This window comes from Hyla sarda, chromosome 12, assembly GCF_029499605.1.
Source record: "Hyla sarda isolate aHylSar1 chromosome 12, aHylSar1.hap1, whole genome shotgun sequence".
Lineage (NCBI taxonomy): Eukaryota > Metazoa > Chordata > Amphibia > Anura > Hylidae > Hyla > Hyla sarda.
This window is the reverse complement of record NC_079200.1, coordinates 66071871-66197403: the sequence shown is the minus strand read 5'-3', so window position 1 is coordinate 66197403 and position 125533 is coordinate 66071871. Positions and strand designations below refer to the sequence as shown.

At 43.9% G+C, this 125533-nt stretch overlaps 1 long non-coding RNA gene across 1 annotated transcript; it reads left to right on the top strand.

Moving 5' to 3' along the window:
• Positions 1-23798: 23798 nt before the first annotated feature.
• LOC130297114 (uncharacterized) lies at positions 23799-64803 on the top strand. Its single transcript, XR_008849401.1, has 4 exons — positions 23799-23933; positions 24022-24144; positions 62564-62691; positions 64639-64803. It is a non-coding gene; the product is annotated as an uncharacterized LOC130297114 (long non-coding RNA).
• The last annotated feature ends 60730 nt before the right edge of the window (positions 64804-125533 follow it).

Sequence of the window (125533 nt, the reverse complement as noted above, 5' to 3'; positions counted from 1 at the left end):
GTCAGGATATCTCTTCAACAAGCAGGACATAAGGGCATTCTGGGATGGCGGGAGATCACCCCAAAAAGCCTTGGCCTGTCTGCTAGTAGAGACAAACTGAGCCTAACAGGCAGGAGACAGCAGATTGCAGGGAAGTGAGACACCTAATGGCCAAGACTTTTAGAAAATGAAGTGATTTACTATTATGTTAGAAATCACACAGGCTATCACATGGAGCGAAGTTTTTGAAACCATAGTGGCCATTTAAAACACTCCGGGGGGTGTGCTAAGGAAAAGTTTACCAGTTGCCCATAGCAACCAGGCAGATTGCTTTTCTCATTTTTCAAAAATGAAAGAAGCAACTTGATTGGTTGCTATGGGCAACTGTGTACTATCTTTCTGTGCAAGCATTAAAAGTGTAGGCAAATAAATTTCTTGCATATAGGGGTATTTATCATCGGATTTATGTGTTTTTTTCCCCATAACTTTGGCTTATTCTCTCCACTGTCATTTTTTAAACTTGCTCAAAATCACACGGTCCTGTGTGTGATTTTTGCTTTGCTCAGTAACAAATTTTTGCTTTGCTAAGTAATGATCTTTGGTGCAATTTTGCGCCTTTAGGTTTTTTTAGGGCGCAATTCACCGCCAAGAAATTTTGTACATGGAAAACACACTTAGCAATATCAGGAAATGTAAAGGCATCAAAATACATAAAATTTTTTTTTTTTTGAAAGCAGCGACACCTCCGGGGCTACACACTACTATCCTGCGACATAGTTGTCTCTGAGGGACCTTCACCCTCCGTTAAGCCAGCATTGGACATGGCCACACAGGTTCAGGAAAGGTAAGCACTAAAGGTAAAAAAATAAATAAAAAACACTCAAGTTAAAAATAAAATCCATTTCACATGGTGGATATAAACCCCACAAAAGAAAATAACTCAAGTCTCTTGCTGATATACTGCAGGAGGGACTCCGAAATGGCTGCTCTACAGGGTAAAATACGCGCCCTCTGTGGGGGTAAGTTCTGTGTAAAAGGCGCTGTGAACAGCTGATTTGGGCATTTGAGCCAAAATTACTAACAGCGTGCGCCAAATGATACATTTGGCACACGTCCGCAAAAAACAAAGTGAAAAAAAAAAAAGGGTAAAAAGAAACTGCAAAATTGATAAATACCCCCCATAATTTTTGTCACTCTGGAGTTACGTGACTGCGCTTATAATGTTTAATGCTTCCTTTTTATTCTTCATACCTCGAGAAGCTAGAGCATTATGGCACGCACGTCAGAATTAATTTCCTGATAGGAAATACAGCTTCTCATCATTTTCTTTGTCATAAAAACTGCTCTGATATTGGTTTCGAATTCTAATATATCCTACTGGGTAGGATGTAATGTTATTTAGGATACCACTGCAACGTGTGGAGCCCTTAAAGGGGTACTCCCCTGGCCAGCATTCAGAAGTAAATGTTGTTTACTTCCGAATTCGTGGTTGACCCCTGCAGTGCAAAAACATAATTCGGAACATTTACTTCCGAACGCTGGCCAGTGGAGTAACCCTTTAAATACCAGATTTTCATACAAAACCTTATTGTACTAATTGTATTTTTGCATATGCATTGTGCTTACCTCTTTTTGCTAATGTGGATGGCATGGGATAGACTCCATTTTGGTTTACAAATGCACAATGATGTGGCTTATAATGCCAATTGAGAAGTTTTATAATGATTTGACATCTTTAGGCTGTATTTACACATCAAATTGATCCTATTGTGCCTCCGGCTGTTGCAAAACTATGACTCCCAGCATGCCCAGACAGCCAAAGGATGTCTGGGCATGCTGGGAGTCGTAGTTTTGCAACAGCGGAAATCACACTAGGTGGAAAACCAAACCTGACATCCTGTTGTCACCATTAGACACTGAAAGATTTGGAGAGTCAGACTGGTGATCACATGACCAAATTAGAGTAATGAAACACATAGATGCAGCTGAGCTGGACTAAAATAAATAGTGCTGTAATACTATTGATAATGCGTGTGCATGATGTAGGAAAAAAAAAAAAAAAAACCAAAATACAGAGTGCTTCTCTAAAGAAGCCCTTCTATAATCTTTCTTCCTTCCTTAATTTGTAAGTGGTGTAGGATAAAAAAAAATTGTGTGCTTTCTATCTTTTCATCCTCAGTTCCGTCCTCTTGAGTGACCATGTGACTGCAAATAAGACGCTCTCCCGCAGCGTCTGCTGTGCGGACTAGAAGATATTTTATTTATTTCTTCGAGACTAACACTGAAAGTCTAAATGGAATGAATAAAGAAAGTGACTTGTGATTCCTACAGCAGACTCTGTGGGATTCCTGTCTTGTTGGTAGTCATGTGGTCACATGGGAATAATTTAGTCAGAGGGCCTTAATTCTATTAACCCATTAAGGACTCAGTCCATTTTGGCCTTAACCCCTTAAGGCGGACTTATTTTTTACCTTATTGACAAGACTTTCTTTTTTTTATTTTTTATTTTATTTGACATGTGTCTAATTAAATGGTAATAACTTTAGAATGCTTTTTCTGAGCAGAGCGATTCCGAGATAGTTTTTTCGTGACATTGGCCCTGATTTACTAAGAATGGAGTAAATATGTTGTCCTTCATTTACTATTGCAAACCCGACATGTTTTGTCGGGTTGTGAGCCAGATTATGCCGCATTGTGCCAGAAATTCAGTCTTCTCCATTTTACTAAGAAAACCTGGAAAAGGGGCATGTCAGTAGTGAAAAAGGGGCGTGGTCACTGAAAAGGGGCGTGTCCCTGACATTTTCACAAAAACCCAACACATTTACTAAGGTTTCCACAGAAAATGTGGTGGATTTCAGCTGAGAAAAACCCTACAGATCAGAATGTGTAACTATCAAGGAAAAATACTCATAGGGAATTAAATCTCACAAAGAAACCTATACTCCACTCTTAGTAAATCAGGGCCGTTAGGTTTTTGTGAAAATGTCGGGAACATGCCCCTACTCTGTAGCCACGCCCCCTTTTATCGACAATTATGCCCCTTTCTCGGGTTTGCTCAGTAAAATTGAGAGTTGGTCAGGTTTTTCCTTTCCGTCACAGAATTTCTGGCGCACAACCCGAGAAAATGTCAGGTTTACAATAGTATATCAGGGCCTTATTGTTCTTTATATAAGTGGTGCATTTTTGTTGACACATGCTGAATTTTTTGTGAAAAACTCCCAAATATTGTGAAAAACTGGAAAATTTCTAAGGTTTTTTTTTATAATTTTTTTTTATGGTGTTCACTAAAAATGATGTTATATTCATTCTGTGGGTCCCTACAAAATGGTGATACCTATTCTATATAGTTTTTTATGTTCTTTTTCCTTTTCTGAGCAAAATTATTTTTTTCCCATTTTTGTGTTATAATTTTCCAATAGCTGTGACTTTTTTTTTATTTTTTGTGAGGGCTTCTTGTTTGCTGGACAAGCTATACTTTTTATTGGCATGATTTTTGCGATACATGCTACCTTATGATCTTTTTTATGCTGCTATTTTTATCAAAATTGGCAAATTTTGCTTTTTTTTTTTTAAACGGCTTTCACCGTGCGGGATAATTTACATTATAGCTTTATAGTACACATCATTACGGACATGGCAATACCTAGTATGTACAAGATTTGTGTGTGTTTTCTTTTAAATGATAATAAAGGGCTTTTATTGGGAAAGGGGCATTTATTAAGTTTTTTTACACTTCATACTTTTATTGAAGAACCTTTTTTGCAACACATACAAACTCTCACAGGCTTCCGTAGCTGGCAGACAGGAGGCCATTAGCTGGCCTCCTGCTTCCATAGCAACCAACGAGCACCCTCCCTCTGTCAACACCATAGATGCCCTGATCAGGATTGATCACGGCATCTATGGGGTTAAAGGGGTACTCTGGTGGAAAACTTAATTTTTAATCAACTAATGCCAGAAAGTTAGACAGATTTGTAAAATACTTCTGTTTAAAATTCTTAATCCTTCCAGTACTTATCAGCTGCTGTATGCTCCACAGGAAGTTCTATTCTTTTTGAATTTCTTTTCTGCCTGACCACAGTGCTCTCTGTTGACACCTCTGTCTATGTCAGGAACTGTTCAGAGCAGGAGAGGTTTGCTATGGGGATTTGCTTCTACTCTGGACAGTTCCTGACATGGACAGAGGTGTCAGCAAAGAACACTTCCTGCGGAACACAGCAGCTGTTTGGTGTGTCTGATTTCCAGGGCTTTCCAGAGAGAGAGAGGATTGAAGCAGATTTTCCTACAGCCTTTTTCCCAGGAGGGTGGCAGCCTCCTTGGGAGAACCTCCTGCTATGGAGCCCCAGACTTCCACCCCTCGAACTAGGCCGGAGGGGGGTGGGAGTGAGAGAGCTACGGCCGATTCTCAGGACGGGGTGAGAAGATCCAGCAGGCTCCGCAGTAATGTGGAGCCCACTCCCCCGTCCGTCGCTGGAAACCGCAAGGCGTCCGGTAAGAAAATTACAGTTATGTCTTCGGGGACTGTTGTTATGGAACCCCAGCAATGGGGAGTGAAGGGACCCAGGGAGTCGCTTGCCACCTTTGGATCCCGCATGCAGGCAAAGCTGGTGGAATATGAGCAGCTGGGAAAGAAGCTGAAGGTGTTAAGGGAGGATCTGAAGTTTCCCGCTACCAGACAGATAACTCTGCCAAGGCAATGAGGGCTAAGTTTGCTGCCAGGGTGTGTGAACTGAAGGCAGAGGAGCAGGAGGTGGTGAGAGCCCGAATGCAGATCGTAGAGGGAGCGGGTATATTTAAGGAAAAGTTAAAAAATAACGACCGCTATAAAATCATGCGGACCCCTGTGAAGGAGGAAGAGGATAGTCAGGGGGAGGAAGAATGCCTGTTTGATACAGAGGAGAAGATGGAGGAAGGTGGTGAGGGAGATGGCGGCAGTGAGGGTGATGAGAGTGAGGGGGATGTGTGTGATACCCCATGTACCCCTAGGACCTCTGTCACCCCAAGTGCAGAATATATTAACCCTGCTCAAGTTGCCTTACCAACCACCTCAGAGGAAAGTGACAGCAGTGATGGCGGTGACAGCAGCCCGGTCAGTGGGGGGCTCCTGCGGGCCATAGTGATGCAGGAGTCACCCACCCGTCTGGAAAATTTCAGTTTTGGCCAGGACCTGGGCCCTGAGGAGAATAAAAGGAAGAAAAAGAAGAAGAAAAAGGCTGGGAAGCAAGTGAAGTTTGTTTTCTCTCCTATCCAGCAGTCTGGGCCACCTGAAAAGTTGGTTCAGGCTGCTGGGCCCCCCACCCTGCCAGATCCCGCTTCTGCTGTGGAACGGGACCAGCACGGGGGGTACAGTGCTGCATCCAACATGGCCGCGGGTGCTACAGTCATGCGTCCTGCTGGTAGGGAAGAGCAGGACGGGCTAATGGTGGGCAGTAGTTATGCGGCAGTGTGCAAGGGGAGCGGTTCCCCGAGTATTGTGGGCAATGTCACCAGCTCTGCAGGGCACTCCCCTGAGAGGAGGGGGGAGTGTCCACGCGCCGGGACCTACTGCTGAGCCTGAGCGGTCGGGGCGCAGTGTGTGGCGCGGATGCTGCAGGGATCTCCCCTGATAGGGAGAGGAGTCCCTGCACATCAGTGGCAGGAGGAGGGGTGGAGGTGCGCCCGGAGGGGCAGCCTCGGGATTTGACGTCTACGGTGGCGTCTCGTATAGAGGAGGAGTCAGTGTCGGCAGCCGCCGGTGACCTAAGAAGGAGCAAGAAGCCCAAGCTAAAACACGTCCAGGCCAGCCCAGAGGTAATGGGTGAAGCAGCTGCTGATCCCATATATACTGTAAATGAAAGCAATGTAAATACAAAGAGTGTGAATGATGAGAGTGGTAGTGCTGTGGATGAGAGGGGTGTATGTGGGAGTGGTAGTGGTGTAGATGGGAGGAGTGGTAGTGGTGCAGATGGGAGGAGTGATAGTGGTGCAGATGGGAGGAGTGGTAGTGGTGCAGATGGGAGGAGTGGTAGTGGTGCAGATGGGTGGAGTGGTAGTGGTGTAGATGGGAGGAGTGGTAGTGGAGTGAATGGAAGGAGTGGTAGTGGTGTGAATGAGAGGAGTGGTAGTGGTGCAGATGGGAGGAGTGGTAGTGGCTTTTGTGGCAGTACAGGTGGCCTAGGCAGGGACATAGGGACGGTGTCTGGTCCGGCGCCCCCCCCGGTCACCAGGAGTTATGCGAGTGTGGCGGCTGGGGGTTCAGTGGGATCTTTACCTCCTGCATCTGGTGACGGTCAGTTGCAATGGCGCCTCCTGGAGGCACTGAAGAGAGGAGAAAGGACACTCCAGGTAGAGGGAAAGGAGATGGACCTGTCTTTTTGGGTGGAGAGACATGGTCTGGGAGCGTTCCGAGAGAGGAATGGGGAGACCGTATGGTCCCTCCAGACACCCGGGCAGGAGATAGGTCGCAGGAATGTGGCCCGTCTGGTCTGGAAAGGCGAAGATGCGTGCCCCCAAAGGGGCAAGGTGGTGGAGCTTCTTTTCCAGATGGGTTTCAGGGCTAGGGACATCTTTGCCCTGATTCACCCCTTCGGCTCCTCCGAGTTTGACGTCAGCTTTGTTAGGCCGGAGGGACTAGATCTCTTTTGGTCTAATTATGAGCTGATGAAAAACGAGCCCGGATGGCGAGATTTCGCTGTAAAAGCGGTATCTCGCCAGAGTATGGTAAAGAAAGTGACCGTTTTGACCCGTAACGAGTCACTTTCTTGTTATGACATTATGACCTGGTTGGGCAGGTACGGGGAGGTGACGGACGTCCCCCGGAAGAACTTTGATGAGCACAATATATGGTCAGGGGCCTGGACGTTTTCCGTCCATCTCAGGCGTTCAGGGAACACGGTCACCCACATCCCTTCGGCCGCCTTCCTGGGACGCGACAGGATTCAGATCTTCTACCAGGGGCAGCCGAAGCTGTGTCACAGGTGTGGTGACCCAAACCACTTTAGTGCCAACTGCACTCAGCAGATATGCGCCCTCTGCTGTGGGGTGGGTCACCTGGCGGCCACCTGTGGACAGATTCGGTGTAACTTGTGTGGTGACTTAGGTCAATCGTTCAGCCGGTGTCCGCGCTCGTTCTCTAACGCTGTGACCGCCCCGGCTGGGGAAAGCCTAACGGTTGCCCCGGCGGGGGAAGGGACCAGTGGAGGAGAGGGGGCACCAAAGCCAGTGAAGGAAAAACATAAGACCCCCTCTATGCGGAGGCGAGAGGAGAAGCGCAGGTTGGAGAGGGCCCTTGAGAATGCCCAGGTGCCAGGGGTAGCTCGGGGTCCCACTCCAGACACTGGCTCAGAAGGAGGTCAGAATAACTCTGAGGCTTTGGGTGAGGCCAAACTGGACGAGGAGATGGGGAGACTGCGTAGGGAAGAAGGTCAAGATGCTCCTTCCTCCAGTCATGCCTCTGAATCCGAAACTGTGGATGAGGAGGAGGAGGAGGGGCAGACAGTAAATGGTGGCCAGAAAAAGAAGAGGAGGAAGAAGGGTAAGAGTAAGGTGGCGCCATCCTCCTCTTCAGTTGTAGCCTCAGACCATAGAAGGAACAACTCAGTCTCCGACCCTCTGATCGTCCTTTCAAATCGGTATGCGGCCCTCGGGGATACTACCTTCCCTCCTCCTCTTGAGGTTCAGGAAGCAGTGCGGCCTCCAGGAGGTGCCGAGCCTCCTTCCTCTGGGACAGTTTCCTCAGGGGTGGAGGTAACACCAGATGCCGGAGGTAAAGATCCTGGGATGGATATGTCTCTGAGCCTAAAAAGGGGTAAAGGGTCTTCCTCTGATTCAGATGGGGATGGAGGGAAGGAGAGGAAGAAGGTATAATTGGTGAGGCCATCTAACTCAATCACCCAGGATGGCGGCACTCACCCCACTGACGCTGGCATCTATTAACTGTGCCAGCATAAAGTCGGATACGGCTAGATTCGCAGCCTTTGATTTTCTCGGCCGTGTTGAAGCCGACATTTTCTTTTTACAAGAGACCAGGTTGTCAGATCTAGCCTCTCTGGTAAAAGCCAGAAGAGAGTGGAGGCGCGGTCCCTCCCACTGGTCTCTTGCGGCTGAGCCGTATAGTGGGGCGGCGGTCCTTTTTACCGCTCCAGTTGAATGCAGACGGGTTATTGAGTTAGAAATGGGGAGGTGCCTGATCTTAGATGTCCTCATGAAGGGACAAGAGCTCCGGCTCATTAACATCTACGCCCCACAAACCAAGTGGGGCCGCAAAGATCTCTTTATGAGGATTAAGCCCTTTCTTTTTACGAGTCGGCAGGTGATCTTTGGAGGGGACTTCAATAATGTCACGAGGTCCCAAGATAGGAGAGGCTCCAATGGTCCGCTGACTTGCGATAGTGTGGCACTGATTAGCATAGCTAGAGAAGCTCGCCTAGAGGACGCCCACATCCGGAGCCCCTCGGGCCACGCGAGTTTCACCTATCATCAAGGTAGTCGCAGGTCTAGGATAGATAGGTTTTATTTAAAGGAGGAAGCCGTCTCTTCCGCAGTGTCCGTGGTTGAGGTGGAATTCTCCGATCACTGTATGATTTTGTTTTCCCTGAATGTTTCAGAGACCCCCTGGATGGGTAAAGGTTATTGGAAGCTGAATTCGTCCCTCCTGGAGGAAGCAGAGGTGAAACAGTCCTTTGAGGATTTTCTTCAGAGTCAGGTACCTTTACTGGGCCTTTGTAGTAATAAGCTGGAGTGGTGGGAGATATTCAAGAAGCGGGTTGCGGGGTCTTCCGCCAGCTCTCGAGCCTCAGGTCCCTGAACAGGTATCGCCTGTATCAGGGTCTGAGGAGGAAACTCGAGCTCCTTGTCTCGACTGGAGGTAGCCGAGAGGATATCTCCAGAGTGAAATCCTTGCTGATGAGGTGTCAGTACGATAGGCACGCATCTTTGGTTTTTGAGAGGGATTTCGGGAAGTACCGCTCGCCCGACCCTTACAGAAACTGTAAGATGTCAGTGAGTAGTAAAGTCATTTCAGGACTGATTGATAGTACAGGATCTCTGAATCGGTCCAGATCAGGGATCTTGGAGGTTGTCAGATCCTTCTACTCGCACCTCTTGGGGAGGAAGGATCTGGATCGAGACAAGATGTCGGTTTTCCTGGCTGAAACCATTCCTGAGCCAGGGGTAGACCCCTCTCTTGATGTTTTGGCAGTAGAAATCAGGGAAGAGGAAGTGAGACTGGCGATCGAGGGGCTCGCCCCTAAGAAGTCGCCAGGTCCGGATGGCTTAACATCCGAGTGGTACAGGACCTTTAAGGAGTCTTTAGCTCCCCTCTTGACTGAGGTATTCAATGAGTGTCTCTACTCGGGTACTCTGCCGAAGTCAATGAGGAGGTCAGCCCTGATTCTCCTGTCAAAGGGTAAAGATCCGAGCCGTATTGAGAATTGGAGGCCCATAGCTCTTCTCAATACGGACAGGAAACTTCTGGCCAAGATACTGTTTAATCGGCTGGTGAAGTTTGCACCCCGGCTCCTTTCGGGGGCCCAGCACTGCTCTGTTCCAGGCCGAAGCACCTTAAGTGCTGTCCTTAGTGTCAGGGAGGCAGTGGAGCGGAGTAGTGCGGGTCTCTGGAAGGGGTACTTGCTGACTTGGATCAGGCCAAAGCATTTGATCGGGTGAACCATGAGTACCTCTGGTCTGTCCTCCTGAGATATGGCTTACCGAGTACTTTTGTTAATTGGCTTAAGATCTTGTATGCAGGGGCAGAGAGTTTCCCTTTAGTGAACGGGTGGTCTGGCCGCTCTTTTGAGGTGGGGTCCGGAGTCCGTCAGGGTTGTCCTTTGAGTCCGCTTTTATACGTGTTCGCAATCGATCCCTTCGTCAGGAGGGTAGATTGTGGGCCGTTGTCGGGAGTCGGGATGAGTCTGGTGGAGCTGGATGTCCCCCAGAGAGTAGTGGCGTACGCTGATGATGTCACCATTTTCGTGTCCTTGAGAGAGGAGGTCGATGTGGTGATGTCAGAAGTGGACTGCTACTCGGAGGCATCCGGGTCTAAGATCAACCGGGATAAGTGTGAGAGTCTCTGGCTGGGAGGGGGAGATCCCACGTTTGATCTCCCGGACACCCTTCCAGGGCCCCAAGAGTCAGCAAAAGTTTTGGGCATCACATTCGGTCAGGATGATTATCCCACCAAAAACTGGGATGGTAAGCTCCAGTATGCCACTCAGAAGGTGAACCAGTGGAAGGGTTGGTCTATGACCCTCAGGGAAAGGGTACACCTGATCAAATCGTACCTGCTCCCCTTGTTTATCTATCTGGGCAGTGTATGTATCTTGCCAGAGGCTTACTACACTAAGATCTACAGCCTGTTTTTCCAACTGTTATGGGGAAACAGGATGAACCTAGTCAAGAGGGAGGTTACGTACCGCACGAGGAGACTAGGGGGTTTATCTATGGTAAACCCTGTGGTGTTCTTAACAAACACCTTCTTGAAAGCTAACATCTCAAACCTCTGGTCAGAGAGGGCTCCTCCGTGGGTACTTTCCTGCAGGGAATGGTTTCGGCCTTTCTTTCAGGAATGGGAGAGAGGAGGGCGAGTGAAGGACCTCCGTACGCCACACGGATATCTTCCGGCTTATGCTACCCCGACTCTGAAGGCGATACGTCGGTGGGGTCTGGGAGTGTGGGAGATCAGGACCCAGTCAAGGCAGTTCCTTGACAAACGGGTTCTGTTGACCCACTTCCAGAAGCCTCTGGCGCTCAGGGACTGCCCAGGTTGGGATCTGAGGGTGTGGTTGTACCTTTTAAACACGAAAAGGATCCCCCAGAAGTTTTGGGACTTGGCCTGGCGCTGCTTTCAGGGGAAGCTATATGTAAAGGACAATTTGAAGTGTAGGAGCTCTGATGACCGGGGATGTCCCCGAGAAGAGTGCGGGGACACGCTGGAAAGCATGGACCACTTCCTGCTTCATTGTCCTTTTAATATAGGGGTCTACAACCGGGTGGGCGCTTCCATTGGCTGGAGTCACCTTGCTGGCCTTACCTATCCGGAGTGGGCTTATGGGGCATTCAGGAACCTGGGTGGCCGAGACCGGGGCACTTTATTTGTAGTCAGTTTAGTGGTTAGGTACTACACGTGGAACGCACGGTGTCTAGTATCTACACAGCGGAAAGTCCTCTCCGAGGTGGAGGTCTGTAGGAACATCACCGGTGACCTCGGGAAGATCAGGTCTTTGGAGTATGGCAGTCTTGGTACCAGCAGGGCTTCTCTCCTCTGGAGAGGTTTTTCATTTGATGTGCCCTAGGTACTAGACCTCTTGGGTAGAGTACCCCTGTTTCTGGTTAGGGATAGCAATATAGGGACAGAGAGAGGGTGAGTGCAGGGTCAGTTTGTTGAAGGGATAACGGTAGGGTGAGTCGAAGGGAAACGTTAGTGGAGAGAGTTTATAAAGTAACATCAGGATTGCCATCCTTCTTCCTGGTGGTGGGCTATGCATGTACACCCTAGTCTTTTTGTTTTGTTTTCAGAATATGTATTGCCTAAAGGGCTTACAGGCGACCGAACTTGGGCCTAAGGTGGGTTGTATTGTTTTATATTTGTATATGATGTTATGTTGTGTTTTGAAGTTGTATTTGTATAGTTGGTTTGGGTATAGATTAGGTTGGGTGGGGGAATTGGTGGGTTGGTGGATGTTTGGAGGGGCTGGCATGGGTCAGTTATGGACTGGACTGGATATCCATGGACTATGGACTCTGACCCATGTCAAGGTGGGTGGTTGTGTGGGTGATGGGTTAGACTAGTGTAGGATGTCATGTGTTTTGTAGATGTATAGTTTGGTTTTTGGTGTATATGGTTTATGTATATATTTGCATTTAGGTTATGTATTTGTATTTTTATATTTGTATTGTATATATTATTATATAGTATGGATTGGTTATTTTATTTTATGAGGAGATGGGGATAGGCAGTCGGATCAGATTTAGTTAGCATTTTTATATTACTTTAAATATTGGTTATATTATGGTAGTGTAGATAAAAAAAAGTATGTGTATGTATGTATATATATATACATATATATATATATATATATATATGTATAAATACAAAAAAAGTAAAAATAATAAATAAATTAAAAAAAAAATTATAATAAAAAAAAAAAAAAAACAAACAAAAAAAAAAGGGTGGGTGTTAGTTGTGAATGTAATGTGCGGTTAAGTTTTTACCAAGTTTGGTTGTTTGGTTTAAAGCTAAGTAAAGCTATTTTTATGTTTATGTAAAGAATGCGTGGGTATGTGTGTGTGTGTGTGTGATAGTATTTTTCATAATTTATATGTAGGTAATTTATATGTAGGTATATTGTTATGTGTTTTGTTAGATTAGCTAAGCTGGGCTGGCCGGTTAGGCAGGTTTTGTTGTGTTGTGCTTTGTTATTGCTAGTTAAGCCTGTTTTTCGGTTTTGTTAAGTTTTATATATTTATAATAAAAAGAGTGTCAGCAAAGAGCACTGTGGTCAGCCAGAAAAAAAATTCAAAAAGAAAAGAACTTCCTGTGGAGCATACAGCAGCTGAAAAGTACTGGAAGGATTAACATTTTTAAATAGAAATAATTTACAAATCTGTTTAACTTTCTGGCATCAGTTGATTTAAAAATAAAAAAATTTCCACCGGAGTACCTCTTTAATGCTGCAAGGACCGGCGCCATCACAGCCCCGGTGGGATCGCAGCCCCGGCAGCTGCGGCTTTGATTGACAGCCGGGTCCCGCCGCCAATCTCCTGAGCTGCGCGCGGCAGAGCAGGAGATCAGCAGGACGTATGCATACGTCCCAGCACGCGAACATGTCGGGTTAAAGGGGTACTCTGTTGGGAAACATTATTTTTTAATCAAATGGTACCAGAAAGTTAAACATATTTGTAAATTACTTCTATTTAAAAATCTTAATCCTTCCAGTACTTCTCAGCTGCTGTATACTACAGAGGAAATTCGCTTCTTTTTGGATTTCTTTTCTGTGCTCTCTGCTAACACCTCTGTCCATATTAGGAACTGTCCAGAGCAGGAACAATTCCTGACATGGATAGAGGTGTCAGCAGAGAGCACTGTGGTCAGACTGAAAATAAATTCAAAAAGAAAATAACTTCCTGTGGATCATACAGCAGCTGATAAGTACTAGAAGGATTAAGATTTTTTAATAAAAGTAATAGCATTGATCAGTGTTATTGGTGCTCTGCTGCTTGGAGCATCTGATGACTGATAGTACAGCGAGGAGGCAGGTAAGGGCCCTTACTCCGTCCTCTCAGCTGATCGGGACATTGCGGTTTCACTGCAATGTCCCTGATCAGCTCCGCTGAACTGCCGGGATAATTTTACTTTCGTTTTAGACGCCGCAATCAACTTTGATTGCAGCGTCTAAAGGGTTAATGCCGGGCATCGGCCCGATCATTGGTGCCCAGCATTAACCCTGGGTCCTGCATGTTGATAGTAGTCAGGACCCACCAGGTTTGAAACTTGCTCAGCTCATGAGCACGCTTCAAACCCTGGTAATGGGACCAGGGCATACAGGTACGCCCCCGAAATCCTTAAGGACAAGGACGTAAGGGCGTACCTGTATGCTCTGCATTCTTAACAAGTTAAAGGGTTATTTATTCCTTAAAAAACACAAAATAAGAAGCTAAATCGTAATAAAATCTAGCGAAGACACTCTAGTATGCTCCCCATTTTTTGTTTTATGGCAGTCGACAAGTGACCGCTGCGATGAATCACTCATGTCTCAGCGATCACACACAACACTACTGGCATCCCCACTCAGCAGTGGGAGCCATGATGCAAATAGCAGCGCTCCTGGGCCTAGGCAGTAACAGGCTGGCGTTATTTAGGCTGGGGAGGGCCAGTAACAATGGTCCTCGCCCACCCTGGTAACGTCAGGCTGTTGCTGTTTGGTTGGTATTGTGCTGAGAATGAAAATATGGGGAACCCTATGCGTTTATTTATTTAAATAAAAATTTTTTTTTTTAAACGTATAGGGTTCCCCGTATTTTCATTCTCAGCACAATACCAACCAAACAGCAACAGCCTGACGTTACCAGGGTGGGCGAGGACCATTGTTACTGGCCCTCCCCAGCCTAAATAACGCCAGCCTGTTACCGCCTAGGCCCAGGAGCGCCATTTTTGACGCTCCGGGCCTGTTGGTATCAGCTCTTCCCGGCACCCCTGTGGCGGTGGGTACCGGGGTAATAATTGGGGGTTAGAGCTAGCTGTTTTTGGGGCTAGCACTAAGCCCTGGCTTAGTAATGGATTCAGTCAATAAGACCAGCTTCCACTACTAAGCCTGAAAATTCAATAAAAAAAAAAAAAAACACAACACATTGGAAAAATTATTTTATTTAAAAAAACACTCCCCCACAGCCCTCGTTAACCATTTTATTAAAAGAAAAAAAAAATTATCCGCCGTAATCCAACAAATCCACAGTAATCCTCTGCATACACGGATCTGAAACGAGAAGAAAAAAAACACAAAAAATTGGTTATGAAATTTTTGGCGCTGTCCGCTGGGGAGAGCAGCCATGATGCAATGTCTACCGAAACAGGGAGCCACCAATTGGTGCAAAACTACAACTCCCAGCATGCCCAGACAGCCTTTGGCTGTCTGGGCATGCTGGAAGTTGTAGTTTAGCAACAGCTGGAGTCTCCCTGTCTGGGTAGACACTGCCAGAAGGGTATGTTCACATTATACAAAACGGACAATGTGAACAGAGCTTCAGATTAACTAGCCTAGTTCCCTTCTGTAGCTCCGCCCCCTAATGACGTCATCACTGGGGCGGAGCTACACAGACCTGCCCGGTACTTGAGCGAAGTAAGCAGACTTTATCTTCTGTATACACTATATACAGCTATCTATAGATAGCTGTATATAGTGTATAGCGCCCGAAGGGTTAACCTACACTGTCCAGCAGTGTAAGTTAACTCTTTCCTTGCTGGGCTTGCGCATAGCGCACAGCTCAGCAAGGGGTTAAGTGAGCCAGCAATGTGTATATTGTAAACACATTGCAGGCTCACTGTAAATTCTTGCTGGGCAGTAGATATAAGATGTACACCTACGGCTCAGCGTCAGCTGTTCTCCAAGCTCTGTAGCCCTGAGAACAGCTGATCCCGACATTCACATCAGGAGGATCGCAGCGGGTGTCTGTAGATACCCCCGCTGGGAGCTGTCCCTTACTGCAGGTACTAATACTCCCAACATGGAGCACACTCTGCTCCATGCTGGAGGCTGTAGTACCTGCATTAATAGAAATATTGCAGCGAGTGTAACTTCTGACACCCGCTGCGATCTGTCTATTAATGCAGGTACTACAGCTCCCAGCATGGAGCAGAGTGTACTCCATGTTGGGAGTAGTAGTACTTGTAGTAAAGGAAAGATCACTGCGGGTATCACTCCTGACACCCACTGTGATGCTCCTGTATAAAGGCTGTGTCAGTCAGCCACTATATGGTCTCCTCTTGCTGCCACCAAACCCAAGCTGTGCCATTCAGCCACTATATGGTCTCCTCATGCTTCCACCACCTCCAGGCTTTGCCACTGTACCACCTCATGCTGCTGGCACATTAAATAAAACTTTTTAGGTTCATGTATTTGAAATTGTCAATTTAAATGTTAAAAAATATCTTTAATCTTTTCAATTGTGAGGCCCTATGGTCTTGTCAGGCTGTTGCCACCTCCAGGCTGGGTCATTCAGCCACTATATGGTTTCTTCATGCTGCCGCCACCTCCACGCTGTGTCATTCAGTCACTATATGCTCTCCTCATGCTGATGCCAGCTCCAGGCTGTCTCATTTTACCAATATATGTTCTCCACATGCTGCTGCAAGCTCCAGGCTGTCTCATTCTGCCATTATATGTTCTCCTCATACTGATGCCAGCTCCAGGCTGTCTGATTCTGCCACCATATGTTCTCCTCATGCTGATGCCAGCTCCAGGCTGTTTCATACTGCCACCATATGTTCTCCTCCTGCTGATGCCAGCTCCAGGCTGTCTCATTCTGCCATCATATGTTCTCCTCATGCTGCTGCCAGCTCCAGGCTGTCTCATACTCCCACATGTTCTCCTAATGCTGATGCCAGCTCCAGGCTGTCTTATACTGCCACCATATGGTCTCCTCATGCTGATGAGAGCTCCAGGCTGTCTTATTCTTCCACGATATGTTCTCCTCTTGCTGCCACCAACTCCAGGCTGTGCCATTTAGCCACTATATGGGCTCCTCATGCTGCCGCCAACTCCAGGCGGTGCCATTCAGCCACTATATGGTGTCTTCTTGCTGCTGCCAACTCCAGGCTGCGCCATTCAGCCACTATATGGTCTCCTCATGATTCTGCCAACTCCAGGCTGTGTCAGTCAGCCACTATATGGTCTCCTCTTGCTGCTGCCAACTCCAGGCTGTGCCATTCAGCCACTATATGTCTCTTCATGATTCCACCACCTCCAGGCTGTGCCAATCAGCCACTATATGGTCTACTCTTGCTTCCGCCAACTCCAGGCTGTTCCATTCAGCCACTATATGGTCTACTCATGCTTCCACCACCTCCAAGCTGTGTCATTCAGCCACTATATGGTTTCCTCTTGCTGTCGCCAACTCCAGGCTGTGTCATTCAGCCACTATATGGTCTCCTCATGCTTCCACAACCTCCATGCTGTGTCACTGTACAGCCATGGGGTCTCCTCATGCTACTGGCACATTAAATAAAACTTTTTAGGTTCATGTATTTGAAATCGTCAATTTAAATGTTAAAAAATATCTTTAATCTTTTCAATTGTGAGGCCCTATGGTCTTGTCAGGCTGTTGCTACCTCCAGGCTGGGTCATTCAGCCACTATATGATCTCCTCATGCTACCGCCACCTCCACGCTGTGTCATTCAGTCACTATATGCTTTCCTAATGCTGTCGCCACCTCCACGATGTGTCATTCAGCCACTGCATGGTCTCCTCATACTGATGCCACCTCCAGGCTCTGTCATTGTGCCGCTCTGCGACAGTGATTCTAATAGCCTCTAATCTCCATGTCATACTGAATAACAGTATTATTTCACTAACCCAGCACATGCCCTATGCGTGTTACAGCAAGGCAATGTGTTCTACACCCCTATTGAGGCTCTCTGTAGGCTAGAAATAGCCATTTTTAATAGAGATTAGCTACAAATAAATTCAGACCAAATCAATTTTTTTTTAATTTGGCGAATCAGATGAATCCAATTTTTCCCAAAATTTGCTCATCTCTAAACATAATCTCAACCTTTTACGTTATGATCGATAAGCTAGGAGATAGACCGTGAGAGTAGATGTCGGCGCTGGAGAAGTAGTGGCATAAAATCAAGGCAGATTTATTTGATGCAAAGCGTTTCGCTGCACATGCGCAGCGAAACGCATTGCATCCAGCAAACCTGCCTTGATTTTATGCCACTACTTCTCCTGGCTCCTTCATCCAGAGCTGACATCTCCTACTCACACGGTCTATCTCCTAGCTTATCGATCTCAAGGAGGGCTGCGGATGAGGACACATATACTTTCAGGCGCTTCCCGTTGTTGTGTGTGTGCACACAACCAACTTTGGTAAGCGGCGTGGGATAGATCGCTTCCCCCTCCCTATGGGCCTGATCTGCTGATCCCGCACATGGAGCGCCTTCTGCTTTCTTTTTAGATTACTTTTACGTTATGAGACAGTCTGCCCATTCTTTTGCCCTAACTCTCCATGTAGAGCCATTTGGCTTGAATCCTGTCAGAGGATACAGGCTTTAAAAATTGTTTATGTGCTATACCATGTGAGGGTTATTTTCTGTTCAGTTCCCGTCTGGATGATTTGTTAGAGACTTCATGATTTCAGACAAGTAAAAGGTTCTACCAAGTCCTATAGAGGATTTAACTCCTTTAGAATACAGTATACACATGTAACAGATTGTGATTCTTTACCAAAATTCATTAAAAAAAAGATCTTCCCAATAACAGCAGAGAAAAGGCAGTGAGGTGACTAAAAGATTTCTACCAGACCTGGACCTGTCAGTGGGTTGCCAGGTTATTCCTCTTTATTAATTGAGGTTCAGTTCAAGATCTCGGGGTTCTGGTTCCAGTCATTCCATAGTTACATTTTCTAATCCCTACAACATTGTACGGAATACTTCTGGGTTTAGTTCAGACTGAATCTTTCTTTCATAAAGCTTGGCCAGCTAGCATTCTGTATCCCAGCAATAGTGTGGGCTCAAACACACTGTCGTCTTCTTTAGCAGGCCATCCTGTCAAAGTGGAAAGGACAGTAAACCCCTTTAGATCAGAGAATTTTTCCAGAGCGAGGGAATCCTTGATCTAGTTAACCACTCAGAGAACCTCCCTGTCTTGTTGGCTTTAAAAGATCTTTACAGATATGCCAGTCATTCTGGTTGCACATCTAGGGGAACTAGTGTTTCAGCCAACATATGACTGTCCTGAAAGCTGTTCTGGCCTCCTGCCAACATTTTAGGGGATCAAAAGTGAATACTGTGTGATACTTATGACAGACAAGGGGGTTTCATGAGCCCCATCTACTACAGATAACATTAAATATCTTCTTCCTTGCAGACTTTGTTTCCTTGACAACAGTCCACCTAAAAGGAGACCCTTGGGTCCTGATGCAGATTCCCAGTTTTTTTTAGCCCAGGGCCTGGTCTTCCACCCTCAGGTAAAAAGGCCTTCATCTTTCAACATAGATTCTTTACCCTGCGACTATCTAAATCTGTATTCTGCTGTACTTCCGAATTGTGGCTTTAACCCTAGTAAATCTTTCCTAGGGCTATGAAATTAGAAGGATAGGTTATGTTCAGGCCTTGAGACCAAGTATATGCAGGCTAGAGAGCATACCTCCCAACTTTTGCTAAGAGCAAAGAGGGACAAGCCATACCCACTAATCACGCCCTTGGCCACACCCCATGCCACGCCTTCATCATGCCCACACATGCAGAATGGGAATACCTCTTTAACAGCAATAACGTCAGTCTGTATCTAGGTTTAGGAGGATGTCCAATACTGACAGACTGTCAACAACCCTCATCATTACCACTACAGACCATATAAGTGATTACATACAGTTATATCAGGTGACTGACAACAACCCCCATCATTACACTACAGACCATATAAGAGATTACATAGTTATGTCAGGTGACTGACAACAACCCCCATCATTACCACAATAGACCATATAAAAGATTACATACTGTTAGGTATGTCTTCTCTGATTGGAATCGGTCACTTTCCTTTTCCTTCTCCATCCGGCCAAGACCGTCTTGATGATTTCTTCCAGCTGTGACTCCTCTGTGCAGAACCTGTCAGAAAAAAAAATTTCAGGCTCCGCATTTTTTCAAGACCTATAATGCCCCAAACCATAATAATGCCCCCTTTGGTGTCCCACATAGTAAAGTTGGTAGATAAGTAGGTTAGGGAAGAGTCAGTAAGTCCCACCCAATGGGAAGTTACGTTGCTCCAGTAGGTAGACAGGGTTCTTTCAAGTTTCCCACATCACATAGGTGCCCCAAATAGTTAGGGCCCCTCCAGAGAGAGTTGCCCCTGTAGGTAAATATCACAGATAGCTGTCTCCTGTATGAAAACCCCTATATAACCTATGTGGATAGTAGGTGCCCCCCCCCATTAGCTTGGTAGTTAGTCCCCATATTAACTAGGCAGGAATGTAGTATATAGTCCCCCCGGTAGGCCGCAGTTCTTCCACATTAGGTAGGTAGCAGTTCCCCACATTAGATGGGCAGCAGTTCCCCCACTTTAGATGGACAGCAGTTCCCCAACATTAGAGGGACAACAGTTCCCCCACATTAGATAGGCAGCTGTTCCCCCCACATTAGATAGGCAGCAGTTCCCCCACATTAGATAGGCAGAATTTCCCCAACATTAGATAGGCATCAGTTCCCCCACATTAGGTAGGCAGCAGTTTCCCCATATTAGGATAGTCAGCAGTTTCCCCACACTAGAAAGGCAGCAGTCCCCCACATTAGATAGGCAGCAGTACCCCCCTACCCAAGGGACGAAGCAGCACCGACAGTCACAACACCCCCTTACGGAACCTCCCACATCTGCCCACGCGCCGCGATCTCCAAACTGTGGATGTTGGGTGTCCGGGCATGCTGGGAGTTTTAAAACTGCTAAAGGCACACTGGTTGGGAAACAATGGCCTAAGCAGGAGTATTCAAACTGTGGACCTCCCGATGTTAGCTGTCCGGGCATCTGAGTTGTATTTTTGTAACAGCTGGAGGCACCCAGGTTGGGAAACACTAGCATAGGCAGTGGTTTCCAAACTGTGGACCTCCAGATGTTTACTGTCCAGGCATTCTGGGAGTTGTAGTTATTTTACATCTGGAGGTGCCCCGTTCGGAAGGTGTATACATCAAGATCAGAATTTTCTCAAACCTTTGTACATTGATCCCTTTCTGAAGTTTATTTGACAGGAGGTGACGTCAACCGTGGCATATGACGTCACAGGCAGGATACCAGTAGAGTCATTGTCATGGTTACAGCTCGGGGCACAGCTCCTGGGGCTTGTCTAACACTAGCAGGGGTAAGGGGATGGCGCTTCCCATCACCTGCGCTCACCGGCTCAGTCTGGGCGGAGACAATAAGGTGACAACACAGGAGGATCTGAGGTGGGCAGGGTAACAACACCCCTTACCTAACCCCCCCACACCCGCCGCCACCGCACGCCTGCAATGCTTACCTTCTGATGTTTGGGGCCTCCTCCTCACTTCTTTCCTCTTCCTCTGCGCTTCTGCATCTGATGATGTCATACGTGCGCTGGAGCGCAGAGGAAGGGTCCAGCCTCTTGTGTCCGCTGGCTTACTGTAGCCAGAGGCATAAGAGTGATTGACAGGGTGAGGAGCCAATGACTCTTCACCCTGTCAAACTTTTCATCGAGCGGCACATTTAATTGAAAATGCCTCATAAGAGGCATTTACAGTTAAATGTGGGACATGTGGGGGCCGTTCTGGGACAGCGGGACATCACCCCAAAAGCGGGACGGTTGGGAGGTATGTTAGAGAGTACCTTTTATGTATCTGTTACGCCTCTATATAAGCCTTTTTGCTCCCCCCCCATCCCTGTCCTTGCTTAATTGACAGTGAACTGGAAGCCAAGCCCTTTTTCCACATCTTGCAACTGCGCACACACATTTTTCCACATCTTGCTACTGGTTCAGGAGGCGTTCCAGCCCTCATTGACTTTTGGCAACAGAGAATAAAAGCATTCTTCTATGTTATGGAAGCACAGACAGATATATGAAAGGTATCTCTGGCTTGAATAGCTTTGATCCAGGTCCTTACAGGGCCCAAACACTCTCCCCTTACCTTATTGTACCTGTTGCTACTTTTGTTGCTGCAGTGATCCTAATCATAAGTTTGTTACTGTTTTTTTTATGCATTGGTGTTTATGTATTTGTATGTGACCTACCACTTCTAGTGCCCCTTGCGTGGGGTCTTTTGACCTGCTTTTGTAACTGTGAAACCAGCAATGCTTTTCTTTTCACAATTAAATTTGTTAAAACCAAAAAGAAACGAGCAGGGAGTGTACGAAATGCTTAAATACAGTTCAATCCTGCAAACTTAACATGTCCCAGTGTTGTTCCAGTATAGTTAAACCTATAGGCCTGCATCTCCTTGGCGCACAGATCACCCTCACCATCACCCACATCTCAAAAAATATAATTTTTTTTGTTCCTTGTGAAAAGATGTCTCCACCCAATCCATTCTCATTACATAAGACAGTGGTAATAACTTTTCTAATTGATCTTCAGGTGGTATATCTCTCATGGTGCTGTCACAGGAGAGGACTACTTAATGGTAATTTAATATTCTTGATCCCACTATTGTACCATTTGTTTTGAAGCTGGGTAACCTGCATGGAAAATAAAAATCACACCCTATTTTCTTCTCCTGTTTGGTTTTCTTCCTGTATTTTTCATGTAATACTAATTGTAATGAGTAATAAGTCTTGGTAATCCATTAAAGTAGATATGCAGCATAACACTTTTATGTCACCGTGTCCCCGGGCTGCAAAAACAAATAAAACAAACTTTAACTTACCTTCCTAGGTTCCTCCGTTGCTCCAGTATCGGCGTCCAATTTCTCCGGCGCTGCTCGGCTCCATGCTTCTTAGGCTCGAAACGTCACACTGCGGTCAGCGTATCGCCGGCGTCAGCGATGTCTGTTTCTGCCGGCACCTTACATGACAGTGCACTCAGCCTATAACCGGCCGTGGTGAACAGGGGGCATAGCATTGTTTTGCTGCATATCTCCTATAATCCCTTGGGGATTCAGGGTTTTTCCGTTTTTGCACTTTAGTTTCTTCCTCCTCACTTTTTAAAAATATTTTTTTTTAAGGGAAGGGGTTAAATCATCTTTATTAACTTTTTAACTATAACATGCAGTACTATAACATGCAGTACATTGATTGCAGGCACTGATCAATGCTATGTCCTAGCATTGCATTGATCAGTGTTATCGACGATCGATTGCTCAAGCCTGGATCTCAGGCTTGGAGAAATCAATCGCCGATCGGACACTGAGGAGAAAGATAGGGACCCTCCTTGTGTGTCCTCAGCTTATGGTTACACGGCGGTGGTCCCGGTCAGCCCGACTGAGCTGCCTGGATGTATTTTTTTACATTTTAGATGCGGCAGTCAACTTTGATCGCCGCGTCTAAAGGGGTAATACCTGACATCACTGCGATCGGTGATGTCTGGTATTAGCCTTGGGTAACGGCTACCGTTAGCCGCCAGGACCGACCCGACATGACGCGGGGTCACCGCGTGACCCCGCGTTATATTGCGGGAGTGGGCGCAGGGCTTACAGGTATGCCCTGCGTCCCCAAGAGGTTAAGGAAAGGTGGTGTTTATATCCAGGTTTCCAGTCCCTAAAGCTGGCCCACACATAAGAGCTGTCAGCTACCTCTCCTTGGGGGAGATTTATAAAAACCTGTGTAGAGGAAGAGTGGTGCAGTTGCCTATGGAAACCAATCAGATCGCTTCTTTCATTTTTCACAGGTCTCTTTAAAAATTAAAGGAGAAAAATGATTGGTTGCTATAGGCAACAGCACCACTCTACACAGGTTTTGATAAATCTCCTCTCTTATTCCTACCGAACACGTGCCTGCTCAACTCTGCTAAGCCTAAATGTGTTCTTAATGGGGAGAAGGCTGCCGACTGCTCTGGTGTTGACTTATCTCTTCCAAAACTAAAGTATTGTGCCTGTTAAAAATCAATTTGTCCAAACATATTGGCCCAGATTTATCAAACAATGGGGGAGATTTATCATTCCGTCTATCATTGGCGCTGTGATGGAGCTGTCATGTAAAATTAGCGACATTAGCGACATTTGTGCGACTTTTGTAGTAGACGTTTCCTAGCAGAAGCAGTACAACTATTTCCAAATTAGGCATGCAGTGCACCCTTATTTATCATTTTAACCTTTTAGAATAAGTCTCTAAAAATTTAGCAGACCCCGATTTCCAGGCGCTAAAGTGCGCCGACAAAAAGTACACGTACAAAACCTCGTAAGCTAGAGCTTTTCCCACCCGTGCAAAGCGACGGGGAATTCATCATGTACAGTACACACTTATGATAAATTACACTCTGCAAAGGAAAAAGTTAGACAGAAAAAACGGCGGTAAAAAAAGAGTAGGGTACACTTTGAATGATAAATCTCACAGTGAGAAAAAAAAAAGAGTAGAGATTTTTCCACAGCAACCAATCACAGCTCAGCTTTCACTTTACCAGAGCTTGTTAGCTGAGCTGTGATTGGTCGCTGTGGGAAAATCAATCCACTTATTCTCTCAAACAGTTTGATAAATCTGGGCCATTGTCCTTTAAAAGGACAAGGATGATGAGATGGATGTCAGAGGACCACCTAACACATTAGATGGTTAACTGGTCCTGCCAAAATTTTCTGGTTCAGATAAAAAATATCTTGACTGTACAGGTAGCTTAAGGCCTTTTTTCTTCATGGGTCTGTTGAGGGGTTGAGAAAATCAATTTACTGGTAAATAATCTCTCACTTTCGTCTCTAGAATCATAATGCCAAAAAATACAGGGGGAAGCAGCCAAGATCGTATGCAAGGTCAACAGGATCTTGAGTCAGCTTTGTGTATTGGAACAGGTTCCCATAGCAACTAACATGCTTTCTGTCTCTGGTAAATATATTTATTTTCTACTGTTATAGAAAAATACAGATGACTAGTATTTTATCATTTTACTGCCACATGCTTACATAGAAATGTTTTTTTGCCAAAAGAAAAGATAAGAGGGGGCGGGGGGGGGGGGGGGGGGGGGGGGGTTGTTGGGAGGGCTTGTAATGTAGGGGGTTTGCAGAAGTAAGGCCTATTATAGAGAAACTATCACAGGCCCAGCATCATACAGGTGGCCACAAAGCGGGAGGGAAGGTTGAGCAGACAGGATACATCCCAAAATTGTGAGGTACAATGCAAACACTATTAAGTCATAGGTCAATATAGCAAGTACATTAAAAGCCCTCTTATATACAGATGTGGACAAAATTGTTTGTGCTCTTTAGTTAAAAACAGAAAAACCTACAGTGCACCTTGAAACAACTGAACATTGACAAAAGTAATAATAAATAAAAATGAAATGAATTAAAAGGAACATTGAAAGTGGACATTGCTTATGAATTGTGGTTCAACAGAACTATTAGGTAAAACAAATAATAAAACTGTCCTGGACAAAAATGATGGCCCCCTAGAAAAGACAGAAAATACTCACTTTCCCTGTTTCATACACATGCAGAGAGCGAGTGCTATTCACTGCCTATAGCCAGACAGCACTTCCTGAATTTGGTCTCCTGCCAGTCCAGGAGATCAAAGTATGTGCATTTGAGCAGACAGAATGCCGTCTGGACCAGAAGGGAGACCCCTAGTGGCAAGATTTATAAGGCCATGAAAGAGACATAAAAATTTTGTTTCAGGGAGGGAATTACAAATTTTATTTATTTTACCTGCTGTATCATATAAAAAAATATTTTAACTCCTTAAGGACACATGACGTACCGGTACGGCATGTGTCTGCTCCCGATCTATAACGCGGGGCCACATAGCGGGTCAGGCCCGGCCTCTAACAATGGCCGGGACCCGTGGCTAATAGCGCGCGGCATTGATCGCGGTGTCGCACGCTATTAACCCTTTAGATGTGGCGTTCACGCCACGTCTAAAGTGAAAGTGAAAGCATGCCGGTTAGCTCAGGGAGCTGTTCGGGATAGCCGCGGCGAAATCGCGGCATCCGGAACAGCTTACAGGACAACTGGAGGGCCCCTACCTGCCTCCTCGCTGTCCGATCGCCGAATGACTGCTCAGTGCCTGAGATCCAGGCATGAGCGGTCAAGCGGCAGAATCATCGATCACTGGTTTCCTATGAGAAACCAGTGATCAATGTGATAGATCAGTGTGTGCAGTGTTATAGGTCCCTATGGGAGCTATAACACTGCAAAAAAAAAGTGGAAAAAAAATTAATAAAGATCATTTAACCCCTTTCCTATTAAAAGTTTGAATCACCCCTCTTTTCCCCCCCCAAAAAAAACACAGTGCAAATAAAAATAAACATATATGGTATCGTCGCGTGCGTAAATGTCCGAATTATAAAAATATATCATTAAATAAATCGCATGGTCAATGGCGTACGCGCAAAAAAATTCAAATTTTTATATCATGACAAAATAAGTCCTATAAATGCAAAAATGGTACTGCTAAAAACTTCAGATCATGGCGCAAAAAATGAGCCCTCATACCGCCCCATACGCGGAAAAAAAAAGTTAAAGGGGTCTGAAGATGACAATTTTAAACGTATTAATTTTCCTGCATGTAGTTATGATTTTTTCCAGAAGTACGACAAAATCAAACCTATATAAGTAGGGTATCATTTTAATCGTATGGACCTACAGAATAAAGATAAGGTGTCATTTTTACCGAAAAATTTACTACGTAGAAACGGAAGCCCCCAAAATTACAAAACAGCGTTTTTTTTTCTATTTTGTCTCACAATGATTTTTTTTCCCGTTTCGCCGTAGATTTTTGGGCAAAATGACTTATGTTATTACAAAGTAGAATTGGTGGCGCAAAAAATAAGCAATCATATGGATTTTTAGGTGCAAAATTGAAAGAGTTATGATTTTTTAAAGGCAAGGAGGAAAAAACGAAAATGCAAAAACGGAAAAACCCTCGGTCCTTAAGGGGTTAATGACAGTGCCCATATTTTATGTATCAATAAGGCTGAGTAAACAGTCCACATATGGGATGCTGTTGCACTTGCGCACATTCCCAGTGCATGTGCGAGATCTTCTTTTGTCACCAAACCTAAATCTCATTCGTGCAGCCGTGGCATTGCCTGCACATGTGCGAGAACTTATTAAAACAATGCTCAAGGATGTTCTTCAGCCATATGGTAAGTATTCAAGCCTCATCCCTAAAGTTTTTAATGTGAGCATATGATTTTAATAATAATGATCAGTGACAAAATTAATAACCAAATGAATAACCATAAAAATAAGAATAAATTAACAACCACCAAGGATAATTACTATTCTATTGGGGTAAACATATATTGATTGTAAACAGCCACCAGGATAATTACTATTCTATTGGGGTAAGTATATGTGGTGGCCACGGGTGAGGTCCGCAGCCACCGCTACGCTGGGGTTAGCTACTTGGTTCTTGGGGGGGTTATGAACCCAGGGTCGGATGGTATTAACCCTTAATGTCACGTGACATCACTGTAGTCTTGATATTTCCCGGGGTACTACAGGTCCGGGGGAACTCCGTCTCCCCACAGGCTAGCAAGGAAAGAATTGACTCCACACTAGGTTGCAGTTTAACGGAGGCTTTACTAACTTGAAGATAGGTGGTACAATCTCCACAGCGCTCAACCAAAGTCTCCCAAAGGTTTAACAGACAGTCTCTAGAGGACCACACAGCTTGCAGTGCCTGGACTTGATATTGCATATATGCTTGGCTCTTATGGCCGGACTAGGAGTTTTAGGTCTGCGCTATATTAGGCTTGAGATTAAAGTCACTTACTGAAGTGTCGGTAGATTTGTGGCTTTTCGCCGGAAGATAATGAATTGTCCTTTAGGAATTCTCTGATCAAGGCTGAAGTAAAGGCTTGCTATTAGTTGGGGTTACTTCATGCTTTTCTTATCTCTCTCTCATCTTTGCTCTCACTCCTCTGCGGATTCTCTCTGCTACTCCGGAGCTTCACCTCCTCTGAACTCCACACCACTCTTTTCAACTCCTCTCCTCCTTTACTCTCCTACTCCTACTCTCTTCTCCTACTCCAACAGGAAATGCCACCCCTTATAAGGGAAGGCTAAACTAAAGCCCATTGGCCAGGCAGCTGTGGATCTTAGAGTTGTCTGTATCCCCTTTAGGATTCACAATAAAGTTACATACAAGTAAGAACATATTATAACACCTTAAACAAAATTTTAGTCTAGCCCTCAGTCCTCCACTCTCACATACCCTGACTAAGTGCAAATACACATTAGAAATGGTTGAGTCCCTGCAGGGGAGCCCCCAGGACACTGGAGGTCTCAATCTGACAGGGCCTAAAATACCTTGACACAATGTACAATGTACCTGTGGTATATACAGATGTTCCTTATCATCTACAGAAATAAAAATCTCGGGACATACATGTTTATCTTCCCTACTTGGGTTCTCATAGTCTCATCTTCAGTAAATATCAGACCATTACTGGTTAATTTCAAACAAAAATATTAATAGAAAATGGTAACAAAACAGTTTATTTGATATAGAACTGATATTCAAAATATATTGATTAGCATTGACTGGTAGTTCATAAAAAGGCTGTAAATGTGAAGCCCTCATTTAAGCCTGTTGGGCTATGGGATTTAAGGTTGAATATCCAAAAAGCTTTTTATGGGTGTAGTTGTCACGATGCCGGCTGGCAGGTAGTGGATCCTCTGTGCCAGAGAGGGATTGGCGAGGACCGTGCTAGTGGACCGGTTCTAAGTCACTACTGGTTTTCACCAGAGCCCGCCGCAAAGCGGGATGGTCTTGCTGCGGCGGTAGTGACCAGGTCGTATCCACTAGCAACGGCTCAACCTCTCTGACTGCTGAAGATAGGCGTGGTACAAGGGAGTAGACAGAAGCAAGGTCGGACGTAGCAGAAGGTCGGGGGCAGGCGGCAAGGTTCGTAGTCAGGGTGGATAGCAGAAGTTCTGGTACACAGGCTTTAGACACACTAAACGCTTTCACTAGGCACAAGGGCAACAAGATCCGGCAAGGGAGTGCAGGGGCAGTGATCAGATATAGCCAGGGAGCAGGTGGAAGCCAATTAAGCTAATTGGGCCAGGCACCAATCATTGGTGCACTGGCCCTTTAAGTCTCAGGGAGCTGGCGCGCGCGCGCCCTAGAGAGCGGAGCCGCGCGCGCCAGCACATGACAGCAGGAGACGGGAACGGGTAAGTGACCTGGGATGCGATTCGCGAGCGGGCGCGTCCCGCTGTGCGAATTGCATCCCCGACGGCCATGACAGTGCAGCGCTCCCGGTCAGCGGGACCGACCGGGGCGCTGCGGAGAGAGAGACGCCGTACGCGCTCCGGGGAGGAGCGGGGACCCGGAGCGCTAGGCGTAACAGTACCCCCCCCCTTAGGTCTCCCCTTCTCTTTGTCCGGTAACTGCCTCCCCTGGGATGAGGACACCGGGAAAGGATGGAGGGATTCCTCAACGGCAGGCAGAATAGGAGGAGTAGGAATGGGGAGGGAGGGCAGAGGGCGAGGCCTGGCACGGGGCAGTGTGACACCAGGACGAGGGCCATGAGGAGGCACCGAGGCTTGCCTGACTGGACTGGGAGGGGGGGAGAGGCACTTCTTAAGGCAGGCAGGGTCCATAACGACCTTAGGGAGACCGGATACAGGAGGAACCACAGGGTCACGGCAGGGAGTACTGGGAACCGGTTTAAGGCAGTCCTTGAAGCAAGAGGTACCCCAGCTCTTGATCTCCCCTGTGGACCAATCCAGGGTTGGGGAATGGTGTTGAAGCCAGGGTAGTCCAAGGAGAATTTCGGAAGTGCAATTGGAGAGGACCAAAAACTCAATTTTTTCGTGATGAGTTCCGATGCACATTAGGAGGGGCTCCGTGCGGTAACGCACGGTGCAATCCAACCTGGCTCCGTTGACCGCGGAAATGTGGAGTGGCTTGACAAGACGGGTCACCGGGATGCGGAATTTATTCACCAAGGACTCCCGAATAAAATTCCCAGAGGCACCAGAGTCCAGGCAGGCCACGGCTGAGAGGGAAGAGCTGGCTGAAGGAGAAATCCGCACGGGCACCGTGAGACGTGGAGAAGCCGACTTAGCATCAAGAGACGCCACACCCACGAGAGCTGGGTGCGAGCGTGCGTTTCCCAGACGTGGAGGACGGATAGGGCAATCCACCAAAAAATGTTCGGTACTGGCACAGTACAGACAAAGATTCTCTTCCTTACGGCGATTCCTCTCTTCCAGGGTCAGGCGAGACCGATCCACTTGCATGGCCTCCTCGGCGGGAGGCCTAGGCGCAGATTGCAATGGAGACTGTGGGAGAGGTGTCCAGAGATCTAAGTCTTTTTCCTGGCGGAGCTCTTGATGCCTCTCAGAAAAACGCATGTCAATGCGAGTGGCTAGATGAATGAGTTCATGCAGGTTAGCAGGAGTTTCTCGTGCGGCCAGTACATCTTTAATGTTGCTGGATAGGCCTTTTTTAAAGGTCGCGCAGAGGGCCTCATTATTCCAGGAAAGTTCAGAAGCAAGAGTACGGAATTGTATGGCGTACTCGCCAACGGAAGAATTACCCTGGACCAGGTTCAGCAGGGCAGTCTCAGCAGAAGAGGCTCGGGCAGGTTCCTCAAAGACACTTCGAATTTCCAAGAAGAAGGAGTGTACAGAGGCAGTGACGGGGTCATTGCGGTCCCAGAGCGGTGTGGCCCATGACAGGGCTTTTCCAGACAGAAGGCTGACTACGAAAGCCACCTTAGACCTTTCAGTAGGAAACTGGTCAGACATCATCTCCAAGTGCAGGGAACATTGCGAAAGAAAGCCACGGCAAAACTTAGAGTCCCCATTAAATTTGTCCGGCAAGGACAGGCGGAGGCTAGGAGTGGCCACTCGCTGCGGAAGGGGTGCAGGAGCTGGCGGAGGAGATGATTGCTGCTGAAGTTGCGACTGAAGTTGCTGCACAATGGTGGACACTTCCGACAGCTGGTGGGTTAGATGGGCGATCTGTCGGGATTGCTGGGCGACCACCGTGGTGATATCAGAGGCAACTGGCAGGGGAACCTCAGCGGGATCCATGGCCGGATCTACTGTCACGATGCCGGCTGGCAGGTAGTGGATCCTCTGTGCCAGAGAGGGATTGGCGAGGACCGTGCTAGTGGACCGGTTCTAAGTCACTACTGGTTTTCACCAGAGCCCGCCGCAAAGCGGGATGGTCTTGCTGCGGCGGTAGTGACCAGGTCGTATCCACTAGCAACGGCTCAACCTCTCTGACTGCTGAAGATAGGCGTGGTACAAGGGAGTAGACAGAAGCAAGGTCGGACGTAGCAGAAGGTCGGGGGCAGGCGGCAAGGTTCGTAGTCAGGGTGGATAGCAGAAGTTCTGGTACACAGGCTTTAGACACACTAAATGCTTTCACTAGGCACAAGGGCAACAAGATCCGGCAAGGGAGTGCAGGGGCAGTGATCAGATATAGCCAGGGAGCAGGTGGAAGCCAATTAAGCTAATTGGGCCAGGCACCAATCATTGGTGCACTGGCCCTTTAAGTCTCAGGGAGCTGGCGCGCGCGCGCCCTAGAGAGCGGAGCCGCGCGCGCCAGCACATGACAGCAGGAGACGGGAACGGGTAAGTTACCTGGGATGCGATTCGCGAGCGGGCGCGTCCCGCTGTGCGAATCGCATCCCCGACGGCCATGACAGTGCAGCGCTCCCGGTCAGCGGGACCGACCGGGGCGCTGCGGAGAGAGAGACGCCGTACGCGCTCCGGGGAGGAGCGGGGACCCGGAGCGCTAGGCGTAACAGTAGTTTCCCAAATAGTGTGCCATATGTTTTTTTATTTTTTTTGCTGTTTTGGCACCATGGGGGCTTCCTAAATGTAACATGCCCCCAAAAGCCATGCTCTACAAAATCCCATTGTCATTCCATTCCTCCTGAGCCCTGTAGTGTGCTCGCAGAGCACTTAACATCCATATATGAGGTATGTCCTTACTTGAGAGAAATTAGGTTAGAAATTTTCTGGGGCATATTCTCATTTTTCCCTTGGAAAAAAAAAAAAAAAAAAGGTCTACAAGAACATGTTAGTGTAAAAAGAATTTTCTCCTCCAATTTGCTGCTATTTCTGGTAAACATCTAAAGACTTAACAAACTTTCTGAATGTCATTTTGAATACTTTGAGGGGTGCGGTTTTCAGAATGGGGTCCATAATGGGGTATTTCTTACAATCTAACAAATTTCTAACAAATTAGCTTCAAAACTGAACTGGTCCCTGAAAATTCAGATTTTGACATTTTCGTGAAAATTGGAAAATTGCTGCTAAACTTTGAAGTCCTCTGGTGTCTTCAAAAAGTTAAAACATATGAACTTTATGATGAAGTAGACATATTGTTTATGTGAATCAATATATAATTTCTTTGGAATATCTGTTTTCCTTACAATCTCTGAATCAAATTCATAAGTAAAAGAATCCCAGAGTTATTAATGCGTAAAGTGACAGTGGTCAGATTTAAAAAAAATGCTTTGACCGATAAGATCAAAATGGGCTTGGTCCTTAAGGGGTTAAAATAGGTTACATGCACCTAAAACAGTTTAATGGGGTTTTAGCTCAAAACTAAAAATATTATATAGAACTGATATTCAAAATATATTGATTAGCATTGGCTGGTAGTTCCTAAAAAGACTGTAAATGTGAATCCCTCATTTAAGCCTGTTGGGCTACAGGATTTAAGCTTATGGTGGTCAATGATTCGTACTCTGATTGGTCCCCGGTTATTAGTGGCGTACCCCAAGGTTCAGTACTGGGCCCGCTGTTGTTTAATTTATTTATCAATGATATAGAGGATGGCATTAACAGCTCTGTTTCTATCTTTGTAGATGACACCAAGCTTTGTAGCACGGTACAGTCTATAGAGGATGTGTATAGGTTACAAGATGACTTGGATAGACTAAGTGTCTGGGCATTCACTTGGCAAATGAGGTTCAATGTGGATAAATGTAAAGTTATGCATCTGGGTACTAATAACCTGCATGCATCGTATGTCTTAGGGGGTGTTAAACTTGCAGAGTCACTGGTAGAGAAGGATCTTGGTGTACTTGTAGATCACAGACTACAGAATAGCATGCAATGTCAGGTTTCTGCTTCCAAGGCCAGCAGGATATTGTCATGTATCAAAAGAGGCATGGACTCGAGGGACAGGAACATAATACTCCCCCTTTATAAAGCATTGGTACGGCCTCACCTGGAATATGCTGTTCAGTTTTGGTCACAAGTCCATAAAAGGGACACTGTGTTGCTGGAAAGGGTGCAGAGACGCGCAACTAAACTAATATGGGGCATGGAACATCTTAGCTATGAGGAGCGATTAAAGGAGTTACAATTGTTTAGTCTTGAGAAGAGACGTTTAAGGGGGCATATGATAAACGTATATAAATATATTAATGGCCCATACAAAACATATGGAGAAAAACTGTTCCAGGTTAAGCCCCCTCAATGGACAAGGGGGCACTCCCTCCGGTTGGAGAAGAAAAGGTTTAGTCTCAAGGGGCTACACGCCTTCTTTACCATAAGAACTGTGAATTTATCGAACAGTCTACCTCAGGAACTAGTCACAGCAGGAACAATTAATAAATGTAAAACAGGATTAGATACATTCCTGGAACAAAATAACATTAATGCTTATGCAGAAATATAAAATCCCATCCCTTCCCCCAATATCCCACCACACCCCTACCCTTCAATTCCCTGGTTGAACTTGATGGACGTATGTCTTTTTTCGACCATACTAACTATGTAACTATGTAACTATCCAAAAAGCTTCTTCTTTTAGCAATTTCTTGTTGAGATCTCCATGTCTAGGTCCTAAGGTACAATGCTGGATTCCCAGGAATTTTAGAGACATGACATTTCCTATGACACTCCCTGACATGCATCAATAGGGGAGTATCGGTGTTGGTATTGATAGTGCTAATATGTTTAGACATACTCCTCCTAAGTTGTTGAAGAGTCTTTCCAATATATAATTTCGGAAACGAACATTGTGCTGCATATATTACGCCTGTCGTCTGAACGTTAATAAAGGTCTTGATGGTATACCTTTTTCCGTCTACGGGATTCACAAACTCTTTTACCTTAGGCATAAATTTGAAAAAAGTTCCGCAACCACATGGAAATGACCCTGTAGTTGGTGATCTCAACCAATTGCTTGCTAATGTCTCTGAAAAGAAGCTATGCATTAACTGTTCCCTTATGTTGCGCCCTTGGCGATAGGTAACTGTCGGTCTTGCAGGCAATACTCCCTTTAAATCCGCATCACTGGTAAGAAGTGGCCTGTATTTCTCCAATATTTTTACAACTTGTTTATTATTGGAGTCAAAAGTTCCTATGCATCTTATAATTTGTTGGTCTCAATCGTAGATTTCACCTGAGTTTTCAAAAGATAGCTGTGTGACATAGACTTAACTCTTGCATATGCTCGATGGAGCCATTTTTTGAGGTATCCACGGGCTAGAAATCTAACATATAAATCATCACATTTCTTCTGGAAATCCTCTTCATTAGAGCAGTTTCTTCTCTCAAATATTGCCTCTCTTGAGGGTGCGGGGGTGGATGATGACTTTGCCAGTGCAGGAAACTATTAGTTGCTGTTTCTTTCCTATTGATTTTAGTATGTAGAGTTCTGTCCAAGTCCAATGTTATCTTTAAGTCCAGAACATTTTATTGTGTTGGTGTGCATTTCTGACGTGAATTTCATTCCGATATCACTAGTGTTCAGTGCTGTGACAAAATTGTGAAATTCAGTGATAGTGCCGTCCCAGAAAATGAAAATGTCGTCAATATACCTACCCCAAAATAAAATGTGACCTGTGAATAAAATAAAAAATAATTTGAAAAAAATAATGTTCTCCCACCACCCAATAAATAAATTTGCCAAATTAGGTGCGCTTGAAGTGCCCATCATAGTACCTTTTACTTGAAAATAATATTTTCGGTCAGAAATTAAAGAACTTGTGTGTGAGTACAACATGTAAAAGTGTAAGGAGAAAATAATTGTGCTGGTAATAATGTGTAACCCTAGTGCTGAAAAAATATTGTGTAGGCTTTATACCTAACTCGTGCACAATGTTAGTGTATAAGGACTCAATGTCTAAACTGCCAATAAGTGTAGTAACTGGAAAAGTAAGTTCTGGTAGTTTAGTGACAACATCTTTTGTGTCACAAAGATATGATGGTAGGCTTATGAGGAATTGTGCAAGAAACTGATCAATATAAAGACTGATTCTTGAGTAATGTTGTCATTCCCAGGTATGATAGGATGTCCAAAAATTTCACAATTTTGTCACAGCATTGAACACTAATAATATTGGGATGAAATTCACATCAGAAATACACACCAACACAATAAATTTTCTGGACTTAAAGATAAAATTGGACTTGGACGGAACTGGGCGTACCAAAATCTATAGGAAAGAAACAGCAACTAATAGTTTCCTGCACTGGCAAAGTCATCACCCCCCCCCCCCCTTTCAAGAGAGGGATACCGATGGGGCAATATTTGCACGCGAGAAGAAACTGCATGAAGAGGATTTCCAGAAGGAATGTGATGATTTATATGTTAGATCCCTAGCCCTTGGAACCAACAAAAATGGCTCCATCAAGCATATACAAGAGCTAAGTCTATGTCACACAGCTATCTTTTGAAAACTCAGGTGAAATCTACGATTGAGACCAACAAAGTTATAAGATGCATAGGAACTTTTGACTCCAATAATAAACAAGTTGTAATAATATTGGAGAAATACTGGCCACTTCTTACCACTGATGCAGATTTAAAAGGAGTATTGCCTGCAAGACCGGCAGTTACCTATCACCGAGCCCGCAACATAAGGGAAAATAAGGGAAGCATAGCTTCTTCTCAGAGACATTAGCAAGCAATTGGTTGAGATTATCAACCACAAGGTCATTTCCATTTGGTGTTTGCACTTTTTGAAAATGTATGCCTATGGTAAAAGAGTTTGTGAATCCCATGGATGAAAAAAGTTATACCATCAAGACCGTTATTAACTGTCAGACGACAGGCATAATATACGCAGCACAATGTTCATTTCCGAAATTATATATTGGAAAGACTCTTCAACAACTTAGGAGGAGTATATCTAAACATATAAGCACTATCAATACCAACACCGATACTCCCCTATTGAGGCATGTCATGGAGTGTCATAGGAAATGTCATGTCTCTAAAATTCCTTGGCATCCAGCATTGTACCTTAGGACCTAGACATGGAGACCTCAACAAAAAATTGGTAAAAGAAGAAGCTTTTTGGATATATAAAGTTAAATCCTGTAGCCCAACAGGCTTAAATGAGGGATTCACATTTACAGGCTTTTTAGGAACTACCAGCCAATGCTAATCAATATATTTGAATATCAGTTCTATATAATATTTTTAGTTTTGAGCTAAAACCCCATTAAACTGTTTTAGGTGCAAGTAACCTCTTTTAACCCCTTAAGGACCAAGCCCATTTTGATCTTATGGGTCAAAGCATTTTTTTCAAATTTGACCACTGTCACTTTACGCATTAATAACTCTGGGATTCTTTTACTTATGAATTTGATTCAGAGATTGTAAGGAAAACAGATATTTCAAATAAATTATATATTGATTCACATATACAATGTCTACTTTATGTTGGCATCATAAAGTTGATATGTTTTAACTTTTTGAAGACATCAGAGGACTTCAAAGTTTAGCAGCAATTTTCCACAAAAATTTCAAAATCTGAATTTTCAGGGACCAGTTCAGTTTTGAAGCTAATTTGAGGGTCTTTATGTTTGTTAGAAATACCCCATAATGGACCCCATTCTGAAAACCGCACCCCTCAAAGTATTCAAAATGGCATTCAGAAAGTTTGTTAACCCTTTAGGTGTTTACCAGGAATAGCAGCAAATTGGAGGAGAAAATTCTTTTTTACACTAACCTAATTTCTCTCAAGTAAGGAAATTCCTCATATATGGATGTTAAGTGCTCTGCAAGCACACTACAGGGCTCAGAAGGAATGGAACGACAATGGGATTTTGTAGAGCATGGCTTTTGGGGGCATGTCACATTTAGGAAGCCCCCATGGTGCCAAAACAGCAACAACAAAAAAAAATATATATATGGCACACTATTTGGGAAACGACACCCCTCAAAGAGCGTAACGGGGGGTATAGTAGGCCTTAACACCCCACAGGTGATTGACGAAGTTGACGTGAAAATGAAAACTGAAATTTTTTTACACAAAAATGCTGGTGTTACCCCAAATTTTTCATTTTCACAAGGAGTAATAGGAGAAAAAGCCCCCCCAAATTGTTAACCCCATTTCTTCTGAGTATGGAAATACCTCATAGGGGGATGCACTACAGGGTTCAGAAGAGAAGGAGCACCATTGGACTTTTGGAGAGAGAATTTGGTTGTAATGGAAGTTGGGGGCTATGTGCGTTTACAAAGCCCCTGTGCTGCCAGAACAGTGAACCCCCCACATGTGACCCCATTTTGGAAACTAAACCCCTCACAAAACGTAATAAGGGGTGCAGTGAGCATTTACACCCCACTGGCGTTTGATAGATCTTTGGAACCGTGGGCTGTGCAAATAAAAAATTAAATTTTTCATTTTCACGGACCACTGTTCAAAAAAAATCTGTGGGGTATACATGCTCACTGCACCCCTTGTTACATTCCGTGAGGGGTGTAGTTTCAAAAATGGGGTCACATGTGGGGGAATCCACTGTTCTGGCACCATGGGGGCTTTGTAAATGCACATGGCCTGCAATTCCAGCCAAATTCTCTCTCCTAAAGCCCAATGGCGCTTCTTCTCTTCTGAGCCCTGTGTGCGTGCACTTTACATCCACTAGTGGGGTATTCTCATAGAAATTGTGTTACGAATTTTGCCAGGCTTTTTTCCTATTTCCCCTTGTGAAAATGAAAATTTTGGGGGTAACATCAGCTTTTTAGGGAAAAAAATTACATTTTTCATCTTCACATCCAACTTTAATGAAAATTTGTCAAACACCTGTGGGGTGTTAAGGCTCACTATACCCCTAATTATGTTTCGTGAGGGGTCTAATTTCCAAAATTGAGTCACATGTGGATTTTTTTTTTTTGCGTTTATGTCACAACTGTTGTAACTATCAGCCACCCTTGTGCAAATCACCAATTTAGGCCTCAAATGTACATGGTGCGCTCTCACTCCTGAGCCTTGTTGTGCCCCTGCAGAGCACTTTACATCCACATATGGAGTATTTCCGTACTCAGGAAAAATTGTGTTACAATTTTTGGGGGTCTTTTTTTCCTTTTACCTTTTGTGAAAATGAAAAGTATGGGGCAACACCAGCATGTTAGTGTAAAAAATTTAATTTTTTTACACTAACATGATTGGTGTAGACCCCAACTTTACCTTTTCATAAGGGGTAAAAGGAGAAAAAGACCCCAAAAATTTGTAACGCAATTTCTCCCGGGTACGGAATTGTCCCATATGTGGCCCTAAACTGTTGCCTTTAAATACGTAAGGGCTCCTAAGTGAGAGAGTGCAATGCACATTTGAGGCCTAAATTAGGGATTTGCATAGGGAAGGACCCAGATGCAAGCATGGTTTTTGCCTGCATCTCCAAAAATACTGTACGGCATTGTTTCCCAAACAGAGTGCCTCCAGCTGTTGCAAAACTCCCAGGGTTACAGTGTAAGGGTGTGTTTATGTAGTGTTTTTCTCTTTATGTTTGTGTAGTGTAGTGTAGTGTTTTTAGGCTACATTCACATGGGCAGAAGTTCACAGGAAGTCTCCCGCTGGGAGTTGGAGCTGCGACAGCTCAAATTTGCATTGGAAAACTCACTGTAAACCCGCTCGTGTGAATGTACCCTGTACATTCACATGGGGGGGGGGGGGTGTCCAGGTGTTGCAAAGCTACAACTCTAAGTGTGGTGGCCCAGTACGGGATGGTGTTTCCCCGTACTTCTCCTGCCTTGTCAGATAGAGTCTCTCCATGTCCCCAGGGCCCCCTTTATGTATTATCCCCTGTGTATTTAAGTTTTGATATTAATAATGTACTGTTTCTTAAATTGTTATACCATGTGATTTTTACACAGAAGGCACTAATGACCAGGTGACCCCCCAAGTTACCTATGAGCTCCTTGCACAGCTCCCCTATATAACCAGGGGACGGGCTGCAATCTCTCTCTTTCCATTCTCTTAGTTCCTGAGGTCCAGTGCAGTCGTCTCAGTGTGTGTGTCCAGAGCATTGGAGGCCTCAAGAATAAAATCTGCAGCCACCTGTCAATTGCAAGTAAGCCAAAGTCATCTAATTGTCGGTCATCACGTCAGTCAGATCAAGTCCACCTTATAGTCACCGTGGCCTGCACCAAAGTCTATCTAACTACTGCAAGTCCCAGCAAGCCTGCGAGGTCCCCCTGTGTCACTTGTCACCTCCTTGGGATATTGGCTGTACTGCATAGACTGTGTCATCTGTCTACCCTCAGTAAAGTTACCGTTTGTCCGTAACTTGGCGTCGGTGTCTTCATTGCCCCCGTGCCTAGCCCAGGACCAGTGGTATTACCTTTGGGTGGTTAAGGCTACACCACGCCCTGGCGTTATGACAAGAAGGGGTTAATAACATCTGCCCCTTGGGTTATAATATCTACCCTGCACCTCACGAACAGGATACGGGTGTGTGTCATATACCACAAGCCACAAGTCCTCCCCCCCTAGTCTGAACTGTGTCCAATACCATTTGAAAAATTCACATGCCGAAGTTTACGCCAGAAAAGTGTACGGGACTTTGTCATTGAAATGTGTTTTAACCGTGGAGTTTGTAAAATAGAGGGGGAGGTGAAGAAAAGTTTGCTGCCTGTTATTTGGAAAACTGCTCAAGTTGCAACAACTATGTGCAAAATTAGAACAGAAGCCATGTTATGTTATCCAGCATTGCCTGTTCCTGAAAGGGTTAAAGATGCACCAGAGAAGTGCACATAAATGTCCCGCGCTGGTCAATGTCCCGCCCCTGGGCGCGGAAATCATATCGCTATCTCCATGCCGAAGTGGAACTGTGAAGATCTGCCCCTTGTTGCTGGGGGAGCTGAAGTCAGTGCTGCACTTTCGGCTGGCGGACATTTTCCCCGAGCCCCATATAAAAGGAGCCACGCTGCCGGAGCTGTACAATATGCAGGAAGGCACAGAGAGGAGTAACATGGCAGAGCAAGTAGAAGCATGTGTGGAGAGTCCCAAGATGGCGGTGGAGGCCCGGCAAGTTGCCACGGCGCAGCTGTTTTAAGAACTGGCTTACCGCCTGCAACGTCTTTCCCTTGGGGCGAGGAGGCCTGCCACCTAGTCCCACTGCCAGAGGACGACGGGGACTGGCCAGCAACCCCAGAGGGGGACACATCCAAGTCATCAAGTGCATCATCGCCAGTGAGGCTTTCCCCTCACCATCGGACCTGGGGGTCCTGGACCAAAACTCTGATGGAAGAATCGGAAGTGAGTGCCCCGGCTGAGGCCGCGTTTTCTACCCCTCCTTCCACCACTAGCCCTGAGCAAACCTCCCAGGCCCCGATGTCTGTTGTCCGTCCACCGTTTCTAGGTAGGTCCTTCATGTACATAGTTTGCCCCTTGTAGGTAGGACCCTTCTTTAGGTAGTTTGCCACATGAAGGTTGGTTCCCTCTGTATGTAGTTTTACACAAATAGGTAGGTAGGTAGGTCCCCTCTGTAGGAAGTTTGCCAAAGAAGGTAGGACCTCTCTTTATGTAGCTTGTCCCCTGTAGGCAGTTTCCTTCTGTGGTTAGATTGCCCCCTGTAGGTAGGTCTCCTTCAGGGACGTGCACACATAGACCTAAAAGGGGCCTGAGCCCCTGACCTTTTAATGCGCCTGCCCTATAATGCCTTTATTGACTGCGACCTCCGTAGGGTGATGCAGGTCTCATTCAGCTGACATGATTGCCGGAGGTCCCTTACCTCAGGAATTGTGTTGTGTTAACATATGTAAGGATTTTACAAACATTTTAGAAGTGCCCTTTTTTTTTTACTTGAGCCTCTTCCCCCCCCCCCAAAATGTCTGTGCTTGTCCCTGGTACCTTTTGTAGGTAGTTTGCCTCCTTTAGGTAGGTCCCCTCTGTAGGTAGTTTTCCCATTGTAGGTAGTTCTCCCTTGTAGGTAGTTTGACCCATCAAGTAGGTCCCCTCTGTAGGTAACTTTCCCCCAATAGGTAGGTCCTTTTTGCAGCTAATTTGCCCCCTGTAGTTTGTCCCTTGTAGGTACTTTGCCTCCTTTAGGTAGGCCCTCTCTTTAGGTAGTTTGTCCCCAATAAGTAGGTTCCCCCTGTAGGTAGTTTGCTCCAGGTATCTAGGTCCCCTCTGTAGGTAGTTTTCCCCCAGTAGGTAGGTCCCCTCTATAGGTATTTTGCCCCCAGTAGGTAGGTCTCCTCTGTAGGTACTTTTCCCTAAGTAGGTATCCACCCCCTCCCCTTACCAAAATGAAAAACGAAAGAAAAACAAACAAACTTCCCTGTGGAAGCCCTTCTTCCCAAAAGGTTCTGGCTGCAGACTGGAGCGCCATAGGACTTTTTAAACTCCACTTCTCACTTTCCTACTACTTAGCTCTGCACTCCTGGGACATGATCATCATCACAGGTCCTTCAGCTACAATCTCTTCTATACTGCTTGTATTGTAAAACTTTATACAACTTCTCTATATAGTTTCAATTACATTTTCTCTTGAAGATCTCTCTATCCTGCCAGAGAAAGGAAATGTTCTTGAACATTGATCATGTACTGCTCACATAGCTGAGTGATTTGTTACAGTGTATAGCCAAGGCTCTATTCTCTTCACATTTCACCATACAATTGGCAGTAAATGTCTGGAAAAAAATAAAATATAGTTATATGTTTGCACATGTCTAACAACCTATAGCATTAGAAAAAAAGAGTTGGTTGTTCGAGAGGTACTGACAAAGCCTTTTTGTACTGGAGTACAGGTTATAATCCGAGACAACAATAAAGAAGATTGTTGTAACTGGTGGTGTTGGATCCCCATTCTCTTTTTTTATACTATGGATTAAATGAGGCCAGCATGGGATCTGTGCACATCCAAAACAAAGTGTGTAGGGCAGTGGCGTTGCTAGGGTTCGAACACGAAGGAGTTAATACTATCTACCCCTGGGCAACACCATCTGCCCCTTACACCTCACCTCACACCCCGTGGCTCATCACACATGCTACCATCAAAGAGGTGCCCATAGCAATATTCAGTATGTGCCATCCTTCTATAGGTAGAGGTACCAGATCACTATAATACCCTCCAATAGGTACAGGTACCAGATCACTATAATACGCTCCTATAGGTACCTATATTGATTTACTACCCTTTTATAGGTACCTATATTACTATATATTAGAGCTTTCAAAACTTTTAGTGTTGGTGACACGCTGCCATACTGCTAACTGCACCGATCACGTCGCCCCTCCTATGACATGATGCCAGTATCCAGTATCAGCATTATAAATGTGGCTGCTACCCAGTGGCGTTGCTAGGGTTGGTGTCACCCGGTGCGGTAGAAAATGGTGTCACCCCATACCTCCCCCCCCAGCACGTTTTAAGCCTGTTGTGACAGACACCACTGTTGTAGCGTATTGTGAGAAATTCCAGTATAATAATCAGATATACCAGTTGCCACAGAATAGGAAAGTGTTAAAGAAGTTTTCACCATTTAAATATACAGCTCCGAGAATTACTTAAAGGGGTACTCCTCTGGAAAACATTTACTTTTATATCAAATGGTGCCAGAAAGTTAAACAGATTTTTAAATTACTTCTATTTAAAATCTTAATCCTTACAGTACTTATCAGCTGCTGTATGCTCCACAGGAAGTTGTGTAGTTCTTTCCAGTCTGACCACAGTGCTCTCTGCTGACACCTCTGTCCATGTCAGGAACTGTCCAGAGCAGGATAGGTTTGCTATAGGGATTAGCTCCTACTATGGACAGTTCTTGACATGGACAGAGGTGTCAGCACAGAGCACTGTGGTCAAAATAAAATAAAAAAGAAAAGAACTTCCTGTGAATCACTTATACAACAGCTAATAAGTACTTGAAGGATTAAGATTTTTAAATAGAAGTAATTTACAAATCTGTTTAACTTTGTAGCACCAATTGATAAAAAAAAAAAATGTTTTCCAGTAGAGTACCCCTTTGAGCAGTGGTGAGGTTATGCTGGGAGTTGTAGTTTCACTCACCATAACTGTAGAACTTACAAGTGACTACAGCTCTGATAGGACACAGAGAGGAGAATGTACAGTGATATCAGTGACTACAGGTGACGTCTTCTCTATAGTGAGGAGGATACACAATGATATCAGTGACTACAGGTGACGTCTTCTCTATAGTGAGGAGAATATACAATAATATCAGTGACTACAGGTGACGTCTTCTCTATAGTGAGGAGGATACACAATGATATCAGTGACTAAAGGTGACGTCTTCTCTATAGTCTTCCCTTATCTAATTCAGATGGTACATACCGCCTGGTCCAGCTAAAACTTCTGTCTGTAGAATGTGACGCCCAGACGTCTCCTCACTATGTCAGCGCATTCTCATCCTCTATATGAAAACAAGTATTATTATAAACCTGCCAGACACTGTATCCTCTAAATATAATACTACTATACACTATACTCTTTGATTATAAACCTTCCATACACCATACCCACTGAATATAATGCTACCACACACTGTACATTCTGAATATTATACCAACACATACTGTACACTCTGAATATAAATCTGCCACATACCGTACCCCTGAATATAATACTGCCACACACTGTACCCTCTGAATATAATACTACACACACTGCACCCTCTGAATATAATACTACCACACACTGTGCCCTCTGAATATAATACTACCACACACTGTGCCCTCTGAATATAATACTACCACACACTGTACATTCTGAATATACTACCACACACTGCACCCTCTGAATATAATACTACCACACACTGTGCCCTCTGAATATAATACGACCACACATCTGTACATTCTGAATATAATATCATCACATACTGTACCCTCTGAATATAAATCTACCACATACTGTACCCCTGAATATAATACTACCACACACTGTACATTCTGAATATAATACCATCACATACTGTACCCTCTTAATATAAATCTACCACATACTGTACCCCTGAATATAATACCATCACATACTGTACCCTCTGAATATAAATCTACCACATACTGTACCCCTGAATATAATACCATCACATACTGTACCCTCTGAATATAAATCTACCACATACTGTACCCCTGAATATAATACCATCACATACTGTACCCTCTGAATATAAATCTACCACATACTGTACCCCTGAATATAATACCGCCACACACTGTACCCCTGAATATAATACTACCACAAACTGCGCCCTCTGAATTTAACGTTGCCATACAGTGCACCCTCTGAATATAATACCACAACCGCAGTAACACCCCTCAACATCCGTTAGCTGATGCTATTACCAAGGGAGGGGGGTTTTGGTGGTGTTGCTAGTGGATGATGGGGGGTGCTACTACTGGGGGGGTGTTACTGGAGGATGATGAGGGTGCAACTGGCCATCCCCCCTGGCAGTATCACCCCCATCATCCATCGGCAGGATCATCCTTCTGGAGCACCGCCATCATCCACCATCAGGATCTGCTGATGGAGGTGCTACTGCTGGGGGGGGGGGGTGTTGCTGGTGGATGGTGAGGGTGCTACTGCCAGGGGGAGCATTAGGTAGGCAGCAGTTCCCCCACACTAGGTAGCATATTTTCCCCACATTAGGCAGCATAGATTCCCCACATTTGGTACGTGTTCCCCCACATTAGGTAGAAATTTCCCCACATTAGGTAGCACAGATTCCCCACATTAGGTTGCAGTTTCCCCACATTAGGTAGCATAGATTCCCCACATTCGGTAGCACAGATTCCCCACATTAGGTAGCATAGACTCCCCACATTTGGTAGCACAGATTCCCCACATTAGGTAGCAGTTTCCCCACATTAGGTAGCATAGACTCCCCACATTAGGTAGCATAGAATCCCCACATTAGGTAGCATAGACTCCGCACATTTGGTAGTAGTTACCCCATATTAGGCCGCAGGTTCCATTGCAGGTTCCCCACAATGGGTCAAAGTCTCCCCACATTAGATTGCTGTTTAACCCCCCCACCCCCCCCCCACAAAAAAAAACACATACAACACAGAGAGACACACACACAAACACACACACAGTCAGAGAGAAACACTCACAGACACACACACAGAGTCACAGTCACACACACAGAGTCACAGTCACACACACAGAGTCACAGTCACACACACAGAGTCACACACACACACACACAGTCTCACACACACACACACAGTCACACACACACACAGAGTCACACACACACAGGCACACACACACAGAGTCACACACACAGTCACACACACACACACACACACAGAGACACACACACACAGAGTCACACACACACACACACACACACAGAGTCACACACACACACACACACACACACAGAGTCACACACACACACACAGAAAATAAGGCATTCTTGGCACACCAGAAGGCCTCCTACATAATTCCAATACAAGAAATGATTGTGGGCAGGGGTGTAGCGCTCCTGGGTCCCCCTGCAACACACACACAGACACACACACAGTCACATACATACACACACACACACACACACATACACAGAGTCACACACAGACAGAGATAGCGACAGACAGAGAGACAGACACACACACTTACCCATCCAGCGCAGCGATCCTTCTCTCCGGGCACCCTGCGAGTGACGTCACTGACGTTCCATGCGGTGGTGCTGACGGACTGGCGCACAGCGGCGATGAAGGGCGGGGGGAGGATGGGTGCTGACGGGCGCACAGTGCAGGTGAATGCTGTTGGACGGGCGCACAGCGCTGGTGAATGCCGGGGGTGTGTGTGCTTTTGGACGGGCGCACAGCGCTGGTGAATGCCGTGGGGGGGGGGGGGGGTGCTGCCGGTGACCGGGGGTGTCGGTGGAGCTGGGGAGGGGGGGTGCTGCGGACCGTCTTGGTGTCACCCCATTAGGTTGGTGACACCCAGTGCGGCCCGCACCCCCCGCACCTGGGTCGCAACGCCACTGGTGTAGGGTCATTGAAGAACTACATTAGGCATATTCAGATGGTGAGACCTTCCTACGCTTTGCATACGTTTGCACAGTATATGTTTAGATTAGTCTGAAAACAGGGTAATATTTAGGCAGATTCCAGCCGTTATCATTTGTATACCTTTTCTGACTGGTCGTTTGACAGATCGGCATAGATCCAGATCATTGTTATCAGAACCTTGTATTGGTCTGGTTGCAGAGATTTGGAAAAGGCTTTGAGATATACTGACAAATGAAGAGTAGACCTTTCAATACTTTTTATATACAATGTATGAATATTACAAATTGCAGATTGGGAGCCTGAACTCTGAATAATAAATGAGGAATCTGACTCTCATTTGTGTTTCTGAAGAAAATCTTATTATGCAGATGGTTTACTTTCATTTGTATTTAGCATGCAGTGCTTTTGTGTGCCCTCCACTAAGCAGAGAAGACATAGAAAACTATGACCTTCATAAGTACTATGCCTCTTGTGTGTAGCAATATGTACTATTAAAGTATTGCTAACCACCCACCAACTGCATTGTAGTGACCCAGTACAGGATGTTGTCCTGTCTGGTAAATGTTGCCTCAGGCACTTTCAGTGTCTCTGGGCCCACTACTCCAGGGCAAAAGGTATTTTGTTATGCTTCCATTATGTGTTATGCATATGTTTATCAGTGTTACTGTGACCTTAAAGGAAGTCATGCAGAGTAAACCAGGTGATCCTGATGCCCCAATGGGATGCCCCCACCTTAATCCTTATGTAGTGTGGGAGGAGTATCTTGTCAGTCTAGTAGTTGGAGGAGAGCTGAGGTACAGTGTGGAGAGGACCTGGGAAAAGGCTATGGCAGTCTGAGGAGGCCTGAGGAGATGTCTAAAATCTACAGCCACACAATTTCCAAGAACCCCATCACACAGGTACAGTTCCAATCCTGGTGATAATCTAGATGCTCCGGGGGAATATTCTTCAGTCAGTGTGGGCCAGCGTGGGTTGTCACAATTCTAAAGATAAAGTATAAAGTGTCTGCAGCAGCCATTATACAGTCTAGTAGAAGCCGCTACAAGTTCCAACAGGGCAACAGGCTTCCAAAGGTTACTCTGCACTTCCCCTGTTCTGATCTGTACTGTAAAGGATATTACCATCATTCCTGCCCCAGTAAAACATAGCTTTCCATAACCCTGCCTCTGTGGTCATTATTGTCTCAAGTGCTTGGCCCAGGAGAACTGTCTAAACCTTGGAGAATGGTGGTTAACGCTACACTGGTGTCACGAGCAGTACATCAACCCAGTAGTTTACCACAGCAGAATAGTCATGCCCCTTGGAGACCATGTGACTTATCACATACTGTCTCTGGCCCGAAGGAATACTAGAAAAGGTCAGAGACTACAGTAAAATAAAAAGACTTGCACTACAGCACATCTGGGTGTTGAGACCGACTGGCTGTTGTGGTGACATATTAAGACCACTGAGGTTATCACCGCAGCCAGCCATCTTGTTGATGCGTCATCACTGGAGTTAGGTAAACATAGACCGGCGGGCCCCAGGAAGCATCAGCAGGGGACTGGTAGGACGATTATTGGTGACATTTATTCGCCTTGTAAGCAATAAAAAAAAAAATTTCATGGTGCAGGAAAACCCCTTGAAGCATCTCCGGTGAATTAAGGTGTGTGATTGTATGTAAAATGTGATTATTCTGCTCTCTGATCAAATGCCATGCTTTTTGCTAGTGGAACTGCCTGAAATTCATCTTACATCATTCAGTATTAATGTGACAAGCAGTTACACCATAAGTAATACTGGGATAACAAGCACCAGCTATTTCTAGTGCTGGGACTCTGCCTGTCTAATGTTGGCTGTGATGTTAGGCTTTGTTCGTAGTAGACTGCACTCCCACAGAGAGATGCAGGTGGAGGCGTTCTGTGTTACTGTATGTTAGGCACTTGGATTGTCTGTCATCCTTTCCAAGCTTTCCTATTTCTACTTTTAGCTCATTCAACAGCTTTTACTTGTTAGTATCTTGGCTGGTATATCCCGGTGCGGCAGTCATCAAATTGGAACATTTTTAGAACAATACTGATATTAGATGGCTGCTTGACATCCCAGCATTACATCCTTGTCCTCTATTGATAATGGAAATCCTCCATACAGAACAATCTGTTAACACATCTCTACATCAAATAATGCAGACTGGTTCTGTATAGACTATATTCAGTGAGGTGCCACAGAAATGGATGTTTTTTTTAAGTATAATTTGACAGTGACCAGTCTTTGCGAGCCTTATCACGCTCTGTAGCCCCCGAAATTTTGCCAATCCTGTGGTTTACAGCTTATTAGATTTTCTAATGTTTTGCTTATTAGAGAATCTAACAATATAATTCTCATATATCAAATAATGCTTTTGAAAACAGCTATGAGAATGGAGTTTCTTTAAAGGGAGTCTTTCATCAATATCACCCGTACTAACCTGTTGGTTAGACACTAATGAAAACCATACTTACCGATCTTCTGTCCATGGCTCTGTTCTTCTCCGTTCTCTACCCCCCGTGCACAGTGACGTCTGGTGTTCTCAAATTCTGGGGGGGGGGGGAGGGTTCGCTTCTTTATTGTCATGACTTCTCCCCTTGTGCTGAGCCTGCTATGCTGTAAAATGGAGCTCCACTCTGCAGCATAATGGCTGTCGCCATGGCAACTGTGCTTGCAGAGGAGAGCCATTATGCTGCAGAGTGGAGCTCTATTCTATAGTATAGCAGGCTCAGCATCATGCACAAATTCTCAGAACACCAAACGTCACCATGCACGGGAGCTTGGGAACACCCCCCACCCCCCAAGCTCCAAGCTTCTCATTACTATTTCCAGAAGACAGGGGATTGCCGAAGAATGAAATCTTGAACAGAAGATCGATAAGTAGGGTTTTCTTCATTGTTGCCTGCACCATAACCCCGTACTGACAGGTTAGTATGGGACATACTGATAACAGATTCGCTTTAAGGTATATCTTGTGGTAATCTTTTTTCCTGTATGAAGACACTTTGACAGGTAGCTCTCCTGAGACAGTAACATGAATCCTCACTCGGAAAATTACACCGGTCGACTATTGTACAGACACAAATTGTGAAGAGCAGGAGCCACACATTGGAGGATTGCATAAGCCAGTTTTGTGACATTACTTGTGAACAATGTAATTTTGTGTTCAAGCAGGGTTCAATATTTATGATTATGTTCTGGTATGTTCTTTCTATGAAAAAGAAGCATTTGTTCTTATTTATTTTTGGGATACATAAAAATCTGGATTTTATTTTTTTAACAAATGCTTGTTTTCTAAACTCAGAAAAGATTCACCTTTCTGTAATGGGTTAAGTGGCTGTGGGAAAAAGGGTCTCAATCAGGGGATGTGCTGGTGCTGGAACCTCTGATGATTAGTTTGCATCAATGAGGGAAGGGGGCCCTAAATGTTTAAATGTTAAGTGGGACCACCATAAGCCTGGCAGCTGAAACTTAAATGATCGGCTAATATCACTCAAGGGAAGCGGAAGTGTATTTTAATCTCTGTAGAATAAGGGTTCGGAGCAAACCCCTTCTGGGTATGATATCCATATGTTTTAACATGACACGTAGAAAGGAATGGTCCTGATGGAACAACCGCTTTAATTTCTCCTACCATGGGAATCAATAGGGAGGACAAAGGGTTTATCCGTGTTATGCATTGATATGAGCAATCAGACTATTCTTAAGCTGTTTATTGTCAGTATATCACTAAGTCAGGAAAGCTCCTAAATGAATCAAAGGGTGCATGCACATTACGTTTTATGCCTCGTCACACAAATTTGGTGGGAAAAGCTCAAAACCGCCTGCCAACGTATCTGCGTCAGACCTATGCTGTACCCCATTAAATCTATTGACCAGAACAGGGTCAGCTAGTGACTCTGTTTGGGTCATTTTTCGACGGTATCTGACTTTTGGTCTGTAATGATTTTTAGTCTGGGCCAAAATTCAGAAACAGACAGAAAATTACCCAAACTGAGTCACTAGCTGACTCCATTTGGGTCACTGAATTGAATGGGGTCTGGCACAGATACGTTGGCCGGCGTCTCTGAGCTTTTCCCACCAGATGGACCCTGGGCTTGGTTTTATATTATGTTTTTACATCCTGTTGAAACTTACTGATTTTTTCTTTCAAGGTTAGAAAAAAGGTACCTTTTAAATAGGATATCTATCCAGTTCTCCCTGTTGACATGTATTTGATAAAACAGGACCTGCCTAAATTCTATTCTTAACTGGACAGCAAAAGGAACCAGCATAATTTTTGTGCCCTGTTGCATCATATTTTAATGGTAAACTTGCCCTGAAACGTGATGTGAAACCAGCTTAAGGAGATACTGCATTGACTATGTTGCATGATATTATACTGAATGCATATTCATATGTACATGTAATAAACATCGGCTCAGTTGAGCCTGGGAGTCAACATTGCTGCCATATGTTGTGCACAAACCCCATGTGCACTAGTATTCCTTTCCGCATTCTAATAGAGCTACTGTTCAGATACAAGCCATCAGACTGACTGTGTGGTCTTTATTTAAAATGGTGATCTCAATGGTCTGAAGTGGAGCTAGAACCAAATATATATGCACAGGATGATATTTCATATTTGTGTTCGAAGCCTTGTGTTCTTGTATGCAAGACAAGATTCATATATTGCATGGAATCAAAGATTAGGTGCTGTTTAGTAACCATATGATGACCAATTACTGCGAGGATCCAGGGGTGGACGTCTCTGTCCCCCGAATTGAGGTTGCCATTAGAATTAACACTTAGAGATTTTTTTTTAAATGATTGAATTTTGATATATACTGTTCATAAGAAATGTAAGCTTGTTTAAAACGCTATACTTTGCATAAACTAGTTGTCTATCTGAAGTACCTAGAGAGCCAGGAAGGTGATTTTTGGGTCAATCGTAAAATGAGAATGCTCGCTCTTCTTAGTGTGTATTAGCTAATGTTGTATTAACTAGATTTTTCCTTTATCGCGATGATGGAAAGTGCAATTTGGACAAAGGGGCTTTAGCTACATGTTTTCTGTGCTTCAGAAATTTTGTACATTTTAGATCTATAGTTGAAGAGTGGGAGATGTTGCCCATAAAATAGTGCAGAAAGCTGCCAGTGTGTACCGTTTCTATATGCCTACTCTAGCATTCTCATAGGTTGTCTATTACTTACCATCTGTCTCTTTGTTAGTGCTAGCCAGGACTCCTTGAATACAAGAAAAGCATTGTTGGGTTTTATATCTAAGTGGCACAAAATGATCTTGCACTTTCCGTAATGAGAGCAATCACTCTATACATATGACAAAACAATACGACAGGTGTGTCCTCATTGAGACAAACACGCCAATTAACCACAACGGCGCCAAACCACATTAAGTCCTTAAGAGACTGCACAGCATTGCTCTGAGTATTACAAAGTATTTAACGTAGGGAAAGAGTGATATAGTAGAAAATTGCTGCAGGTCAGACTCGATCAACGTTATTGGGAATTAAGGTATACAATTCTGCAGAGCATTGCTTCCTGCCTATCATAGGTAATGGACAGCGGCTGGAGTATTGATTTGACTTTAATATCAATAACTTCATATTAAATGCACTTGGCAGGTTGCCTTCTCCTCTTGGATACTGAGCAACACTAAGGATACCACATTCCTGATCAGTATTATAGTAGTTATTTCATTGTTCATAGAGGACAGTATTATGGTAGTTATATTCTTGTACATAAGGGCAGGGGCGGACTGACCGCCCGGTCCATTCGGCTGTGGTCCGAAGGCCCGGCCTGGTAAAGGGCCCGCTGCAGCTACTGGGGATTAAGGACACTTGTCCCCGATCCCCAGTAAGACAAGCGCTATTTTCAGGTGATGTCTTTCTCTATATAAATATCCCTGCGCTGCTCCTGCTCTGGTATCATTAGCAGAAACAGACAGCAGCTCAGGGATGAAGAGGACCTGACTGTTGGCTCCGCCCCAGCACAGGAAGAGGGCAGGGCGAGAGCTGACAGGCCTCCCGGGAACACAGAGCAGCCGCTTCATGTGAGGGTGAGTGATGTCCCTGTGTGCTGCCTCTCTCCCCCTTGAGTATAACCTTGGGCTGGGTGTAAAGTAGTAGCCCAGTGGGGTCACTTTCCCTTCTCCAGTGTCCACAGGTGACCAACAGGTCACATTACCAGAACAATTTTTGGGAAATATCGCGGCAAAAATGGCACGGTTTTACCACAATTTTTCGAAATCGCGGTAAAACTGCGCAAATTTTTGCCGTGATTTAAAAAAAAAATTCTGGTAATGTGACCTCTTGGTGACCTGTGGATACTGGAGGAGGGAAAGTGACCCCACTGGGGCGACAACATGTGAACACACTGCTTATTTATTTATCATTAACCCCTTAAGGGTACATTCACATGTACAGGATTTGCTGGATATTTTTGCTGCATATTTTGTGCAGCTGACTTTGCAACCCATTAGCTTCAATAGGTAGCATAATCAGCTGCATAAAATATACAGCAGATCCTGTACGTGTGAACGTACCCTAAGTGCTCATTCACATGGACGGATCCACAGTGTATTTTAAGCTGCGAATCCGCCAGCAATGGATCCTACAGTGCTGCCTCCATCTGTGTCTGCTCATAGCGGCAATCCACCGGTACGAGCAGACACGCTCCGAGGTGCATGTTCGCCGTGCGCATGCACAGTATACTCGCACACATCGCAGCCGCTCCTCCTGTTCCCTGAGCTAGGCCGAGAGCAGCCGCGATATGTGCGGTGAACATGCACATCAAAGCGTAGCTTGTACATAGGAGTAGTATTATAGTAGTTATGTTCTTATAGATAGAGGATAGTATTATAGTAGTTATCTTCTTGTACATAGAGGGCAGTATTATAATAGTAATATTCTTGTATATAGGAGACAGTATTATAGTAGTTATATCCTTGTACATAGAGGCAGTATTATAGTAGTTATATTCTTGTACATAGCATTATTATATAGCGTTATTTGACCAATGAGAACAGAACAAACCTTATAAATTGCCAGAGAAAGGACACAAACATGTTTTGTATGCAGCAATAGAAACAAAATTTTTGGGAGGGATTACTATGATGCCTACAGACTCCAGGAAATTAACATTTAAGACAACACACGAATGGGACATACAAAGTAGTAGTAGTAGCAAGAACAAGAGGGGTATTTACACTTGGCAGCTTACTGGGTCAGTCTTCAGTAGACAGAATGTCAAGTCTGTAAGTTGTGGTGGCGGGGTGTGTGGTGCAGGGCAGGTGTTGTTACCCTAGGGGCAGATGGCATTATTGTATGTATTGTATTGTATTCGTGACGCCAGAGCGTGGTTTAGCCCATAGCCAGCCGAAGGTATACCGCTGGATTCTGGGCTAGCCACGGGGGCAATAAAGTCTCTGACGCCAAGTTACGGACAACCGTAGCTTTACTGAGGGTAGCCAGTTGGTAAAGTCTATACAATTCAGCCTTAAGAAACCTTAAGGGCTTGCTGGGACTTGTAGAAGGACTTGCAGAAGGACAATTGAATGCAGACCACGCTGACTTGACAGATGACAGGGACTGACTTGACTCATAAAGCTGTGACTTTAGCTTACTTGACTTAATGGTGGCTGCAGGACTGGACTTTGAGGTCTCCAACACTCTGGACACACACTAGGCACAACTGCACTGGACATCAGCTTAGCAAAAGAGCAGAGCTGAAATAGAGAAAAGCTAGCTCCACCCAGGGCTTATATGGGGCAGACTAGCAGGGAGCCCATAGGTCACTCTTGGGATCACCTGATAACTAGAACCTCTTGGGTAACAATCACATAACATATCACTTGGTATAGCTCTTAAAAACATTACATTTTATAACACTTTACATGGTAAAACATGTTTACAATGGGGAAACAAGTGCAGGGGGCCTTGGGGACACTGAAGGAGGCTGCCTGACAGGACAGCAGGAGCACGGGGTAACACCTCCCGTACTGGGCAACCACAAATGTTTAATGAGGGTTGAGGAAGACCAGGTGGCAACTTTATAGATTTTTTTCAATGGCACATGATACCTTTCTGCCCATGCGGTCTTGAGATGATAATGGAGAATCCAGTGCTTCCGAAAAATAACAGTGTCTGTTCAGATCCTTGATCTACCTAGATTATGATCAAATCACAGAAAGTCAGAGAGCCACCCCGTATGCTTGTGTTAATGGAAGAATAGAAGGTTCTTTAGCACGGATGTATGAGTAAAACCCTTATTCATTGATTTCACGTTATAAAAGCAGCATATTATTAGTGCAGTTACATCTGATGCGTTTCGGCCCATAAATCTGAAAAAAGGGTCTGAAATGATGGCATCTTCATAGCCGCTGTTGATGGCCCTGAAGGACCGGGACATAAGAGGATTTCCAAAGAATAAATCCTTCAAGATGGGTGCTGATAGCCGAGAGCTATGCCTTAAAAGTATTTCATTCCAGACCCTTCTTAAAGCCTTCTTGTAAAAACTGAAGAAGCATGCTGACCTTTAGCATTAGTAAGGTGCCACCTTGTGTTCATACCTTGGAATATTCTCTGACTGCACTTGTTCTTCTAAAGTCTAAGATGATCTATCAGCCTTTAAGATTTTAGCTGAAGCTTGTCCAACTGAGGGTAAAACATTTTCATAGCCATGACATCTAATGTTTGGTAACCCTATTTTTTGGAGTTTAGCTTCCACTCCACTAAAAGAAGATAATTTCACCACATAGTTCTATGTTCAATGCATTATCTGGACACATTCCCTTTCCAGCAAAGGGTTTTCAATCCTTATTGCTTGTTTATGTAATAATATGCTGAATGATTAGCAAACTGCATATGCACCACTTGGCTATGTAATTTAAGCTGAAAATAATATAAGGCCAGTTATATGGGCACCTCAGCCTGAGTACTCTGGGGAGATGAGAGATCAGAGTTCTGCTCTGACGCAGGGGACCAGGCACTAAACACCACTTCAGGTCCCTTCTGATGGTAGAGGAAATATGCCATTTCATATCCAGGCCTAATTGGGCCAAAAAGTCAAGATGTTCCTCTGAAGAGCTTGAAAATGTGCTTTGTCCCAAGGGACTGCCTCGATGGACGAGCTAAGTAGGCCGTAAAACCCTCATGACCCTCATACTGCATGCTGGATTCTGAAGACTTTAGACATTTGGAGGCACATTTTTTGTGTACCTATGATGAACAACCTAAACCTAATTTGTGTGGATGAAACAAGTTGGAATTTTCCGTGCTTTACCAAGGACCCTTGAAGGCTGAGAGTCTGAAGGGTAAATCAATGTGCTTGAGTAGAAGTTCTCTGGATGATGCTCTGGGAAGACAATCATCCATATAGTAAGACTCTTCAATCCTCAAGGCTGCCGGCAGGACCAGCGCCACCTTTGTAAATGTAGGAAAAGCAAGCATATGTGATGCTGAAGGGAATAGATGTAAATTGTAGGTGAATGATCTGTTGTGACACCCAGACTGCTACATTCAGAAACCTTTGGTGAGCTTCCAACACTTGGATAAAGGTGTTCCACTGCTGGATGCTTGATACTAAATTTTGAATGGATTCCATCCATCTGAAAGAACTTGTTGAGATATGTTAGATCTCTGACTAAGCGCCATCCCCTCCAGATTTGAAGACTGCAAAAATCTGGGAGTAGACAACTTGGTGAGGTAGGCATTTTTTTTTAGGGTGAATTGATGGATAAGATCTTTATTGACTGGTTACAAGCTTTTGATTGCCATGAAGGGGTCTGGGGGAAGTTCTCAAAATACTACAGAAAAACTTTTTGTCACAATGACAGATACCCTGGCATCTTAGGGTGTGGCTAACTAATGATTGGTATAAAGCTGAAGTCTTGCATCTTTTCTTGTTGGTGGCTGAATCCTGCTTAGAGTTGTACCTCCTCTGTCTGATGAGAGATGTAAATGCCTCTGCCTTTTAGGCAATATTTTGGCTCTATTCTAAAAAAAAGACTTGAAATTCCTTCTTTGAGAATATTGGGGGAAAGAAGCTCCTTTATCTTCACTGAGAGTTTTTAAAATGTCCTTCAGTTGAGGCCCAAACAAGGAGGAACAGAGCACATAAATAGAGTTTTTAGAGGGCACGTCCCTGGACTATTGCTAGAGCCAGAGTATCCAGCAGCCCACATTAGACACAGCCATAGACTTCGAGTCAAATTTGAGTCCATCATAAGCTAATTTCATCACTTTATTAAGCACCTCCTCTCGAATGATTCAGGAATGTTTACTGCACTCTCAAGGGGGTATTCCTGCCTTATAGCATTTATCACCGATTCCGCTACAAAGTTGTAAGTTTATGACACTGACAGTGCTTATCCCTTTCTGTCAGTGCGGTAAATTTTAAATGGAGCCGCAAAACTCAAGCTTGTCTGCCACATCATTCATATGCCCAGCTGGAGGGACATAGGCAATGGTGCCCCATCAATCTAATTTCTCACCAATCCAGTATATAGGTGTTAAATGATTCAGGCTGAAGTACCCCTTTAATCTTAATATTTGATTTTTCTTGAGTTGGTAGGGAAGTCATACTGTATAGTCTGGTATACAAGTCATGTTGGGAGAGTCTCATTCTTCTAGTTGGTTTTCTAATATGGTGAGAAGAACAAGGATTCCCTTCTCTGGGCTCATCTTCAGTACAAGAGACTCTAATTATCCTGAATGGTCTCATTACTGTATTTTCTTCTAATTAGTATGACAGGGTGAGACTGACTGTGTGTTTTCATTGATGTCTGATGAAGTTTTGCCAAGCCATTATGTAGATGATTGCACACTATTCTTCCTATAGATCTGTACTCATCTATTATAGTCATGTAGTATAGCCTATATATGTATGGTCATATGTAACTTGTTATCCTTTAGTAACAGAGTAGAACGGCTTTGATCCTTTTTAGCTAATGTCATTTAAATCTAGTTCTTTTTGAGATGATTGATTGCACATGATTTTTGTGTCCAGCTGCTATTTAATAATTAGAGCACAATATATTACATTAATGGATGATAAAATATGAAATAAATGTATTCATATGAACATTTCTTAAGAAAAAACACTAACCACAGTGCCCAAAGGGTTCTTGTCAAGCTTCTTCTTTTTTTTTTTTACAGGTCCCGAATGGCATATAAATAGGTTAATTCAAGTTAGAGTCTAAGTGTCAGTCTTCATTGTAGTAATGGTATAGCATTTATGAGCCAAGAAGTTCAGAACTGACAATGCTGTAGGTTGGAGAGTAAAGAAGTCGTCAAAAACTCATCTCACCTCTCTTCTGCACCGCGTCTGGTCCCAACAGAGTGCCACCGGCTGTGTCTACATATCACCTCGGCAATCGGCCCAATTTGGTGCACAGCTGTGTGTCACATCACTACAGGCCTGACCAGCCAATCAGGGGATGGGAGCTCCAGGCGGCCAATCAGCTGGCACACCGGCGCTCACACCTTCTGTGGATATTTAAAGGGGTATTACAGGATTTTTTTTTTAAATTTAACTATGCTACAGAGGCTGTAAAGTTAGTGTACTTCATAATATAGTGTCTGTACCTGTCTCTGATGGTTGGTCTCACATTCATATGTGATCTTTCTCTGGATGTTCATTTTTAACAGCATGTAAAATCACTCGTGCCTCAGATATTCCCAGGATGCAGTGTAGTCCAGACACGTCTTGACTAGTCAGGTGATGACAGGGAGCCTGTTATGCTCTAATAGGTGGAGTGAGCACAGGGAATTTGCAACAGCTGGAGGCACCCTGATTAGAAAGCACTTGGCTTTTGCATGGAATTAAGCTTGTTTGTGGATCAATGGGTGGGGTGGCTGATGTGTGGGAGGGATAAAAGTGGAGTTATGGGATTTGCAGTAAAAGAGAAAACTCCAACAGGAAATATCCAATTCACAAAAAGCTAGCCACAGTTTTATGGTAATCTCCCAACATAGCCATTTAGCCCAAAGACAAGCACAGATCCTTCCTAAGCATGCCCATCACTGTCTGGTAGGGAAGTGCTAAAATCAATAGATAAAGAAATTGGGGCTCAAAGGTCTGTGAATATTTGATATAAAATGGATTTATTTGTAAAATGGATTTATTAATGTACAATTGATAGAAAACATTATATTAATAAATAGTAAATATTATAGTGGTCTGTGACCTACAGGGCCCTTGTAGGTCAGCTAGACTACATATGTAAGATAAAATCAGTGTATGTGTAATGGAATAAAACAATATAAAAACAATAATATAAATACAATGGTATAAATTAGTATAAAGTGTCCACAATAATACAAGTGACTTCAGAATTGTACTCCTGGTATAATTAATTGTAGTCTGAGTGAATACACTCTTCTCTCATTGCATGTAATAAATATTAGTGCAGATTCTGACAAATACCGATATACTGTAATCCAAGTGTGCGTAGCAACAGCACAAGTTGCAATTGTATCCAACTTATAGTAGTTTGTATCAACTTTCAAGGTAAGTGTAAAATGAGCTTTGATTCGTGCAAAAATCGATCCTGGCTCCTAGGCAGAGAGCCTGCTGCAGGAGACTCAGCCGTCTCACAGTGTATCAGCGGTAGGTGTAATAGACAGTCATGGATCGATGTGCAAATGTTTAAGATAGAATTTGTACCTTGATTAGATGTGTGCTGGAATCGGCGCAATCCCGGCTCTAGAAACTCTGCCGTCTCCGATTTGGCAGTGATGGTAGTGGGCTCCTTTTGTGTGGACTGCAGCTGTTTTGTAGGTAACGACCAAGCTGTGTCCTCGTGATAGGTGCTACGTGCCTGAAGGAAACAGGAGTAGTGATGATCATTGGTACTTTGTCTATGAGAGGTAAAATTGGATATTGTGCCACTTGTAGTGGTAGTTAAGGCTGGTCGCGTTTCAGGTCCTCCTTAGGACATTTCTTCAGCAGCTAAAAGTTACTTTTACAAGAATATAACTACTATAATACTATCCCCGATGTATGAAAATGTAACTACTATAATACTGTCCCACTATGTATAAAAATAAAAGAACTATAATGCTACCTCCTGCGTACAAGAATATAACTACTATAATACTGCTTCCTATGGACAAGAATATAGTTACTATAATACTGCCTCCTGTGTACATGAATATAACTACCATAATACAAGCAAAGTTCCAGCATTCAGCACAATTACCCCCTTAAATTCCGACTCTACAAAGGCTCCTTCAGAGCAGCATGGACGCAGAACACTGTTGACAAAAGCACAGTTTTACTTAAGCCGGTGAACACCCACAACTACCGGGGTTCCACAAGCCCAGAGAAATAAGTCCATCAGAATACCAAAACTGTAGAAAGAAGGGCGTAACTCACCGTTGTTGAGGTGTCACACATATCTTTACTGAAGATGAAGCTTAGCGGGGTGCAGGTACGGACAAGACCTTAGGGGATGCAGCTAGTCAGCAGCAAGCCGGGTAACAGCTGTTGCGTGTGCGTCAGCTCGCTTTGTCAGACCCTCAGCTGTTACTCGGCTTGCTGCTGACTAGCTGCGTCCCCTAAGGTCTCGTCCGTACCTGCACCCTGCTATGCTGCATCTTCAACAAAGTTATGTGTGACACCTCAATGCAGGTGAGTGATGCCCTTGTTTCTACAGTTTTGATAACTACTATAATACTCCCCCCCCCCCCTATGTACAAGGATATAATTACTATAATATGGAAGCCACAGGTGGTGTAGGGAAATACCTTATCACTTTGTGAAGCCAGGGCACCGTTAGCCTATATATGGTCCGAGGTTGGGGACAGCTGGGCCAGACACGGGGAGTAAAGGAACACACCAACGTCAGGTTAAAGCTAACTGTCTTTACTGAGCTGAATGCAGATGGTATTACACCGACAGTATTGTACAGAGTGAGAGGATGCAGTGTAACCCCTTGGGAGCCCTGTTGCCTTGCTGGGACTTTTGGTGCTTTCATCCAATAAATTGATACTGACTTGAAAGACTTGAAGATTGATCCTGGTAGCTAGGGTTCTGTCAAGGTCTTATAGCTTCCTCCACCAGGGCATGAACTTCCACCATGCGGGTGATCCTTGCAGAATGAAGGGTCTTCCCTTAGAGCATACAACACACCTTACACCTTTACCAAACTGATGCTTAGACTTAGCACCACTGTGAACTGGGGCAACTCCTCCCCTCAATACACTGTATGGGGAAGAATTTAGGGGTTCCTATTGGCAGGCAGGATCACATGGGGTACACTGCTCCTCTATTTAAAGGCACAGTAACATATAAATAACATACATTAATTCTTAGCAAAATGTATAACATAATTAATATACAAGAAGTCTTTCAGTGGGCCCAACACCGGTGCTGCAGGTCGGCCAAGCAGTCCGACGCCACAGGACAGCCTTTGGTGCTGGGACACCACAATAATACTGCCTTCTATGTACAAGAATATAACTACTGTAGGCATTTCACTCTCGGGTTAGCTCTGGGATTGTCCTTGACACAGCCACAGATCACGTTTCAACTTCATTCAGCAGCCAAACAACAATTCTTTATGCAAGTCTAGCTCCTTGCCAGCTTTATTAGACGGGTTGCATGCCCTGATTATCAACTGGAGGGCTTTTCCCTGCTATTTAAAACGTGCGTACTGCAACCTTTTACTCACTGTTCACACACAGCATTTGCAGCCTCTTGCCTTTTGTTCTCAGAACCCTTGTCTGTCTCATACTGGAGAACGAACACTTCACCTGTGTTCCACAAGTGGTCACAGTCCACTTAGCTGTTGTGGGACACTCACAGCACCTGGCTGTGTGTTCCTTGCAAGGACCCCTTGCCTCATACCTTTACAGACACCTTGATTTCTTCTGGGGAAAGTACAGACTACACTTCCTGGACTCTTAAATTTCTGCCCTTCCTGCTGTTCTGTGTTCATTAGGCACCTGATGAGCCTCTCTGCTAGCTCACCTAAGATAAAGGATTGGGAAAAACACCCTTTCATTTCCCTCGATCCTGCCTCAATGCCACACTACTATAATACTGCCTCCTATGTACAAGAATATAACTACTATAATACTTCTTCCTCCTATGTGCAAGAATATAACTACTATAAGTGAGTGGATTAAGCATGTTAGGGTCCCATCCAAAGTGAGGCCACCTGGGGGAAACGTTTTGATCAAAAAGTGCGCTAAGAGCCTCCATTTTTGACCAAGCGTGCTGCTGCAACCTTCTTTTTTGTATACTTTGTATTTGCCACAGCAGCATGCACCTGTGTATTAGGTAGTTGTGCTGGCTATTTTTGTTTTTTTGTTTTTTGCCATGCAAATTAGGGGGAGTGTCACCCTCTCAAGCTGTGCACCCCTCCCTGTTCTCAGGAGGTTTATTAAATTGATAGTGGATCCTGCATGTCACCCAGCAGAGGTGAGTGGATTAACCATGTTAGGGTCCCATCCGAAGTAGGCCACCTCCGCGTGGTTGATGGGGGACACGTTTTGATCAAAAAGTGCACTAAGAGTCTCCATTTTTTGACCAAGAGTGCTGCTGCAACCTTCTTTTTTGTATAACTACTATAATACTCCATCCAATGTACAAGAGGGCCAGGAACCAAGGGGATAATTTCTGTACAGCACTGGGAAATAGGTCAGTGTTATATAATTGAATAAACTAAACAAACAAATGTATAAATAATTTGTTAGTGAACTGCTAGGTTGTGATGTCGAAATTCCCAGTGAACACACATAAGACCTTTTCCTCTTCAGTGTAACATGAACAACGGTACGGACAGAGTATATAAAATCTGTGCAGACATCCAGAACCAATAAAGACCTATGATGAGGTTTTATTCAGAGCCCACAGGTATACTTAAACTTTCTTGGGGGGAAATTAACAAAGCTGTCTATTTCCCGCATCAATATAGACCAAACTACAGAGCGTTAGGCTGGTCTATTGTGCGCTTCATTTAGCAAAAGTCGCAGGGCTCTTGATAAATTCTGCGCATGGACTTCAGGATCTATGGTTTAGACTGTATTTAAACCTGCTTCAGCATGGTCTGACACTTCAGCGTACTTTCGGACGATGCGACTTTTCGACGAAAAGTCGCTATTGATAAATTCAGCACCAATGCATTTTTCTGTCTAAAATAGACTAGAAAGCATCATGTTCTGAAAATCCTCTAAAACAAAAGTCACACGTATATAGACTTTCTGTGCGGCAATTTTAGACAGGAAAAAACTGTCTAAATCCTTTGATAAATCTCCCCCTCTATTTTTATATGCTTCAACAATTCTATAGATTTTTGTCATGTCAGCTAGGGATTAGTGCAGCCCTAAACTGAACCCAGATTCTGTATATTATTTTTACACCATCAGGCTAGGTTTCTACACAGTTTTTTTCTGGTGTTTTTGGAAAATGAACATTGCAGTTTTTGAGACAAAGTCAGAAGTGGATCCAGTAGGAAGGATAAATATATGTCCTTTCTTATATCTCCCATTCCTTTTGAATATACTACTGGCTTTGGCTCAACAACTGCAGCGCCATTTTTCAAAAAAATAAAAAAATAAACCTCCTCCAGAAAATAACTGTGTGGAAACCTAGCCTTATAGCCATGAAGCTAATTTTTGTGATGAATAGACAACCCCTTTAATGGCAATTGCATTCCTGGCTACAATAACATAAACACATAAATATAAATAAATGTAAAATAAATAAATAAACATAAAAAACCTTTAAACAGTTTTATAATTTGTCGTCCTTTGTGTAATATTTCTTGAGACCTGCCCCCTAACATTTTATTATTGTAACTATTATTATTATTGTTATTTTGTTATTATTTTATATTTATTAATTGAGTGTTTATTTATTTATGCAAAATTTACAACACAGAAGATAGAAAAATAATATGAATTTTAAAAAATAAATCCCCAAATCCATAATAACAAATTAAAAGCATATTTTTCCCCTAATAAATTGAGATGGAAGGAAAAAAAGTAAAACAAAAAAAAAATCTTTTAGCTAGTGCCATTCATTCCATAGGGTAGTCATTTTTCTTTCTTCTATTCCCCCCCCCCCTCTTTTTTCTTTTACACATGTGGGTCTACAGTTGGAACCATAGAGCCATAAAGTACATAAATCACGCCTTGATTGTATGGACCTGCCTGATCCTTCTTTCCCGTTATCTGCCACTGAGTGAATAGTCGTGAGTTGTAAGATTGTCAGCAACACCAAAAGGTTTGTCCAGACTTTTATGTTATGTCTATTGCCAAAGTTTGTTTTCTTGTTATTAAGCTCTTGATGCAAAAAATAAAATCTTACATTTATTGTCTTTCTGTTCACTGCCTGTTGTTTAGCTCGCATTGGCCCATATTTATCAATCAGCCTGAAAACCTAATTGTTTGCTTTTTCCTATAGCAGCCAATCATAGTTCCACTTTCACTTTACAAGAGCTCGTTAAGATATGAAAGCGAAGCTGGGATTGGTTGATGTAGGAAAAAGGAGACAATTAGGGCTTCAGGCTGATTGATAAATCAGGGCCAGTGTCTCTAGTAACAGTGATTAATAAAAATGGAAAGTGAGTGCTTTGTGCACGAAAGAGCCTGGAGAGAGTGAAAGCAAGCTGAGCCTGTCTGCCTCTTACTTAAGGTTCACATTGTGCCTGAAAGGTAAAATATTTGTCACCCATATAGTTCTGTGCAGCTGTCTCTTGTGTAGCTTGTCAACTTTCTCATCAGCAGTTTATTGCTTAGACCAGGGCTGCTTTTGTTGTGTTACCCCTTCCTTACTGCAATCCCATTTTCCCTGCCACAATAAGTTATCATCATCAGCAGTTCACTGTTTAAATTAGAATTGCTTAACCCCTCTACTCCTTAGCCTGTTTTGACCTTAATGACCAAATTTTCAAAATCTGACATGTGCTTACTTATTTGGTAATAACTTGTTTTTACTTATGAAAGCGAATCTGAGATTTTTTTTCTTGACATATTGTACTTTACATTAGTGATAAATTTTAATTTATATATTTAGCCGTTTTTGTAAAAAGAAATCCCACATTTTCTGCTCGTACAACAAATAGTCATGCCACACCAAATTAATGATTCATTCACATCTACAATGTGTCTACTTTATGTTCCCATCATTTGATAAACATTATTTTACTTGAATGTTAGAAGGTTTATAAGTTTAGCAGCAATATTCCAGATTTTCAAGAAAATCCTGTAAAAGCCTGTATTTTAGATACCCCCATAAATCCCCCTGTTTTAAAAACTGCACCCTTTAAAGTAGTCAGAATTACATTAAAGAAGTTTATTAACCCTTTAGGTGTTTCACAAATATGAAAGCAAAGTGGAGGCGGAATTTTAACATTTCCATTTTTTGCAGATTTTTCATTCTAATAAAAAAAAAATTCTGTAACACAGTAGGTGTTGACAAAGAAATACAACTCAAGATTTATTCCCTGAATTCTGGTGTATTTAGAAATTTCCCATATGTGAGCTACGTGTCTCACACACAGGCCTCAGACATGAAGGTGTGCTGTTTGGATTTTGGGGCCTCCTTTTAGCTTACAATATTTTATTGGCATCATATAAAGTTGCAAAGGCCATGGGTTGCAAAAATATTTTTGGGAGACAAGTTGAAGCTATCATTGGTACCATTTTGGGCTACATGTGACACTCTGAGACTAAGTTTTTTTTCTGGATGTTTTTGGAAAACAGCCACTGCAGTTTTTGAGCCAAAGTCAGAAGTGGATCCATACCTTTTGAATACACTTCTGGTTTTGGCTCAAAAACTGCATTGGCAGTTTTATAAAAACTGCCAGAAAAAAAAACCAAGTGGAAACTTAGCCTGATCGTGTTTTATTTTCTTTTTAATGAGGTGGTATTGTCATGGATTGCTTGAGGTGAGGCATTAAAATATGAGTGACCGCTGCTGCATATGCTGAGGGCCAGCGCAAGAGATTCACACCAGACAGGATGTTGATATAATATTTCCTTACTCAGCATACTCACAGAGGAGTTGCCAAAGGAGTTCTGTTTAATTCAGGAAGTACATTTGGTTTTTACATTCGAAAAAAGAGGAGGGTTAGTTATGACATCAAAAATCAGCATGTTACATCTTGATTGGTTATTTGAGCTTTATGTCTGTATTTATTAGCATATTTTGTATTTTATTTCTTTCTAGGCTAAAGTTAATTTATGCAGCCCTCTCGCTCTAATACTGGAAAATTCCAGTTCTCTGCCCTTCTTATACAATCTGCATCTTCCTCAAATGTTTTGATTTCCAACGTCTCATCTTGAGCCTTCTGGTGTCATTCCGAGGTTTATTTTCTGTGGTGTTTTTTTATTAAATTTTTATAGGATGTTCGTCATGCGGTATAAATGACATGTTATCTTTACTCTGCAGGTTGATAAGTTTATGACGATACCAAATTTATATACTTTTTTAAATATTTTAGTACATATGCCGCATGAGTCATCACTTTATTTTTTCACTGACTAAATTGTGTGGTTACTCTTTTTTTGTGGAACATTTTCTTTTGGGGGGGACTATATTTGGTTGTATTTTCAGGTGTATTATATAAATATAGAATAAATTTTATTATTTTTGATATTTTTCCCCACATTTTTTAATTTAATTATCCAAATTTATTTATTTTTTCATATTTTTAATTTTTTCCCCACATTTATGCATTTTTTTTTTTACTATTATGCACATAAGTCAGTGGAGCATACATCTGGACTGCATTGAATTATGCCTGTTTGTCTGTTTTACAGTGACAGGCATAGCATAGCAGATCAGTCTCTACCTTAGATATAGGCTGATCTGCTCCTGTTGCCATGACAACAGAAGCCATAGTCAGGGCTCCGGTTGCCATGGCAACCAGCAGCGCTCTGCTTTCACTTTACAGAGCGTTGATCGGTGACAGAGGGAGCGCCCTCCCTCTGTAACCCTAATAGACGCTGCAGTCTCAGTGACCGCAGCGTCTATAGGGTTAACTCAGGATCAGAGGGCAGCTCTGATCCTGAGGGCGGCCTTCTCCAACGGGGCCCCCCTCTCCTCCCATCGCCTCATTGTACATGTACAGGTACATGTACACAGTGATGCGGGAAGGCATCTCTAATCACCACGTACATGTACCTGATTTTGCGGCAACAGGTTAAAGGATAAAACCCCTACCCTTCACATACCATTTGTAGTAATGTGTTGTAAATAATCCCCAACTCAGTGCCAGCCTGTTTAGTCCATGTCAGTCTATAGCCATTAGTCAAAGCATAGCAGAGAGGCCTAGCTGCTGTCCTGCGATTGGCCAAAGAAATAAAGGAAAGGAAATCCAGGTGTGAGTACTGCTGACAAAAAACTCAGCTCTTGACCCAACCCCTAAAATGTAGATAATAAGAAATATCTGTGTATCCTGAAGTGGGCTATCCAGAGGTCAGTAACAACAGTGGAAACACTAAAATCACCATTTCACCACTTAGATGAGTTATAAAATGTTACAAAACTATGATGGTTTTAAAATTCTTAGGAAGCGCAAGCGCATCTGCCAGACATGGTGTGAAAAGAGTCTAAGTAGTCAGCAGTTTGGCAATAGGGGATAAGAAGTCTTAGGGCCGGAGTACCCCTTTAATGGCCCTTTTGCTACCTTCTCATGCTTTCATGCTCCGAGGCTGGCCCTAGCCCTCCTGTCATGTCATTGGGTCACTTACATGTTTAATATGTGCTTATGTGTCAGCGTTAGTTACTAATGACAATATTTGTGACCTTCCGCAGACATGAGCCATAAATAAATCTTGCTGCATTGCAGAACTTTCTAAGCCTGGTGGACTCTAGATATCTTTTGCCACAATGCTGGCACTGACATAAGAATTGATTTCACAATAAATTAGTATTCCTTCCTCTCGCAGCAATTACTGGAAAGCTCATTTGTCCGTTCATACCCTGGGAGTAATTTAGATGGGTCAAGCACATCTACTAATGCTTAGTGGTGCAGCTTCTTACACGTTCTGTTTAGGTGCATTCCCTAGAAGGCAGTATATTGTTTTGTGCATGTGGTCCACACCAGAGTAGATATTTTTTTTAACTTTTTAGGGAAAAGTGAAGTACAGTCACAGCATTGAGAATGTAGGCACATCGACAAAATGGATTCATTACTTAAAGGCGTAATGCCATGCCCCCTCCATTCATGTCTATGGGAGATGGGCTCTCACACCCCCTCCCATATACATAGACATGAATGGAGGGGGCGTGGCGTGACGTCACAAGGGGGCGTAGCATGATGTCACGTCTCCAGTCCCAGAAACAAAGAGGTTTCTGAGACTGGAAATGCAGCTCTGCATCGAATGCGGGTGCTGCACGGAGACTGCGGGGGTTCACAGCAGCGGGCCCCCATGATCAGACATCTTATCCTATCCTTTGGAATACTTAAAGGAAATATCCAGGAAATACAGCACTACATTAGTGCATGTTGATCATAGACACAGATACAGTACTAAATATTGTCTAGGCATTAATGTAGATAGAACACTAATAATTTGAGATGAGATGCTCACATGGGTATTGTGTTTGGGAACAGTCACACCAGATGTAATGGATGTGTGTGTGTATATATATATATATATATATATATATATATATATATATACAGTCATGGCCATAAATATTAGCAAATTGGACATAATGTCACACCAAACTTCAAAAATGGTCAGGAAAAATTATTGTCACCCTTTTAAAAGAGCTCTGTATATTTTTTATTCTTTTACATTTTTTGTGAGAATGTGTGTTGGGCCCTGTGCATTGTACGTTGAGTATTTGTCGGTATTGTTAGATGTTATGTGTGTATTGTATGACTTTATGTACAAGTGACACAGGAATCCAGTCAGTTACTAGACATTCAAGGGTTATTGATGACTGGTCTAAACTGAGGGAAAGCAAACACCCAGACTCAAAAGGGCGGTGACCAGTGACATAGAGGAGTGGGAGGAGAAAGGTGGGGTCTAATAGGGAGAATGACAGCCTCCTCTCCTGAAACACAAAGTCACATTAGACTTGAAGGAAAGATATATCTACTGTTTGAAATTGAGTATGTTCATAGTACTTCTATACCCTATGTGATATACCTATACATTCTAAATTGCATTTATTTGAATAAAATTAATTGTGAGTGGATGACTTTATAATGATATTTTAGTGTAATATGAAGAAAAATGAAATATTCTGAAAAAGAAGACCGTTCTTTGGTAGCTTTGCTACTCTCGGATTATGATTAATTGTTTTGAATTTATGAGGTTAAAAATTCAAGAGCCATGATAAGATATCAGAGAATCCATGGTTGATGCTGAGTTGTAAATGTAATCTTGCTTCAAATGATGCAAAGAAGTAATACACCAGACAAGACATATGGTGACTACATGCAGAATGAAGTTCTACTTCTATAAACCACTCTATCGGAGCTGTTGGTCTAGAAAGAATTGTTGAAGATATTCACTGAGATGTATAAGTTGGCTGAAGGTAAGACATAATGATTATGGGTAAACTTTTATATTACTGCCCACTAATATGGGCCTATTGGAGTAGAGGTTTTCTTGAATCCTTGGGCAAACCAAACAAATGTAGAATCTGTAGTTTGTAGTTCAAGTTTTCAAACTCCTTGAGCTATCAGAGAAGGTGACCATCATGAAGATCAGACCCACATGATGGAAACAACCCCAGAAGCCAAGGGGACTGGATGAGGGAGAAGGCTGCCAAAGCTGCAGTGCTCCTGTCCTCTCACAGTTATGCTACAGAGTGTGCAGGTGGATAGGGAGTGTGGATCTGTCTGGTTAGGCCTCTTGCAGGAACCAGCAATGCATGCTGAGAGAGACCAATGGAAGAAGAAAAAGGTGGTACAGGACAAAGACGATATCTGGAGAATTGGTAAGTGCCAACAGCTTTGTACCCCATGGTAACATATATGGCCTCATACACTAAGCAGAAGGGAGCTATGTGTGTAGTAATGTCTGCACATAGGATGGCCTCAGGATTCAACAATCCAGAAAGAAGGTTTGTACAGACTTCATTATTTACATCTGTTTTGACCTAGGTAAAACATTAAATGTACCTGACCAACACACTCCATAATCAACTTAGCTGTTTCAGAGACTATGAGTAGACTTCATCTAACTGCCTAAGGTGGACCAATATAAGTATGTCCTTGTCTGACTGTACTGATTCCCCAACCATAGGTACAGTAATGAATACAACAAAGAACCTTTGTTTGCCTAAGTCAGATTCTGTAATTGTTACCCAGTTCCTTCAACCCATGATTGAGTGTGTGTCAGGAAATAAGTGAGAAATTAGATGCTTACATATGATAATCCTGTACAGATGTATCTGTTCAATATAGAGATGAAACTAGAATATGCAAAGGGAGCATCAGTGTCAGCGCAAACTATCCATCAACATTTAAATGAAATGAAACGCTATGGCAGGAGACCCAAGAGGACTCCACTGCAGACACAGAGACATAAAAAAGCAAGACTACATTTTGCCAAAATTAACTTGAGTAAGCCAAAAATCCTTCTGGGAAAACATCTTGTGGACAGATGAGACCAAGATAGAGCTTTTTGGTTAAGCACCTCATTCTTCTGTTTACCGAAAACGGAATGAGGCCTACAAAGAAAAGAACACAGTACCTACAGTAAATTATGGTGGAGGTTCAATTATGTTTTGGGGTTGTTTTGGGTGCCTTGAATGTGTGCAAGGCATCATGAAATCTGAGGATTACCAATGGATTTTGGGTCGCACTGTACAGCCCAATGTCAGAAAGCTGGATTTGTGTCCGAGATCTTTAGTCTTCCAGCAGGACAATGACCCCAAACATACGTCAAAAAGCACCCGGAAATGGATGGCAACAAAGCGCTAGAGAGTTCTGAAGTAGCCAGCAATGAGTCCAGATCAAAATCCCATTGAACACCTGTGGAGAGATCTTAAAATTGCTGTTGGGAAAAGGCGCCCTTCCATTAAGAGAGACCTGGAGCAGTTTGCAAAGGAAGAGTGCTCCATTCCGGCTCAGAGGTGTAAGAAGCTTATTGATGGTTATAGGAAGCGACTTATTTCAGTTGTTTTTTCCAAAGGGTTTGCAACCAAATATTAAGTTAAAGGTGCCAATAATTTTGTCCAGCCCATTTTTGGAGTTTGGTGTGACATTTATGTCCAATTTGTTTTTTTCCCTGCCTTTTTTGGTTTAGTTCCAATACACACAAAGGGAATAAACATGTGAATAGCAAAACATGTGTTACTGCTATTCTTTCCTGTGAGAAATACTTAATTTTCTTGAAATATTTTGATGGGTGCCAACATTAACGGCCATGACTGTATTCTCTGATTATTGTTAGTAGTGAGGGGGGATACCTTTTGTCAAGCCGCCCACCGGAAGTAAAGTAACAGGTGCAATGCCCCCTTTTCTGAGAGCGCGCTATGTGCATTTGAGGTCTAAATTGATGATTTGCACAGTGGCTGATTTTACAGCGGTTCTAACATAAATGCAAAACAATAAATACCCAGATGTGACCACAAATTTGGAAACTACACCCCTCACTGAATGTAACAAGGGGTATAGTGAGCCTTAACACCCCACAGGTGTTTGACAAATTTTCGTTAAAGTTGGATGTGAAAATGAAAAAATGAAATTTTTTTTTCACTAAAATGCTGGTGTTACCCTACATTTTTCATTTTCACAAGGGAGAATAGGAAAAAAGCCCCCCAAATTTGTAGCCCCAATTCTTCTGAGTAAGAACATACCCCATTTGTGGATGTAAATTGCTCTGCTGGCGCACTACAATGCTCAGAAGAGAAGGAGCGCCATTGGGATTTTGGAGAGAGAATGCGTCCGAAAGTGAAGGCCATGTGTGTTTACAAAGCCCCCATAGTGCCAGAACAATGGACCCCCCCCCACATATGTGACCCCATTTTGGAAACTATACCCCTCACATAATGTAATTATGGGTACAGTGAGCATTTACACCCCACAGGTGTCTGACAGATTTTTGGAACAGTGGTCCGTGAAAATGAAAAACTAAATTTTTTATTGGCACAGCCCACTGTTCCAAAGATCTGTCAAACGCCAGTGGGGTGTAAATGTTCACTGCACCCCTTATTAAATTCTTGGAGGTATGTAGTTTCTATTCCAACCAAATTCTCTCACCAAATACTCAATGGCGCTCCTTCTCTTCTGAGCATTGTAGTTCGCCCGCAGAGCACTTTACATCCATATATGGGGTATAGGGTTACACATTTTGGGAGGCTTCTCCTCCAATTACCCCTTGTGAAAATGAAAAATTTGGGGTAACATCATTCTAGTGAAAAAAAATCTAATTTTTCAATTTCCTGTCCAACTTTAGCAGAAATTTGTCAAACACCTGTGGGGTGTTAAGGCTCATTGTACCCCTTGTTACATTCCTTGAGGGGTGTCATTTTTTACTGTTCTGGCACCATAGGGGCTTCCTAAATGTGACATGCCCCCCAAAAAACAATCTCAGCAAAATTTGCTTTCCAAAGCCAAATGTGACTTCTTCTCTTCTGAGCATTGCAGTGCACCAGCAATGCACTTTACGTCCACACATGGGGTATTTCCATACTCAGAAGAGATGGGGTTACAAATTTTGGGTGGCATTTTCTCCTATAACCCCTTGTAAAAATGTAAAATTTGAGGGAAAACCAGCATTTTTGTGAAAAAAAAATTCATTTACACATCCGACTTTAACGAAAAGTCGTCAAACACCTGTGGGGTGTTAAGGCTCACTGGATGCCTTGTTACATTCCTTGAGGGGTATAGTTTCCAAAATAGTATGCCATGTTGTTTTTTTTGATGTTCTGGCACCATAGGGGCTTCCTAATTGTGTCATGCCCCTCAAAAACCATTTCAGAAAAACATACTCTCCAAAATCCCATTGTCGCTCCTTCCCTTCTGAGCCTTGTAGTGCACCCACAGAGCACTTGACATCCACCTATGAGGTATTTCCTTACTCAAGAGAAATTGGGTTACAAATTTTGGGGGGATTTTTCTCCTTTTACCCCTTGTAAAATTTCAAAAACTGGGTCTACAAGAACATGAGAATGTAAAAATGAAGATTTTGAATTTTCTCCTTCATTTTGCTGCTATTCCTATGAAAGACCTAAAGGGTTAACACACTTTCTGAATGTCATTTTGAATACTTTGTGGGGGTGCAGTTTTTATAATGGGGTCATTTATGGTGTATTTCTAATATGAAGACTCCTCAAATCCACTTCAAAACTGATCTGGTCCCTGAAAAATTCAGATTTTTAAAATTTTGAGACAAATTGGAAAATTGCTGCTGATCTTTAAAGCCCTCTGATGTCTTCCAAAAGTAAAAACATGTCAACTTTATGATGCCAACATAAAGTAGAAATATTGTATATGTGAATCAATATATAATTTATTTGGAATATCCATTTTCCTTACAAGCAGAGAGTTTCAAAGTTACAAAAATGCTAAATTTTCTAAATGTTCATGACATTTTGCGATTTTTCACCAAGAAAGGATGCAAGTAACAACGAAAATTTACCACTGTGTTAAAGTAGGATATGTCACAGAAAAACAATCTCGGAATCAGAATAATCGGTGAAAGCATCCCAGAGTTATTAATGCAAAAAGTGATAGTGGTCAGAATTGCAAAAAAGGGCTGTGTCCTGAAAGGGGTACTCCCATGGAAAACTTTTTTTTTAAATCAACTGGTGCCAGAAAGTTAAACAGATTTGTAAATCACTTCTCTAAAAAAATCTTAATCCTTCCAATACTTGTTGTGGGCTGTATACTAAAGAGAAATGCATGTTATGACCACAGTGCTCTCTGCTGACCTCTGCTGTCCATTTCAGGAACTGTCCAGAGCAATCCCCATAGCAAACATATGCTGCTCTGGACAGTTCCTAAAATGGACAGCAGAGGTTAGCAGAGAGCACTGTGGTCGTGACATCAGAGGAAATGCATTTCTTTTTTGGATTTCTCTTTAGTATACAGCCCTTAAAAAGTACTGGAAGGATTAAGATTTTTTAATAGCAGTGATTTACAAATCTGTTTAACTTTCTGGCACTAGTTGATTTAAAAAAAAAAAAAGTTTTACATGGGAGTACCCCTTTAAGGTGAAAAAGGGCTCAGTCCTTAAGGGGTAAAAGACAATGGTCCAGATTTTTCAATCTGTCTAAGGAAAAAACTATCTAATTTTCAAACAACAACACATCACAGCTCAGCTTTCTTTTTACCAGAGCAATTTAAGAAATGAAAGCTGAGCTGTGATTGGTTGTTGTGGAAAAATAAGACAGTTTTTATCTTAGATTGACAAATCTAGACCAATATGTTCAAAAGGAATCACCAACTCAACCAAATATTTCCACTTAACCCCTTAAGGACCAGGTCATTTTACACCTCAGGACCAGAGCGTTTTTTGCACATCTAACCACTGTCACTTTAAACATTAATAACTCTGGAATGCTTTTAGTTATCATTCTGATTCCGAGACTGTTTTTTCGTGACATTTTCTACTTTAACATAGCGGTAAAATTTTATGGTAATTTGCATCATTTCTTGGTGAAAAATCCCAAAATTTGATGAAAAATTAGGAAAATTTGCATTTTTCTAACTTTGAAGCTCTCTGCTTGTAAGGAAAATGGATATTCCAAATAAAAAAATTTTTGATTCACATATACAATATGTCTTCTTTATGTTTGCATCATAAAATTGACGTGTTTTTACTTTTGGAAGACACCAGAGGGCTTCAAAGTTCAGCAGCAATTTTCCAATTTTTCACAAAATTTTCAAACTCACTATTTTTCAGGGACCAGTTCAGGTTTGAAGTGGATTTGAAGGGTCTTCATTAGAAATACCCCACAAATGACCCCATTATAAAAACTGCACCCCCAAAAGTATTCAAAATGACATTCAGTAAGTGTTTTAACCCTTTAGGTGTTTCACAGGAATAGCAGCAAAGGGAAGCGAAGGAGAAAATTCACAATCTTCATTTTTTACACTCGCATGTTCTTGTAGACCCAATTTTTTTATTTTTACAAGGGGTAAAAGGAGAAAATGTAAACTGATATTTGTAGCCCTATTTCTCTCGAGTAAGGACATACCTCATATGTCTATGTAAAGTGTTCGGCGGGCGCAGTAGAGGGCTCAGAAGCGAAGGAGCGACAAGGGGATTTTGGAGAGTACGTTTTTCTGAAATGTTTTTTGGGGGGCATGTTGCCTTTAGGAAGCCCCTATGGTGCCAGAACAGCAAAAAAAAAAAAAAACACATGTCATACCATTTTGGAAACTAGACCCCTTGAGGAACGTAACAAGGAATTAAGTGAGCCTTAATACCCCACAGGTGTTTCACGACTTTTGCATATGTAAAAAAAAAATATTTTTTTTTCACTAAAATGTGTGTTTCCCCCCAAATTTCACATTTTTGCAAGGGTTAATAGCAGAAAAGACCCCCCAAAATTTGTAACCCCATCTCTTCTGAGTATGGAGGTACCCCATAAGTTGACCTGAAGTGCACTACGGGTGAACTACAATGCTCAGAAGAGAAGGAGTCATATTTGGCTTTTTGAGAGCAAATTTTGCTCGGGGGGCATGTCGCATTTACGAAGCTCCTATGGTGCCAGAACAGCAAAAAAAAAAACACATGGCATACCATTTTGGAAACTAGACCCCTTGAGGAAAGTAACAAGGAATAAAGCGAGCCTTAATACCCCACAGGGGTTTCACGACTTTTGCATATGTAAAAAAAAAAAAATTTTCACTAAAATGTGTTTCCCCCCAAATTTCACATTTTTGCAAGGGTTAATAGCAGAAAAGACCCCCCAAAATTTGTAACCCCATTTCTTCTGAGTATGGAAATACCCCATGTGTGGACGTCAAGTGCTCTGCTGGCGCACTACAATGCTCAGAAGAGAAGGAGCGCCATTGAGCTTTTGGGAAAAAAATTGTTTGGAATGGAAGTCAGGGGCCATGTGCGTTTACAAAGCCCCCTGTGGTGCCAGAACAGTGGAACCCCCCACATGTGACCCTATTTTGGAAACTACACCCCTCACAGAATTTAAGAAGGGGTGCAATGAGTATTTACACCCCACTGGCGTTTGACAGATCTTTGGAACAGTGGGCTGTGCAAAGGAAAAATAAAACCTGTGGGGCGTAAATGCTCACTGTACCCCTTATTACATTCCCTGAGGGGTGTAGTTTCCAAAATGGGGTCACATGTGGGTATTTTGGGGGGGGGGGTTTATGTCAGAACCGCTGTAAAATCAGCCACCCCTGTGCAAATCACCAATTTAGACCTCAAATGTACATAGTGCGCTCTCACTCCTGAGCCTTGTTATGTGCCCGCAGAGCATTTTACGCCCACATATGGGGCATTTCTATACCCAGGAGAAATTGCGTTACAAATTTTGGGGGTCTTTTTTTCCTTTTAACGCTTGTGAAAATAAAAAGTAAAGGGCAACACCGGCATGTTAGTATAAATTTTTTTTTTTTACACTAACAAGCTGGTGTAGCCCCAACTTTTCCTTTTCATAAGGGGTAAAAGGAGAAAAAGCCCCCCAAAATTAGTAGTGCAATTTCTCCCAAGTACGGAGATACCCCATATGTGGCCCTAAACTGTTGCCTTGAAATACGACAGGGCTCCAAAGTGAGAGAGCACCATGCGCATTTGAGGACTAAATTAGGGATTGCACAGGGGTGGACATAGGGGTATTCTATGCCAGTGATTCCCAAACAGGGTGCCTCCAGCTGTTGCAAAACTCCCAGCATGCCTGGACAGTCAGTGGCTGTCCGGAAATACTGGGAGTTGTTGTTTTGCAACAGCTGGAGGCTCCGTTTTGGAAACACTGCCATACAATACGTTTTTCATTTTTATTGGGGGGACAGTGTAAGGGGGTGTATATGTAGTGTTTTACCCTTTATTATGTGTTAGTGTAGTGTAGTGTTTTTAGGGTACATTCGCACTGGCGGGTTACGGTGAGTTTCTCGCTAGAAGTTTGAGCTGCGGCTCGCCGCAGCCCAAACTTGAAGCAGGAAACTTACTGTAAGCCTGCCCGTGTGAATGTACCCTGTACGTTCACATGGGGGGGGGGGGCAAACCTCCAGCTGTTTCAAAACTACAACTCCCAGCATGTACTGACAGACCGTGCATGCTGGGAGTTGTACTTTTGCAACAGCTGGAGGCACACTGGTTGGAAAACCTTCAGTTAGGTTCTGTTACCTAACTCAGTATTTTCTAACCAGTGTGCCTCCAGCTGTTGCAAAACTACAACTCCCAGCATGTACTGATCGCCGAAGGGCATGCTGGGAGATGTAGTTATGCAATAGCTGGAGGTACGCAACTACAACTCCCAGCATGCCGAGACAGCTGATTGCTGTCAGGGCATACTGGGATTTGCAGTTTTGCATCTGGAGGGCTACAGTTTTAGAGAACACTGCAAAGTGATCTCCAAACTGTGGTCCTCCAGCTGTTGCAAAACTACAATTCCCAGTATGCCCTGACAGCAAACAGTTGTTTGAGCATGCTAGGAGTTGTAGTTTTGCAAAATCTGGAGGGCTACAGTTTAGGGACCACTATATAGTGGTCTCAAACTGTAGCCCTCCAGCTGTTGCAAAACTACATATTCCAGCATGCCCAAACAGCTGTCTGGGCATGCTGGGAGTTGTAGTTTTGCAACATCTTGAGGGCTCAAACTGTACCCTCCAGATGTTGCTAGGCAACTCACTGGCTTCCGTCGGATCCAGCCGCACGTCATCGCCGCCCGCCGATCTCCGTCGCCTGCAGCCTCCGACGCCCGCCCGGATGGGTAAGTGGATCTTTGGCTCCGGTCCCCGTCGTTTCCCTGTCCTGCCCCGCCTATTGTGGGAGGGCAGGACGGGGAAAACGAAAGTAAACCCCCCCGCCCCCGATCTGCTATTGGTGGTCGCGTTTAGACCACCAATAGCAGGGATAGGAGGGGTGGCACCCGTGCCACCTCACTCCTATCGCTTCAGGGGGATCGTGGGTGTCTTAGACACCCAAGATCCCCCTTACATTCCGGGTCACCGGGTCACTATAGACCCGGAATGACCCGGAATCGCGCAAATCGCAAGTGTGAATTCACTTGCGATTTGCCGCGATCGCCGACATGGGGGGGTCTGATGACCCCCCTGGGCATTTGCACGGGATGCCTGCTGAATGATTTCAGCAGGCATCCCGCTCCGATCCCCGCCCAACGCACGGCGGGGACTAAAACTGCCCATGACGTAAATGTACGTCCCTGGTCCTTAAGACCCAGGGTGTCGGGACGGACCGTTACGTCATGGGTCCTGTAGGGGTTAAAGGGGTATTCCGGTGAAAAACTATTTTTTTCATATCAACTGGCTCCAGAAAGTTAGACAGATTTGTAAATTACTTCTATTAAAAAATCTTAATCCTACCAGTACTTATGAGCTGGTGAAGTTGAGTAGTTATTTTCTGACCACAGTGCTCTCTGCTGACAACTCAGTCTGTCTCAGGAACTGTCCAGAGCAGAATAGGTTTGCTATGGGGATTTACTCCTACTCTGGACAGTTCCCGAGACAGACAGAGGTGTCGGCAGAGAAACCTGTTGTCAGACAGAATAGAACAACTCAACTTAACCCCTTCCCGCAGACTTCCTTATATAAACTGTAGAGAAAAGAAAAGAAAGGACCGACGGACGGCGCCTCGTGTATTTACCCTCAATAGATCGGGTGATGGGTGGGGGGGGAACCCTCACGGGGCTTATAGATGGCCGCTCACCTTGAGATCTATGCAAAAAAGCATATCACCCACGATATAATCTGGGTACTGTAGTACGAGTCGCTGCTATGCCGATGGGTTGCAGGAGGAAACAAGTCGTCCTGGGAGTCAATATTAGAAGTAGAGCAGGAAAAAACCCTCAGGTATGGCGCTGCAGACTTTTGTAGACAGATGAGGCGGATGCCAAAGGTAATAGGAAAGTCCTCAGCAGGACATTTTATTAAAAAAACAATAAAATGGACAAGATTACGCGTTTCGGGAGGATCCCTCCCTCCTGATCTGAGGAAGGGAGGGATCCTCCCGAAACGCGTAATCTTGTCCATTTTATTGTTTTTTTAATAAAATGTCCTGCTGAGGACTTTCCTATTACCTTTGGCATCCGCCTCATCTGTCTACAAGAGTCTGCAGCGCCATACCTGAGGGTTTTTTCCTGCTCTACGCCTTATATAAACGGTGGGTTATGCAGCTAGCTCGGCATCTCGACGTTTATATAAGGCATTAACGCGGCGAACGCACGGGTTAACCGGCAGAAGTCCCGCTGTTACCGGCGGGAGACAACTTCTGCCTGAGATCCTTGGACCATCTATTATTGGTCCTGGTCAGCGATCACTGTGATTGGTCCCTGTGGACCAATCACTGTGTATCAGCTGCTTTGTTACAGTAACTCTGGCTCCGAAGCTCTCACTTCTGTCTGAGCAGGGCCAGATTAAGACTGCCTGGAAGACGGAGCACTTCATTATGATGCCCCCCCCCCCCCCCGATAGTCCCCCTTCCCTTCCACTGAGACCTGTTGCGGGCCTGTCAAGTAAGGAACAGACTGAGATCAAAAATAGGCCTGGGTATATTAGACTATGTCCCCTTTTTTCTTTTTTTGGTGGGTGTCACAGGAGTCAGGCCCCCGTTAAAATAAAATGGGCTGCATGGTCTAAAATCACTTCAGTTCAAGTCACTCTTTCAAGCTGTTGCAAAGCTACAACAACCATTATGTCTGGAGAGCTTCAGGCCTTATAGGAGTTGTAGTTTTGTAACAGCTGGAGCCTCATATACAGTGTCATCCATTATTACTGCAAAACTTAGAAGTGACGAGAGACCTAATGGGAAGTCAGAAGAATACACAGACATAAAATGACTCACAGGAGATGTCTTATCTGTTCTCTTTCCTTTTCTTCTTCATCTGGTCCAGACGCCATGTCTTCTTCCAGCTCCATCTTACTCTGTAAAGTTCGACGCCAGAACATCATTTGTTCCTCACTCTGCCAGCCGATCCTCTGTATAAAGACAACAATCATTATAACCCTACAAGGGACTGTGCTTCCTAAATAAAATACTGCCAAACCCTGTGTACCCTGTATATTATACTGCCAAACCCTGTGTACTCTGAATATTATACTGCCAAACCCTGTGTACTCTGAATATTATACTGCCAAACCCTGTGTATTCTGAATATTATACTGCCAAACATCATGCCCTCTAAAAATAATACTACCACACACTGTCTTCCGTAGTGTGCACAGAGCAGCAGCATCCCATTGAAAACAAGCAAAATTCTGCTGGCGGAAGTTCGTAGTGTGGACGAGCCCTAATTCCCCCAGACCCCTCTGCCCCCCCAGACCCCTAATTCTCCTCCAAACTCCTGCTCCCAGAGACCCCTAAGGCTAGGTTTCCCCCTTTTTTATTTGCAGAAAACACAGAAAAACTGCTACTGCTTTTTCCTGTGTTATGGTAAATTTTTGGCATTTTTTTTCTTGTGCTTTTGCCTTCTTTGGAAACTTAGCCTTAGTCCTCTCCTGGTCCTTAAAGGGGTACTCCACCCCTAGACATCTTATCCCCTATCCAAAGGATAGGAGATAAGATTTCTAGGGGTGGAGTACCCCTTTAAGTCCCCCCCCCCTCAACACTCCTGGTCTTTCTCCACTATTCCACTTTTCTGCACCCCCTACCCCCCCTCAGTCCCCTTCACACTCCTCTACCCCCTTTACCAAACCCACACTTACCTTACCTCACACTCTCCCCACCCAAACAACCTCACTTCAGCCCCCCATGCCCTCCTGGTCCTTCTTCACTACACTTTTCTTCACCAATGGGGATGGGGACCCCCGTGGCACCTACTTTCGCAAATATTTTTTTGGGGGTCCTAGAGGAAGATAAGGTCTTCTCCACTAACAATCCTTTCATTGAATATCTGGCCCTTTACGTTAGATATGTCGACGACGTGCTGGTTATTTGGTCGGGCAGTACGGCCCAGTTCCACCAGTTCGTCGCCTACATGAACGATAATAACTACAATATGCATTTTACTAGTGTGGTGGGCACCAATAGTATAGAATTTCTCGACACTAAACTTATTGCTAAAAATGATCATTTGGAGATTGAGGGATTTAGAAAAATTACAGCTACTAATTCCTTACTTAGATATGACAGCTTTCATTCTCATCATGTCAAAAAATCCCTTCCTTTCGGACAATTTGTCCGATTGAAACGGATAAATACTACTACTGAAACATTTGAAATACAGGCAAAACAATTATGGGACAGACTAAAAGAGAGGGGTTACCCTATATCTATCCTTAGTGAGGCACTTTTTAAGGTCAGGAAAATACCTCGTAGTCAATTATTGCACAAAAAACATAAAACATATGATAAAGACTGTACCAAAGAAAATCAAACAAAAAATTTTACGTTTTCCTTCTCATACAGCCCTATGGAAAATAAAATCAGGTCAGCGATATATAAAAATTGGCATATTCTCCAGCAGGATGATATCTTAAGCAAAACACAGCTGAACAAACCATTAATTTCTTTTCGTAGAACTAAGAATATTAGAGATCATATTGTACGAGGTAGATTACAAGATGATATGTCCAAAAATTGGATAGAAAAATCAAAACCACAAGGATGTTTTAAATGTGGACAGTGTAAATTATGTTCACACATGATACAAACGAAAAGTATACACTTAGGATCACAGAATATTGATATCCATGATTTCGTGACATGTAAATCTACCTATATTGTTTACACACTAGTTTGCACATGTGGTTTTTACTATATTGGGAAGACCATAAGACCCTTGTATAAAAGAATTAGGGAACATTTTCGCTCACTCATTACTGGAAAAGGCTGCCCAAAAGTAATAGAACATATGAAATATAAACACAATAATAAAATTGAAGATTTAAAATTCCTCGGATTAAAAATAGTTGCACCCTTAAAATACGGTGGAGATAGACATAAATTATTGCTACAAAAAGAATCAGAAATGATTATACTTACAGACGCCTTAGGACCACTAGGATTAAACCTACGGGAGGATTTGAATGTATTTCCATAGTGCAGGTGTATGTTGTTAGCATAGGATCTATGTTCACACCTAGCGTTTTTAATACGATACCTCCGATAGTGTTCTATAGTCCAAGGCTCTGGTATAGCTAATTAGTAAATACTAATGCTAGTCTCTCTATACCACACACCAATTTTGTGCTTTTAACCCTGTATTGTCTAGTTTTCTATTTTTGTATTACTTGGTGCATGTATTTAAGGGGGTAGGGTTAAGTGATGTCAGAGGTCACGTGTAAGCGCTCTGTGTAGCGCGAAACCGGTCGACTTACCTGTTGTTGTTGTTGCGTGGACCAGCGATCCCGAATAAAACTTCTTGCTGATTCCGTGAGTGCCGTCTGCGATCTCTTCTTTCAAGTTTTCTTCACCAACCCCACCCCCAGTTCCCCCACATTAGGTTGTAGTTCCCCCACAGTAGGTTGCAGTTCCCCCGCATTAGGTTGTAGTCCCCCCACATTTCGTTGGTAGTGTCCCCCACAGCCTCCAGTCATATACAGTATATGGCTGGAGAACTGTATGTCTGTTTACTGCCCCACTTCAGTGCTCCGACCACCGCTCCTCTCGTCCGGGGTCATGATCTACTGTTATGGCCTAGGGGCATAGCAGCAGGTCCAGGGACCGGATGGAGCGGTGGTCGGAGCACTGAAGCTGACGTGTAGGTAACTTACCATGCGCGCATCCTCGCTGCTCCGCTCCTATGGGCGCACCCACCGGACGTCAGTGATGTCCCTGCGTGTGCTACCTCCTGGCGGCCCCTGCGTTTTTAAAGTTATTGCGGGGCCACAGAAAGGTAACCGGGACATCCTTGTGTCCTGAAAAGATCTTTCAGGACACAGGGATGTCCTGCTGAATGTGAGGGGGAATAACAGTATTTATCTGCATATAACACGCACTGGCATATAAAACGTACCCTCATTTTCACAGGAAAATTTGAGGGGAAAAAAATAAATGTAAAATAAATGACTTGGAAGCTCTGAACTATATGCCTCATCATCCCTCAAACTTTGATTCCCATTGATCCTCAGTTTGCCCCCCTCCTTCCTCCCCCTTTTATCAACCCCTGTGCCATATTTACCCGCCTCCTTTCCCCTGTTTTCCCCTGCTCATCATTCTCCCCCCTGCTCATTATTCCCCCCCTGCTCATCATTCTCCCCCTGATCATCATCCCCCCCTGATCATCATTCTCCCACTGCTCATCATTCTCCACCCTGCTCATCATTCTCCCCCTGCTCATCATTCTCCACCCTGCTCATCATTCCCCCCCTGCTCATCATTCCCCCCTGCTCATCATTCCCCCTGCTCATCATTCTCCCCCTGCTCATCATTTCCCCCCCTGCTCATCATTCTCCCCCTGCTCATCATTTCCCCCCCTGCTCATCATTCTCCCCCTGCTCATCATTCTCCCCCTGCTCATCATTCTCCCCCACTGCTCAACATTCTCCCCCCTGCTCATCATTACCCCCCCTGCTCATTATTCCCCCCCCCTGCTCATCATTCTCCCCCCTGCTCATCATTACCCCCCTGCTCATCATTCTCCCCCTGCTCATCATTCTCCACCCTGCTCATCATTCCCCCCTGCTCATCATTCCCCCTGCTCATCATTCTCCCCCCTGCTCATCATTTCCCCCCTGCTCATCATTCTCATCTCCCTGCTCATCATTACCCCCCCTGCTCATCATTCTCCCCCCTGCTCATCATTCTCCCCCTGCTCATCATTCTCCCCCCTGCTCATCATTCTCCCCCACTGCTCAACATTCTCCCCCCTGCTCATCATTACCCCCCCTGCTCATTATTACTCCCTGCTCATTATTACCCCCCCTGCTCATTATTACCCCCCTGCTCATTATTACCCCCCTGCTCATCATTCCCCCCTGCTCATCATTCCCCCCTGCTCATCATTCCCCCGCTCATCATTCCCCCCACTTATCATTACCCCCTGCTCATCATTACCCCCCTGCTCATCATTACCCCCCCTGCTCATCATTACCCCCCCTGCTCATCATTACCCCCCCTGCTCATCATTACCCCCCGCTCATCATTCCCCCCGCTCATCATTCCCTCCCGCTCATCATTCCCCCCCCTACTCATCAAAACCCCCCCTGCTCATCATTACCCCCCCCGCTCATCATTCCCCACCGCTCATCATTCCCCCTGCCAATCATTCCCCCCGTCTGCCTCATCATCCTCCCCCACTCATAATCCTTCCCTGCTCATTGCTCCCCCCTCCTCCTCCTTTTTCATGTTTCCTTACCTTGCCGCGCTCGTCAGGCTCAGGTAATGCGTTGGGTCTTGTGGGCTGTGACGAGTGACGTCTCCTGCAGCTCCTCTGCACAGCATCAGGGACGTCACTCGTCATTTCCTGCAGCGCTGGGGTGTAATGAAGAAAACTGTGCCCTGCAGGAAATGATGAGTGACGTCCCTGATGTCGTGCAAAGGAGCCGCAGGAGACGTCACTCGTCACAGCCCACAAGACCTGACGCATCACCTGAGCCTGACGAGCGCGGCCAGGTAAGGAAATATGAAATATAGAAAAAGCAGGAGGAGTCCGGGCCCACAGGAGCCCCCCCTGGTCACTGTTTTAAAGTGGCCGGGGCCGGGCTATCGGGGGGCCCCGATTCGCAACTGAGCAGTCCGCAGGGATGTCCCGAATGTGACGGGGCACGGGGCCAGGAGCAGGTGCTCCATGAGCGCCAATGATGATCAGGCCCTGTGTCTGAGTAGCGATCGGAGCCGAAGTTAGTTCAACAGAAGAAGAAAGAAGATATAGTGTATAAAAGCTGAAAAAAAAGTTGAAAAAGAGTTATAAAACAGTGTCCCTCCAATGCCCCTTACCGCAGCTACTGTCCTTCCCATCTGAAGTCTGCAGCCTGTGTGATCTGACAGGCTGCAGTTAGTGTTGGACGCGAATATTCGCATTTTGAATTTTTATTGTGAATTTGGGAATATTATGAATATATTATTTTTCCGCATATGCGCATATTCGTATATGTGAATATTCGCATATGTGAATATTCGCATATTCCTTCTTTTCACTTGTGGGCCAATTAGAATAATGCAAATACACTTGTCAAAGGTTATCAACAACATCCCTAGCAACCAATAGTAAAGTTGCCCACCCCCTCACTGTTTTCTTCCTCGAATACACGAATATGCAAATATTCGTATATGCGAATATTTGCATATGCGAATATAACGAATACGCGAAATTCACGAATATATAAGATGAATATTCTTCTACATATTTGCGAAGTATTGCGAATTCGAATATGGGCAATGCCGCTCATCACTAGCTGCAGTGAAGATTAGCTTGTCTATCACTGCATATAACAGTGACAGTACAGTAATAAAATTTGTCACAGTGCTCAGCAGTGTTACAGTGGCCAGCAGTGTCACAGTGTTGCAGTCACACTTCCCATTCATTCATTCACCAGCTGCTGTAGCCTGTGATAGTGAACAGGCTAAAGAGAAGAAACCTAAGTCTGTCACTGACCATAACAGTGGCAGTGAAGAACAAATAATAAAACATTTCTGTCAGTGCCCCTGAAGTGTCTGTCACCCTTTCATTCCATCACCACCTCGTACACCTCCATACTACCCTTCTAGGTTTTTACCTAGTCCGTCACTGACAGTTCGCCACTGTTTTTTCATTTCTAGTGGCGCTAAAGTTTTGCTTTTTGTTTCAGTTAGTAAAAAAAAAAAAAAATAATAGATAAAAAAAAAATTATATATATATATATATATATATATATATATATATATATATATATATATCTAGGAAGGATGCCGCAGCACACAAAAGGGGTTCAGGTGCAAAAAAACTGTGCTTTATTCCATGGTAATACAAGCAAGCGACGTTTCAGCTGCCAATGCAGCCTTTTTCAAGCAACAAAGTAGTGACCATACAGAGTATTTATATGCAAATGAACAAACACATCAATCAAATTTGTGATACATCAATTAGTGTAAATAAATTACAAAAACTGCATTTAAGATATAGGGTCACTTCAACCACTATAATGACAATATTGCACAAATATATATATATATAAAAACATTATACAGTGGTAGTGATTTGATAGTAGTGACAGTTTGCTTCAGTTTTTTTGTTCCTATTAGCGGTACAGTTTGTGACATTTTTTTCTATACTGGTCTCACCACCAGCTTAGTTCTTGGGATTCAGGACAGTGGTTTTGTTGTTTGTAGCGCGGTTACATTTTGGTGTTTGTTTCCGTAAAAAAAAAAAAGTAAAAATTATAAAAAAATTAAAATACCAAAAAAAATATAGTTCCAGTGTTGGTACATCAGAGACATTTCACAGTTTTTCGGAACTTAATAGTGTCATCCATTCTAAAAATTATGTCAAAGCGTCGCACGTCCAACTCTGAGGAGGTATATGCCTTCTTGGCATCTTCATCAGGTTCAGATAGCAGTGAAGAGTTGCTATATTTGCCCTTTTCTTCCTCCTCCACTAATTCTGATGAGGAACCTCCTCGCCACCGTCCTAGGCATAGTACTTAGCCAGGTCCTTATACCAGTACTGAACCAGGTCCTAGAACCAGTACTGAACCAGGTCCTAGTGCCATCTCTGAGTGGGCTCTGGCTTCTAGCTTTATACCCCATTTGAGTTTTATACCCCATTGAGTTTGTGGCCACTGCAGGCATCCATGGGGTTAAAAGAAGCTGATTTTTTATAGCTCTTCTTTTCAGAAGAGTTGATTAACATGAAAGTGGAGGAGACAAACAGGTATGGCGAGCAATTCTTTGCGGCCAATCCACAGGCATATCATGCCCGGCCTTACCAGTGGACGCAAACCAATCCACTAGAGTTAAAATATTTTTTCGTCCTTTTGTTAAACATGGGCATAATTAAAAAGACCACAATTCACTCTAAGGTACATGCACACCACGTTTTCACTGTACGGGTGCCAGATCCGGTGGGTCAGAAAACCGGACACGGGTCAAAAATGAACTGTCACGTATAACGGTGACTCCGGTCGGCAATGGATTAGGGCATCGGTCCAGCTGGGGTATGGGAGCCCACGATTTTTCCTCTGGCACCCGTACAGTGAAAACGTGGTGTGCATGCACCCTTATTGGAGTAATGATATGATTTACCATACTCCATTGTACTGTGCTGTCATGCCAAGGGCTCCTTAAATTTCGAAACTATACTAATAATGAAAATTGCCCACCACCAGTGATCCCAGTTCAGATCGCATATAGAAAATTCGGACATGCAAGCAGAGAAAAAAAGGGAAAAGTTGTTCAGGTCACCACTCGCTGCAGACGTCAATAGATAGGATTGTGGCTCTCATGCGGCTTTGCAGGTGGGCTTGGAGCACGGATAGTGCAAGCCGTATCCCGGAAAGTGCAGAACAAACAATAGAAGTCGGGGGTCCAGCTCAAAAAAAAAAGGTAAACCATAACTTTTACTTCACATTGGTAAAAAACATGGACAAAAAAAAGAAAACAAAAACCTATAGGTACATTAAAACCAAACGCGTTTCGAACTTACTTAAACCTCTTGGTAAGTTCGAAACGTGTCAGCGTTTGGTTTTAATATACCTATAGGTTTTTGTTTTCTTTTTTTGTCCATGTTTTTTACCCATGTGAAGTAAAAGTTACGTTTTACCTATTTTTGTGAGCTGGACCCCCCCCCCCCCGACTTCTATTGTTTGTTCATAAAATTCGGCCCCTTGTTAACTATTTAAACCAAAAATTTTCTGAACTGTACACCCCGAAAAAAAGATTGCAGTGGACAATTCTCTTGTGCACTTCAAGGGAAGGTTGCACTTTCTGCAATACGTGGCTAACAAACGGTCCAGGTATGGGGTAAAACTTCATAAATTGTTCGAGAGCGCAACAGACTACATACATGCACAAATTTAGGGACTATGAGGTAAAAGATAGAGCCCCCAGAGTGTCCCCCTGTACTAAAAACAATGGGAAAAAATTGTATGGGATCTAGCTCACCCCTGCTAGATCAAGGGTATAATATCTTCCTTAATAATTTTTATACTAGTGTCCCATTACTTCAATGCCTGTTTGCCAAGGGTACTGTGGCCTGTGGTACAATTAGGCAAAAGCAAAGGGATCTGCCTAAAATTTTTGTACAGCAAAAATTAAAGAAGGGGGAAAACAAGGCTGTGTGCAAGGATAACATGATGCTTGTCAAGTACAGGGACAAGCGTGATGTTCTTGTACTTACCACCATACACCCAGACAGATCCATCCCTGTCTAAGTCCGTGGTACCACAGATAGTGCCCCTAAACCTGTGTGTATCCAGGACTATAATAAGTTCATGGGAGAGGTGGATCTGTCTGATCAGGTCTTGCAGCCGTACACTGCCCTTTGCAAAACACGGGCCTGGTAGAAGAAATTGGCACTGCATCTCCTCCAAATTTCAATGTACAATGCATTTGTGCTGTACAAACATGCAGGAAATACATGTACATCCCTGCAATTTCAGGAAAATGTTATCAAAGCCTTTTTGTTTGGGGATCAGGAAGGGGAGGGAAGCAGCACCACAGGATCGGAGAGCAGAATAGTACCAGGGCAACATTATCCTGGAGTAGTTCTCTGTAGAGAATCTGAGAGTAGGCTACAGAAGAGGTGTCGGGTGTGCTCCAAGCGTGGCTTTAGAAATGACATACACCACTGAGCCCCGTCTGTGCATTCAAGACTGTTTCAAAATTTATCACACGTCTTTTGACATCTGAATTTGTCCCCTTTAATAGTTTTTACAATTACCATAACCCTAAACGCACCCTTGGAATTACAATTCAGTAATTTCCCCTTTTATCCTATTATACCCCTAGATGAATACTCTGGTCGGTGTAGTTTTTTATTTTCACCATCTTGCTAAACCCTTAACAAAACTAAAAATAATTCTCATAATACCCAGGGTCTGTGTTAGAATGGGGCAATCCGGGCAATTGCTGGGGGCCCCCTGGGGGCTGCTCAGTGGCAGTTCCGGGGGGGGGGGGGGGGGGAATCCACCACTTAGAAGCCTGCACTTAGGAGCCCCGTCACATTCGGGACATCCCTGAGTCCCGAAAGATCTTTTTGGGACACAAGGATGTCCCGGTTACCTTTCTGTGGCCCCGCTTTAACTTTAAAAATGCAGGGGCTGCCGGGAGGTAGTGCACGCAGGGACGTCACTGACGTCCATGCGCTCATAGAAATGGAGGAGCGGAGCATCGAGGAGGAGGACGCATGCGCATGGTAAGTTACCTGCACGTCAGCTTCGGTGCTCCGACCATTGCTCCTCCGTTCCCGGGATCAACTGCTATGGCCTATAGGCCATAGCAGTAGGTCATGACCCCTGACTGGAGGAGCGGTGGTTGGAGAACTGAAGTGGGGCAGTACACAGGCATGCAGCCTCCAGCCTTCCAATGTATATGGCTGAAGGTTGTATGTCTGTGGGGGAGCTATACTGCACCTAATGTGGGGAACTATACAGCCAACCTAATGTGGAGAACTATACTGCCAACCTAATGTGAGGGAACTATACTGCACCTAATGTGGGATAGGAATACTGCACCTAATGTGGGGAACTATACTGCCAACCTAATGTGGAGAACTATACTGCCAACCTAATGTGGGGGAACTATACTGGCAACCTAATGTGGGGGAACTATACTGGCAACCTAATGTGGGGGAACTATACTGGCAACCTAATGTGGGGGAACTATACTGTCAACCTAATGTGGGACAACTATACTGCACCTAATGTTGGAGAACTATACTGCACCAAAGGTGGGGGGACTATACTGCACCTAATGTGGGGGAACTATACTGCACCTAATGTGGGGGAACTATACTGCACCTAATGTGGGGGAACTATACTTCACCTAATGTGGGGGAACTATTCTACACCTAATGTGATGGAACTATACTGCCAACCTAATGTGGGGGAACTATACTGCCTACCTAATGTGGGGGAATTATACTGCCAACCTAATGTGGGGGAACTATATTGGGCACCTAATGTGGGGGAACTATACTGCCAACCTAATGTGGGGGAACTATGCTGCCAACCTAATGTGGGGGAACTATACTGCAAGCCCAATGTGGGGGAACTATACTGCCAGCCTAATGTGCGGGGAACTATACTGCCAGCCTAATGTGGGGGCGACCTATACTGCCAACCTAATGTGGGGGAACTACAAACTAATGTGGGGGAACTATGCTGCCAACCTAATGTGGGGAACTATACAAAAATATAAAATTGTACTATTCTGATCCCTATAACTCTTTTATTTTTCTGTATATGGGGATTTATGATTGTCATTTTTTGCGCTGTGATTTGTAGTTTTTATTGGTACCCTTTTTGTTTTGATGGGACTTTTCAATAGCTTTTTTGGATATTTTTTATGGTATTTGAAGTGACCAAAAATATGCAAATCTGGTTAGTGCATTATTACGATTTTTGGGGCCCCACTTTTGATTTTGCCCAGGGCCACCCTAAGCCTAAAACCGGCCCTGATTATACCCCTAGATGAATACTTTGGCTGGTGTAGTTTTCTATTTTCACCACCTTGCTAAATCCCTAACAAAACTAAAAATAATTCTCATTATAACCCTAGATAAATATCTTTAAATATAAAAAATTGGTGCGAAAAGTGCAAAATATGCAACCAAATTTTTAGTTTCATTTTCACTGCTTAGTTCTACAAACTTTCCTCAAAAACACCTGTAGAGTCAAAAAATTTGCTACAGTCCTGAATTAGTTCTATATGGGGTTTAGTTTCCAAAATGGAAAGCAAAATGGGGGGTTCCCGCTGTTCTGGCACCATGGGGGCTTCAAAAATGCGACATGCCCCTCCAAAAACCATTTTAGCTAAATTCTTTCTCCAAAAGCCAAATTTTGCTTCTTCCCTTTTGAGCCCTGTAGTTCACCAGCAGAGCATTTTAAATCCGTATATGGGGTATTTCCTTACTCGAGAGAAATGGGGCTACACATTTTGGAGTGATTTTTCTCCTATTATCCCTTGTGAAAATGCAAAATTTGTGATAACACCAGCAATTAGTGTAAAAAAATACATTTTTCATTTAAACCTCAAACTTTAACGAAATGTTGTGAAACATCTGTGGGGAGTAAGGGCTCACTGTAACCTTTGTTACTTTCCTTGAGGGATGTAGTTTCCAAAATCGAGTGCCATGTGGTTGGTTCCCACTATTCTGGCAGCATTGGGGCTTCCTAAATGTGACATGCCCCCCCATAACCATTTCAGCCTAATGTTGCTCCTTCCCTTCTGAACCATGTAGTTCACCCGCAGAGCACTTTACGTCCACATATGAGGTATTTCCATACTTACAAGAAATGGAGTTACAAATGATGTGGGCTTTCTCTTTGTAAATGAAAAAAAAATGGGGCCACATTAACATGTTAGTGTTAAAAATGGAGATTTTGAGTTTTCTTCTCCACTTTGCAGCTATTCCTGTGAAACACCTAAAGAGTTAACAAACTTACTGAATGTAATTTTGAATAATTTGAGGTGTAAAGTTTTCATAATTTGTTAATTTATGAGGGATTTATAGCTGAAAGGCCCTCAAAACTTCAGATTTAGAAATTTTCTTGAAAATCATGAAAATTCTTCTAAACTCCGAAACCCTCTAATGTCTTCAAGAAGTAAAAACATGTCAACTTCATGATGCCAACATAAAGTAGACATATTGGGCCTCATTTACTAAGCTGAAACCGACCAGTTTTTGTCTGGTTATTTTGGCGCAGAGTGTCTGAGACATGTCTGCACCAGTCTGCGCCAGTGTGCAACAGTGTGCGCCTGGAAAATCCGACAAACCCGACATTGCACTGTGAAAAGCCGAAAAGGGTGTGTGGTCAGTCGCAAAGGGGGCGTGGTCGGCCCAAAAAAGGGGCGTGGTTTCACAACCCGACTGATTTACTTTTAAATTCACAGATAATCCTGTGCATAAATGGCTGGAAATATCCACTAAGAAAAAGCAGGTCAGAAAATGTTCCCAACTTTTCCCAATAGTCAATAGAGAGGAATCCTGCAAGTCTGAAACAACTTTCCCACTAGTAAAAACCCGACACTCTTAGTAAATGAAGCCCTTTGTATGTGTGAATCAATATATATTTTATTTGACGCAGGACGTTAATGTACATCCTATACATAACTGCAAGCATTGGAGCGATGCTCGGGTCATGCGGGGCAGGTCCAGGCTGCTGATAGCAGCCAGGGACCCACCGGTATTGGCAGAAATCTGCGATTACGCGGATGTCCACCATTCCCTCAAATGCCGGGATCAATACAGAGCGACGCGGCGATCCAATCATCCAGAACGACAGACGGAGGTCCCCTCACCTGCCTTTGTTGCCTTCCACGGGTCTTCTGCTCTGGTCTGAGATCGAGCAGACCAGAGCAGAAGATGACCAATAACATTGATCAGTGCTATGCCCTATACATAGCACTGAACAGTAATAGTTATCGAATGATTGCTATAAATAGTCCCCTATGGGAACTATTAAAGTGTAAAAATAAAAATTTAAAAAATTTAAAAAATTTAAAAATCCCCTCCCCCAATAAAAAAATGTTATTGTCCCATTTTCCCCATTTCACCCCAAAAAGTGTAAAAAATTTTTTAATAAACATATTTGGTATCGCCGTGTGCATAAATATCTGAACTATTAAAATATAATGTTATTGATACCGCATGGTGAACGGCGTGAACGTAAAAAAAAGGACAAAATTGCAGTTTTTTTTAAATAAGATTTTATTCCAAAAATAAAGTGCTAATTTGGTTAAAAAGTTTGCAATTTTTTTAAGCGCAACAGTAATAGAAAAGTATGTAATCATGGGTATCATTTTAATCACCTTGACCCAAAGAATAAAGAACACATCATTTTACCTAAAATTATCAAAATTGCGGTTTTCTTTATAATTTCCCTACACAAATAGTATTTTTTTGGGTTGCGCCATACATTTTATGGTAAAGTGAGTGGTGGCATTACAACGGACAACTGGTCGCACCAAAAACAAGCCCTTATACTAGTCTGTGGATGAAAATATAAAAGCGTTATGATTTTTTGAAGGCAAAGAGGAAAAAACGAAAACGTAAAAATAAAATTGTCCTTAAGGCCAAAATGACCTCGATCCTTAAGGGGGTAATCAGCTGATAAGTACTGGTAGAATTAAGATTTTTTAATAGAAGTAATTTACAAATCTGTTTAACTTTCTGGAGCCAGCTGATATGGAATACCCCTTTTAATTATGTGAGAAGTATCGAGTCCATCCACCATAAAGCTGAATGAACTATAGTACTGACTCCATGTACACAAATATAACTACTACAACACTGATCCTTTGTATAAGAATATAACTATTATAAGTATGTCTCCTGTGTACAAAAATATACAGTATATACTACAATACTATATGTGAAGTGTAGAAACCTGTAATACCTCCTGGAAGCCCGTTGGCGCAGGGGACGCGGCATGCGCTGCCATTACAGAGTGGCAGTATTTAAGGGAGCAACCTGTGCTTACAGACCCCCTAGGATGTCCCAGTTAAGTGCAGCGTGTTTTAAAAAGAACGACCCTTAATTCTTTTCAAAACCTTAAAGGAAAACGGTCCCCCGTTCACCCGCACTATAACCCGATACACCAGGTTATAGTGCGGTTGAATAGGAGACTGATGCAGGGTCTCGGACTGTTATACCTACCTGCAGTCCAGAGCCCTGATAATCCAAAGGTCCCCCTCTTCCAGCTCTGATTTGCACTTTGAGGTGGGCCCATCGGCTAGATTTAAATATTCATAAGCGCCGGTCACGTGACCAGTGCTTATGAACATTTAAATCCAGCCGGTGGGCCCGTCTCAAAGCACAAGTCAGCGCTAAAAGAGGGGGACCTTGAGAGGATTGGGTCTCTGAACATCAGGTAGGTATAGCAGTCCGAGAACCCGCATCTGTCTCCTGTTCACCCCCACTATAACCTGGTGTATCGGGTTATAGTGCGGGTGAACGGGTGACTGTTTTCCTTTAAACATTCAGCAATTTACAGCTGTATAGCTGCAATGGGTGTGGCCTAAAGATTTAGTTAATTGCCGCCAGATGTCAATCCGAGCGTTGACCATGAATGTATGGCCAGTCAGTCACAACATGGCATCTGTTCAACAGAAGGCTTTTGTGTTCCACAGTTTAACAAGAATTAATCAGTTATTGTAGTCCAGCGTGTTATCACATTTGTTTTGGTGTTATTCCTCCACTACCATAAAACATTCATCGTTAGCTTAGGAAAGTTAAAGAGACTGGATGTTTGTGCAAGGGGAGAAGTCCAGGCCGACCACGCACTTCTCAGGAAAACATGCAAATAATTCAAGAGTTGTTTCAGCTAAGCCCATGTAAGTCTACTGCAGGCAAGGAACTTGCATTACCTTATACAACTGTCGTGTTGTGGTTTGAGGAGACGTTTGGCATTGAAACCTTACAACTTGTACAAGCTCTTTGAGTTGGTGATTAAAAAAAATGTGTACAATTCAGCAGTGACATGAAAAATGACAGTTTTTTGTCCCTGTTATTTTTTAGCGACAAAGCTACATTTCATACAAGCGATAAAGTTAACCGCCATAATGTGCGCATATGGGTGCTACAGAATCCTCTTGCAATCGTAGAGCATGAACAAGATTCCCCAGAGTGAACGTCTTTTGTGCGATTTCTCACCACAACACTTTTTGTGGTGACCGGAACATCTTATTTTGAAATGCTCCAGTACTGGCTCTTTCCACTACTTGATGTACATTCTGAAGACTCGTCACGCGGCACATGTGCAGCGTTACCTCAACAACAACTTGCCTCAATACTGGAGAGGCCACACAGGATCTCAAAACAATGTCGTACACTTTTGGCCCCCAAGATCACCGGACATTTTTCTTATGGGGTTATGTTAAACAACGTGTTTTTGTTCCACCCTTACCTCAAAATCTTGATGACCTGAAAAACAGGATATCAGCAGCAGTAGTTTCAGTTGAACAAGACACATTGCACAAAGTTTGGGAGGAATTCAGCTATCGCCTAGATGTCATTAGTGTTGAGCAGCATAGGCCATATTCGAATTTGCGATATTTCGCTAATATATGGACGAATATTCGTCATATATTCGCTAAATTTGCATATTCGTAATATTCGCGTTATATTTTCGCATATGCGAAAATTAGCATATGCAAAAATTTACGTAGCCGACAATTCGCATGTGCGAAAATTAGCATATGCGAAAATTTGCGTATGCGAAAATTTGCATAAGCGAAAATTCGCATATGTGAACATTTGCATATGCAAATTTTCCCATATGCGAAAATTCGTTCGCCAGACTCACACAGTAGTATTAGAGCCTTCTTTAGACCACTCAAGCTGGAAGCAGAGAGGGATGATCACTGTGATGTGTACTGTGAAAAAAAACAAAAAAAAAACAATATTCGTAATTACGAATATATAGTGCTATATTCGCGAATAAGCGATATTCGCGAATAAAATTCGCATTGCGAATATCCGCGAGCAACACTAGATGTCATACGTGCGGCTAGTGGAAGGCACATAGAACATTTGTAACAGCCTATCTTAAACTCCATTATTTTGTGAGTATTTTGTGCTATTTTTTGTTTGTGTACTACATTTCCTTTATCATATAGCTGTTTGAAATTGGGTAATTCTTTTTGGAACACATTGTATAAGTTATTGTTTTCTATTGGCACAATAATATGCTGATTGGTGTTTACATGTAACGCTTTCTAGATTTTTATCCTATGTTGGGGATTATCCTATGTAGGGGATTTGTTGTGCTTTTGTAGTTATTGTATTTTACGGGTGGGTTATTTTAATTGGGAAGGCTATTTTTGTAAATATGTAATTTTGAAATAAAGTATTTTTATAGTTTACTTGTAAGTGTCAGTCATTTGTAGGTTTTGTATGTACTATACTTGTACAAGAATATAACTGTTTGTACTGTACAAGAATATAACTACTATAATACTGCCCCTATGTACAAGAAAATAACTAGTATATTACTACCTCCTATGGACACAAATGTAACTAAAATAATGCTGCCTACTATGTACCAGAATAAAATTACTATATCACTGCTTGGTATGTGCAATAAAATAACTGTTACAATGTTGTCCTCGGAATAAGAAAATAACTACTATATTACTGCTCCTATACAGTATACAAGAAAATAACTAAAATTATACTGCCCCTATGTACAAAAATATATCTATCATCTACTGAGTAGATTGGGCACAGGTGTATAAATCTTAGCTTGGGACTCTTATTGAGAGCTTGCTCTTTCTGAGTGTTGCTGTGTAAGAGGGGGCGTGAAAGAGGAGTTTCAAAAACTGGAGTTTGAAAGCAGGAGGTTGAGATCGCTGTGAGTTTTCATTTTTGAACCCACAAGGTCTACAAAAAATTTTAAGTGTAATTTTGACTGTCTGTTTTTTCCTATACATTTGTGAAATCCCCATAACTAGATGGCCTCCATGTTGGAAAATGCAGTCCAATGTACATCCTGTTCAATGTATGCAATCCTTGAACAACAGTTTGAGGGTGCATATTGTTGTGCGAGATGTGTGCTAGTTGTCCGTTTGGAAGCCCAGATCCTGCATCTAGAGGGGCGACTGGCAACAATGAGAAGCATTAACAACATGGAGAGGAGTCTCCTGCTCACTGAGCAGGCACTCTCGGGAATAGAGGTGGGGGAGGACAGTGGGACGGAGTTGCAGGACAGTCAGGCAGTTAGCTGGGTTACAGTTAGAAAGAGGGGTAGGGGAAAAAGTGTCAGGGAGGCTAGTCCTGAACTGGCACACCCCAACAAGTTTGCCCGCTTGGCAGATGAGGGGGATGCCATTACAGAGCTAGCAGAACTGCAGCAGGATACCGCCTCTGACCTCCAGGGGGGGTGTCTGCTCCAGTAAGGAGGGAGGGAGGAGTACAGGGCAGGCCAGACAGGTACTAGTGGTGGGGGACTCAATTATTAGGGGGACAGACAGGGCAATCTGTCACAAAGACCGGGATCGCCGAACAGTGTGTTGTCTGCCTGGCGCACGAGTTCGGCACATCGCGGATCGGGTTGACAGGTTGTTGGGCGGGGCTGGAGAGGACCCAGCAGTCATGGTACATATTGGCACCAATGACAAAGTAAGAGGTAGGTGGAGTGTCCTTAAAAATGATTTCAGGGACTTAGGTCGCAAGCTTAAGGCAAGGACCTCCAAGGTAGTCTTTTCTGAAATACTACCAGTACCACGAGCCGCACCAGAGAGGCAGCGGGAGATCAGGGAGGTAAACAAGTGGCTCAGAAGCTGGTGTAGGAAGGAAGGGTTTGGGTTCATGGAGAACTGGGCTGACTTCGCTGTCGGTTACCGGCTCTACCGTAGGGACGGGCTGCACCTCAATGGGGAGGGTGCAGCTTTGCTTGGGGAGAAGATGGCTAGAAGGGTGGAGGAGTGTTTAAACTAGGGACTTGGGGGGAGGGAACCTACAGCAAAGAGAGGGAAGATAGTGTAGATAGATAGGTGGGAATTATAAATGTACCTGGGGGTGGAGCGGAGGGAGGGGTTAGAATAGTTAATAGGAATAAGCTTCATAGGAAAATAAAACTTACACCCTTGAATCCCATTAACCCCAATAACATAAAGGATGGAAATGTAAAGTGTATGTTCACAAATGCCAGAAGCCTAGCAAATAAAATGGGGGAGCTTGAGGCCTTGATACTGGAGGAACATATTGATATAGTTGGGGTCATTGAGACATGGCTGGACTCCTCGCATGACTGGGCTGTCAATCTGCAGGGGTTTACATTGTTTCGCAAGGATAGAATGAACAGAAAAGGTGGTGGTGTCTGTCTGTATGTAAGAAGTGGTATGAAAGTCAGTGTGAACGATGCCATAGTGTGTGATGATTCTGAGGATGTGGAATCATTGTGGGTAGAATTACAAAAGGAGGGAAATACTGAAAAAATAGTATTTGGTGTAATCTACAGACCCCCTAATATCACTGAAGAGATAGAAGTTCGGCTTCATAAACAAATAGAGAGGGCCGCCCGGGCAGGTACAGTGGTAATAATGGGAGATTTTAACTATTCAGATATAGATTGGGGTCCGGGGTTGGCTAAAACTACAAAGGGGCGACAATTCCTAAATTTATTGCAGGATAATTTTATGGGCCAGTTTGTGGAGGACCCAACAAGAAGTGATGCCTTGTTGGATCTGATCATTTCCAACAACGCAGAGCTGGTTGGTAATGTAACTGTGCGGGAAAACCTTGGTAATAGCGACCACAATATAGTTACTTTTGACTTAAAATGTAGAAAACAAAGACAGGCGGGGAAGGCAAAAACATATAACTTTAAAAAGGCAAATTTCCCTGGGCTGAGGGCTGCACTACAGGACATAGACTGGGGGGAGGTGTTGTCAAATACTGATACAGAAGGTAAATGGGACATCTTTAAATCAACTCTAAATAACTATACATCTAAATATATACCAAAGGGGAACAAATATAAACGATTAAAACTAAATCCTACATGGCTGACACATGATGTTAAAAGAGCAATAAACAACAAAAAAATAGCCTTCAAAAAATACAAATCTGATGGGTCAGCTATAACATTTAAACAGTACAAGGAGCTTAATAAAATCTGTAAAAATGTAATAAAAACAGCAAAAATTCAAAATGAGAGACAGGTGGCCAAAGAAAGCAAAACTAATCCTAAATATTTTTTTAGATATATAAATGCAAAAAAACCAAGGACAGAGCATGTAGGACCCCTTAATAATGATAATGGGGAGGTTGTCACAGGCGATCAAGAGAAGGCGGAGCTACTGAATGGGTTCTTTAGCTCTGTATACACTATGGAAGAAGGAGCTGACATTGGCCAGGTCAGTGCTGGTAACACATCATGTAATGTACTGAACTGGCTTAATGTAGAGATGGTACAAGGTAAGTTAAGTGATATAAATGTAAGCAAATCCCCAGGACCGGATGGACTACACCCAAGAGTTCTTAGAGAGGTAAGTTCAGTAATATCTGTACCCCTGTTCATGATATTTAGAGATTCTCTGGTGTCTGGTATTGTGCCAAGGGACTGGCGCAAGGCGAATGGGGTGCCAATCTTCAAAAAGGGCTCTAGGTCTTCCCCAGGAAACTATAGACCGGTAAGTTTAACGTGCATTGTGGGTAAATTGTTTGAAGGACTTATAAGGGATTACATACAGGAATACATAGGGCATAATTGTATTATAAGTGATAGCCAGCATGGGTTTACTAAGGATAGAAGTTGTCAAACCAATCTAATTTGCTTTTATGAAGAGGTGAGTAGAAGCCTTGACAGAGGAATGGCTGTGGATATAGTGTTTCTGGATTTTGCTAAAGCGTTTGATACTGTCCCTCATAGACGTCTGACAGGTAAGTTAAGGTCTTTGGGTTTGGAAATTTTAGTTTGTAACTGGATTGAACACTGGCTCATGGATCGTACCCAGAGAGTGGTGGTCAATGAGTGGTGGTCGCTGTTGTTTAATTTATTTATCAATGATATAGAGGATGGTATTAACAGCTCTGTTTCTATCTTTGCAGATGACACCAAACTTTGTAGCACAGTACAGTCTATAGAGGATGTGCATAAGTTACAAGATGACTTGGATAGACTAAGTGTCTGGGCATCCACTTGGCAAATGAGGTTCAATGTGGATAAATGTAAAGTTATGCATCTGGGTACTAATAACATGCATGCATCGTATGTCTTAGGGGGGATTAAACTGGCAGAGTCACTGGTAGAGAAGGATCTGGGTGTACTTGTAGATCACAGACTACAGAATAGCATGCAATGTCAGGCTGCTGCTTCCAAAGCCGGCAGGATATTGTCATGTATCAAAAGGGACAGGGACATAATACTCCCCCTTTATAAATCATTGGTACGGCCTTACCTGGAATATGCTGTTCAGTTTTGGGCACCTGTCCATAAAAGGGACACTGCGGAGTTGGAAAGGGTGCAGAGATGCGCGACTAAACTAATATGGGGCATGGAACATCTTAGCTATGAGGAGCGATTAAAGGAGTTACAATTGTTTAGTCTTGAGAAGAGACGTTTAAGGGGGGATATGATAAACGTATATAAGTATATTAATGGCCCATACAAAAAATATGGAGAAAAACTGTTCCAGGTTAAACCCCCCCAAAGGACGAGGGGGCACTCCCTCCGTCTGGAGAAGAAAAAGTTTAGTCTCAAGGGGTGACACGCCTTCTTTACCGTGAGGACTGTGAATTTATGGAACGGTCTACCTCAGGAACTGGTCACAGCAGGAACAATTAACAGCTTTAAAACAGGATTAGATACATTCCTGGAACAAAATAACATTAATGCTTATGAAGAAATATAAAATCTCATCCCTTCCCCAATATCGCGCCACACCCCTACCCCTTAATTCCCTGGTTGAACTTGATGGACATATGTCTTTTTTCGACCGTACTAACTATGTAACTATGTAACTATGCCTGCTATGTGCACTAAAATAACTGTTAGAATATACTTTAATACTGCCTCCTATGTACAAAAATATGACTACTATAATACTGCTCCTATGTACAAAAATATGACTACTATAATACTGCCTCCTATGTACAAAAATATGACTACTATAATACTGCTCCTATGTACAAGAATATAACTACTATATTGTGAATTCAATCGGAGAAAACAGACATGGTCGCACATCCACAATGTTTATTTTGATCTACTTGCTTCTCAGCATAAATTCAAAAACTAACATGTTGTTAGTATTAATTTTGATCAAAAAGTACAAACCCACTCGCCACGTCAAGACCAGCTATTTAGAGTGGGTCACTGACGTCCCTAGCATAAAATGGCATAGCACTGGGCTGCGACCACCAACGCTGCAACACCAGTGCCCACAGGAGGAACGACCCACTGGCAGAGTGGCCCTAATGCCACTCAGACCAGTCCCAGGGCCGTGCCTCCCCATAGACACGGTGCCACGGCAATAACAGATGTCACACAGAGGGAGGGGTAGAGTGCAGACTAAGTAAAAACAACAAAAAAAGAGGGGGATAGAAAACACAATGTGAATTCAAACAGAGAAAACAGACATGGTCGCACATCCACAATTTGTATCACAATTTTATCTACTTGCTTCTCAGCATAAATTCAAAATCAAACAGGCTGTTAGTTTACATTTTGATCAAAAAGTACAAGTACACCTTGTTCTCACTGGTGTGGTGCTGTGCGGTGTCTATGGGGAGGCGCGGCCCTGGAACTGGTCAGAGTGGCATTGGGGCTGCTCTTCCAGTGGGTCGTTCCCCCTGCGGGCACTGGTGTTGCAGCGGTGGAGGTCGCCACCCAGTGCTACGCCATTTTATGCTAGGTACATTAGGGACCCATTCTAAATAGGTGGCGCTGACGTGGCGAGTGGGCTTGTCAGGGCAATCTGTTAGTTTTTGAATTTATGCTGAGAAGCAAGTAGATCATAATACAAATGGTGGATGTGCGACAAATTATGGATGTGCGACCCCTCCGGACAAGAATATAGCTATTATAATACTGCCCCTAGGTACAAGACTATAACTACTATAATACTGCCTCCTATGTATGAGATCATAACTATAATAATACTTCCTCCTATGTACAAGAATATAACTTCTTTAATATTCAATCAAAATACTATATTTAGAACAAAAATCTATTTCTGTCTTTCTATTTTTTACAAAATGTTCTTCCTTAAGTAAACAAAAAAAAAAGTAAGTTCATATAAATAAAGAATTCTGAATTAACTGGAAAAACATGTAGGAAACAACTTAATTACATTTATTCACCAAAAGTGCTTTTTTATATTTAAAGATGGTGGGAAAATTGTAGCATAACAGCATGGGATATGAAGTACCAAGTGGAACTGTAATGAAAAAGCTTTATTCTGGATAATACTTATACCGTATATGGATATTGTCTGCACACTGAGGCTCAGATGACAAGCTTTTTATGGTAGAAAAATACAGTAGTATGGCAGTTTATATTGGACCTGTCTGCAGGAAAACAGCGGTGTAAATAAGCATATGGCTCCTCAGTTCTTTCCAATGCTGAGATATAAGTCTTTTTGTTGCAATGTAAATGAGGCCCCCCAGCACTACAAAAGCCAAGGGTTAACCAGCCCCTTTCCTATTGACTTCCTCTTCGCCTGCTTGCATATGCTCATCCAGAGGTTTAGCTTGTAGCTTCTGGGCCCCGATGCAAAATCTGCAACAGGGCCCCATATGACAATTATATTACTGGTCTCTAATGGGAAAGATGTGTTTTGGGGCTTCCTTAGGCCCCAGGGCCCCAGAGCGACTGCTACCTCTGCTACCTCTATATCTACGCCACTGTGCCTATCCTCTCCTCATTTGACAACAGGCACAGAGGCGCTTAAAGGGGTACTCCACCCCTAGACATCTTATCCCCTATCCAAAGGACCCCCATGATCTCCCTGCTGCACCCGGCGTTCATTTAGAGCGTCGGGTGCAGCGCTGGAGGCTTGCGACGTCACGTCCACGACTCCACAATGCAAGTTTATGGGAGGGGGCGTGATGGCCGGGGGCGTGACCATGGTCACAAGCTTCCACCCTCGCTAGTCATCCACCATCGCCAGTTATCCGGCACGGAGCGAAGTTCACTCCGTGCACTGGATGTCTGGGACCCCTCGCGATCAAACATCTTATCCCCTATCCTTTGGATAGGGGATAAGATGTCTAGGGGCAGAGTACACCTTTAATAAGAGGAAATGGGCTGGTTAACCTTGGGCTCTTGCCATGCTAGGGAATGCCACCTCGGCACTCATAAACCTTTAGGTGCCCAAGATATTAGCATGGCAAGAGCATGGCAAGCTAAACCAGCCTAATTTCTTATTCACTGTTTCCGTGCCTGCTTTTAATCAAAGAGGGCATAGGTGAAAGCAAGGAGGCACAGAGGCAGTGACAAAGAGGAAATGGGCTGGTTAACCCTGGGCTCTTGCCATGCTAGGTAATGCCCCCGGGGGCACTTAAAAGACTTATTCTTTAGGCACTTAAAGGCTTATTACTCAGTGCTAGAAAGGACTTTGGAGATTAAAAAGGGAATACCCATATTCATGATGACTAGCCCTATATAGCTGTGTGCTTATTTGCACCCATGTTTTCCTGCTAATACATTGGCTTTAAATGTACACCATAATTATCTTTATATGTTTAGTGAGGGTGCTACTGTGATTCCTATATTGATGTTGTGAGAGCTTTGTGTGGCTACCTGGTGACTCAGTTAAAGGGGTACTCCACCCCTAGACATCTTATCCCCTAAGGCTTAAGATGTCTTGTCACGGGGTCCCGCCGCTGGGGACCAACGCAATCTCGGCTGCGGCACCCTAGACATCCGGTGCACAGAGTGAACTTCGCTCCGTGCTGGATGACTGGCGATGCGGGGCAGAGGCTCGTGATGTCATGGCCACACCCCGCGCATGATGTCATGACCACGCCCCTCAATGCAAATCTATGAGAGGGGGCGTGACGGCCATCACAAGCGCGGCACAGTCGTGACATCACGAGCCTCGGGCGCTGCACCCTATGCTCTAAACAAATGACGGGTGCAGCAGGGAGATCTCGGGGGTCCCCAGCAGCAGCATAGACTCTTCCCAAACTGCAGGGTCGGTATCTTTTCAGGGCCATGTAATAGCGTTATTTTTTGCCATGCCCATATATTCATATTGTGCATCGGTTGAAGCCTTTTCTGTGCTATACATGGACAAACACATAGCTTGTTGCCAGTAGACGCATCTGACTGAAAAGAATTAGATGTGTGGGTGGCAATAGGATGAATTTGTCACAGGTGAGACGGGGACAGATTCAGTGGCATTTGGATGAATTTACGCATCAGTGAAGGTTTTTATCAGAGGAGCAAGAAGACTATGGATGTTTAACACATTAGGAGAAAGGTGTGAGAAAAAGTATGGAGAAAGAAAAGATTGGAAAATGTGGGGTCGATCATCATATCAGTGTTAGGGAACTGAGACAAAGGGCTGAGTGCAGTGATGGGAGTTAAGGTTAAATGGGGATGCCACTTTTAATTATCTTCTGACAGCAGTGGTAGACATCTATATGACATGATTCAGAGATGAAAAGATGAAACATTGCATGATACAGCATTATAGGGCTATTAAGTGGGAATCTGTCAGCTGTATGTGCTGCTAAGAGCTGCAGACACCATTGGATAGCTGTTTGGGTATAAAAGCAAACTGTACTTTACTGGAGCTGATAATGGTTGCCAAACTTATAAAAATGTATTTTTATTTCTCATCTAAGTGTCAAGGAGGTTGAGCCTATTGCCACAGTCTGACAAGCCCCTCATTCACCCTCACCTTCCAGAAGGGCTGCCATCAGAAATTTTGGGACCCCTTACACAGCTTAAGACCTGGGCCCCCGTGACCTGTCCTTTACTCTGCCCAAGGGCCTGCCCCCAATTTTATTTTATTTTCTAATTATAGATTTTAATTAGATTATAGAGTCCGGTGCAGTAAAAACACATTATATTACTGCACTGCATACTGCTATAATCTAAAATTCTGGCTAATGTTAAACTGCCCTAAAAATTGGCCTAAAAATGTGCCAGTATTCCCCCATACTGACTAAAAAGGTAGAAACCAGCTGTACACAAGCGCTCTCCAGACCAAGTAAGTGATTACAGTTACATAAGTGACTCACAGGTGACATCATCTCTGATTGGTGTCACTCACTTTTCTATTATTCCCATTATCCAGCCTGGGGCATCGCAATGACTTTTCCTGACCAGGATGTGTCTCGACAGAACCTGCCACAGGAGCTGGACAAACATTTTAGGCTCCTTTCTCTGTGCCAATGGCTGTCTGGGTATGCTAGGAGTTGTAGTTTTACAACAGCTGGAAAGCTTATTTAGAGGGTGCAACGGACAGACAGTTGGTAGTTGGAGAGACAATTGTGGGGTGGGAATCAGGTAGAGAATTATGATAGACGGATTGGGGTACTACAAGAGGGGAGATGGGAGCCTTACCTCACTACCTAATTGTCAGGATCCGGATACTGTGAGGATACTGGTGGTGGATCCTCTGTGTCAGTGGGGTGATGACGTGGGCCGTACCAGGGGAACGGAGTCTAAGGGGTTACTGGTTTTCACCAGAGCCCGCCGCAAAGCGGGATGGACTTGCAGTGGCAGGTAACCCCCAGGTCGTTCCACCCGATAGCGACTCAACCCCAACTGATGGCTGAGACAGGCATGGTACAAGGGATTAGGCAAGAGAAAGGTCAGATGTAGCAGAAGATCAGGGCAGGCAGCAAGGAACGTAGTCAGGGGCAACGGCAGAGGGTCTGGAACACTGGCTTGGGACATAAAAGGAACGCTTTCACTGGCACAAGGGCAACAAGATCCGGCTATGCTGGGAAGGGGAAGTGAGGTAATATAGGCATGGACACAGGTGAGCACTAATTGGGCCAGGTGCCAATCAGTGGCGCACTGGCCCTTTAAATCGCAGAGAGCCGGTGCGCGCGTGCCCTAGGGAGCAGGGCCGCGCGTGCCGGGACAGAGCCGTCAGGGAACAGGACGGGTAAGGAGAATGGGATGCGAGCCGCGAGCGGGCGCATCCCACTACGTGGGTCGCATCCCCGCCGGTGACATTAATGCAGCGATCCCAGTCAGCGGGTCTGACCGGGGCGCTGGAGAAGGTAAACGCCGCAAGCGCTCCGTGGAGGAGCGGGGACCCGAAGCGCTCGGCGTAACACTAATGCTCTCCATTGACATCAAATGCTGCCAGATGATTTGGTATGGACCCTTCCCCATCCATATGGCTCCAGATGAGTTTGTATGGACCCTGCTCCATCCATATGGATCCAACTGAGTTTGTATGAACGCTGCTCCATCCATTGGTCACCAGGAGAGTTTGTATATACCCTGCCCCATCCACAGGGCTCCAGATGAGTTTGTATATACCCTGCCCCATCCATAGGGCTCCAGATGAGTTTGTATATACCCTGCCCCATCCATAGGGCTCCAGATGAGTTTGTATATACCCTGCCCCATCCATAGGGCTCCAGATGAGTTTGTTTGTACCGTGTCCCTTCCTTTGCTTGGATGCAAACACATTATCTATATTAAATATCTGATTTATATTCATGACTTACACCCAGCTGTTAGTTTAGAAAACAAAATCATAACCTTGACAAACAACATAAAGTAAAAACAGAAAAATACAGTTCTCTCAACCCTCCTAATACTTAGATAAAGAACACTTGGGATCAGCTTGAAGAAATAATGGTCACAGATGAGATTATAAAAGTGACAAAAAAAATCAAGAGACAAGGATTTAGAGCAAAAACAAATCAATAATGGATTGCAAAGGCACGGAAGACTGTGAGAGAGGAGGGGAAAGAGCGAGAGAAGACGTGGAGATAAGGACAGTATGCCGAAGACAGATTGTGGGGGAGGAAGTAAGAAATTAGACAGCATAGGTGGGCTAGGAAATGGAAAATTTAAGACAAGTCACAAACTGTAACAAAGACAGCAAAGCTATAATATAAGGCTAAAGGAAAGATGGTGGTGAGGCGAGTGTCCATTTATCATGGAATAGTGCTTCTTGGGTCACGATTGAGAGGGCAGAAATCAAAGAGGAAAAGAAGAAGAAAAGAAACGGAGTTGGAGAAGCAATAAAAGTCTCTAAGGGATCCAGTGGGACCAATTGAGTAATGACAATAGCTATGTTATCTCCATGGCAACAGAACACGACTGTTAAGGCTTGTACATTCTCACAGGACTTGTGCTGGCCTCCGGCACAATCATACTTTTACACATAGAACTGATAATTAGAGTTTATACCAATGATTATTGTGCCTGCGGTTACAAAGCTATTAGGCATGGTTTCATAGTTTTTTTTTTGTTCTCCAAGTGGAGTAGAAACATAAATTCATGTAAATCCGGATTGATCACAAAATCTCTTAGGAAAATGGTTATCATCCAATATATACCAGCTTTGCAATCACAATCTAGTCCTTTGTTGACATATCTTGGATCTTAAGCCCAAAAAAATCTATAGTAACCAGCTCTTCTTCTGGTATTCCAACCTTTTTATGTGTGTGGCATAGTGGCATATACGAAATGTTTTATTGACCATGGTCTGTTTGTAAAATTAGTTTGAAGGGGAAATACACTTTAACCAAGAAGATAATTTGCAAAAACGTCTGATATAATGTAGATAATACCATTATATGTATATTTGTAATATACATTGGTTAAAAAATGTGTATGTTTTGGGGTTAAAAAGTGCTGTCCGTGTGAGGAGACCAAATATAGGAAGTGAGGGCAGGACAAGCAAGGCTCTGTGTCGGCTCTTGGCTTGTCCATCATACTGATGTGTAAGCAGGGAGCATGTCTCAGAGCCTGAGTGCACAGAGCCCAGCTTGTCCTCAATGCACAGAGCCCTGCTTGTCCTCACTGCACAGAGCCCTGCTTGTCCTCACTGCACAGAGCCCTGCTTGTCCTCACTGCACAGAGCCCTGCTTGTCCTCACTGCACAGAGCCCTGCTTGTCCTCAGTGCACAGAGCCCTGCTTGTCCTCACTGCACAGAGCCCTGCTTGTCCTCAGTGCACAAAGCCCTGCTTGTCCTCAGTGCACAGAGCCCTGCTTGTCATCAGTGCACAGAGCCCTGCTTGTCCTCATTGTACAGAGCCCTGCTTGTCCTCACTGCACAGAGCCCTGCTTGTTCTCAGTGCACAGAGCCCTGCTTGTCCTCAGTGCACAGAGCCCTGCTTGTCCTCAGTGTACAGAGCCCTGCCTGTCCTCATTGTACAGAGCCCTGCTTGTCCTCACTGCACAGAGCCCTGCTTGTTCTCAGTGCACAGAGCCCTGCTTGTTCTCAGTGCACAGAGCCCTGCTTGTCCACAGTGTACAGAGCCCTGCTTGTCCTCAGTGTACAGAGTCCTGCTTGTCCCCAGTGCACAGAGCCCTGCTTGTCCTCATTGTACAGAGCCCTGCTTGTCCTCAGTGCACAGAGTCCTGCTTGTCCTCAGTGTACAGAGCCCTGCTTGTCCTCAGTACACAGAGCCCTGCTTGTCCTCAGTGTACAGTGCCCTGCTTGTCCTCAGTGCACAGAGCCCTGCTTGTCCTCAGTGCACAGAGCCCTGCTTGTCCTCAGTGCACAGAGCCCGGCTTGTCCTCAGTGTACAGAGCCCGGCTTGTCCTCAGTGCACAGAGCCCTGCTTGTCCTCAGTGCCCAGAGCCCTGCTTGTCCTCAGTGTACAGAGTCCTGCTTGTCCTCAGTGTACAGAGCCCTGATTGTGGTGGTGTCATGATGTGTGATGGGGTCTTGGGACTAAGGTTAGTACTAAATGCACCCAGGTACACACCTCTATCTCTCCCTGGATTCTTTCCAGATGCTTAGGAAGAAAATTTGATTGTTCGGCACCGATTCACCAATCAGGGCTGCCAACGGGAATATGAATTAGAAACATTGCAATGTGCTGCAAATGAAAGTACTAAAAGCATATGTGTATATATATATATATATAAATATTATTTATCTGCATGTCGTACCTGAAACAAAAACAAAGTAAAGTTCAAACACATTAGGCAATTTCCACACAAAGGTGAATATGCCAGAAAAAATGCCCCCCCTTAATATGCCCCCCAAAAAAGTGGAAACTTAGCCTAAAGATTTTACAGGAGGCAACAGCTAAAGTAACAAGGACAGACTATCTAAAAAGTACACATCAAAAAGGATGCCCTCAGATGTCCTTGTGCATCATGTGAAATATATCCGCTGACAGTCCAGAAGCACAGCTGGTTGCTATTTTGTGTTTTGGTTTGTAGCTATCAGTGTGTCTTGTTCCGTATTGAACATTTGTTTTTTTTTGTAGAGAAAATGTTAGTCAATAAAAATAAAGCATAAGAACCACTAAACAATGATAGCCTTTTGCGCATTGCTCAGTACTGCCTATGCATTTGTTCCATTAATCATTCAAGAAGCATATTGGTTCTGGAGCTCGGCCAGCAGATGCATAATACCTCTATTTGTAATGCAGATTACCTTTGGCATTCTTGGCAAGGCACCTTGGGCTTCGCAAAGACGGAAATCTGTACCTACAGGACTCTCTGAAGTGTCACAGCAGCCAGTGTTACTGTGTATCTTGTGAACACAGCGGGTGATATTATTCATGTGTCACTATTGAATAGTACTGAATTTCTAGATGTGACTATGGTTGTTGGAAGCGTTCATCCTTGTATGGCACAGTACGGCATCTCCGCCATATAGCTTCATGCCCAGATTAAAATTCATGTGTAGTCCACTCTTCTGTAAATTCTAAAATTATCCTGAGCGATGACAAATCTGGTTTCTTTCTTGGATATAAATGAATTTGTGAGTTCGGTGTGTTATTGATCATACTGCTGTGTTTGCAATCTGAGAACCTTATATATCATGTCTTTTACATCAGTCCTGAGAAATTTAGCAAAAATGCTTTAATTCAGTCACCTTGTAGTTTTAATGTAGATTTAGTCCAGAATGCATTACACAAAAAATAGAATTTTTTTCAGGATTTGTACTTTTTTGTGTTTTGTGGAGACACATAGGACAACATTTAGGTGTTGTCCTATTTTTGTGCTTTGTGTTGCTGCCTTGCAATGCTTCAGTTACCAGACAAATGATATACCCTGAGTCCTCCAGTACAGTGCAGAATTCATGTGTGGTGTCCCGGTACCGGATTGCATACCGTACCTAGTGTAGAGGTCCCCAAAGTCAGAGTAACTACGCTCAGGTAGGGTCCCTCAGGTACGGTCCCTCAGGTAGCCCCTAGTCGCCTCTCCTCAAGTCTAACTCTCTAATGTTAATACATGTATATATTTAATAATATATGTATATCTAATATAATGTATAGTACTTACCTTGTTTAGCGTCGCGGGACCTTCGGTCATGTGACCATGTTGATATCCTCTATGGTATGTTGGAGGACCTTTGGAGGTCCTTGGGTCACTTGTTACCCACAAGTCTTTGTAATGGTGATTGACACAAGTATGGACCAATTAGCACTAGTCCAGCCGCTGCCCAATAATTGGCTACTCCAGGAGCTGTAGCCAATTATTGCTCTCTTGGGTTGCTGCTCTCGTGGATGCTGGACTAGCAGGACGGATCTGCGCAACTTGCAAAGACACACTAGGCCTCAAAACCTACCAGCCTCAGCTGAACTAAAACCGTGAGTTCTAAACTACCCCCCACTAAAGCTAGCGTGACTACTGGACCGCAACTAAATCCCCTAAATCCAGTGGAACAGCGCCTAATACTGAAAGACTCTAAATTGCTAACGTCCCAACCTTTGTCAATCTCCAAAGAAAGCAGTTGTATGCATAGAGACTGTTCAGTTTGTGAAGCTTGCAGAAAATCTTCAGTAAAAGTTATACCTGTTTCAGAAAAATTATTATCTACCTCCCTATCGCTCTTGGGAAGGGTGGCGGTAGGACAAGCATTGCTGAGGATCCCCCACCCTGGCGTCATGAATAGTGTTGAGCGGCATAGGCTATATTCGAATTCGCGATATTTCGGGAATGTATGGACGAATATTCGTCATATATTCGCTAAATTCGCATATTCGCATATCCGAAAATTAGCATATGCTAATTTCCGCATATGCGAAAATTCGTACGCCAGTCTCACACAGTAGTATTAGAGCCTTCTTTACACCACACAAGCTGGAAGCAGAGAGGAGTGATCACTGTGATGTGTACTGTGAAAAAAAACAAAAAACAATATTCGTAATTGCCAATATATAGTCCTATATTCGCGAATATTCGCAAATATGCGATATTCGCGAATAAAATTTGCATTGCGAATATTCGCGAGCAACACTAGTCACCAATAGAAAGGGTTAACAAGCACCCTTTAATTACAGCACAGCTACACTCCCCATACCCTACATTCCCCAGGCTATCACACATGGTTACATCAATAATCGCATATTATCTAGGTTTTGAGACAGCATTATGCCACAAACACCAGTCGCTTTTGTATGATCTTATTGTGGAAGGTTGGGTTGTTTTATATCAGAATTAATGTGACTCTGTAAAGAGTTCCACTTCTGACTTCTCTGTCCATACAGCAGTATCCCAAACAACATTATCAAGTGTACCTGTCAAATCCCACAAAATAATATGTTACGCAGTACCTAATCCTGACCATGTACATCTAATTTTTATGCCTCTATAACCTGTACTTATTATAACAACACTTCTTTCATTAGCTCACAGTGTTAGAAATCCTCTCAGCGGAAGGGGGCGTGTCCCTCCCTTGTGGTGGTGGAAGGTGATTGGTGGGTCTGTTCATGCAGCCTTGTCCATGAGTCATCTCTTGTCCATAACTCATGGACAAGCCTGATGCTGCTGCAGGACTGGTTAATGTCCCAGTATGTATGGGGACCCTAGTGGTGGGATTTCCAGGAGCCGTTTTCTTTATTCAATATTTTGAATTTTTTAAACAAACATATAAATTTTCATCAGTAACCACATGTAAAAGTTTTTGGACCTGACAGTGCCCATTTAAGCATTGTTGCCTAAATGTAACTAAATTGCGGTTCTTCTGGGATGCCTTGTTGTTGTTTGGCCTTGTTCTTTTAAGGCTTTTTTTTTGCCAACCCGTGTACATGTCGATCTCCATCCTGATGCTCCAGTACCTTCAATATACCATTATTTAAGTCTACAGAGAAGAAAAATGTAGTCATCTAAAATTTTACACACTAGTTTTCCCTCTTACAGATAGAGCAGGTGTCAAGTTTATATTTGGCACCTGTTGTCACCTGGTCTTTTCAGGTTGAATGTGGAGCCTTGTGGTGTGATATACAGCCAGCAGATGGTGCCATGTTAGTGTATCAAGAAAAATCTGGTAATGCAAGGCTTATATCAGGTACCACTTCAAAACCACCACTGAATAGTCTTTTACAGTATTACCCATTTAGTGCCATCTGCTACACTTGCACATTGCAAATGGAACAATTACATTATCTGCAATCCAAGACTAGGTATGGATCTAAGAGAGAGAGGAGTAATATCAAGGAAAGGCTAAGTTCACGTGAGTGATGTTCTGTGTCCTGTTCAATGTCCGTTAGGCCCTGAACCGGTCGGACCACAACAGACACCAATGCGTCCTCACGGGTCCCATTGTCTTTGAATGGTGTCTGCCAGGTTTCTGTCATTTGTCCATTGTATCGTAGGAGTTGAGCAGACAAAAAATTACTGCTTGCAGTATTTTTCTCCGCTCAAGTCCCACAGTTTTACCAGAGTTAGCCAACGGAGCTAGACGCCGATCTAAACTCGGCCTAAATTTCCCAGGATGCTGATTTTTCAAAAATAGTGGGTTTAAGTTTTGGTATTTTTTTCTTTGGCGTTTTCCCCCTGCGTTTTTATCAAGTCATGAGATTCTTTCATCATGTGACTCAAGGATTTCTATTGAAGAAATGGGGGAAAACCCACATGGCATTTTTATGCCATTATTGTAATAATGAAATGTCGCAAGGGGGAGGAGTGGGTGGTGGGGAGGGGGTTAATGAAATGTCACAGGGGAAAGGAGGGGAGGGTGGTGTTTAATGAAATGGCACAGGGGGAGGAGTTGGGTGGGGGGTTAATGAAATGGCAAAAGGGGGGAGGAGGGGGTTAATGAAATGTCACAGAGGGGGTTAGGGATAATGAAATGGCACAGGGGGGAGGAGCGGATGGAGGGTTAACGAAATGGCACAGGGTGGGGGGGCTAATGAAATGGCACACTGGGAGCAGGGGGTGGAGGGTTAATTAAATGTCACAGGGGAAAGGAGGAGGGTGGGGGTTAATGAAATGGCACAGGAGGGGCGGAGGGAGTGGGGGGTTAATTAAATGTCACAGGGAGGGAGGAGGGGGTGGAGGGTTAATGAAATGGCACAAGGGGGAAGAGGGGTGGGGGCTTAATAAAATGGCAGGGGGAGGAGGGGGGTTAATGAAAGTGCACAGGGCAATCAGAGGGGCCACTGCAATTCCCAATCCCCCTATGATCCCCCCTGTGCCATTTAACCCCCCCCCCCCCCGCTCCTCCTGTGCCATTTCAATTTCCCCCTCACCTCTGGACCCCTGTGCCATTTCATCCCCTCCACCTATCAGAAGGGGAGGCGATTGAAATGGCACAGAGGGAATCAAAGTGGGGGGAATTAAAATGGTACAGAAGAGGGGGGATTGGGAATGAAAATGGCAAAGGGGGCATCGGCAATGGAGGGCATTGGAAAAATGCAGAGTCTAACATGTTGGTCCCGCAGATGCCGAAGAGATGAAGTTTTGGCTGGAGCATTTTGTTCTTGGACCCAGGCAGCACTTGGGCTGGCCCTGCCTCCAGATGTTGCAAAACCACAACTTCCACAGGGCCACAATTTGAAAACCACTGAACTAAAGGGTTACATGTCTTGATTTGTCATTTCTTCTAACGTCTGTGGCCTGTCTTAGCATTACTTATAGCCTAAGTAGCATTTTATTATAATGTAATGTTACTGGAAATACTGTGAAACAGATGCAGAGTTGTTGCTGATCTTGCTTGGCTAAGGATAAATGCTGTTCTGATCTATAAGGGAAATAGCGATTTGGCTTGGGACACGCAGGCACAAGGACAATGCAGCTCTTGATTTGCATCTTTAGAGGTCACGTTAATCACAGCTTGAGAGCCGCCTGGTGATCATGATTGAACCACGTCCCCCGGATTTGCGCTGATGATGATGAACACGATCCGATGATGGGCCCATTGTCTATTTCACGCAAACAAATGGTACAATTCTGCATAATGGCACGCTGAAAATAACATATGACCTGCATGCTTCCATGATAGTGTCCTAGCCCGGCCATATTCTCGCTACTGTTTTATCGTTGGCATTTAATCTGTATTTCGATTCACCTCGGAGTTAGAGCGTTCCAGATGTGTAAGCTGCACAGTTTGCAGATCACTTGGGAAGGCGTTTGTTGGTAATAGTCTTGTGTGCTGCAGGCATGGTCAGGAATAAGAAAGAGAGCTTTTACTAGAGTTCTGTTTGTAAATGAAATCTGACACTGAATAAGTGCAAAGGGGAATCGGTGTTACCCGCAGAGGTGTCGCCCGCTAAGGGGGGGCTAATAGCCCCGGGTCTCTCATCGGGATGATTTTTCTTCTTTTGGGCCACTGGTCCTGCCGCTGCACCGCTGCTGCTCACTGTTCTAAAGCAGCCACGGCGCAGGCCCAAGCTGCTCATCAGCCCACAGCAACTTTAGAGCAGTGAGCCTCCCGGCCGGCTGGCTCTGGTCTGATGAGGGAAGTCCCTCCACAGACCCGCACAGGAGGACTTCAGTGATGTCAGTGACGAGAGAAGAAATGCTGCGCAGGCCAGGTGAGTGTGTCTGTGTGTGTGTGTGTGTGGGGGGGGGATGGTTGGGCCGGAAACTATGCGGCCTATCTAATGTGGGGGGATGGGGAAGAAACTATGGGGCCTATCTAATGGGGTGGTTGGAGTAGAAGCTAAGCGGCCTATCTAATGTGGATGGGGGGGTTGGTAGGTAAACTATGCGGCCTATCTAATGTGGGGGGGGGTTGGAGGGGAACCTGTGAGTTGCATTGCTGTGGAGCTCTTGAATATGCAGTGCAATTTTATGGCATAGTACTTTTTTTTTCTCTTGGAGGGGCAGCATTTCACTCTTCGTCCCAGGCAGCACAATGTCTTTTGTCGGCCCTGGCGAAGCCTGCCAGAAGACCGCCCTCGGTTTGGCACTGAGAAGGAGTGGAGAGCCTTGACCTCGGGGGACTGCGGCATTCGGGAGGCTCAGTGTGGACCTGGAAGGGCCAGCTCGGCAGAAAGGTATTTGACCCACACAGTGAAAGTTGGGTTAGGGGTGTTGGCCACATCACGACCCCACTGCCATCTTACGTCCTTCTGTAGATGTAGGAAAACTACAACTCTCAGCATGCCCAGATTGGGCATGCTGGGAGTTGTAGTTTTGCAACATCTAGAGGCACCTTGGTTGTAAAAAAAACACTGCATTGAAAGACTTCCAAGGCAGTGTTCCACAACCAGTGTGCCTCCAGGTATTGCAAAACTACAACTCCCAGCATGCCCAGGCAGCCAAAGGCTTTTTGACCGTGCTGAGAGTTGTAGTTTTGTAAGAGCTTGAGGTACATTAGTTGGGGAATGCAGCCTTAGAAGCCTTCCAAGACAGTGTAACACATCCAGGGTGCCTCCAGGTGTTGCAAAATTTTAACTCCCAGCATGCCCAGACAGCTAAAGGCTGTTTGAGCATGCTGAGAGTTGTAGTTTTGCAACAGCTTGAGGTGCATTTTTGGGGGAACGCTGTCTTTAAAGGCAGTTTTCCACAGCCAGGGTACCTTCAGATGTTGCAAAACTACAACTTCCAGCATGCCTTCACAGCCAAAGGCTGTTTGAGCATGCTGATAGTTATAGTTTTGCAATAGCTGAAGGCACCCTGGTTGGGAAACACTCACCTACTGTCATACTGGGCTACCTAACTTATGTACATACATGCCTACCTAATTACCTAACTGACTAGCTACATACCTGACTACCTACCTACTTATCTAAAAAACTAGCTACCTAACTACCTGGCTAGTTACCTACCTACATACCTGACTACTTGGCTACCTACGTGCCCATTTTTACTGAGCAGGACAACAAGAGGGCATTTTTATAGTGTGAAGGCCTATAAATGGGGAGATTGCGTAGAGGAGGGCACTGGAAAAATGCAGAGTCTAACATGTTTGTCCTGCAGATGCTGAAGAGATTATGTTTTGGCTGGAAGAAGCTGTCATGTTGGTCTGATCTGAATAGAGAAGAAAAGGAAAGAGGACACCGTTGATCAGAAAAGACACCATCTGTGAGTACCTAGATCTAATTCTATGGCTATGTTCACACCTGCGTATTTTCTGCTGCAGATTTGCTTTAGTAGATTTTGTTGCCCACTGACTTTAAGCGGTAGCAAAATCTGCTACAGCAAATCTCCAGCAGAAAATATGGTGTGAACGGACCCTTAATCACTTATGGAGTCCAACTCCAAGGTTTCAATGTTCAAATTAGGGCTGAAGATTTATTGCAACATATAACATAAAGTGCTTTGTTTTATGGTGCAATAAATCTTCAGCCCAGATTTAAACACCGAAACCTTGGAGTTGTGCCGTTAAATACTTTGTCTTTCTGCATGCTGTACAGCTGGTATCTACCTCTATATGGTCCTGTATATAATCACTTACATGGTATATAAATCCTGTGTACAGCTGGTATCTACCTCTGTATGATGAATGTATTTAAGAATATGGTCTTTTGTATAGTTTATTTTATTCAGTAACAAATGTAATGTTATTAGTCAGTGGTAATGGTGGTCATTGTATGGCGGTATTTTTTGTTCCTATTGGTAACACACAAAACTAGCAGTGTGCACCTGTACACATGTTTCATTTTGTTTGGAAATGCAGAGAATTTTAGTTTTTTTGTACTGGTATTATTGGTAATATTGGTCTTAGTTTTGGTTAGACATGGTCACTAACAGTATGGTGGTAATATGTAAGGTGATAATATTTCTCCTTGTATACTGATATACTGTGTGCGATTGAGTGTGAATGAGGGTGTGGTTAGGGGCGTGACTGGAGTGTGGTTAGAGGCGTAGCTGCGGTGTGGCAGTGGCAGTCAGACCGCTGGTGATCACGCATTTATCACCGACCTGGTGGATAGGTAATACAGTAAGTGACTTAAGGTTTTTTTTTTTTTCTTCTGGGAAAGTTACACCCCATACTGTTATGATTCGGCAGGCTGGAGGTGGATCCTCTGTGTCAAAGAGGGATTGGCGTGGACCGTGTCGGTGGACCGATTCTAAGTTGCTACTGGTTTTCACCAGAGCCCGCCGCAAAGCGGGATGGTCTTGCAGCGGCGGTAGCAACCAGGTCGTATCCACTGGCAACGGCTCAACCTCTCTGACTGCTGAGATAGGCGCGGTACAAGGGATAAGGCAAGAGCAAGGTCGGACGTAGCAGAAGGTCATGGCAGGCAGCAAGGATCGTAGTCAGGGGCAACGGCAGGAGGTCTGGAACACAGGCTAGGAACACTCAAGGAAAGGCTTTCACTGGCACAATGGCAACAAGATCCGGCAAGGAAGTGCAGGGGAAGTGAGGTAATAAAGCCAGGGAGCAGGTGGAAGCTAATTAGGCTGATTGGGCCAGGCACCAATCATTGGTGCACTGGCCCTTTAAATCTAAAGAGCTGGCGCGCGCGCGCCCTAAGGAGCGGAGTCGCGCGCGCCAGGACGTGACAGCCGGGGGCCGGGACAGGTGAGTGACTTGGGATGCGATTCGCGAGCGGGTGCGTCCCGCTATGCGAATCGCATCCCCGCCGGCAATGTCAGTGCAGCGCTCCCGGTCAGAGAGAGGGACGCTGCGAGCGCTCCGGGGAGGAGCAGGGACCCGGAGCGCTCGGCGTAACACATACACTGCTTGTTTGAGACACTCTTAGGGTATGAATGGAGTTTGTTTGTTCAGGCCTGCATTTTTACTTTGTTTTAGGCATCCCAGCAGCAAGAGCCCCACCAATCTGAAAATTATCCCCTATCCTGTGAATAGGGGAAAACTTGCTCAGATGGGAAGACCCCTTTAACTTAACAATTACCTTTATCGAAAGAGCATGTACATATGCCAACTGACACAGTCCAGTAGAGTAATGGTATTGCCTGGTTGTCAATTTATACATCAATTTCTAGGAGGAGTAACAGAGGAACATCACAATGCTTCAGAATTGTTATTACTTGGGAATTACAATTATTTAATAGACAAGTCGGGAAAACAGACAGCTCTTCCTTTATAAGGCAAATCATGAACGAGGTGTGGTAGAGCTATGGGACGTGAATTCCCCTGAACCCAGATACCTAATATTGGTAACTGGGTAAAGGATATTTAGCCCTACTTTCCCTTCTGCCAGTTTAAATGATCTTCTGTTCTATGTGACCCTGTCACTACGCACAGCCTTGGGTAAAAATAATGGAGCATTTACAGAATGTAGAAAAGGACATTTTGGCTTTCTTTTTGAAAATATGTTCTAATCCAAGTAGTCAATAGGTTTATAATTATAACAATAGCTATAAATAAGATGAAGGGGTGCCTGTCGATAAAAGACCCCACAATGGGACTCGGGCTACTCGGCAGAGGTTGGTTTATGCTGGTTAATGCTCTCGTAGAAGCCTCCATAAGAGGTTAATGGGATTGTGGGTCAGAGGGGACAAAAATAAATAAGGGTGATTACATTCTGCGTGCAGCACTGCCGAATATATAACATACAGAATATTTGCTGTACTATAGAGGATTGAATGCCTTTATTGTAGACAACATTATTCATCTATATGAAATGTGCAAACCAAGGCTTAAAGGGCAACTCCACAGGAGAATAATACAGTTTTTACCGGAATCTTATTATCCCATTTAATTGGCTTATGATAATTTATTGATGGTAGAATACTTGTTATTGCTTCCACTATTTGGTGGGTATGTTCACTATATACACAGAACATCTGATACTCCTTACAACATCTGGAAGCAGGGTGACAAATTGTGTGATTCAGTGACTATTACCATGGTTACCGCAGTTGCTAAGGAATGTTAGACCTTTACAACATGATTGCAAATAGTAGTATCAGTTGTGCCCTTATCTTTTATATGTTCCTTTCAGCAGATAGGTATAGCAGCCAGTCTAGTAAATTTAATGAAGAACAAGACACCATCTTTTTTAGTTGTGGTTATTATTTAAGCCATTGCAGATGACAGCTTTTAGGCTACGTTCTGACTAGTGTCTTTTTGGGCATAAATGCTGCTGCCAGATGTAGGCAGGAAGTCAAGAGGGAATTCTAAAACGCCCAACGCACTTTGAGGTTTTTTCCATGATATCGGGCATTTTGCTGTGGTTTTGGGCTCAGTGAACACCATAGTTTCAGCGTGTACTGAGGTACATAGTGCTACATAGCATCACAACTTCCCTCCGCCGGTCGTACAGTATACATTACTGCATAGCGAACTGCTGCATACTGTCCCACCTACTAGCTGGGCTGAGCTGTGCCTGCAGCTATACATCCGCAGGTACAGCTTATGCTGGGCAGGAGATATAAATTGTACATCTCTTGCCCAGCATGAATATATAATAAACCAGCTATCTGTATAGACCTCGTTCCTGATCCAGTTTGGTACGATGTTACCCGGCTCGAGTGATCAGTAGAGGTGGAACTACAGACGGAAATGGGAGTGGCATGTGAGGCTCTTCACATTTGTGAATTTTTAGCATGCCTTTTTGTTTTTAAAAAGGCATGCTAAAAAAGTATAATGTGGACAGACCCCTTCTGGCAGTGTTTTCCAAACAGGGAGCCTCCAGCTATTGCTAAACTACAACTTCCTGCATTTCCACAGGATATGGAATAGGTGTCTGAGTGCCGGGACCCTGGCTCTCTTCATGCATGGAGCGACCTCCAATCCATGCATGGATTACTGTCGACCATGGCATGAATCGGTAGCCGACATGCCCTCTTCATGCTTCCCTATGGGAGAGCTGAAGATACATCGTTCATATATCTCCGGCTCTCCCGTAGATATATGGAGGGGTGTGTCGGCCATTGTTTTGTGTGATGGTCGACAGTAATTCGTGCATGGAGTGGAAGTGTGTGCATGCAGAGATCTGGGGTGCCAGTCAGAAGATCGCCAGGGGGCCCCAGCGGTTGAACCTCCCCACGTGATCAAACACTTATCCCCTATCCTGTGGAGTACCTCGTTAAATTCTAAAATCTAAATCCCTGTAAACACCAGTAGAGGGAGTTTGTGATGTTCACCATTAGAGATGAGCGAACTTTCAGTAAATTCGATTCGTCACAAACTTCTCGGCTCGGCAGTTGATGACTTATCCTGCATAAATTAGTTCAGCTTTCAGGTGCTCCGGTGGGCTGGAAAAGGTGGATACAGTCCTAGGAAAGAGTCTCCTAGGACTGTATCCACCTTTTCCACCCCATGGGAGCACCTGAAAGCTGAACTAATTTATGCAGGATAAGTCATCAACTGCCGCGCCGAGAAGTTCGTGATGAATCGAATTTACTGTAAGTTCGCTCATCTCTATTCACCATGCAGTATAGAACATAGAAACAATTAGCACCAGCTCACTGATCTTGCAGTTTAGGAAAACACCTTTAATTGAAGGGAGCACACGACTGGATGCTGAGCCACATCCTCAGTTCAGATTCACAGTAAAGAACAGGATATATCCAGCTCCACAAAAAAATTTAAATCTCAAATCTCTACTACTTGAAGTAAAAATTTGAGATTTACATTTTTTGTGGAGCTGGATATATCCTGATCTTCACCATACATGACATATTAGCTTTAATCTCGAGGCCAATACTATGAAGGCAATATCAAATTTAAATAGCTTTATGTTTTACTACTTTTGCTGCAATACAATGCTTCAGTTTTATTATTTTTGCTGTCACAGTTGATACCAACTACATGTGGTGCAATTTTTTTTGTATTAAAAGTTTTATACAAACCTTCATTATAAATCTTTTACTGCACTAATTCCGTGACAACACTCCCTGTTCTGTACCCAGGCCCTAAAGTGTCCCTGTCATTATACAAAACTATGGACATTTAAAATGTTTTAATTGGTCAGGGTCTGAGTGCTGGAACATCTAGCAATCTCTAGATATACAGTACTCGGGTGAACTGCACACTTAACTCCCCAGCTGGCCCTGATCTCTGTTCATTTACGGCTCCATTATAAGTCTCACTCCACCCAGCTAAATCTAAAGATCAGTAGGGTCTTAACACTCAGACCCTGACAGATCAAAACATGTCAAATGGTTTTAATAATGAGAGGGACACTTTAAAGGGGTCAGCCTGTAAAAACAAATGGCCTTTTTTGTCAGTATAGGCCATCAATGTTAGATTGGTGCAAGTCTAACTCCCAGCACCCTTGTTGATCAGGTCTTAAAGGGGTTATCCAGGAAAAAACTTTTTTTTTATATATATCAACTGGCTAAAGAAAGTTAAACAGATTTGTAAATTACTTCTATTAAAACATCTTAATCCTTTCAGTACTTATGAGCTTCGAAAGTTAAGGTTGTTCTTTTCTGTCTAAGTGCTCTCTGATGACACGTGTCTCGGGAACCGCCCAGTTTAGAAGAGGTTTGCTATGGGGATTTGCTTCTAAACTGGGCGGTTCCCGAGACATGTGTCATCAGAGAGCACTTAGACAGAAAAGAACAACTTTAACTTCAGCAGCTCATAAGTACTGAAAGGATTAAGATTTTTTAATAGAAGTAATTTACAAATCTGTTTAACTTTCTGGAGAAAGTTGATATATATAAAAAAGTTTTTTTTCCTGGATAACCCCTTTAAAAGGGGCTGCTGCGCTTATGTGAGTTCCATAGCCTCTTCATTGTTTACCTGTACTTATTCTTGCATCTCTGTACTGTATGTAGTGACAGTGCAAGGAACTACAGCATTGCCTCATTCCCTTGGATGGGACAATGCTGCAGTTCCTTGCATCTATGCTACTAATGCAAGGATGAGCAGCGGCAAACAGAGAAGATTTTACTGTGCTCATACAAGTGCAGCAGCCCCTTTTAACAGTTGTTAGGTGTCGGTGTGGGTTTTTCCATTTGAGGAACTTCGTAAGAATTAGGCACATCTTTCTATCAGAAGATCTATCAACAAACCTCCTCCTAACCTTAGTGCTTGACTCCCTTAACCCCTTAAGGACTCAGCCCATTTTGGCCTTAAGGACTCAGACAATTTAATTTTTACGTTTTCATTTTTTCCTCCTCGCCTTCTAAAAATCATAACTCTTTTATATTTCCATCCACAGACTAGTATGAGGGCTTGTTTTTTGCGCGACCAGTTGTCCTTTGTAATGACATCACTCATTATATCATAAAATGTATGGCGCAACCAAAAAACACTATTTTTGTGGGGAAATTAAAACGAAAAACGCAATTTTGCTAATTTTGGAAGGTTTTGTTTTCACGCCGTACAATTTCTGGTAAAAATGACATGTGTTCTTTATTCTGAGGGATAATATGATTAAAATTATACCCATTATTATATACTTTTATATTATTGTTGCGCTTAAAAAAAATCACAAACTTTTTAACCAAATTAGTACGTTTATAATCCCTTTATTTTGATGACCTATAACTTTTTTATTTTTCCGTATAAGCGGCGGTATGGGGGCTCATTTTTTGCACCATGATCTGTACTTTTTTTTGATACCACATTTGCATATAAAAAACTTTTAATACATTTTTTATAATTTTTTTTTTAATAAAATGTATTAAAAAAGTAGGGGACTTTAAAAAATTTTTTTGTTCACGCCGTTCACCGTACGGGATCATTAACATTTTATTTTAATAGTTCGGACATTTACGCACGCGGCGATACCAAATATGTCTATAAAAAATGTTTTTTACGCTTTTTGGGGGTAAAATAGGAAAAAACGGACGTTTTACTTTTTTATTGGGGGAGGGGATTTTTCACTTTTTTTTTACTTTTACTTTTACATTTTTTTACATTACTTTTTACACTTGAATAGTCCCCATAGGGGACTATTCATAGCAATACCATGATTGCTAATACTGATCTGTTCTATGTATAGGACATAGAACAGATCAGTATTATCGGTCATCTCCTGCTCTGGTCTGCTCGATCACAGACCAGAGCAGGAGACGCCGGGAGCCGCACGGAGGAAGGTGAGGGGACCTCCGTGCGGCGTTATGAATGATCGGATCCCCGCAGCAGCGCTGCGGGCGCTCCGATCGTTCATTTTAATCGCGAACTGCCGCAGATGCCGGGATCTGTATTGATCCCGGCACCTGAGGGGTTAATGGCGGACGCCCGCGAGATCGCGGGCGTCGGCCATTGCCGGCGGGTCCCTGGCTGCGATCAGCAGCCGGGATCAGCCGCGCATGACACGGGCATCGCTCCGATGCCCGCGGTTATGCTTAGGACGTAAATGTACGTCCTGGTGCGTTAAGTACCACCTCACCAGGACGTACATTTACGTCCTGCGTCCTTAAGGGGTTAAAGGAGTACTCCGGCGTGAACTTTTTTCCTTTTATCCCGTCCGGGCTGCAAAACAAACTTTCTCTTACCTGCCAACAAGCCCCGGAGCTCCGGTACATTCCGGTACAGGTGTTCGGTCCCTGTATCCTTCTTACTTGCTGTTAGCCCGGCACGTCACACGAAGCTTCAGCCTATCACCGGCCGGGGCGGGACATCGCTGCGGCCGGCGATAGGCTGAAGCTCCGTGTAACGTGCCGGGCTAACGGGAAGTAAGAAGAATACAGCCCGGGGACCGAACACCTGTACCGGAGTGTACCGGAGCTCCGGGGGCTCGTTGGCAGGTAAGAGAAAGTGTGTTTTCTTTTATTTTGCAGCCCGGACGGGATAAAAGGAAAAAAGTGCGTGCCGGAGTACTCCTTTAATGCCATATCCTTTGACCTAGCAGACATCTGTGGGTTTAGCCTCTGCATATTTTGTACAGTGGATTTTTAGTAGCAGAAAACCTGCAGCAGACCTCATTGAAGTCAAATAAATCTGCAACAGATTTTCCGCAGTGGATAATCAGTCCCGAGCTAACCCGGCAGCAGAAACAACTTAGGCCCTACTAACTTGAATTACTGATGCACCACATTCAGTGCCTTCCTCTCATATTTCCAGACAAAAATGTCCATTTCTAGGTTCTGCCATGCAGGGCCGGCCTTAGGTGTTCAGGCGCCCTGTGCAAGCTAACTCCCATCATGTCTGGAGAGCCTCTGGCATTATGGGAGTTGTAGTTTTGTAACAGCTGGAGAGACACAGATTGGACACAGTTTTACCCATCATCACTGCAGAATTTACAAGTGACTACAGCTCTGATGGGACAGTCAGGAGAATACACAATGATATCAGTGACCTGAGTGACGTCTTCTGACTTGAGTGATATCTTCTCTGTTATCTTTTCTTCTTCATCTGGTCCAGAGACCAGGTCTTCCTCCAGCTCCATCTTCTCTGCAGAGTCTGACATCCAGACATCATTGGCTCCTCACTGTCAGCAGATCCTCATCCTCTGCATGAAGACAGTAATCATTATAACCTTGCCAGAAAGTGTAAAATAAATAAAATACTGCCCCACACTGTACCCTAAATATAATACTGCTATACACTGTACCCAATAAATATAATCCTGCCACACACTGTACCCTGAATATAATACTGCCACACACTGTACCAACTAAATATAATACTGCCACACACTGTACCCTGAATATAATACTGCCCCACACTGTACCCTGAATATAATACTGCCCCACACTGTACCCTAAATAAAATCCTGCCCCACACTGTACCCTACATATAATACTGCTATACACTGTACCCACTAAATATAATCCTGCCACACACTGTACCCTGAATATAATACTGCTATACACTGTACCCTGAATATAATACTGCCACACACTGTACCCTGAATATAATACTGCCACACACTGTACCCCTGAATATGATACTGCTATACACTGTACCCACTAAATATAATCCTGCCACACACTGTACCTACTAAATATAATCCTGCCACAAACTGTAACCTGAATATAATACTGCTGTACACTGTACCCACTAAGAATAATCCTGCCACACACTTTACACTGAATATAATGCTGCCCCACACTGTATCCACTGAATATAATCCTGCCACACAATGTACCCTGAATATAATACTGCTATACACTGTACCCACTAAATATAATACTGCCCCACACTGTAACCTGAATATAATACTGCTATACACTGTACCCACTGAATATAATACTGCCACACACTGTACCCGAAATATAATCCTGCCACACACTGTACCCACTAAATATAATCCTGCCACACACTGTACCCACTAAATATAATCCTGCCACACACTGTACCCTGAATATAATAATGCCACACACTGTACCATGAATAGAATACTGCCATACACTGTACCCTGAATATAATACTGCCATACACTGTACCCTGAATATAATACTGCTATACACTGTACCATGAATAGAATACTGCCATACACTGTACCCTGAATATAATACTGCTATACACTGTACCATGAATAGAATACTGCCATACACTGTACCTTGAATATAATCCTGCCACACACTGTACCCACTAAATATAATCCTGCAACACACTGTACACTGAATATAATACTGCCACACACTTTACCCCCTGAATATAATACTGCCACACACTGTACCCTGAATGTAATTCTGACATACATGCATACACATCATATATACATATACACCCCCTCTTATCTTCTGTGTCCTCATCACCCACAAATCCCCTGCCAAACCCCTCCTCTTCACTACTATAACCCCCCCTCTCCTCATCACCCCCATAACCCCCGTGCACCTTTCATTACCCCCCCCTGCACCTCTCATCACCCCATTACCCTCCCTGCACCTCTCATCACTCCCATAACCCCCTGCACCTCTGTTTCAATCTTTTTTATTGAATTTTACAATTAACAATAGAGCATGCGATAACCATGCAGTAAACAGTACTAAATCTGCAAAAAAAAGGCCAGATGAAGATGTGGTATACCAATGTATACACCCCCTGCACCTCTCATCATCCCCATCACCCCTCCCTGCACCTCTCATCATCCCCATCACACCTCCCTGCACCTCTCATCATCCCCATCACCCCTTGCACATCTCATCATCCCCATCACCCCTCCCTGCACCTCTCATCATCCCCATCACCCCTCCCTGCACCTCTCATCATCCCCATCACCCCCTGCACCTCTCATCATCCCCATCACCCCTCCCTGCACCTCTCATCATCCCCATCACACCTCCCTGCACCTCTCATCATCCCCATCACCCCCCCTGCACATCTCATCATCCCCATCACCCCTCCCTGCACCTCTCATCATCCCCATCACCCCCCTGCACCTCTCATCATCCCCATCACCCCTCCCTGCACCTCTCATCATCCCCATCACCCCCCCTGCACCTCTCATCATCCCCATCACCCCCCTACACCTCTCATCATCCCCATCACCCCCCTGCACTTCTCATCATCCCCATCACCCCCCTGCACCTCTCATCATCCCCATAACCCCCCTGCACCTCTCATCATCCCCATCACCCCCCTGCACCTCTCATCATCCCCATCACCCCCCTGCACCTCTCATCATCCCCATCACCCCCCCTGCACCTCTCATCATCCCCATCACCCCCCCTGCACCTCTCATTGCCCCCATAACACCCCCCTGCACCTTTCATCGCCCCATAACCCCCCCTGCACCTCTCATCGCCCCCATAACACCCCCACCCCTCTTATCACCTCCACAACCGCCCGCAAGTTCACTTACCCTGCTGGGGATCGGTGCAGTGAGGCTGCATCTACTCCTGTCACTGCACGGGTTCAGAAATCTCACCTCACACCATGGAGGACGCAGCTCTGCATTAGGCTGGGTTCACACCACGTTTTCTTAAATACGGTTCCCGTATACGGTTTAGAGGAGGGGGCGGGGCTTAATCGCGGCGCCCGCACTCAGCCGTATTCGGGAACCGTATTTAATGCAAGTCTATGAGCCGACCGGAGTGAACCGCAGCCTCCGGTCGGCTTCGTTTTCGGCCGCATGCGGTTTCCTGACCGCAGGCAAAAACGTGGTCGACCACGTTTTTGCCTGCGGTCGGGAAACCGCATACGGACGAAAACGAAGCCGACCGGAGGCTGCGGTTCACTCCGGTCGGCTCATAGACTTGCATTAAATACGGTTCCCGAATACGGCTGAGTGCGGGCGCCGCGATTAAGCCCCGCCCCCTCCTTCAGACCGTATACGGGAACCGTATTTAAGAAAACATGGTGTGAACCCAGCCTTACACAGGCAGAT